The sequence below is a fragment of the Acomys minous genome, assembly GCF_964271855.1.
Source record: "Acomys minous genome assembly, chromosome: 3".
In the NCBI taxonomy this organism is placed as follows: Eukaryota; Metazoa; Chordata; class Mammalia; order Rodentia; family Muridae; genus Acomys; species Acomys minous.
The window spans coordinates 76,867,623-77,011,801 of NC_140485.1; the positions used below are offsets into that span (position 1 = coordinate 76,867,623).

At 45.4% G+C, this 144,179-nt stretch overlaps 2 protein-coding genes across 5 annotated transcripts; one reads left to right on the forward strand and one right to left on the reverse strand.

Moving 5' to 3' along the window:
• Window positions 1–11,250: 11,250 nt before the first annotated feature.
• RPRD1B (regulation of nuclear pre-mRNA domain containing 1B) lies at window positions 11,251–56,843 on the reverse strand. The gene is made up of 7 exons (XM_084776778.1): window positions 56,314–56,843; window positions 48,970–49,099; window positions 40,688–40,821; window positions 35,852–35,964; window positions 34,159–34,285; window positions 29,855–30,030; window positions 11,251–13,695 (listed from the first exon to the last, which is right to left on the reverse strand). Exons 1-7 carry the CDS (start codon window positions 56,462–56,464, stop codon window positions 13,546–13,548), a joined length of 981 nt encoding a protein of 326 aa, XP_084632904.1. The 5' UTR covers window positions 56,465–56,843; the 3' UTR covers window positions 11,251–13,545.
• A 26-nt stretch (window positions 56,844–56,869) lies between these two features.
• TTI1 (TELO2 interacting protein 1) lies at window positions 56,870–115,803 on the forward strand. 4 transcript variants are annotated; one of them, XM_084776775.1, is made up of 9 exons: window positions 56,954–56,995; window positions 80,221–80,311; window positions 84,773–87,112; window positions 93,731–93,922; window positions 97,930–98,078; window positions 101,424–101,564; window positions 103,742–103,946; window positions 104,234–104,321; window positions 115,092–115,803. In XM_084776775.1, the coding sequence occupies exons 3-9, from the start codon at window positions 84,814–84,816 to the stop codon at window positions 115,276–115,278; spliced, it is 3,261 nt and encodes a 1,086-aa protein (XP_084632901.1). In that variant the 5' UTR covers window positions 56,954–56,995; window positions 80,221–80,311; window positions 84,773–84,813; the 3' UTR covers window positions 115,279–115,803. The 4 variants fall into 4 exon arrangements, with proteins under 4 accessions (XP_084632900.1, XP_084632901.1, XP_084632902.1 ...); XM_084776776.1 differs by lacking the exon at window positions 80,221–80,311 and adding an exon at window positions 77,240–77,311 and having other exon boundaries at window positions 56,955–56,995; XM_084776777.1 differs by having other exon boundaries at window positions 56,964–56,995; window positions 80,225–80,311.
• Window positions 115,804–144,179: the final 28,376 nt, after the last annotated feature.

The following is a 144,179-nucleotide window of genomic DNA, read 5'->3' on the forward strand; positions in this document are numbered from 1 at the left end:
AAAGCAGAACAGCATAAAACAACTTTAATATTATCCACAAGATCTGAGGATGCACATCCTCAAAAGAATCCCCCGCTAAACAGGATCCAGTGACCAGGAAGCTCAGAGATAAAGGCTGAGCGCTGGCCGTCAGGGCAGCCATAGCAAGTGGGCCTAAGGGGTTGGCTAAAGGGTGATCTGAGCCTGATGTCCCACATTATGAGGGACATGGGGGCAGTCAGCAGGACGCCACCTCAGACAGAGTAGAAGTGGTTTATGTGGGCTCAGGCAGGCCCAGGCCCAGTGACACCTCCTCCCACCACATCTGAAGCAGGGACCTGAGGCGCTCAGGCTTTCGGAGGCAAGGGGGCCTGGGCAGTTGCTATGGTCGGCTCAAAGGCCTTAGCCAACATCAGGTATTTTTGTTTTGGAGCTTTTTCATTTCTCCCATGGTACACCTCGAAGGCCTATGCCAAGCCTCCCGCCTGTGGAGTCTGGAGTCAGGGGTCCCCCTCTAGGTATTTAAGTTTGGCTCTGATGTCAGGGGAACTCTGGGAGAAGTAGGTCATAAGGAGTTGTTCCCCATCTGAGGGTCTTAGGATCCAGATTGGTACATTGTAGGAAGGTCTTTGTAAAGCAGTCCAGGAATCTAGTGTGTTTTTGTTGTTGTTTGTTTGTTTTTGGTTTCTTTTAACTTGTCCTAGATGACCACTTAGATTTTTTTTTTCATAATTTACTACTTTTAGGATAGCCTTACAGAGACTGGCCAGGAAACAGGTTATGACTTGGTGTCTAGCTAAAATGCACCCCCCCACACACATTGTAGTTCATTCAGGATCCCAGTCCAGGGCTGCCTCAGCCTTGATTGAGTTGGGGCTTTAATTTGGTGGACTTTGCATGTGTCCTAGCCTATTCCCAGACTCACCGGCACTCCTCAGGAAGAAGGTTGTTGGTGAGACCCATATAATTGTCACGGAAGGTGAGGTTGTAAGGTTGCGCATATAATGGAATCCTCTAATAAAGCTAGAGGAATTAGTGATACAGGACCCCAATCTTTTTTCTATCTGAGAGTTGGCTTAGCAAGAAGGGGACATATGCCCTTACTGAGCTATCCAGCCAGGTGACTTCTTGCAAGGGGAGACCCATAGCCAGGTTAAAGGGTGGGTAGGGGGAGACAGAAGAACTCCCATGATGCAGTGGGAACCAGCTTCAGGAGGACTAAGAGCTGACGGTGGCCTGAAAATGAGTGCCAGGGAGAACTGATTAGGGTAGCCTGTTGCTGAAGAGTGAGAAGGGGAGATAGGAGGGGTCGGAGGAGAAGGAGCTGTGGGTTGAGGCCAATAGGAAGGAGGCTTGTTAGCTGGATCAAACGTGGTGAAGGGATCATGTGGTTCCGGCTTCATGGCTAGGAAGAGCTGCGTCGGGAACAGGAAGAACAGAGAGAGGGCTGGAGAAAAGAGGCAGCATGGACATTGGGGCTCTCTTCCAATTCCTCTGATTGCTCACAGTCATTGTAAAGGTCCCGAGTACTACTGGGAGTTAGGGTGCCCTTAGGCAGCCATGGGATTGGTTATCCAAGGGATATTGAGGCCAAATTTGATTGCAAAAGCAAGTAAGTTTAGGGTTCTTCAGATCAGGTACCAGGGGGAGAGGTAGGAGGTTTTCTAGGAGGCACCCCAAGGGGAAACAAGAGGGTATGATGTCACTATCCCTGTGAAATGGGGGCAGGTAGGAAAAAAGGTTGTAGCAGCCTCTAGTTGTGGGTGTCCCCCAGGGACTGGGAGCGGGTTCCAGTAGTATCACAAAAGCCACGAGAGCACAGAGAAGCTGCGGATTCTAGGCAGTTTTGAAGGGGAGGTGAAAACAGAAAGGGGGCAGGAAAGGGTCGCAATAGCCCCGCCAGGCCTAAGGAAGCTGCAGGATTGCAGCTATGTCAGTGAAGAGGATCAGCCCCACGGCCAGGGGGTGCCTCCACTTCCAATAGGAGTACCAGAGGGGTGCCAGATGTTCAACAGGCACCTCCTTGGTCTCACTTACACCTACCAGTGGGGAACCTTACCGAATTACTACTGGTGGATGGGATGCTGAGTGGAGTGGTAGGTGAGCTCATTGCTGTGGACTGGAGATGAGGGATAGGGTCCCCGTGTGGCTCAGACCCCGAGAGAGAGAGAGAGAGAGAGAGAGAGAGAGAGAGAGAGAGAGACAGAGAGAGAGAGAGAGAGAGAGAGAGACAGAGAGAGAGAGAGAGAGAGAGAGACAGAGAGAGAGAGAGAGAGAGAGAGAGAGACAGAGAGAGAGAGAGAGAGAGAGAGAGACAGAGAGAGAGAGAGAGAGAGAGACAGAGAGAGAGAGAGAGAGAGAGAGAGAGACAGAGAGAGAGAGAGAGAGAGAGAGAGAGAGAGACAGAGAGAGAGAGAGAGAGAGAGAGAGAGAGAGAGAGAGAGAGAGAGAGAAGACATCAGGAGACACCAGGAGAGCCTAGCAGAGTCATGACACCAAATTAGTGTTTTTCCGGGGCAAGCGTATCTTGGCAATTGGGAGCCAAGGAATAGCACAAAGTCACACCAGGCAACAAACGTCACACAAGAGATTTACTGGGGAAAATACAGAATGGTTGTGACTGGGAAGAGAGACAGCAAAGGGCTGAGCAGAGGGGCAGGCTTTTATGGGGTCTTTGGAACATGCACAGTGAGAGTTGTTGGAAAAGTATTGCTTGACCATTAACTCTTGAAACACTGTTTGCTCACTGAGTCCCTGGCTCACTGGCAGGGATTGCTAAGTCTCTGAGCTGGGTCAAGCCAGGGCCAGAGTGTTTTTCCTTAACAGCGCTCGCTCCCTCCCTCCCTCCCTCCCTCTCCCTCCCTCCCCCCCCCCCCCTCTCTCTCTCTCTCTCTCTCTCTCTCTCTCTCTCTCTTTCCCCCCTCCCCTCCCTCTTTTCAAGACAGGGTTTCTCTATGTAGCCCTAGCTGTCCTAGACTCACTTTGTACATCAGGCTGGCCTCCAACTCACAGAGATCCCCCTGCCTCTGCTTCCACAAGTGCTGGAATTACAGGTGTGTGCCACCCCTCCACTCCTTGGCTTTTCATTAAGGTCTTTTACCCTACACTGTTGCCAGCTTAAAGAAAGCTATGAGTGAGTAAAGATCTGAGTAAATGTATATTGTTGGTATGGGCGTGCCCATGCCCAGGGCCTCTGCCCATGGGTTCCCCATATGCCCAGGCTCAAGAGGCATGGCAAAGCTCTCCTTGTGGGAGGGGTCTGAGTCTGAGTGTTTATGAACAATTGATTAATGTGTACAAAGCCTGGCAACTGCATTTCCTCCTGGCGTGTTTATAGCCTGACCTTGCTCCCTACAGTGACCTCCCACCAAGACTAGCTACCCCGTGGTTTCCCCTCCCTGTCCCTTGTCCCCCATCTTACCCGCCCCCGTGCTGTACCCAATAAACACGCTAAGCTTCCACACTGTGACACTTGATCCCAGCTTCGCTGTAAGCGTGTCTGTGTGTCTGTCCATTCTTTACTCTCTAGCTGATCCTGGTCAGAGTTCCAGGACCCAAGTTGCTTGGTTGCAGCAACCTTCAAACTTTATTTTCAGACATCACACTGGGGACCAGGGTTTTACCAAAAGAGATGGATGAGTACACACAGATGGATTCCGTACTCCTCATCCCATCAATCATCGAGAACAGGTATTGACATCTCTGTTACAATCGTCTATCTGTCTCCTTTCTTTTCAATTTCATCAGCTTCTGCATTATGCATTTTCAAGCTGCTATTAAATGCATAAGTGTTCAGGATTACATCCTTTTATTACCTTAGCTTTTTACCACTACAAAATGAACTGTTCTAGCAATAGTAATATTCTTTTCTTTGATGCCATTTCCCCAATATTATTACCCAGATTTGTTTAGTATAAGCATCATATATATTTACCATCTGTACTCCTTTAAAACAAAAACAAAAAGGGGTAGGGGCTGGAGAGGTGGCTCAGAGGTTAAGAGCACTGGCTGCTCTTCCAAAGGTCCTGAGTTCAATTCCCAGCAACCACGTGGTGGCTCACAACCATCGATAATGAGATCTGGGGCCCTCTTCTGGTGTACAGGCGTTACATGTAGGCAGAACTCTGTATACATAATAAATAAATACACCTTAAAAACTAACCAAACAAACAAAAGACAGTCTCCTGTGTCTCAGGCTGCCCATGAACTCAGTAAAAAAAAAAAAAAAAACACAAATGTCTCAGTTGAGAATGACGTTGACCCTCTGGTTCTCCTGCCTCTGTCTTCCCAGTACTAACACTATAAACACGGGGATTGAACTCACGGCTTCATGCAAGCCAGCTAAGCATTCTACCAAGTGATCTGTATTCCCAGCCCCCATTCTTTACTTTTAAACTACTTGTGTCTTTATAGTTAAAGTTTGTTTCTTCCAGGCAGCATATAGCTGGGTCTTGCTTTTGTCCTCTGAGATGTTTGAACTACTTGCGTTTTCTGTAATTACTGGCATGGTTGAGTTTAGGGTATCCCATAGCAGTTAATTCTTCATAGATTAGTTACTTTTCATCATTAATTTTTATCCAAAATGCCATTTAGCTAGCAGACGGCACCCTTACTGAAGATTGTAGAGATTTTGCTTTTTAACTGTGTCTGGGGTTGGCATGAACACCCTTGAGTTTTACAATTATACCAGGAAGCTAAGTACTACCAACATTTTCACTAAGTGTTGAGCCAGGGGAAGAAGATCCTTAAGGTTAATCTGCGCTGATTAAGTCATCACATGACCAAATGAACTTTTAAATTCCCACTTTAAAGTATCCAAGACTTTATCACCAGATGTGGTGGCGCACATCTATAACCGTGAAACTCAGAAGGCAAAAACTAAGGAATTAGGGGCCAGCCTGGGCTACGTAGTAAGACCTTGCCTCTAGAGTCGAATAATGGGGGTGAAGCTCTAAGAAAGACAAGTTTTGAGAAGAAAGCCAAACCATTCAAGGGGAAAGAATAGTTTCTTCCACAAATACATCTAGGACCAGGAAACAAACACAAAAATTCATCTGTGAGAGTATATCAAACTTGAAAATAATCAGCAAAAGACAGCTCAGAGAATGGGGAAAATATATGCAAACTATTTACCAAGCAAGAGATTAGTGTCCAGAACAAACAGAAGTTCAACAGCAAAACAGAAATAATCCAATTAAAAATTGACAAGTGCTCTGCACAGACCTTTCTCAAGGGAAAAAAAAAAAGACACCAAAGTAGTTAGCAAGTATATGAAAAAATATTCAACACCTGTGTCATGAGGGTAATGAATATCAAACCCATGAGATGCCACTGTACACAGTTAAAATGGCTCTTACTGAAGAGGAAAAAAGATGCTGACAAGGATGTGGGGAAAGGAGAGTGCTCATACACTGTTGTTGGGAACACAAAAATCAGTACATTCATAATGGCAAACAGCATGGAGGGTTCTCAGGGCCAGCAAGACAGCTGAGCAGGTAAGGGTGCTTACTACACAGGCCTGGAGACCCAAGTTCAAGTCCCAGAACCCACAGAGAATCAACTCCACAGAATTGTCTTCTGACCTCCACAAGCAATCCATGGCACATGCCCCTGCCCCTCATAACACACATACATACACATGCTAATAAGCACAATTACTTAAAGGAAACCTGTGGAGGACCTGCAGAGATGTCCTAGTGGTTAAGAACACTGGCTACTCTTCCAATTGGTCCTTCTAAACTGGATCCAATTTCCAGCATCCACATGGTGGCTCATAACTATCACAAATGTCACACACACACACACACACACACACACACACACACACACACACACACGATGTGTCCACGTGAAAAAGCAACAACAAGCTGGGCATGGTGGCGCATGCCTGTAATCCCAGCACTCGGGAAGCAGAGGCAGGTGGATCGCTGTGAGTTCGAGGCCAGCCTGGTCTACAAAGTGAGTCCAGGACAGCCAAGGCTAACACAGAGAGACCTTGTCTCAAAAAACCAAAAAAAGAAAAAAAGAAAAAAAAAGAAAAAGCAACAACGAGAACACTGCATGCCCTCATTCATATATGGAAGGCAAAGGCCTGATCTCATAGATGCAGAGAACAGTGGCAGGAGGGCTGGAGGACAGATGGCGGGTGGGGCTGGGAGGTTCTGTCAGAACAGAGAATGACAGCTTATGGTTCCTGAAACAGTAGACAACATTGGTGTATGGCATTTAGTTGTATGCCTCAAATTAGCTAGGAGAGGATTTTTAACGTTTCTAACACACACACACACACACACACACCATATTTAAGGTCATGGGTATACTCACGTTGCTGGGAGCACTCAGGAGACAGTGGAACCTACATGGTGGCCACAACCACCTGTAACTCCAGTTCCAGGAGGTGTGATAGCCTTTCCTGACCTCAGAGGGCACCAGGCACACATGTTCTGCACAGACACACAAACAGGCAAAACGTCCATGAACATAAAATACATACATGCATAAATACATAAAATGTTTAAAAACTTTTTAAAAAATTGTATCGTTGTCAAGCCACAGTGCTCTGACACTTAGACATTGGTCCTGACAGTTCTGTGAAGGTATCTTTTAGTCAACATTAAGACTTGAAATCAGTTTGAGCAAGTAGAGTGGGCTGCCTTCCATAATAGGTGTGGGCCTCATGTAGCCCACAGTGGCCTTAGCCGAAGACTGACAGCCTCCATGTACAAGAAGGAACCATCCATCAAACAGACAAAAGCCACCACCTCTCTCCTCTAGCTCACATTTATAATGGCTATCCACTCTTTATAAAGGTGACATTACATCTTAGAAGAACACAGAAGCAAGTCTTCAGGCTCCCAGATTGGCTATTACATATAACAGGGAGTATATGGAGAAACAGGAACGCTGCCAAACGCCAGCACAGATGGAAATGCGCAGGTGCCATGGAAAGCTACCTTGACTGGCTTGAAAGCAGCCTGCCTTTTAGATTCTGGGTGAGAGCCTTTCAGGAGACTGATGGCTTGTGAAGGATGAACACCCAGCTAGATACCACCCAAGAGAGCCAAAAGGGACCAAGAGGAAAGGCGGGGAAGGAAGCAAGGCATGCGCACACCACTCCTGAGTGAGGGCGTCTACTCTTGCTACCATCACCCATAGATGGCGGACTCCTTTCTTCGGCTTTTGATGTGATTCCAACTGGTGGCTCTGGGGAGCCTCCAGGTCATCAGCCTCCAACTGGGACTGTATCAACTAGGTCCCTTTTTTCTGAGGCTTCCAGCTTTATTGGGGTGAGCAGATCGTGGATCTTTTGCTTTCTAGCATCCATCTTGCCAGCCAGCCTCCAACTGGATAAGCCAACCTTACAACTCCGTCTATTCCTACAGATTGTAATCCCCACAGTACTCAACTCACGCATTCCACAATTGTCCTGTGACCTGGCATTGTTACTCAGAGGCACATACCTACATACCTTAAAGAATTGAGAACAGGTGTGCAAACCAAAACTTGAGTTCACAGCAGCTCAATCAACAAAGACAAGAGAGGAAAAAAAAAAAAGAAAGCCAACAACCCAAAGGTCTTCAAATTAGCCAATAAACACAATGAGGCATGTGCATACAACAGAACATCATTTCAGTCTAGAAGGGAATGAAATCTATGAAATCTGATACCTGCTACAAATGCGGGTAAAACAACCAGGAAGTACTGTACCAAGTGAAAAGGGCTAGACACAAAAGGTCACATTTATATAATTCTATTTATTTTAAATATCTAGATTAAGAGATTGATAGAAACAGAGAGCAGGATGTTTGCCAGGGGCTGGGAGTGAGGGATAGTGGGAGTGACTGCTTCATGGATATCTGGTTTCCTAAAGGGGGTTGAGAATGTTCTAGAACTGGAGGGTGGTACTGGCTGCACAACATCACAAACACAGCAAACAGCATTGAAAATGGGCCAGGTGATCAATCATGTTTTGTTTATCTTAGCACGATTAAAAGGAAGTATTCACATAGACACAGAGAAGGGTAGTTCATGAGCTTACAGCTTAATGCTGGGGAAATCAACTTGGGTAACAGAAATAGAATAGTGAACAGAGAATTGAAGGCCCTAAAATAAACCACCAACATGATAAACAGAAGGTAGGTGGGACTCCAGTAACAGCAGCACTGTAATCCAGTGAGTGGGCAAGTGCCTCCAACCACAGGAAAACTGAGGTGTCCGCACTTGGCTGGGGAGCAAGCTATTCCAATGGCTATTTACAACCACAGAGCTGAGCTGCAGGGCCAAGCGGCAAGGCGGTTCCAGGTCGGCTGCAGGTAAGGGCAGGGAGACCTCATTAAGGTTCTAACCCCTCCAGGGACTGAGGTGCCAGGGAAGGGAGAAGAGACAACCCTTTCTGAGGGGTCGTGACATGGCCTGGCTTGGCCAAGGTTCCACTACCTCCTCTGGGGTGTCCTCACCCTCTCTTCCTAGTCTCCCAAGCTCACCTCATCCCAGGGTCTCCCAGAGTGAGGTCCTCTCCCTGGCTCTTGGCTCACACATGCTCCTTTCCCAGCATGTCTTTGATTGTTTTTTGTTTGTTTGTTTGTTTCAAGATAGGGTTTCTCTGTGTAGCCATGGCTGTCCTAGAATCCCTTTGTAGACCAGGCTGTCCTCAAACTCACAGGGATCCGCCTGCCTCTGCCTCCGAGTGCTGGGATTAAAGGCATGTGCTACCACGCCTGGCTCCCAGCACGTCTTGACAGAACATTCAGGAATGTGACCACTGTTCTCACCCACTTTGCCTAAGGAGTGGGAGGCCTCACCAGGCTGGGACACACCTTTTATTGATCCCCCATCTGTGCACCTAGCCAGCTCCGGGCACCACACCATTTAGCTTCTGACAGGCAGGGGTCCTCATAGTCCACTGGACAGCCACCCTACAGTGCCCCCTCTGAGCTCATGCAGGCCTCATATCTCAGTCCTGGGGGAAGAGGCTGCCGACATCCACTGCTTCCTGCAGGGAGACTCCTCACGCTGGCCAGTGGTGCTCTTGGAAAGAATTCTCACCCCAAATATCTTCCTTTGGTTCTAATGCCTCACTCCTAGGTGAGGGGGTTAGGATATGGGGGCTTGCCTCGCTTAACTATAAATACCACCTATGGTGTACAGCCTTCCAACACATCTCACTCTTAACCTCTCTCATCACACACGCATGTAAATACCGGCATATATTACTTAACACAGTCACAGGCAGCACTGAGCCCCTAATTTGTCTGACTTGGCACTAGTCCCATTTGACAGACATGTTGAAAGTTATCAATAGGTAGGGTTGTGACGGCCTTATCTGTTTCATAACTAAGAACTCACACAGCTAGCCAGCACTTCAAAACTATGGAAAACATTATGCAGGCACCAAGTGCATGAGGAAGATTCTCAATAGGCAGAAATGTTCTAGAATCCCAGGAGTTGAACTTCAGACCTTGGAAGGACCTTAGCAGTTACTGGTCAACCTACTTGTTCCCTGGGAAAAGCAGCCAAGTCCCTAAAGTGACTGACTGGAAGACCTGCCCAAGGTCATCACAAGAGAGACAAAATGGTTTGCAATTTCCAAAACCACTTTTTTTTTTAGATGAACTGATTCATAATGCTAATTTTAATATTTATCAAACCAATGGTAGAAATGAATTTTTAATGTAAAACAACTATTTTGGCCTTAAAAACATTGAACAAACTGAGCTTTCAACACTATATAAAGCTGTTATGAATCCCAACCTACTGCGCAGGACAATGATGGATTCTTAATTGAATCTGTGCCTGAAAGTGAAAGAATGAGTCTTAAATGGAAAACCTCACAGAGGTGGTGAGAAACACGCCTGGTCAGATAAATTATTCCAGGACAAAGAGCAAAACCAGGCCCAAAAATGGCTTTTCCTGAAAGACCCCAAATAAACCCAGTACAGCTGCCAGCTGCCACGTCATGGCTCTCATCCGCCTTCCTGGCCTCAGCAATGTTGCCTGGCCCTTGTCCCTGCAGGCTCAAGTCTCTAAGGGGCCACTGAAGGCCATCTAGCAAGTCCAGGACCCTACTCCCAGGACGTGCTACCCAGAGTTCTCAAAGGCTGTGCAGGCACCGCGCAGCTCAAAGATAAGAACGCTGAGGCCCAGAGAGGGAGTCGCCTGGGCCAGAAAGGTCCCACGGAGTTAACGGCTCTAATCACACAAGGTACATGTTTTGGCAGATTCGCCAGCTCACACTCCATCTCCAGCTGTGAGGACCTCAGGCCCATGTCCGAGTCTCAAGTGCTAGTTAAAGTCAAAAGAGAACTATGGACATACTATTTACAGGCAGGACTGAAGGAATTAGCCAGGTCCTGACAGCTGGGACAAGGGAGATCTAGTTACCGAGATTCACATTCTAAACTCAACCTTTATTAAAACAGAGCACGAGTAGAGGTTGAGGGAAGAGCTGGAGAGACCGTGCAGCGGTAGAGTATGTGGGGCTCTTGCAGAGGACCCAGGCTTGATTCCTAGCACACAGCCATGTGTAACTCCTGTTCCAAAGGACTCAGTGCTGCCTTCTGGTCTCTACAGGCACCAGGCATGCACACGGTGCACATAAATACATGCAGGCAAAACTCACACATTAAAAAAAAAAATCTAAAGAGAATAAAAGGACACAGGTAATATGCATCTCAACTTCCCTGACAGTGAACTTGGACTACCATGACTGAAAAGGAAGTCCCTTGCGTCAGAGAAGACAGGCAACCCCCACCCGGAGGCAGCACAACCGTGGAAGAGCCCAACCATTTCCAAACACGTCAGTTGCTGCAGAGGATCCCACCACCAAGGCCTTCTTTGTTACTCTGAGTCTTAAACAATAATATTAACTCAGTCACAGGATGTCTACCACTGGATGTCAACACCAGAACAGAAATCCATCAAAGGATTTTTAAAAGATGGTGTTTGGATCATTTTGTATTTTTCCAAGAGCAACATCAGGACACTGCAAATCAAACAATTCCAATGAGGCCTGGCAGTGTGAGTGAAAACACTGCAGCCAAAGACTTCCCAAGATGTCACCTGTGTGTTTGGGGGTAGTCACTAGCTGCTCCCTGCCAGTCCTCAGTCCTGCACAAGGAGGAAGTGCAGCAGCAGTGTGGACGGCTTACTGGGCAATCAAGCTCCAAGAAAGAACCAGAGATAACTTCATCCTAACAGTCCCAAGGGGAGAAAACAGAGTGTTCTCCATAGGTGCTCACCACACAAGGCAGGGAGAAGAAACATCACATAATGTTGTTCAACAACACCATCTTTATTCAAAAATATATATCTATGAGACATTTCAGAATATACTGCTGCCACCAATGGCAGCCTATACTTCTAAATAAAGTCCTAAATTAATATACAAATTTAAGCTTTAAAAATATCCTTTAAGAAAAACAAAACAAAAAACAAAGAGGGACTTTCTGAGGAATATGACCCAAGGAAAGATCCTTGAGGCCTATGGATTTCCTACATAAACACAAAACCAGAAGTCACCCACCCACCTGCCAGGTCAACTCTCAGGGACAAGAAGTTTCATTTAAATTAAACAACAAAAGCAAGCACACAGCTGGGAGACCGGGGCGTGGGGCACACCACAATGAAGATTAAAAAACAGAAGCATTTCATTAAAACGAACTCACTCCTTCACAGGAAGTCTGCTAGTAATCGGTGTTAAGAGGCCAACACACCCATTGACATACATAATCGCTACAGGTTCATTTCTTGATCTTGCTGTAAGAATTATGCACTGACTGCTGGTCAGACTCCAAGGGATAAAACATAGCAGCGGGCTAAATCCATTATGTTGTCATCTTTCCTCCTAGTGATCCGCACAGAGCTGCTACAGTCTTTCGGTCTGTGGCTGGCAAACAGCTGCTTCTGTGGGAAAGCAGTGCGTGCAGGAGGTGTTTAGAAACCGTGTGCCCATGCATGTGACATTACAGTGGCACGCTGTGTGGGGAAGTGTTCCACAGCAGAGACTGGGGTTTCCCTCAAGTCAGTGCTGCCCTGTAGTCTCTGGAGAAAACAATGCGGACAGAACAGGCAGAATGAACAAACAAACAGTAGCCTGCACTCTACGTGAAAAAAGGCTTCCACAAGACCAGGCTCTGCACAGTGGAACTGAGTACCACCATTCTCCCCTCACAGCAGGTGGGGCAGCTTCTCAAAAGGAGGCCTGCCTACACAGTGACACACAGGTTTGCTTTAACATGTAAAACAGTGTGTGCTTTTCTGGTGACCCTGAAAACAGCAACTCAAAGTACTGAAACTTCTCAAATGCTGTCACTGAATTCCTACTTCAGGCTTCTGGACTCCGTCTCTGGGCTACAATTCCTATTACACTTGCAGGGCAAACTGGTTTCTGCCCTTTCCAATGTCAGAACTGAGCCTGCCAGATCAGAATGAGTTTCAGGTCCAGGCCCAATCTTCACTAGACGTCAGCTAAAATCTTACCCACATCATTCAGTCATAATGTCAGCTGGCATGATAATGGCATACAAACCCAGTTAGCCTCCCTTGTTCCCTTCCTCTGCCGGAGACGGGAATACTTCTCCTTGCCTGGGAGCATGGGTGCACATAGTGGCCTGACCTGCTGGCATGCTCAGTGTCCTATCTGCAGAGATGTTCAAGTCTAGTCACTATGCTGTGGATGTATGTCCACATGGCAGCGTTAGTGTATGCTCCAGTCCCCAAAGGAAGGGTAAGAGCAACGTGCACAAGAGCCCAGACTCCACCTGTGCAGCGTACACCAGCCTGGGGCACACCATCCAAACAGCTGCCTTCACAGCACCGGGGCGGGAGGGCAAGGGACAGACACGATGGGAGACAGGGTCCTGCTTTAGGAAGGCGCTCTGATACTGGGGACCCTTGAGAAGTGTGGCATGGGCTGCGGGGGAGAAACCAGGCTGTCACTCTGTACCTGCACTGTGACTATGTCCCAGATCAGCTCTGAATGTTATTACTAGATTATCTAAAATCTCATAAAACAAACACACCTAACCTTGACAACACTTCTCTAGTAGAAATGACGGTTGGGAAGGGTCAGAAATTTGGCAAACTTTTTGTGGCAAAGCTGTGCTGCTGACCTTGTGGGCAGATGGTGTCCAGGTGCGCCAACGCCTGCAGCCTGAGTCCCTCACTGGGAGCCTGTTCTGAACCTGGCGAAGGCCAGCTCAGACTTCCATAGTATATGCTGCCACTTGAAGCAAGATTCTCTCAAAAGCTTCCACAGCACACATGGTTTTCATGGCTGTGGGTGTAGGAGACCGCTAAGAATGGAAAAGCAACAGGAGGATGAGCAAGTGAGCGGGAGGGAGAGTCTGTATTCTTAGCAAAGACAACTGAAACTGAGTCAGTCCATTTGCACGCTTCTGAACTGTGCTCAGGAGGGGCCCGGAGGAGAACGAGAAGTCAGAGCTCCCCCACTTCATTACTGAGGCAGATGCTGGCTGAAGAAATGGAGCCGGGGCCAGGAGGCTGTCTCCAATAGTGACTTGCTTCTTTTCTCTGGCACACATGGGAACCTGGGGTATGATACCTGTCCTAGTCGGTTGAGAAGAGGTCACCAGCAGAGGGCAGAGGTGCCAGGCCCCCTGTGACGTTAGGCAGCAGTGAGAGGTCTGGCAAGCTCTGAATGTGGGACTTGAGTTCCTTGCGGACCTGGGTTACTCGAGCAAGCTTCTGTTTATACTCCTAGAAAGACAAAAGGAGACACTGGTTACACTGCTGGGCTGGCCCGTGGGCCAGTCAGCTAGTCCCAGCCACTTGCAGACTGAGGCTGCTCCTCAGGTCTGTCACCACACTACAGCTGTCAAGCCTCCAAGGGTCCAGCTTCATCAGAGACCATCAGCTTCCATAATGCTGAGATTCCGTGAAAGGACATGAAGTCAGAAAGTAAAAAGCAGTGACATATTTGTTTTAACATGTAAAACAGTGCATAATTGCATCCTTCTAATTGGTCTTCAACAGTTGTATAAAAATACAGGTGCTCACATGCTCCTGAGCTTTTTCAGAGCTTCATCTAGACCAGCAGTTCTTAACCTGTGAGCTGCGATCCCTTTGGCAAACCTCTATCTCTAAAAATATTTACATTACAATTCATAACAGTACCAAAATTAGTTATGAAGTAGCAATGAAAATAATTTTATGGTTGAGGGGGTCACCATAAATAAGAAACCATTACGCAGTGTTAGAAAGGCTGAGAACCACTGCTCTAGAGAAAGCTGGACAACTCATTGTAAAAGCACATGTTTTGTGTTAAAAGCTTACAGACCACCCTATATATCAATCACTCACAAACAAACTCTCCATATCTCAAAATACCCAACTGCCACCACCTGGGTCTAAGACCCCTTCACTGCCACAGTCCCTGAAGAGGTCTCCTAGGAGTCTCTGTGTTAGTTTCTCTAGGAATGCTGCCAACCTTTCCCCCAGATCTCCCCATACCCTTCCACTGAGAAGGCACCACACACCCCACTATCACCATGAGTCAGAGCCCACTGCATTGGAAGGGTCCCCTGCTTCTCCTGGTCCTAGCAAAGCCTGCTTCTGCCCCTGTACTACTGGCTGAGCTCCACCTGCCTCAGCAAATCCACTTAGTGCCCAGAGAGCAGGTGTCTCACCCACACCTTTGCTTGACAGCTCCCCCTTGCTAGGTGAGCAACAGGGTTCCCAGTTCTACGTTCTACGTTCCCCTCAGACACGCTGAACTTCCATATTCCTCTAGCGTATGACTCCCGATGATAGAAATGGGGCAGTGTTTTCTGTCCTTAGTTCACAAATACTTCTAATAAAACTGTATGAGAAAATACTGGGCCACATGAGCTCTGAGTCTTAGAGATTCCTAGAGGCTTATTTCCTCCCTACAAGGCATTCTGTAGGGATAAGGAGGTTCCTGAGGCTGGGCCCATACTGTGCAGACTTTCTTACAGGAGGGCATGCAAAGCACTGGGAAGAATCAGAGGCCCACGGTTAGCGATGCTTCTCCTCCTTCCCTGCCTGAAGTACAGGAACAGCCTTTTCCATGAAGACTGACCTTTCCTTCCTTCCTCTTCTGTAGACCAGGCTAGCCTTGAATTCATAGAGATCCACCTGCCTCTGTCTCCCACGTGCTAGGATTAAAGGTGAACACCACTACACCCAGCAGTAAGTCCCAGTTCTTCAATGCCAAATACTATGGCACACTAGGGAGATGAGTTTGACAATGCATGTAAACTGTTAATGAGGGCTCTTCCATCAAACCAGAAAGCTCTGGTTACATATGCCTCACTCTGCATCTGCCTCACCTAGCAGTGTCCAGCACAGTAGCTGGATAAATTAGCAACAAAGAGAAATCTTCCTCAAACTTGGACTTCAGGAAGTGGAAACCACCTTCAAGCCTGGGCTTGACAAGGCCAAGGCCCCCAGTGTCTGCTCGCACCAATACTTAATTGACACTGGCCTCAGGCATCAGGCCAATGGTCTCTTTCTGGACATAATGTATCACTACTCACAGCATTGCAGGAGGATCACAAAGTCAACCTGGACTACACAGAGATCCTGTCTCAAAAGCAGAACAAATGAAAGACCAAGAGGTTTAAATGATCAACAGGATGAGCAGGCATAGCTTCTGAGTTCCTAAAGGCAAGTAAAGGCTGCCGTAGAAGGGCCTCGCAGGGCAGCTGAATGGCACAGCTTAGTGACACACAGGCAAGTAGGTCAAGCAGACTCTCTTATGGGTCACTGAGCAGAGTCCATCACTTCTCTTTTTGAAGAATCAGGCTTTCCAAATAAAATCAGCTTTAAATGCTGTCACAGACTAACAAAACATTCGAGAAGAAGCCCAAGCAAAACTACCCCAAGTGCAACTTCAGTTCACACTTCTGATTGTCCCTGTTTTGGTGTTCCCCAAGGCAGGGCAGCATAGCCCCCACGAGCTGCCTTCCCAGTTTCCTCTGGTTCTGAGCAGGAGCAAGAAGAGCTCAGGAAAATCTAGGAGTCTCCCGCCTTTTGTCTTGGCAGGCAGGTGTGTTCTCAAGCTGTTGCTCAAAGGCTCCCTTGGAAAACAGCACCCTTGACAACTCCTGCCCCTTCCACAATGCCACCTATGGCATTCATCTGAATAAAAATGGCCCCACAGGCTCATCTATTTGAATCCATGGCTACCAGGGAGTGTCACTACTAGAGAAGGATTAGGAGGTGTGGCTTTTGGGGGTGAAAGGTGTCACTGGGGGCAGACTGGGGGTTTCAAAAGCCCATGCTAGGTCTAGTTCTCTCTCTACCTACAGATTAGGCTATAGCTCTTAGCTACTGCTCCAGTGTCATGTGTGCCACCATGTTCCCTGACATGATAACTGTAAGCAAACCTCCAAACCCTCCTATGAGGAGGCCCACTGGGAGCATTCTGCCTCCCAAAGGGTGCCGCTTTCCTGTCTCTTTAGCACACCAGGAGCAACTCAAACAGGGCAAGGACAGAATCCATAGGCTGTTTGTTTATAGAATCTCCTGCACTTGTGTGTGATTCTAAACCAAGTGCAGAATCTACCACTCATGCCTCACTGGTTGGCCGATGCATTTAAGAGATTAGGGGCCACATCATGGTCACCCCAAGATGCTGCTGTTGCAGCACTTTGCTGGCTGTGGTCTCTCCTCCCAGCCACAACTCACAAGGCCTTTGTTGCTCTCTTCCTTCACAAATGCCTCCCCGGAGAAGCCAAGGCAAACCCAACAGCCCCACCTCTTTGCTTCCTACTTGGGCATACTTCAGCCCCTGGCTACTGCAGCCAGCCCGCACACTGAACATGAGTGCAGAGACCTACAACAGGTCAAGTCATTCCTGACCTGCTGCCACCACTGGAGTCAAGATCCAGTGGACTGTGATGAGCTTTCAGAGTTTCTGGGGCTGCCGAGGAATGTTTCAAATGAAGATAGCCTCAGGTGTGTTGAGATAATGCCTAGGATTTATGCTCCTGACAAAGCTTTGGAGTCTTGCCTCACAGCCACAAACAATAGGAAAAAGTGCTGGCTAACACTGTGAACCCAGGCACCATGTACAAGGAACTAAGTGAGGAGGGAGCAGGCAGGGCCTGCCACATTCTTTGCCTTTTATGGCCAGGGCAGTAAGCCAGACCTGACATGCTGCAGATGAGCTCTGGGATAAGCGGGTTAAAAGTGACAGGGGCTGACAGCACAGTGACCTTTCTACAGGAATTTCATTTCGAAATAAACAAAATTATAAGCGTTTCCTCTAGCAACTTACATAAGAAATGCTGACCAGAATATAAGTATTCTTAAACCCATTCTCTCCCTGGCTAGAGTATTTACATAAGTACTGACCTTGGGGCGGGCCTGAACTGCTTAAAAGCAGCTATGGGGCAGCAGAGCGGTTTCTTTGATCACATTCTGCCCTGCTATGGGACATAGGGCATGGCTCCTCCCAGGTGAGAATCATGAAGGACTTTGCTGTAAGTAATGGTGGCACCACACTGCCTTAACCCCAAAAGCCACTTTGTTACGTGGAGAAAATGGCCTTTGTTGCTCTGTAGGAGAGCACTTGCCTAGCATGCACAAGGCCTTAGTTCCAATGCAAGCACCAGTTAGTGAGAAAAAAACAAAGTAAACGTTTATCTGGATATGATTTAACCTAACCCAAGCCCTGCTATGGCACCAGGTTTATCCTCCAGTATGGCTCACAGGACCTGCACTTACAATCACAGCCTCGGTAAGCACCTCTATCCAACCATCCATCTGGCTGAAAGAACAGCACTTATGTCTTCATATTGGAAATAAGAATGCTGCCTTAAGTTTTCTGTCAAAGATCCATGTGGAACAAAAATCCTCACTAAGCTGTACCTCTCTCCCAGTCAGCTCCAGGGCAGCTACCACATTTCAAAAACAATGCACTCTGGGTGCCAGAGTGGGGCTGGAGCTGCTTAGGAAGATGCTGGAGAAGATACAAGGAAAAGAAGAATCTGTGGCTGCATCCCCCAAACTTGGGTCTGGTCAGCTTCATTATTAAAGCCACTGATAAAAGTGCATCCAGATCCTTCCAAAAGGACAAAAGGCAAAATTCCCCAGAGGAATGTCTATCCACCAGGGCACCATCCGTCACATGGCAGTAGGCTTCTTTAACATTGAAACATAGTTTTTCTGGGTGCTTCTTTTTCCTCTGGGGACCCCAAATGTTTCTATTGCTACAACAAAAACCCAAGTCTCAGGGATGGAGAGATGGCTTAGAGGTTAAGAGCACTGGCTGCTCTTCCAGAGGATCTGGGTTCAATTCCTAGCCAATAAAGTGGCTCACAACCATCTGTGTCTCCAATTCCAGAAAATCTTACACATTCTTCTGGCCACTGTGGGCACCAGGCACGCAAAAGATGCACAGACATACATGCAGACACAGCACACATACCCATGAAATTATATAAGGGAAACAAATCTGATAGGGATTTGCACAAACACGGGAAAAATACAAAGCTATGTGCCTGTACATACACTAAGAACATTGTAAAGGATAAAGACAAAACTAATTTTAGGATGAGGCAATTCTTGATAACTTTAATGTGGTTTTAAAAAAAGAGACATTTACAATTTAAAGTCATACTTAGTGGTGGCAGGCCCGTAATCCCAACTAGTTGGAAGGCTAAAACAAGTGGATTACAAGCTCAAGGCCAGTTTGAAGTACAGAGTGAGTTTAAAGCTAGCTCAACTGCAGAGGGAATTCAAGGCCAGCAATGGTAACTTACTAAAACCCTTTCTCAAAATGAAAGAATAAATAAAAAGAGGGCTGGAGACACAGCTCAGTGGCAGAGCGCCTCATATTCATTTAACCTCTAGTTCTCAGAAGTAAACAAACAAGCAACAAAACACATACATTAACAATGTAATAGAAATCCATAAAATACATTGAAAAGACTCCTGGGTCTTTCAAAATGCAGGCATTTGTGCAATGGGACCCCTCATAATATATAATACCAGTATAATGAAAATACTAAAACTCTTTTTTAAGACAAGATTTTATGTAACTCTGACTAGCCCTTGCTGTGCACCTAAGGATGACCTTGAACTCCTGATGCTGCTGCCTCCATCTTTCAACTGCAGAGATGATAGGCCTATAACAGGAATGGAAACCAGGCCTGCACTGCAGGTGGCTAGGGGCCTTGGAAAAAACTAGAATTAATTAATGGGGTCTGAGGTGAAAAGAGCATCCAGTCCCCCTAGTCTCCATTATTTTACAAGCAATATTTAATCTTTCTGACTTACATGTTAAGAGAGATGTTGAAGAAAAAGAATTGTTAGTGAAATACAAAATCCTCTTCTCACAAGCCGACTGTCCTTAACGTCAAGCAAATTTATCAGATGCAGCCTTAAACGTCTGGAAGGCCCTTTGACCAGGTCCTTTCTTCACTAAAGGCCTACCTCCAAAACTAAAGAAAAACAAAAAAACAGATTTTTCAACTAAGTGGCGCCACATTCCAAACCATCCATCTATAGGCCTGGAGAGAGGAAGAAATTGGTCTAGACTTCACGGGCATACCCTCAGGGAAAGAAAGTTCCCTGCCAAGATAAACTCTTACCCATGTTTAGACATTCATCCAGCCCTGACCATCCCTGAGCTGAGCTGAAGAGGGTTAGCGGTATGGGAATGGTGCTGCAAACAGGACTTAGACATATGAATCCACAAAAGACACGGAGCTCTGAAGGATAAAGTGGGGTCTGAGGCAACATGTACAGGAAGGGCACTTGGCTCTCCGGGGTGGAATCTGAAGGTGCATTGCCCAAAGAGGCAGTGAGGTACAGACAGATGATGAACAAGGTCTAACAGATGAGGGCAAATTGTGGAAAGTAAAGGAGAAACAGGCAGAGGCAATAATCCACATAAATCCAGAGATGAGGGCCAACATGGGCAAATACCAGAGTACAGGCTGGTAGCAAAGACTGGGGGATGGGAGGTGGGGCAGGGGGGCGGAGCCATGGCTGATGAGGAAGAGGGAGAGTCAAACCATAAGTGACAAGGGAGAAGGTAGGAGAAAAACAAGCCATGGCAGGAATGAGAGGAAATATGATTTGGACCATTTTAGGGCAATGAGAAGCCACCTAAACGTTTAGGCAGGGCAATGGTATGCTCAGAATTTCGTTTTGAAAACATGAAGGGCTTGCTGGACAAAGGCAAGTAATCAGCAAGTAAGGCTAGAGCCGGGAGGTGATGGCAGAGGTGGAGACAGGCAACAAAGTGGGGCAGACCCAAGAAAAACAGACACTCAACAGGGCAGGGAGGTCGTCAGCCCGAGAAACCAAGAGGTACAACTAGGAGGCAGGGACATAAGGAGGCTACGTGCCGCATCTGAGATGTAGGAATCCTGGGGGAAGTGCTGGGTGAGTAGGAGCATGCTGGAGAGGGGAAGGGGCTCTCTGCAGCCTAGCACGGCTTCACACTCACACTCCAGCGTGCTAAGATTACAGGTGCTCGGTTCTGCTGAGTGTGACTCAGTGAGAAGGAAGAGCTGTCTAAGCTGGTTAAGGCAAGGCTATACAGGTGGGAACTAAAGCAAACGAAGTGGAAGTCACTTGGGGGAAGATCTAGAATGAGAGAAAGGCTAAAGGTATGCAAACCTCACAGGATGGAGATGGAGAAAAGGATCCTAGAGAACGGGAAAGACTAGAGCCAGCAGTGGGTGATTCAAAACCAGGGAAAGAGAATCCAGGTACTAAGAAGACACAGTATTAAATGCTACAGAGAGGGTCAGAATGCGGAGTCATGAGACAGACTGACAACTACCTCAGAAGTAAAGGTTACCTTACAAATGAGAAAAATCACATCAAGAGGTGGCTCAACAGTTGGGAGCAATTGCTGCTCTTCCAGAACATGGATTTGGTCCCCAGCACCCATATTAGGTGGCTCAGAACCAACTAGGACTCCAGCTCCTGAGATCTGATGCTCTCTTTTGGCTTCCAAGGGCTCCTGTATACACGCGGTGCAAATAAACATACATAGACACACACACACACACACACACACACACACACACACACACACATGAAAATAAATAAATCTTAACAAAAAACCAAATCACATCAAAGCTAAAAGGCTGCAGTAGCCACAATGGTAAAAGCCAGGGAAGGCATGGAAGAGGCCTTTCAGCTCCCTACCAAGGGATCACACTGGGGCAAGTCCACCTGTATGGAAACAACTCCCAGCCAGGCTATGTCCTGTAGAAGTGAACACTGTGAACAAAGCAACCACCAGGGACAGTGTGAGAATTGGACCTGCCCACTCATAACTACTAAGCTGGTCTTAAGGTACTCAGAGACATTCCCTGCTGGGTAACTTTGCTGTGTTGAAATTTACAGTTACAATCCTCCTGCCTCAGCTTTCTGAATGTGAGGATTGCAGCCATGTATGCCTGGCATTACAGAAAAAACAAAACAAAACAAAACAAAGCCAGAGATGTAACTTCTAAGACTACAAAGCATACAACTGTCCTCCAATTTCCCTTTTTCCAAAGCACCACTTGAAGTGAAAGTAGAAGCCCAGCTCAACAGTGGGACACTAATACAGACTGAAATAGCACACACTTATGGGCCAAGCAGAATTAGCAACCATAGCTCAAATGTCTGTCATCTGAATCCTGCTCTTAAAATTATGCTCACTCAAGTCAGTGTTGTAACTAGCTGTCATTTTCCCACAGCTGTCACAAATGTAAACAAGACCATTTGAAAGCCAGAAGGCAGCCCACTGTCTAATAACTCTTCAGTATTTGCTCCTTCACAAAACAAAGATGCTCCTTAACTGGGGACAAGGAAGCTGTATCTGTAAGTTTCAGAAGAAAACGAGAGCTCCTACGACAGGAATGCAGAGTAGGGGGAAGACCCTGAAACAAACACCCTTCAGTGTGCAGAAAGACACGCAGATACCTGCATGTCTGCGCAGAGACTCCTCTAGAAATCTAGAAGAAAGTTGTCTAAACACCAAGAGTTGGCAGAGAAGGTATAGAGTAAAATGGAAAGACAAAATGAGGAGAGAACTGCTCACAAGGGACTACAATATCCAAACTACTCACACGTGTGTTAGCAAGGGGGAGTAATTATGCAAAGTAAACAACAACAAGATTAGAAAACTCTACACATCACCCCTTACCTCACAAGTTTCTCTTAGGGAGAAAAGGGCCTCCTCACATACAGCCCAGGCTGGCACTGGCTTGCAACTTACGATCCTCCTGCCTCAACTTTCTCACTGATGGAACTATAGGTACATTGCACCATGTTTGGCTCTCCATTTTAACTTTAACAGAAAAAATAAAAAATAAAGGAAATAGATAAAAATTAAAACCTCTTTGTAGATTATAAACTAATGAGGTTATTTTTTCCTATATGTATTGCCAGAGTTTCTTGCGTTATTACTTTTACAATCAGGACAAAAGAAAGAACAGAGTGTTCGGAGAGTAAGAATGGCTGAGCGGCAGGCAGGAATGTGGGGAGAGGCAGAGCTAGCTTGTGCCTACACACACTCCAAGTGCCACCCCCACCAGGACAATCTCAGGAGGGCTCCTCAGAAGGTGTTCAACACTGCCAACAATGGGTTCAGGTGCAGCTCAATGGCACAGCACTTGCCTAGCATGGGTGAGGCCCTGGGTTCCAACCACATGCACCTGCACTCACACACACACTACTCACATCCCGCTAGACAGCTGCTCCAGATGTAACTCTGGTATGGAAAGGATCCAGGTACCAGACCCCATGATCACCTGGCAGGCGTAAGCAGAATGCCCTGCTTCAGTAACTGTTCTAACTGCCCTTAGAGCTGATAATGCTGGTCTAGTGAGGACAGAGCTGTGCACTGTAAGGGCAATATGTGGGGCCAGCCTGAGCCTATCTCAGGCACCACTTGGCTATTGTGACAAGCTCTATGTGAGCCAGCTCTAGTCATGTTCACTAGGGTCAGAAGATCCCACACTGACACCGTGACTTTGAGCTCCTCATAAAACACAGAGATTCATTCTTTTGTGAAAAACAAGGATTAGACTGCCTGCACATACGGTAAGGGACAGTGAGATAAGATATTGGGTTTAACATATGGGAAAGAGAAACAATGTCTTCCAAAGCTGACAAAGGGGAGCTCTCTATCTCCACCTACTGTCCCATTGTTGAGAGAAATGCTTCTAAACATCTGTACCCTGATGAAGGGATGCTGTCAAAACCAACAGGCCATCAGTGTGGCTGAGAAGCCCCTTTATTGGAGCCAAAGAATTTCACGAGTTGTTAAAACCTGCAGTGCACAAAAATACAAAGAGTCACATAGTAATGCTGGATTCTACATCATTCTGCCTTCCCAGCTGTGTTGTCTGAAGTCAAATTCTTAAGGACTCATTGCAGGCCAAGAAGAGGTGCCAAGTGTAGAGAAACGGCAACAGCCCCAATTTACTGAATCATTTCTCCCTTGCCACCAGAGCATGTGCATAGGCACACAGAGAGCAGCGAGGAGCAGAGTAGATTCTCTCTCACTCACAGGGCATTCTGGAATGCTTGCCTGCAATCACTGCTACCTCCCTGCATAAGATATCACTGCTCCATGACAAGATGCTTTGGGGACTGTCTAAATGGCTCAACTCTGCCTACTCAAAGTATATGACTACTAAAATTTCTTTAGCTTAAGGACATCCAGGCATCTATCTCACTCTGCTTTGTAATGTGGGGACCCTGGTAACTTCGCTGAGGGTGCGTATACATGCCTTCTAGAGATGAGGAGTACTACTGGCTACTGAAAAGTGTCGTTTCTACCCTCAATCTCTGGTCAAGGAGACTTATGGTGCCCAGACAGGGCTTTCACAATGCCAAACATATCAGTGACGCTCTGCTATGCTTATTAAAATCCTGCTGCAGAGATTACAGCAGGCTTAGCTCAGGGTCATCTAGCTCTTACTCACAGACTGAGAGACAAGACCCCACCACCAGTAAGGATTGAATAAGAAACAAGACCCCACCACCAGTAAGGATTAAATAAGAGACAAGACCCCACCACCAGTAAGGATTGAATAAGAAACAAGACCCCACCACCAGTAAGGATTAAATAAGAAACAAGACCCCACCACCAGTAAGGATTAAATAAGAGACAAGACCCCACCACCAGTAAGGATTAAATAAGAAACAAGACCCCACCACCAGTAAGGATTAAATAAGAAACAAGACCCCACCACCAGTAAGGACTAAATAAGAAACAAGACCCCACCACCAGTAAGGATTGAATAAGAAACAAGACCCCACCACCAGTAAGGATTAAATAAGAAACAAGACCCCACCACCAGTAAGGATTGAATAAGAAACAAGACCCCACCACCAGTAAGGATTGAATGAGAGACAAGACCCCACCACCAGTAAGGATTAAATGAGAGACAAGACCCCACCACTAGTAAGGATTAAATGCAACTGCTGGTAAAATTCAAATGGCCTTTTTTTTCCTTGTGCAGAAATCGAAAAGGCGATGGCAAATTTTTTAATTCATATGGTATTTTAGGAGGTCTTACACAAAACAACAAGGAAAAAAGAAAACAGAGTGAAGACTTGTGAGGCACCACCATAGGGCACACAGCAATCAGTGGTATGCAACTGAAAATGCATACATTCAATGATTTTTGACAAGGGTATCACACATTCAGTTGGAGGAACAAACGCCACCAGGCAAATGGACATCTACACACCACAGGGGGCGGTTCCCTTCCTCACAACACATACAAAACTAACTCAGAATTGATGGAAGTTAAAACTAAGAGCTCCGACGCTAAAGCTCCAAAAAAATGCAGTGGGAAATCTTCATGTCTTGGAATTGGCCAACGGTTTCTTAGATGCAACACCCAAAACAAGAGCAACAAAAGGAAAAATTGGAGTAAAGTTGTAACTCATTAAAATAAAAAAAAGTGCTAAAGACTCAAACTGCAAATAACCTAACTTGAAAGTGGACAAAGGGGCTTGAACTGACATGCTTCCAACAAGGACAACAAAAATCATGGAATAGGCATGCTCATCACCACTACTACTCTGAGAAACAAAAATCAACTAGCACAGGAACAAGTCCAAAGTTTTAGGCTGGTTAGAAAAAAAGAAGTGGTAAGCACTGGCAAGGATGTGACCAAGCTGAAGCCTGTACATTGGTGGTGGCAGCAGAAAACAGGGCAGCTGTCATGGGAAACAGTGGGTGTCAAAAGGTTAAATACAGAACCTCTTTGACATAGCAACCACAACCCTAGCGTAACACAAGCCCAGGAGAAATGGAAACATGTCTACAACAACGTGTACATGACTAGCTACAGCAGCACTAGTCATTACTCACAGTAACTAAATGCAGATGCAATTCCAACGCCCATCAATAATAATGGACAGACAAATTCTGGCAGATCCATCTAGTAGATATTAGCTATTACTATTGCAATAATTATAAATATTTGCACTAACATTCATCCTAAAGAGGAAAAAAGTACTGATACATGGTGCTTTGTGAATAAATCTCAAATTATTACCTAATTGAAAGAAGAGACACAAGTATGTAGAATCCCCAGGAGAAGCACCGTTCAGACAGAAAGCATGTCAGTGGTCCCCAGGAGCCGAAGGTGAAGGCCCAGGGTTAGGATGACTGCCTGACAGGGATGGGGTTCCCTCTGCAGTGATGAAATATTTGAGCCTTTACAGAAGATAGCTGCTCTATACTATGAAGTACTAAATGTCACTGAAATGTACGCCCTTTCAAATAGTCAACTTTATGTTATATAATTTGTGTTAGACAATTTCCCCTCAATCTACAAACAAAGTTGTAGCTAGGAAATCATCTAGCACTCTTTCCTATTTGGCAGTCTTTGTACACCACAATCTAGATCATGGACACACACCATGGTTTAATGCCGGAAGCTGCTGTGCTAGGAGGTGAGGCTGCAGGCACCTGACCCTGGGTTCTGTAAGCCTGCACAAGTAGCTTCTCTCCTCCACATGCCCACAGCCCAATCCTATGGCTCTGATGAACACATGCATACCATCTTTCACTCAAAATGACAAGACAGAAACTCTGATCAACCTGCTCACACTAAGGCTTGGGATTTTTTTATTTTTAAATTTTATTTTTTTAGTTTTTTGAGGCAGGGTTTCCCTATGTTATCTTGGCTGTTCTGGACTTGTACACCAGGCTGTCCTCACTGACAGCGATCCGCCTGCCTCTGCCTCCCAAGTGCTGGGAGTAAAGGCGTGCACCACCAACACCCAACCGGGATTTTTTAAAAAAAGATTTATTTATTTTTATTTATACTGTATTCTGCCTGCATGTATGCCTGCATACCAGAAGACTGCGCCAGATCTCATTATACATGGTTGTGAGGCACCATGTGGGTGATGGGAATTGAACTCAGGACCTTTGGAAGAACAGCCAGTGCTCTCAATCTCTGAACTATCTTTCTAGACCAGGTTTGTGAGCTTTAAGCAGCTGTTTGGCCTAAGAGTCACCGCTGTCAGCAAGGATCAAAGTCTCCTTGTCCTGAGAGCGACATCTGAAAGCTGTTCTGGCACCTTTGACTTTTACTTTTTTGAGACAACCTTGCTTTAGGCCCCACACTGCATAGCTTGACTTCTGAGCTGTTAGTAACACTGGTCCCTTCCACAGCCTTCTTTTCGATTTCTAGGTTTTCTCTGTTCATGACACAAAGTATTACAGATTTTCGTCAGCTTTCCCTTTAACCTTGCTTGGAGTTTAGGGGGAAAGTGGTACAGTAGTGCCAACCATGACACTCAGAAGTATAAAAATGGTTTTTAAAAAGGGTATCATTTCTAAATGAGCCCTAATTCTGCTAAAAGGAAAATGAAAGATACACAAATGGGAAACCATTGTGTTTTCTACCACAGTCATCTTTATTAATACTTTCTGCACTTAATGGAACCTAGAAGTAACTCTCTTCATAGGAAAAGGTGACTTCCCCTGAGGAATCTACATCATGGTGTCCAACAGACTTCAAGGGGCCACCAGCTGGAGGCATCTAGTGTTCAGAAAGAGTGTGTGCATTTGACACTTTACATACATCCTTAATAAACATCTGGTCAAATTAATGTTATGAATAATGAATTCTTTTTCTTGATTTATTTCAATGCAGATAGGATGAGCTAGAAGATTCTCCTTCCTCTAAGCTTTCTCACATCCCCATTAAGTCTTTGCTTGCTGCAGTTCTCTCCCCGGAGGGCAAGTCATTGAGGAAAGGAAACAGGCTTCTGTACACCCTTGGCCCTGAGCAGCTGAGGAGGCCCAGCTTACCCATCTTTGCACCTGTGTCCGCTGCTGAACAGGTACAGACTGGTGGCTGAAGATAAAACCCCAGTTCCCCACAGGGTCTCCAGTGCCAAAATCCACACACTTTCTTATTTTTCTTCACTCACATGTTACTGCTGGCTGCTCAACACACACACACACACGCACGCACGCACGCACGCACGCACGCACGCACGCACGCCTTTTTTTTTTTTAATTTTTTTGTCTTTGTTTTTGTTTATGAGTGCTTTACTGCAGAAGAGGGGCAACAGATCACATCATAGGTAGTTGTGAGCCACCATGTGGTTGCTGGGAATTGAACTCATGATCTCTGGAAGAGCAGGTGGCGCTCTTAACCACTGAGCCACCTCTCCAACCCTGTCAATTGTCTTAACTCCCTTAGTCCCTTGGTTGTATGCTTCCTATACTGTTGACACAGACAATGACTTCCTTGGACCACAGTTTCCTTCTGTGAGCCAGAATGGGTCCTCCTCCCCACTAGACTCTAACCTAGCACCTCCACTTCAAGGTTCAGAAACTACTAGAAACCCAATGTAAGTTCTCAATAAAAAAGAGATGCTTGCTATCTAAAGGAAAATAAACGGTTAAAAAGAAAGAAAGAAAGAAGGAAAGAAAGAAAGAAAGAAAGAAAGAAAAAGAAAAATTTAACTGTTAACAAATTAGAACTGTGGAGAAAGACAGCCAAGAAAACATCTGTATGTTCATGAGTCCATCAGCTGTGGCATTTACACACTGACGGCAACAAAAGGTTTCCAGATTTAACCGGCCTTCTGATTTGGCAGCATTAAGGACTGACTGCTATGGAAGGAAGGTGGAGGGATATGCAGCACTGGGGCTTCGCTCAAGCTGCACACTGGGTGTTACTGCCACCGTCAGGACAGAATGGAAGAAGATCTGTCTATATAAGGGGTGAGAGGAAATCTTAGGTTCAGAGGAGAAGACTGTTAAAGAGCTAATGTTATCTCTCAGCCTCTTACATTTTATCCAGTCATTTCCTTTCTAAATGCAGCAAACTTCATTTTATTTCACAATGAACAGTCCCACCTAGCTGATATGGTTTGGAACAGGAACCCTGAGCTCTGAGTCCTTGAAGTACCAGGATCTTCCTACTCCATCCTCAAGTGCTAGGTTCCAATGCCATGCCATTCGGTGAATTAGTAACAATGGGAACTACAAAGCTACAGAATGACTGACCTTTGACATTCTGTGCCCTGTAACTTCTCAGGATGCCCAGGAAGCTACCTACTCTGCAGGAGGCCCCTATGAAACAGACAGCTGACTGCAGCTAGGGAAGGGGCAGAAGAGAGTTAACTGGCTCTACCAACAGTCTCCTTCTCGAAGACTGTCCTCTATGGTGGCTTGCCATGTTCCACCCAACAACAGCTGCTCATGATAATCAATGTCTGACAGATCAGAGAAAGCCCTTAATGTGTCGCCAAGGGGCAGTTCAACAGATGGCACGATGACTTACAACCAGAATCATTAATTACAATCTCTTATTAGTCCCCGGGTACAGTGCTGAAATGCTTCCTCAGTGAAAGACGAGCGCTGCAGATACGTGGCCGTCTGTGCTGAATCTACGTGAAAGCCACACGGCGGGCAGCCCAGCTGACCTTGCACACTCAAGCTGGCTAAGCATCTCAAGTCCCCAGCACCTCTAGCCATTACAGCTCCATAATCACTGTAGGTAAGGATATGGTAGTGCCTCTCCAGGCAGCTGACCAGAGTGACAGCTGCAACAACCACTGGAGCTAGCTCAGTGTTCCCTCCCTCTGGGCCACTGACTTTCCCCACTGGAAGAAGGGTGGTCTTCCACTCCCTTATCTACTGAGGGGCCTTTTCGAGGTGTTTCTTATGATCATTATGACTTATTCTCCAACTCCTCTCCCCTCTTCTTCTCCTACTCTTTTCCATGTCCCTTTTAAACAGACAGAACTAAGAAGAAGCTAAGAAACAAGTCTAACAAGTGGGCAGGCAAGCCCCACACATCCACACTGCGGGCTCTGCTCCCCAGAGACAAGGAGCTAAGAAGCCCCACAGTGAGGGGTGGCCCCAAGCCCCTCCTTGCTGCAGACACCAAGTAACACACTCTAAACTCAGAAAAAATGGGGTCCGCCCACAGCTGGAGTCAGGCTACATAAGCACAACTGAACTTTTAGAATATGTACAGGTAGCGCTTGCAGGCAGGTGAATTACTGGTCTTAGCATGTGTATATGTCAGAATAAACTTCAGAACAATTCAGATTCCCAAATACAACCAATTAGGTGCCTTTGATTTTGCTGATCTTTCTGTACCTCAATTTCACTTTCTTAACTGTAACACTAAACTGAAACAACCTTAAGATCCTAAATGCAGTGACTAAGAGGCCCCTGTTTTCACAATATGAGTTTTTCTTTCCTGGACATGTGAAAACATGACTTCAACTTCTAACTAGGTGCCAGTAATTGCAGTTATCAGATAGATGGTCCTATTTCATTTGTTTTCAAAAGATTAAAAAAAAAAAAAGGTTAATCTAGGAATAATATGGGTTGTAGGAATGGTGATTCAGGCAGTCTGGGTCTGCCCTGCGATGTACTCACTTCTAGCTTTTTCTCTTTTTCTGACAAAACCTCTTTCTGGTTCTGGGTGTACTCCACCAGCATCCGTGCCAGCTGGCGCCGGTCTTCCAATTCTGCTGCCAGGCGCCCGTTATACTCTGCTAGTAACAGACATGCTTCATCTACTGTTTTTGAGAGACGTTCAGCTGCCTCTTTGTCTGAGTACAAATAAGAGCAGAAAACAGAGACAATATATAAATCATATAGGTACGATTGCAAACATTCCTGAGAGAAGGTTCACAGAGTCCCAGAATAAACCAGAACCTGTGAACCAACAATGCTGGCTAGCCAAGAATCCAAAGGCACCAACTCTGTCAACAAGATACATTTCAGAATTGCCTGAAGTGAGGCAGGAAAGCTGGCAGGCTGAAAAGTGCTTCAAGCAAAAGCTCTCCAAACAAAGCTGCAGAAAAGTACTTAGGGTGGACTCCCCTTGCCTCTGAGAGGATGAAGTGGTTTGCTTATATTACCACATTAAGAATACTTTCCCCACTGCTCTGAAGAAACAGAGCAAGCACTCACATCCTAAGCATGCAGAGATGAGGGAAAACCAAAGTTGTGTGAGAGGCTCAGAATGTGGTCCAGCTGGTCTGCAGGACCCTGTTCACCAGAGAAAGAGCCTAGCACCTGGGTGACAATTTGTCTCCCACACTTGTGAAACATTGGGGGGGGGGGCAGAAGGGGCTTTCAAATGTATCTAAACATGATCCTCAGAGGAAACAGTTTATGAAAACACAAATAAACAGTGCCACTATGGTGGCTCACACTCATAGAAGGCTGCCACCAATTACAATCAGTCTAAGGAAGAAAGGCAGGAAGGAAGAAAGCAAAGAAGGAAGGAAGGGGTAAATATCTTTTTCTTAGTATATGTATGTATTTCTAAAGTGTTGGTAATCATAGACCAGACTGCTTTGTGTCCAAACAATGGCTCATCACCATGCTTTTGGGGTGGGGGTGGGGAAGAGAACAAACCTTGCAGTATAAGAAAAGGTATTCTTGGAAAGAAGTGGCAAAGGCTGGTTGTACCAAATGCTCAAAGACAAAAGAATTCAGACCCAGAATAAACTGCTGCAATTGTGTGGTAGGGGCAGTTTAAACATGTGCATCTTGCTTTAAAGTCTTTTGCGGGCTAGAGAGATGGCTCAGTGGTTAAGAGTGCTTATTGCTGTTGTAGAGAACAGGGGTTCGGTTCCCAGCACCCACATCAGGTAGCAACTCCAGAGGGTCCAACGCAGGTACACCCATACACATAAATAAAAATTTATTTATTTATTTATTAAAAATAAATAAAACAAGGCCTTTTGGATGAAAATAGCAGGTGATGCTTTGAAACAAAGAATACCAGAGCTCCCAGCAGTTACACAGACAATTCAGTAACACAAATCTGAGAGCCCAGGGACTTTTCAAGGCCCTGGGATTTAGGAATTTCTAGCATAGAACAGCCATCTGGTCCTCACTTGCCTCTATGAACACCAGGAAATCAGCTGCTGAGGGCTCCCCAACTGGGACTCAGGCCAAAGAGCAGGCTTTCGCAGCAGGGCTAGAGAAGAACACATACTTGGGAAGGAGTACGGATGGGGCCTGTGACAGAGGGCAGGGGACCAGTGCAGCCCTCTAGACTGCAGGTGCTGCCTGTGGGTAAGCTTGAGTGTGGCTGCTTTCAGTTTGCTCAGCCCTTGACTATTCATCTCTTTATAATAGTAATTAAGATGCCAGTGTATCTGTGGCAAAATGATGGCAAGGAAACAGTAATTTTTAAGGTAAGATTTTTTAAAAAGTCAATTCTCACCCTCAAGAACCTGCATAAGGAAACCAGATCAATTTATATACTAATTGCAACCCAGAAACATAGCTTTGTATCACTCAAGAATTACACAAAACCACACTGGGCTCGGAATCAGATCAGTGTCTTGCTCAGCCATCATCAGCAAAGCTTCCTCCTATAGAAGAACTTACAGAGATCCACAATTGGACAACGAGCTGAGAGCGAGAGACTTTAGAACACCAGGTCTAAATGGGATGTCTTCGTCAAATCCCTCCCCTCAGGGCTCAGGGAACTCTGAGATTATAAGAGCCAGTGAGGATGGAAGACACCAAGGAAACAGTGTCTTCTAAACACAACAGGACTGATGCACATACAAACTAACAGAGACTATGGCATCATGCACGGGATCTGTACAGGTCTAATCCAGATGAGGTCCCGGTGCTAAGAGGGGAAGTGAACAAGAGCCCCATGCCTGACTACCTCCAAGTGTCAAATGCTTGCAAAGAAAAAACTAGTTTCTCCAATGGACATACAAACACAAAAAACAAAAAGCCCCCTGCAGTCCAAGGCAGAAGCAGATCTCACCTGGGGTCAACAGTGGCTGTGCTCTGACCTGCCCTACCATGCTTTGGTGAGCTTCCTCAGGCCAGTCTTCCACCTGGGCTCAAGAACTCTGCATTCCTGGCTGACTCACTCAAACATACAGTTTCTGACAGTCCCTCCAAAGCTTTCCTTGTCTCTCTCATTGTTCTTTTTAAAGAACCACCAGCACAGGAGGGATCCAAAGCTACTAACTTGCTTCCCTGCTCCCCTTAACAGCAAATTCAAGAGGCATGTACACTCCCTATATCCAGCTCCTCTCTCCTATGTCAAGAAGTTGGTGAACTTTTGGCCCCAATGAGTCTTCCAAATACTCAGTGCACAATCTTCCAATCACCTAAAAATACCTGAGCTCTTCCCATGGTTCTCAGACAGCAGGGGACAAAAGACAAGAGAGACCCTCTGCCTTCAAGCCTGTATTCTCAGTAGGAAGGAAGTCATACATAGCACTGGGTTAGTCACCAGCTGAAGATCAGAGCTACACAGCAGACAGTGGGGCTTTGGGAGTGAGGGGTCAGCATTTTCAATAAGGGGTGAGACAGGCTTCACAGAGGTGGTAGAATACAGATCCAACTGAAGGGAGGTTCAGAGTTTCCCACATCAGAAAGCTTTCCCTGATCACCTGTATCTCCTTCCGTGATTCACTGCCAACCAACTCTGCCTCCTCCTTAACATCTAACCCCTGAAAGGCTATGGGCATGGCACCAGGAACACCTGTTATACACTGAGCCTCAAATATGCCAACTGAAGGAAGTTATTGCCTCAGTAACTTTGACTTCCTCCAGGTGAACATGGAAGCCAGAGAAGCAGCTAGCTCATGGGGGTGGAGGGGAAATGACCTGTGGAGAAAATGGGATGAAAGGACTGGGCTTTTGCAATGAGAACACCGTATGATTTTAGCCAAGATAGCTAACTCTTCCTACACACTAGAATACAATTCTTCAAAAACCCATGAGGCACAAGTGCAGGCACAGAACATGCTGTTTAATAGGTGAGTTTACACCTCACTCCCTTCATCAATTCCTCTGTTTAATGGGGAGTGACTGGAATGAGCTACACAACACACCTAAAACTCTTGGCACTGACTCACCTTCAGGCCTGTCAGTGTGCAGTGCACTAAACAACACAGACATATACCATACCTTTTGCTTTTCTCTTAGCAAAGGGCCCTGAGGTCATAGCCTATCCCTTCCTGCCCTCAGCTGCTCCCCACATACAAAATGTGCACTGTGTTGCCAAATGATCTTATTCGGAGCACAGCAGGCTATGGCACCCTACCACTTCTGCTGTAACTATTCAAATCATTACTCAAATTCTGTTCCAAAAAGCCTCTTTTCGTTGTGGTTTATTTTTTATCTATTTATTTAAAGTTTTTGCTCGTTTTTATTCGTATGAGTGTTTGCCTGCATGTACGTAATACACCAGCTATGTGTCTGGTGCCAAAAGAGGTCAGAAGACAGTATGAGATCCCTGGAACTGATGTTCAGACAGTTGAGCCACCATGTGGGTGCTGGGAACTAAACCCAGGTCCTATGAGAAGACAGTAAGAGCTCTTACCCACTGAGTCATCTCTCTGGCCCCAAAATTTATTTATGTTATTTTTACTTACATGTATGATTGTATGTAAGTATGCCATATGAGTGAGTGTACATGGAAGCCAAAAGTACATCAGATGCCCTGAACTGTAGTTAAAGGTATTGCTAGCTGCCAGATGTAGGTGTGTGAAATGGAGCCAGGTCCCCTGCAGGAGCAGGAACCACTATTAGTAGGAACTACCTGGCCAGCAAGAACTTTTTGTTTAGCATGAGAATGGTTTCACAGGCGAATACCCAACATGGCACAGAAAGTCTGTACCCACAGGTATCAGCATGACTCCAGATAATCCCTTCTTTCCTACTGGTCAGCTAAACCGCCCTCTCACCTGTAATTTTTTCCAGCAGTGACACATCTTGCACTTCCTGGGGCAGGGAAGCAATCTTCTGTCGAACAGTAGCATCCCCTGATGCCGCATTCTCCAAATCCTGCAAAGCTTTGATTAGCTCCTCAGTCTATAAAAGACAAAGACAAATAGTATTATCCATTAAGACATAAAGGGGCTAGAGAAAATTAGCCAGAGGCAAATTATAAAAACCGTCATTCTTAGCATTAAAAACAAGCCAAAGGTCATACAAACAACTTTTGTTAGCAAGGGGACTTTGTGGATGGAAATTATATGAATTCCAAATGACAAAAAATTAATTGTTCTAAGTCCATGAACACATAAATAAATCTATACAGAACTCTACTTTAAAAAAATTAAAGAGCACATTTTTTGGCAACTTAAGAATATGTATTCTAGTTCAAGCTGCTTAATTTCAAATGAAGCATTATTTACAGTATAAAAAGTCTATAATACAGAAATACCAGATGTTGAACAGCTGTGTGTTGGCTGATTAAATTCTTTCTGGAGTTTGCTTTACAAAGTAAAGATTACTGACAATATTAAAATGTCAAAATGAATTAGCTCATTGAGAGTTAAAAACAAGAAAAGCATCTTCTGCATCTACCATAGGGGTTTTGCCAAACCACAGGAAAGCTCCCAATGCTGATGGTGACAGAGTATAGTAACCTAAGGACAGCGTCTCTGAAGGCAATAATCTGACTAGATTGCCCTGGAAGTTGATCGCCCCAACTCTTCCCTTTTAAAGGTTTTAGATGTAAAGATATGAGCTAACTAACATTGCTATAATTTAATCCTAACACATGCTTACCCTATTTACCTTTGTCCTGACCACATGTCCATGTAGAATACAGTTAAGATTACCACGAAACAGTCTCACCCAGCAAACAGGGCAGGACAGCCAAGTGTGATAGCAAGACTTGCCATCTAGTAATGGGGAAGCTGAGGCAGGAATACTGTTTGTTTTGAAATAGGGACTCACTATATAGCCAAGCTGATCTTGAACTTATAATCCTCCTGCCTCAGACTCCCTAGTGCTAATATTACAGGTGTGATCTGGCAATAGAAGGAAGATCTCAAATTTAAAGTCAGCTGGCATTACACAGTGAGACTCATCTCAAAACATTAAAAATGAAACAAACAGCAACAACAAAAGACACGGATTCTGAAATGACAGATCTTAATTCAAATTAAGCAACTTGGCAAGTTACTTAAATGTTGCTTAATCTGTTGTGGTGTGTGTATGTCTCATTTTCTTTGACAATGAACAGATGAACCAAACCAAACTTGTTTCATAAGACTCGTGTAAGGCAAACGCGTCCTTAAAGACTTAACTCCCTGCTAAAGTGCTTAGAACAGAGGCTAGAGTGCAAGCAGAGTGCAGCAGCACAGCCAAGTGCTGCAGAACATCCGTATTAGGTCACATAAGGCTTCTTTAGAGATATTTTTAACTTTTAGGGGACAAAAAACAAGTCCAAATACTTTATAAAAGATAAACTCATTGTAAAGTTGGGGTGTGAAAGGCAGGGTGAAGTCAGATGTCTAGAAAGCTCTGGGCCTGCTACTCCATCTGCTGCCCTTTGACAGGCCACACTACTGGCAACAAGCGCCATCTTGTGGCCATGATCTTCAGTTAGAGGTCACCTGGAGTCACTCTGAGCCCAGGGTCACGTACCAAGAGGGGGCCTGCGGAAGGGTCTTGGGGAGAGTAGCTTCCAGGGTAGTCATCATCTTCCTCCTCTTGTATCTGCTGAAAAGTTCGTTTTAGAGACTTCTTCTCTTCTGTTGCTATGGGGAAAAGTGACAAATGTGAGCTGCACGTCCTACATAAACATCCAGTGCTAAGAATGATGTGGGGGGGGGACACACAACACGTTCACTTTCAGAGATGGCTTCATGCTAACTCTGTTGACAATTATTTTAAACTGCTGCTGCTCCTTATGTTACTGAAGAGACAAAGACGTCCCCGGTCTATCATCTCAGATCGACTCTTTGAGTCCAAGAGAATGAATGCTACTGGAAGTGGTATGTTCCATGTTATCACAGTTAGAACCTTCTGTCCTTCAAAAGAAGTAAACAGTAAAAAGGCAAGAAGCCTGAGGCAATGCAATGAAGTAAACCAACATGCATGGGGGCGACAGAACACACCGCATATGAAGGAGGCAGCTTTATGCTTTCCAAAGATCACTTTAGAAAATAAATAACAAGGACAATTCATCAACAAAACTGTCAAAGGTTTCACGTACCCTTTAAACTCTTTCTTTAAAATTAGAATAAACCTAATTTTATTACAAAATAAGATTTTAAAAAAACTATTACTGAGAAGTGTGATTGATGCTACTGGAAGAAATTATTTAAGTTTCCATTCTAGAATTAACTACTTTTGAGGCTGGCAAGTTGCATTCTTTATTATTGTCCCCTGTGCTTTTACATAATTATGATAGATGTGTTAATTCTAAAATCATTTCTATTACATCACATTGGGCAACACAAAACAAACACAACAACTGGGGGAAATAAATCTAAATGACAAATCTGCATTTAACAGAAATATTGGACATCGAGTATGTGCAGGGCATTATGATGGTTTCTTTACCTTCATCTTTCCAACAGCTCTCACACAGAGAGCATTCCAGTGCAAGTGGAAAAGGCGCAGGGAGGTTAAACAATTCCTTGGCACAACACCCAAGCCTGTACTCTTTCCACTACATGAAAGCAACTAAGCACAAGTACCCTTATCTGTTAAAAAACTGGGCATCAGGCACTGCCTTGGAACTTGGTGCACGTACAGAGTAACTCTCCACGAAGGTATGCACACATTCACTTAAGTCTCTTCTGGAACCAAGCATGTAGCTCCTATTTTCTATCTTATAAACTAACAAGGTAAGTTTAGAGAGGAAGGCCAGTCAATAGCATGGATTGTATTTTTTTTCTTATGGTTTTATTTGTTGGATGGAAAGAAGAAAACAGCCACATTTATGGCAGAAGCTGTCCTTGTTTTGCACATTGCTACTATAGAACACAGCTCTCACAGTTTAGGGAAATGACCTCAGTTTCCAGCAGCACACTTCAAAGTCTCACTGCCAGGCGTATTAACTCTGAGTCCAGGATGAAGTGATTTCTGTAATATTTCAGTCCCCAAATCAAAAATCAATATCCAATCACTTCCTTTCTTCAGTGTCTGTCAATGACGGTCACTGTATTGGCTCTCAGCCCACGGGGACATGAGGGTGTTGAGCTGTGCCATCCCATTTCTCAGTGATAGATGTCTATGACATTCCATAAAGATAAGTAGTAGAGAACTGGCCACAAGGATGAAAGCACAACAAAGAAGCTGTTACTTTGGTGGAACTGATCTGAATGGCGCTGAGAGGAGCTAAGAAGCAAGTACTCAGAAACTCAGAAAGGCTGATGCTGCGCAGGAGCCTGGTGATGCCAATTTAGTAGCAAAAGTGAAGAAAGAGGATGATGGTGGAAGAAGTGGCCCCACAAAAACACTTCACTACAGAAACTTCAGAGTGTATCTAGTGACAAATACTTACAATCTCAGCTGGATAGAAGTTTGAGACAGGAACTGAGAGTTCAAGGCTAGCCAGGGCTACACAGCAAGACCCCTGTCTCAAAATAAATAAATAAATAAATAAATAAATAAATAAATAAATAAGAGTAAAAAGAGGATATTAGATTCCTAACAGAGCACTTGGCTGACACACACAAAGCCCTTTGGGTAATCCCCAGAAAAAGAAACTCTCCCAGTGTTTTAAAACACAGAAGGCAGTTGGGCATGGTGGTGGCACACGCCTGTAATCCCAGCACTCAGGAGGCAGAGGCAGGTGGATCACTGTGAGTTCCAGGCCAGCCTGGTCTACAAAGGGAGTACAGGATAGCCAAGGCAACAGAGAGACCCTGTCTCCAAAAAACAAAAAACAAAGGGAAAACACACACACACACACACACTCACACACACACACACACACACACACACACACACACACAAAAACCACAGAAAGCAAGACAGCTCAAACTACTCTGAAACATTTTGTTACAATGAAAGTTACTTTAGTTCAATGTTTCCATTTTCTGTTTTTCTCTAGTGCTAAGAATGGGATTTAGGATCTTGCCCTCCTAGGAAGACCCTTCCTTGTTTGGTTTCATCCAAGGAAATAGTTTGCTACACAGCTCAAGTTTGCCTTGCAATCCCAATCTAGACCAGGATGGTCTCAAACTAACAATCTTCCTGCAGGAATGTGCCACTGAGCTTAGCAAAAGCAACTGCTAGTTTTACTCTTTTTCTTTTCACTATATGTTTATAGTCAGTGTTTTAACTGACAAAAAAGGGCACAGAATTATGATTTTCTACATGGATTATTAAATTCTTTTTGCATAGTTTCAATTTACATGGTCATTTTTACAGTCTTGAAAAGCAAAAATTGATGTATTGTTAAGTGGAAAACCCACTAACATATGGTTTACATATGAAATACTCTGTGCAAAGTAGCTGCTTAACGTGTGGCATGAGGCATGACTCACACACACTTAGCCACTACAGCATAAAAGTACTATGCAAAAGCAGTGGCCACCAGAATACGAGCATAAAATCAAAATAAAATTTACACTGCTGTGGGACTGAAGAGGTGGCTGGGTGGCTAAGAGCACTGGCTGTTCTTGCAGAGGACCCAGATTCTGTTCCCATCACCCACGTGCCAGCTCACAACTGTCTGTAACTCCAGTTCATATATACATAATTTTTAAAATTAATAAATAACATAAACAAATAAAAATCTTTTTAAAAGTTAAAAAAAACAACCTTATATAAAAGTTGCCTGAAGATAGTGAATTACCCATAAATCAATACAACAATATGAAAGAACTATTCAAGTTTGGAAATGAACCTCTTGGGAACTCATAGGTTATTTGAAAGAACTGTAGTAAATGACTGGTCATCTAGGTCCTAAGAAGACAAGAATGAGCTGTGAAGACCAACACACCCAGGGAGCCTGTTGAGTGTCTGTCTTTAAAGGATGAAAGGGAAGGAAAACAATCTTTAGACAAATGGCACCAACACATGTCACTACTAGCCCGCAACCAAAAGTCAGACCCCAAAGGAGCCATTCCCAACACTGCTACATCTGTGACTGCTCCCTGGGGTGCACAATTGTCTCTCACTCCTCTGTGCTCTTTTTCAAAGCACCTAGTATAGCCTAACAAGACTGTAGCAATGCCTGAACAGACATTCAAGCTCTTCAAGGCAAGAGCTCTCCTGCTTGCCCCAGGCACTATCTACTGAATGAACTGTAAGGCGAAGCATAGGCAAAAAATGCAGGATATTTTCCCAAAACTGTAGGGTGAAACTTCCCAAGGCCACAATGTGGTGGCAACAGAGCCCAAAGCAGGAAACAGCTTGCTTCTCAGAAGCATTTTTTAATAGCTTTAAGTAAATCAACAATGGCCTGAAGCCTCAAAACACTTTCTTAGAAAGCCTCTTTCAGTTTACTATAAAGTCTATGTAATTTTAGACCTAAAGAGACTGAAGAGTAAAAATGAAGGGTTGAAGGCACATTACTGCCATCCATGCTAGTCCAATGGCAGAGGTGTGTGCACAGTGCCAGAGAACAAGAAGAGGATTCCCACAGAACGGAAGACCTGGGGGCCAGAGTGTCTTTATTGGAGAAGTGAAGGGGGTGAAGGACATGCTGTGGAGAAGTGCTGCAGGCACAGAGAAAAGGGGCTAGCAAAGCATCCAGAAGGGGCACGCAGAAACTCAGCCTGGCCAAAGAAGCAGGTGCATCGTGAGAGGAAGATGAATCTTCAAGTGGGCTAGTTCAAATCAGATGGCTGGATGCCGGACTTGCTTCTTAGCAGTAAGTATAAATGGAGTCAGAACAGGCTGATAGCTTGGAAGCATGTCATGCCCGCCAGGAGTAACCCACAGCTAACCAGGGACTGAACAACCAACCACACATTTGAACTTATACTTTAGAGAAAGAATAACATGAGCTCTTAAGAAGAACTTTAAAATTCACATACATATTTCCCAAGGATACCCTGAGCTCATGAAAGATCAAAATTAATATAGATAATAATCTGACTATCGTAAAAGTATACAAAACCAGCTTTATTAGCAATAAAGCCAAGTTCTAAAAGGGCAGAGGACTTATCCAAGGTCCTGCCATGGTCAGTGTCAGGGCCAGGATGAGGTACTCTTTAATCCACCACAATTCTAAAGGACTTGGTTGTTCCTTTCCCTGCCCAAGGACAGTTCCTGAAGGAGCAAGGACCATGAAGAACACACGGAAAGTGAGGGAGTGAGAGCATGGCAGCACAAGCACAAGAACCAGGCCCGGCTGCTTCGAGCACTGCAGAAATCTCACCATCGCTCGGGAGCATCTCCCTCTGGAGTCCTAACGTGGCTGGTGGATCACAGCAGCCACAGCAGCCCCCACTGCAGCTGTTCTTGTGGGACTGGGAGGAGCAAAGACCAAGAGCTGTAAACATGTGGTGATGTTTCTACCTTTGGGGGGAGGGCTCTTGGAGTCCTCCATAGACAGCTTCAGCTGCTGTATGAACTCGCCGCCATACACACTTCGTTCTTGCCAGATGTTCAGCAATCTCTCTAAAGGCTTTTTACAGCCTTCATCTGCCTCTCTGCCCAGAAAAGATGAAAAGATATATATATATAAGCTTAAGGTTTTTGTTTTTAATTAGGACAGACCCACTTTTAAAAAAATACAACTGTCAAAATAGTTTACACGCTTAAACCCAGAGTGCGGTACACCCTGCACTACTTGGTTGCTCAGCCTTGACATGGTGAGCAGGGAGGAGGCATCCCATCACCCAAGCAATCATTTTCCTCTTTGAAAGGTGGAATGGGGAAAGCCTAATGACGTGTTGTAACAGACAGAAAATAAAACAAAACAAACAAAATCAACAGTCTCGATTGTGACAGCTTGTCTTTTCAGAAGTCATCAATTTATAAAAGAGAGTCCTAGACATATATTGGAAATTAAAATGAGTCAAACCTTTAAGATTTTAAAAGCACAAATGTTTAAATTCACTACATGAACACACCGACACCTCTACATGTATAAATATAAGTATGTACATATATGTGCCATAACAACTTCATATTGACTTTTAACACTGGGCTTAGTCTGAGTTCTGTGTTCACAATCAGGTATCTGATGGATAATCTTGGAATGCACTGGGAATAACGCACTCTTTTGTAATTTTTATCTGAAAGAAAAGTTAGGTACTTTTTTCCTGGTATGTTGCTCTTGAACTAGGAGATAGCTAATCCAGTGTGAACCTTTTCCCTACTGTAACATATGAGATGGCAGCAGACACCCAGGACAAGACACGCCACCTGTGTGCTCCCATGCACTGTCTGTTTAATGAGACTGCATAAAAGCCAACATCTTAACACTGAACATCTTAACAAGTGACACCTTGACGCTCACAAGATGGCTCAGCAAGTAAATAGGCTTGCCTCCAATCTTGACAACCTGATTTCCATACCTAGTAAAAGAAGAAAACCAATTCCTGCAAGTTTTCCTCTGACCCTGTAAGCAGGCACTGCCTCTCCCCAAATAAATAAGTCAAGTAAAATGCATTTGTTTAAAAAAGGGCACTCTTGAGTTGAGCTGTAGTGCAGTTGGTGAAGTGCCTGCCTGGCTCTGGGATCAACCCCCAACACTGCATAAGCACTGGGAGGTGACAGCAAGAGGATCAGTTCGAAGTCAGCCCTCCTCAGCGACAGTAAGTTTGAGGCCAGACTCAGACAAATGAGACTATGCCAAAAAGGGGAGGGAAAAGACCCCCACATCCCAGGGTTGAAGTGAAATTTCTTTACTAAGACCATCAAGAATACCAAGTTCAAGCAGGAAGGGAACCCTGTCCCCCCTCAGCGCTGGCAGCACTGCTGTGAGCTTACACTAAGCTCAGCCTGGCCCAGCCACGTGTCCTACATATACATTACTAGCAGCAAGCCCACTAACCCGAGATCAAAGGACCAAGTCAGGAAATTTATGTTGATTTTTTAATATTTTTTTTTCAACTCAGGGATAAGCACTATGAAAACAGGGAAACACTTGTGCTAAGTCTTACAGAGCTCAGCGATAAGCAAGCACTCTGGTGTTTACGCTAAGACACTCTTACTCTACTTTCAAAACACATGCAGAAATGAGTTACTCTCCCATCTTCCTCAGCCAACAACCTGTCCAGAGCAGCAGCCAGTTCTGCCCAGGTTCCTCTGACAGCCTCGTTTCTTACTCTCTCCCAGCCTCCAGCCCTGGCCTCCTCCAGCCTACTCTCCACTTTGAGTAAGGTAACTCTAGCTGTTGTTGAAAGGCACCTTGTTTCTTTCCATTCTTCTCAGATCAGATGAAGTCTTACAAAGCCCTCCAGCCTTTTCTGACCTCAGCTGCCCACCCTGGTCATCAGGCCTCCACCCTGAAGTCAGCTTTGCCTCAGGTAGGCCTCTCCCCCCAGTCCCCACAGTGACTTACACTTCTTGCTCCACCTTCTCTTTGTCCTACAGAACCTCTCTCTCATTTGCTGCACAGAATGCTTATGTACTCTTTCCATCTAAGGGGCTCGTTTCTCCCCTCCCCCCAAAACCATACTGGCTAAATCAATCTGTTTTTTAATTTATTTTTTAAAATGTTATGTAAATATACTTGACTTCCAAGTTTTCTGCATCAAAGTCATTCAAGTCACAAATTAACTAAACTAACTGGTTTTCAAATAAGGCACTCCAGTGAAGTAGAAGCCACTTTAGCACCTAGAATCAGATGTGGGTAGAGCAAGAAAGCAGTTTGACAAAAGAAGGGGCACTATCTTCTCAGGTTACACAGATTTCATTCTACACTGAGAATGCTTGAGGCTGGGAATATAGATCACCTGGCAGTTGCTTGCCTAGACAAAGCCCTGAGTTCAATCCTCAGCACTACACAAACTAGGCATGGTGGTGCATTCCTATAAGCCCAGAACTCAAGGATTGAAGGCAGGAGGATAAGTTCAAAGTCATCCCTGGCCACACAAAATCTGAGGCTAGCCTGGGCTACATGAAAACTTACTCCGCACCAAATGTATGTATGAGAAACAGCTAATAAAAAAAGTATTTTAAAAATATTTGCTATCAGGCTGGAAATGGTGGTGATACAGGCCTTTAATCCCAGCACCTGGAAGGCAGAGGCAGGCAGATCTCTGCGAGTTCAATGCCAGCCTGGTCTACAAAGAGTCCAGGACAGCCAGGGCTGTAACAGAGAAACCCTGTCTCAAGGGGAAAAAAAATAAAAGCAAAAAAAAAATGTGTTATCGAGGTATGGAAAATAAAATCACCCACACAATAAGTATATATATTGAATGTTGAATTTAAAAATTTATATATATACATATATATATTCTAATTATAAATTCAACCACACTTTACATCTCTAATACAGATGTTCAAAACTGACCAAGTCACAGTGAGTAAAACACATACACAGCATTGCTTCTTCAAGTGTCAGCTGGACACCTAAGCCTTTGCTTTGAGTGTGTATGTTATATTTGTTTTTAATTTGTGCATTACTCTTATCCTATACATAACAAAACTATGACAGACCCAGTAGAAGTTGAATCCTTTCTTCTATGATGTCCAGCTCTTCCTACAGTACCTCATGCAAAGCTGGAACAGAAAATCCCTTCATAATTGCTCAGAGAATTGATGGGGCTGGAGAGGTGGATCAGCAGGAAGTGCACTTAGTCATAATGAACTGTAACTCTAGCTCCAGGAAGAATCAGGTGCTGCTGCCTTCCATAAGCACCTGAATTCATGCGCACATATGCCCTCCACACACAAACACACAAACACAAACTAAAAATAAACCTTAAGAAAAAATATATAAATGCTATGTCCTAGAAAAATCTTCTGTCAACTAATCATTTGTGTATAAAGTGGCCTCACAAAAAGTATCCCAACTGAAGACTCTGTCCCTAGCCGTGGGGGTGCTGCAGATAAAGGAGGCCCTGGAAGGTGCTACCATCATCTATGGGCTCACAGCTGAATGGGCCATTAGGAGATGTGCTTCAGAGAGGCCACTTCTAGGCTCCTCTCCTTTCTTGTCCACCAACCCTCCTGTGCTGTGATGCTCTACCTCCCTACAGTCCAAAAGAAATGGAGCTGGCAGCATGAACTGACGCTTTTGGAACCATGAGCCCAGATAGACCTTAATGCCTGTGTGTATCTCCAGCAATCTTCCACAGCGACAGACAGCTAAGACAACTTTCCAGGAGCAATGGCTGAAGTGCCTTCCAAAAACCTCAGAGAACACTCTGGGTGCTGAGTCTCTCCCCATTAGAATGAACTCCACACCTGCTGGCATGACCGCCCAGCGCCTTTCCCCTTTGCTGATCCTCTGCATCCCTGGGGTAATAAATCACAGCAGCCATGAGTCCTCCGAGGAAGTTACCCACCTGGGAGAAGTAAGGAGACCCACAAGCAACAAGGAATTATCATGTATTTGGCAGTAACTGCTGATTTACTTCTCAAGAAATTAAATCTAGGATCAGAGAAGATGGCTCGGTAGGTAAAGGTGCATGCCACCAAGCCTGAAAACCTGAGTTTAATCCCTGGGACCCACATGGTGAAAGGAATGAACTGACTTCTGAAAATTGTCCTCTGACTTCTATGTGTTTGCTGTAGCACATGTACAAATATATGAGTATATATACACACAAATGTAATTTTTAATTTTTTAAAAAATTGAGGGCTGGAGAAATGGCTCAGCAGTTAACAGCACTTGCTGTTCTTTCAGAGGACCCAGATTCAACTCCCAGCATTTACATGGCAGCTCACAACAGCTTGTGACTCCAGTTCCAAGAGATATGGAGCCTGGCATGGTCTCTGTGAGCACTACGCACACATGTGGTACATGCAGATATAATGTCCATATACATAAAATAATTTCAAAAACTGTAATAAAAATGAAAGCATGTCTGTGAACTTTAAACTAGTTTACCCAAGTGTCTATCCTTAATTACCCCTTGGAACATCTAACCAACCATTTCAAACTTAACATGGTTGAAACAAAACAGAAATCATTGCTCCATCAAATCTCTCCATCTTCAGGTCAGTAAACAGTGCCATCAGCCATCCACTTACACCAACATTCTCTCTTCCCTCACTACCAGCTCCCACTTAAGTTCAGCACATCATGTAAATTTTACAGGGGAGAAGACTCCATCTACAGAATTCAATAAATGGAGACTGCCTTCTCACTGCAAATGTCCTGACTGATCTCACTTTAGCCAACACCATAGCAACCTTCCAAACTCAGGCTTCCTTGTCCTTCGCAACCCACTCTCCACACTAAGACAGGGTCTCTCAATTGTACCCAGAGCTTGCTGATTTACCTAGTCTGGCTTTTACCCACTCAGTCATCTCTTCAACCTTATAACAGCCTTTTTAAAAAAATAGAAACTTGCTGGGTGGTGGTGGCATACACCTATAATCCCAGCACTCAGAAGGCAGAGGCAGGTGGATCTCTGAGTTCAAGGCCAGCCTGGTTTCAGGACAGCCAGTGCTACAAAGAGAAACCCTGTCTTGAAAAAATAAAAACAAACAAAATAAACAAAGCTTTTCATCATATGTTAAATAGTTGTATAAAATGGGATAATCTGTTAATACAGTGAACTTTTTTTTTTTAAGTACAATTTTTGCCAAAAGTTCTTATTCATTATTTCACAAATGGTTAAACTTTTCATGAGCTGGTCAATGGTAGCACAATTAACAAATGGACTGAAAGGAGAAAAAACAAATCCTAGTTATAGGGTTAGGTTCTTTTGTTTTCTTGCCCCAATTTTACCTGTGCTTTGCAAATTTCCCCTTTCAAATTCATGGCCTCTTTTAAGTGTTGTTATACACATGTATGTATCAACACAAGCCTTTTAAAAGAAGGCTATTTTACAATGTCTGTGGGAATTTTTCCATTCCTGGCTTATAACTCTTGGCTGACATCCTATCAGAATAGACAATGTATATGGAAACTGGTCCCTTTCTACTTCCCTCTGACCCATCTGGAGCCATGTCTCACTTTGCTCACCATATCCAGCCACATTGGCTTTCATCTTGTTCCTTTTAAAATACCACGGTTATTTCTACCTTAGATTCTCCAATATCACCTCCTTACCCACAATGCCTAGGGAAGATCCCACCCTAAAACACTATTTTACTTAATTGTGTCAATATAATTTCAAAGCGTCTTGCTCACATCATCATCCTTGTCTGCCTTCTTCCTTGCTGTTCCCCAAGCTCTAAATCAGTTGTGGCATAGGAAAAAAAAAAACAACAAAAAAACATACATGTTGAATGATAAAATGCAACTACCTCCAAACTTTAAAGAAAACAAGGACTGGTGAGCATAGCATGATAACATGTTCATAGTCTGGTCAATTAAACTGCTATTCAAATCAAATCTACTCTACGAACATTGTGCTTTCTCTGACTTTAAAGATATATTTATTTATTTATTTATTTATTTATTTAGCTTGGGGACGGAAGTGGAGAAGCATCATAAAAATGCTCATCAATTTGAGGCTCACTGGGTCAGCTACCTTTTTGTTCACTATCTGCCAGCATTAAAGTAGCTACTGTACTTTCTGGTCTGATGAGAGGGTGAAGGAGAGAAGCCTAGAAACATGGTCTAAACTGGACTTTAAACAGACTGAACTATAGACAGGAGCTGGGAAAAGCCAGGTAGAACGTGCGCAGACATTTTCCCAATGCTTCCTGTTTATATTTCTTCGTTTTCTTTGTGACAAGGTCTCACTACATAGCCTTGATTGGCCCAAGTGCTGGAATTACAGGAGTGTGTTTCCATGCCTGGCTTCTGTATAGTTTTAAGATGTGGCCATATGCTAAGCAAGCCCTCTGAATCTTGGGTAACCACCTTTTAATCCTTTCTAGTTATTCTTTTCTAATTTAGAACAGTGAAGATTATTATCATTTTAAAATAAAAGTGTTAGTTTACTTTCCCTATAGGGGAGGGATAGTACCCATAAACCAGATCTTTTCCCCAATTAGGACTATTATCCTAACTGAATCAATAAATAGTTACTAAATCCCTGCTTAGCACCAGGACAGACTCCAGTGCTGCTATGTCGTAGAACACCCTGTGAAAAACTATGTGAAGCCATTCGCTGAACTAGAGGCTGGGCACTAGGCACTACAAGGCACACAGCCTGGGCACTAGGCACTACAAGGTACACAGCCTGGGTGCTAGGCACTACAAGGTACACAGCCTGGGCGCTAGGCACTACAAGGTACACAGCCTGGGTGCTAGGCACTACAGGGTACACAGCCTGGGCACTAGGCACTACAAGGCACACAGCCTGGGCGCTAGGCACTACAGGGTACACAGCCTGGGCACTAGGCACTACAAGGCACACAGCCTGGGCGCTAGGCACTACAAGGCACACAGCCTGGGCGCTAGGCACTACAAGGTACACAGCCTGGGCACTAGGCACTACAGGGTACACAGCCTGGGCGCTAAGCACTACAAGGCACACAGCCTGGGCGCTAGGCACTACAGGGTACACAGCCTGGGTGCTAGGAACAGAAAGAGTCCTTCCCCACCTGCATGCAGTGTAGTACATGAAAATGAGTGAGTGAAACAGAGACCAGGTCTCACAAAGCTTCTCACCCTGCTGGCATTCACGATAACAAAGTGAGAAGAGGTTTTCCTGCCTTTTAACTAGGTAGGAAACTTGGGCTCAAAACTTAACTTACACATCCAAGGCCACTCACATGGTGTTTAAAACAGAGCAGTATCTGAGGCATCAAAACAACAAATCCCTGTCTCCAGTTTCAGACTGCAACTTTCTTCAAGTTATCAACACATTCTGCTACTTCAGTGCCTGAGTCCATCAGAAGCCAGCACCACAGACCCAAGCAAAAATCTCCAGCTTTACAAAGCTTCGTGTGGTTTTTAACATTTTGAACTCCTAACTTTATTCTTTTAAACATTTCAAATTCTTCAAGAAATACTGACTTCAAATCCCATTTAAGACCTTTCACTCACACCTTAGACCCAAGACCATTTTTTAACTGACTAGTCTCATTTTCACTCTTCCTGGTTTCTTTTGCAAAGGTCTGTGTATTTTTGTGCATACTTACAAACATAACAGTCTAAACAAACAACACCAAAATTCTCCTGGTAACCTAACTCACACCTACACCAAGACATGAAAACAGCACGAGTGACATGAGGATTGTAACCACTGTGAGCTTTCTACCCAGCTGCTTGTGTGCTCCACAGTGCAACACTCTCTGGAATTCGAGTAGCGATTTACTACAATTCGGCTCAAGCATCTATTTTTCCACACTTATGACTATTTTAGCAGCGACAATAATGGCTACTATTTTTAGCAAACTAGAAATCAAGAAGGAAATAAAGAAGTCTCCGTAACCAAGGTCTGCTATTGAGGAGACATTATTAAAAGGCTTCCTCATATTACTAACTCTGGTTTTTGATCATAAGCTAATGAGACACCTCAGCCATGGAAAACATACTCAAGAAAGAAATCCAGTAGGTGAACTCATGGGAGAAAGATGTGTTTCTGCTACCAGAATGAATCTCTTTAGTGTTTCAAAATGTTTACATGTCTGAGATGATAGTTAAGTGCCCAGAAAAACCATAATTTGGCCTTCAGAACACTCTATAAAGTACAAAGTTGTCAGTATACAAAGGCTGTCACAAAATCAACAGAACAAAAAAGTGGAAAATGTATAAACCCCACACACAGAAAACATACCTGGCAACATGAGAAAAAGCATCCACAAGGACAGATTCAAATTCTCTCGTGAACTCAGGTCCTTTCCTTTTACTGTTTTGGATGACATCATTTGCTAAGTACAGAAAAGTAAGCTTTCTATTTGATTTGGCTGGAAAAAAAAAGAAAGGACAATTTAATTTACAGCAAAGACATTCTAATTAATGATTTTGAGACTATTCCTAAAGAACATTACAGATGAGCAGGTAAGGCATTTGTCACACAAACATGAGGTCAGGAATTTAGATGCCCAGAACCCAAGTAAAACTCAAGGTGGAGGTGGGTTCTCTGGGGTAAGCTGGCAGCTAACCCACCTAATTGGTGAACTCTGGATTTAAGTGAGAGATTGTACCCTGTTGTAGGATATTGGCAACCTAGAGACTGTGTACTGGAAAAACTTGTTTCTAGTTGTTATGTGGCTCACCCTAGCACATACTTTTCCCCCCTTGGTTTTTCAAGACAAGGTTTCTCTGTGTAGCCTTGGCTGTCCTGGACTCACTTTGTAAACCAGGCTGGCCTCAAACTTACAGCTATCCACCTGTCTCTGCCTCCCAAGTGTTGGGATTAAATGTGTGCACCATCATGCCCAGCATCCTAGCACATACTTTTAATGCAAGAACTTTCTGTGTATTTTAAACAGGTAGTTGTGGTGTGGCTCAGCCCTAGCACACATCTTTAATCCAAGAGCTTTCTGTAAACACGAATAAATAAAGTCAATCATAGGTCAAGAGGCAGAGCAAGCAACCAGTTGACAGGCAGGGAACATAGGAAAAGGCATAGAGAGTGACAGGAAGTCCAGAGGAAAGATAGAGACACACAGGAAGTAGGAAAGAGGGACTTTCAGTTGGACATTAGCTGAGTAGGCAGGGCTTTTTCCTTCTGGGACATTGGTGGAGCAGGAAGGTCAGCTGGGTGTTTTCTCTGCCTTTCTGAGCTAGTAAGTTTTCATACCAGCATCTAGCTCCTGAGTCTTCACTGGCAAAACCCAACGATTGGGATTTTTCCTTCATTATAACACTACCCCACTATATAAGGTGGATAGTGTCTAAACATTAACCTCTTACCTGCACACAGCAAGCAAGTGTGAGAACATACACACTGCCTACACACAAAAAGAATACTAAGGTGAGTTGTTTCCTCGCAGAGTCAAGTGAGTGTCTGAATAAAACAATAGAATAGCACAAACCCCTTGAAGTCTTTAACTCGCACATCTGGGAATACAATTTCCGGGGGGGGGGGGGTGGCTGGAGGGAATGAAAAACATCAGCTTCATTTCATTTTATCCAGGGTAATTAATTAATTAATTAGCAACAAAAATGAAGATAGTTCAATGAAAATTTATAAAGATAAGCTGTTGATGCTAAGCCAAGGTGTTTATTCACTGCACTGTGAGGATGTCTCCTTCTAATACAATCTTGGTGACCAAATGTTCTAGAGTGAACACTGAGTTTAGCTTCAACTTTGAAGGATAATCTTGCAACAGACTTTCTGAGATGTGACTAACCATGGTCAGCCAATGACACTGTCTCTACAGTCCAGATGATTCTCTAGATACACTAAGGAATGCTTATCTCAAACACAAACATGCAGAAGAGCTGCATTATTGCTGAAAATTTATACACATCTCAAATCTGAATATGCAAAATTATAACTCCCACAAAACCTATAATTCGTCTTTGTTACATATACAAAATGTACTATTTTCTATTACTCTGTATGGTCTCATATATTAAACCATAAAAGTTTCATGAAATACACCTGAGTTACAGTTGCCTGGGGGGATATTACTGAATTTTCTGGCTTCTATGCACATAAGTTCTCAATCCTAAAGTTATATCACTAGCACTTTGGGTCCTAGTTTTCTTTTAAAAGAAATAAGTATAAATATAACAAGATGTTTCAAAACACTAAGTTCTCTTCAATGCTGAATAGAAAATTCTAGCAGCATTTATGTCAATTTTTAAACAACTATGTACCTAGTCTTTGCTCCACTGCTCTCAAAAAAATAAAAAAGGCAACAACAATAACAACAGCAAAAACAAAAAAACTTTCTTAAAAAGCACAGCAGGCCAAAGATCTGACATTTTAAAACTCAGCTACTCAGAATAAGCCAAATTGAAAACAGGGTTTTAAAAGCATGTTGTAGTTTTTGTTTTGTTTTGAGACAGGTCTCAATATGCCTACCTGTACATTATAATTTAAACTATATCCTGGAATGCTCACAGAATTAGACAAGGAGATATTGAATGCCTTTAATCCCAACAATGGAAAGGCAGAGGCTGGTAGATCTCTGAGTTTGAGGTCATCCTGGTCTTCTTAGAGCTAGCAAGTTCTTAAGCAGTCAGAGCTACATACTGAGACTGTCTCAAATAAATATAGTTGATACAGTGTCTTGCTGTTGTTACAAATGTGGCATTATAGCAAAAGACTAGAGAGATAGCTCAGCAATTAAGAACACTTGTAGAAAGCTGGGCGTGGTGGTACATGCCTTTAATCCCAGCTCTTGGAAGGCAGAGGCAGGGAGCTTTCTGAATTCAAGGCCAGCCTGGGCTGTTACACAGAGAAAATCCTGTCTCGAAAACAAAATAAAACAAAACAAAAAACAAAAAAGACTTGTAGAGCTGTACATCCTTCCCCAGTGCCTGATAAGTGTATTCCTCACCCCCATTAAAAAACAACTTTTGTTGTTGTTGTTTTTCCAGACTGGGTTTCTCTGTGTAGCCTTGGCTGTCCTGGACTCGATTTGTGAACCAGGCTAGCCTCGAACTCACAGAGATCCATCTGTCACTGCCTCCCCAAGTGCTGGCTGGGATTATGGGTGTGCACCACTGTATCCAGCTAAAGAAACTTTTCTTTGCAATAGATGGAGACCGGTACAGAAAACCACAACCAATCAAAATGCAGTTGTGAAGCCCAGTCCCAATGAATACATGTACAAAACAACCCTTGCACCTGAGGCTCAGGGATCCAGAGAGGGGGTGGAAAGCTTTTAAGAAAAAGTATCACCAAAATGACTGCCTAACCATATGAGCTAACATGGACAGAGCAAAGACTATGATTCCTTGACCCTACACAAAGAACTACAGGCAACTAAGAAATCCTGAGAGTAGAAGAAACGGTCTTCCCCACTGAAGAACATACCAATTGTTTATCCAATACCAAATGGTCAGTCCTGAAAGCATGCATATAAGTGACAGTGTAAAGACTTAGCACAGCAGGTTATATTCAGAAATATATATGCATATACATATAGGTATGTAACAATTAATTTAAAAAAGAGGCTATATATTTGAAAGAGAGCAAGAAGGGGTATATGAGGTTTGAAGGGAGGAAAAAGAAGGGGAAATGATATATTTAAAAAAAGAACTAATTTTTAAAATGATGCAATTAAAATGTCATATAAATTAAAAGAAAATCAATGAGTAAAAATATACAAGAGGAATTGAACACTCTACTTAAACATATTAAAAGTTTTTAGTTCTTACTTCTAATTATGTAACCCAAACTCAACATATATGCTGTGGTCACTCAGATCAGGGTTAGTACAGCTTTTCTTTTTATAATTTTTAAAGAAATAATAACAAACTATTATTTTGATTAAAAAAAAATCACTCCTAGAGCCTTTGATCATAGCACTTAGGAGGCAGAGGAAGGCAGATCTCTGCCAGTTCCCAGCTAGGGCTACAGAGTGAGACCTTGTCTCAAAAAAAGGGCAGACTCCATGCTCTTCTAAAGGCCCAAAGTTTGGTTGCCAGCACCCACATGGCAGCTCACAACCATCTATTAACTACAGTTCCAGGGGATTCAGTGCTTTCTTCTGGCCTACAGCACACTAGGCATCCTAAAAGAGCAATATAAGTACCCTGTGTGTAGAGGCACTGTGACATAGCCAAACATAAAGTACACACATCCCGCTACTTCAACTCTGGGTAACAATATGACAAAATGTATTTTTCCACCTCCTACCAAAGCCCATTCCAAACCAGTAGAACACGTTGCTGAGTAAAATTTAAAAGACTGGCTAATTTTCTGATGTGTAGAGAAAGGCTACAAAGTACTCTGGAAAAAAGAACTATTTACCTACATTGTGGCCAACAGTAAGAAGCAAATAAACAAACAAAAACATTAAAAAATAATTCATCTTAGCCAGGTGTGGGCTAACAGTTGGGAGGTAAAGACAAGCAGGCCTCTGGGAGTTTGAAGATAGCCTGGTCAACATAGCAAGTTCCAGGACAGCCAGGGCTACATAGTGAGACCCTGCCTCAAATGTAACAAATAAACAAATAAATAATAAATAAAGCAAACATCTAATAACCCTGCAATACCAAACTACTCTATAAAGGAGAGAAGTTCTACTTATAGTCTAAAAGGACCGATTAATAATTGCTAGAAGCCGGGCGTGGTGGTGCACGCCTTTAATCCCAGTACTCGGGAGGCAAAGGCGGGCGGATCGCTGTGAATTCGAGGCCAGCCTGGTCTACAAAGTGAGTCCAGGACAGCCAAGGCTACAGAGAGACCCTGCCTCGAAAAACCAAAAAAAAAAAAAAAAAATTGCTTCTGTTTTACAATTTTCTTGCTCTTTTCTAGCAATTTTTTTTTTTGGTTTTTCGAGACAGGGTCTCTCTCTGTGTAGCATTGCCTGTCCTAGAGTTGCTTTGTAGACCAGGCCTTGAACTCAGATCGATCCACCTGTCTGCCTCCCGAGTGCTGGGATTATAGGTGTGTACCACTATGCCCAGCTAACAGAAACAATTCTTAAATGAGAGGAAATAATCTTTATAAATCCTGTAAGTACCTTGAGGACAACTCAAACACAGTGGTAATGCCTTCGACAGGGAAACAACTTCTTCATAGATACAAATGGCCACTTTCAAAAACAGGGTGGACTAGATCACAAGGGCTAGTCAGTTTCAATGTCAGCGCACAAAATCTTTTCTACTTTAGTATAGGGACATTTTTAGTTCACAAGGGAGCCGGATAGGAGATGAACACGTATCTCGAGGCTTGGGGAGGAACTCTAGTTCTGCAAGGTGCAACCTGATAGCCATCAGCCATGGTGGCCAGCCAACACTTGACTGAGCTAAGAAAACCAAGGAACTGAACCTTCGATTCTATATCAAAAGTGTAGTTCCTTTGCCGCCATTGTAAATGCCTATAAGCCACATGTAATAAGTGGCTAGCTTGTGAAAACCACAGTCTACAATACTGAGACTGCCACAGATACTAGGACCAATGCTGTTTAGATCCTTTATTCAAATATGAAGCATCAGAGGCACAACTAAACTACTAACTAATTTTTAACTGCATAATAGACACAATTCTAAGTGCATTTGAGGGCCCTGATCAAAACAAAACTAGTGAAAAAGACATACCTAAAAATGAAGTAAAGGTAAATGGCATGATGGGATGGAAGAGAGTACTCGCAGGGGACAGCACCACACATTAAGATCACTGAGGCACTAGGTACTTGAAAAAGTCTAAGTCTGAGTATCAGTCCTCCCTGGGCCCATGTCTTAGATGCACCCTGAACAAGTCCTTGGCCTTGCTGCATCTCTATCCTCTATAAAATGGCGGTAAGAATGCCACACTACCTACTACATGAGGCCATACCAGATAAAGCTAGAGACAGAAGAGCTTCAGCGATGAAAATATTCTCTAAATTGCTATTTTTCAGGAACTCAAATAGGGTAAGGTGAGGAACTGAGAAGGAAGGCTTCACAAAAGAAGTCTGAGACGGGCTGGCAATTTCAAGATGATGGAGAGATTCTGCCAAAGGGAATTCAGCAGAGGACGCCGACAGTTTTCTCCTGTCTCCAGAGATGCTGTAGATACCTGGTTGGCCCAGCAGACTGGTAGCCCCAGAGGGCTGAAGGGATTCCTGTCTCAGTATAGCAAATCACACTGGGAGGCTCTGCCAGAGGTCTAGCATGCAGTCTCCTGAAACAATGCTAGATTTGGTGCCCGCCGGGCAGCCGCCCCAGTTCAAATGCTCTGTCTACCATTCTCCACCTCAGCTTCCTCATGACCACAAAGGGTGACGCTCAGAGAGTAGAGGCACGCAGCAAGTTACTTCCCACTAAACTTCAATTCTTCAGCCTTCTGCGAAGGAGCCCAGCACAGATGAGTGAGCACCGTCGCGGCCAGCTGCTTCACAGCAAGGCGTAGACCAGGCCGCACGCTGGGCAGCCAACAGTCCTACCCACCACTTCTACTGAGCGCCTGCACTGTGCCCACAGAACGCTTACGTGTTCACTGGATTATTCCCGCTTCTTACCACCAGCTGCTTTGCTGAACCCTGGGTTTTCCCCATCTGTAAAATTCCTACTTCAAAGGCCCCAGGAATTAAAAAAAACAAACAAACAAAAAACCACAAAACAATGAAAAGAACCACTCAGTATAGTGGCACACCCTCTTAATCCCAGCATTTGGGAGGCAGAAGCAGGTGGATCTCTGAGGCCAGCCTGGTTTACATAGGGAGTTCCAGGCCAGTGAAGGCTAAATGGCGAGGCCCTACCTTAAAACAAAAACAAAAGCAGCCTACATAAAGATAGTGGCTGGCACATGATAGAGCCATAGTAACATAAACTACGGCCATCTCCACTTTCTATAGAAGGAAACATGAAAGGACACAGAGGTTAAGCTGTTGGGGTAAGTGACAAAGACAGGCTTAGCTTCCAGATAACTGCCAGAAACATCCTGCTATTAAGTATCCAACACAGGGCCTGGTAAGTAACAGGCAGAGCTGAGTGAATGGCAGATCCCGAGTCTGAATTTGGGGGCAGGTGCAGAAGGCTACCCGATTTACAGGGCTGTTCTCAAGTCTATGGCTAGTAACTAACATGGAGTAAAGTTACCTCAAAGTACAGGTCACTTTGTGTCTGTTTTACATATAACGCACAGACGCGGGAACATGGAAGAAACGTGCCCTGTAGTGCTTGCACCAGGTCTGTCAGTGTAGGCAGTCTGACCAGAGACTACTGGTCAGGTGCATAATGTCTTCCAGCGTCAAGAACAGTCAAGATTTAAACCAAACCCAACCAAACAACTGTCGCCAAGTGTGTCAGGGAGCCCGAGGAAGAAAGCAGCTTACTGACTTCAAGTCTGGGGATCTGGGTGGTTGGAACCTCAGCTGAGTAGTAGTAGCTCATACCTTACTGGGCCTCAGTTTCCCTCTCCAAGAAAAGGGATTAACACCGTCTCCAATCTCAGAAGTTCAATCAGAGACCCAGGTCTGCAAAGCAACGCTTAATTAAGAAGCTTGAGGGGTATGGGAAAGTGGACGAGGACAAGCATGGGCGAGCACAGGGGTGGGTTGGGGGTGCTCACCTTTGCGGAGCTCACGGTGCCACACGGAGACGATGGGTCCTGCGTGCTTGCGGTGGTGGATGAGCCACAGGGACAGGGTCTGCACGCTCTGCTGAGAGTTGCTCAGCTCTGAGAGCTTCTTTTCCAGCGCCGACTCTGAGAAGGAGGACATGGTGGCGGTGGTGAGGGGCGGCCTGGGCCGCCCGATGAGACGGGGAGAGCGACCGCACTCGGCCCAGGCCTCTCCTGACAGGTTGCAGGACTCTCCGCTGACTGACAGACAGCTAAGGGGTACCAGGCGGAGGGGGAGGGGATAGGTCGCCGCAGTAACAGCCGCCCGCGCCGCCGCCACAAGATGGCCACCCGACCTCTCACCCCGCCGCCACGGGGTCAGAGGGCAAGGGCCACAACAGGGTGCCGAGAGGCTTCGGAGCCGGAGGAAAACTATCCTTAGGAAGCCGCAGTCTCTTTTGGCCTCGCTGAGAGGACTTCGAACGGGGCAGGAGGAGGGAACAAATCCAGGTCTTCAGGCACCGAAAGGCGCTTTGGACGCTCGCGCCCGCGCGCCGGCGCAGTGAGGCTTGCCGGAACCTTTTTCCCACTCCGGCAGAACCTTTCTGGCACGGCGCGGCGCTCTTCTTATTCGTCATTTCCGTCTAGAGGTGCAGAAGGCGGGAGAGTGAGGGAAAGACTGGAAGACGAGGTAAGAGTGGCGCGAGCGAGAGGGAGCTCAGCGGCTTAGGAGCGTCCTGAAGCTGATCTTGGACACTGAGGCAGAAAGCTAGGGACCTGGGTGTGGGAAAGGCCGCGTCGCTCAAGTGGCTGGCCCAGGCCACACTGTCCCTCCATGCCTAGTGCCCGCCACCCCTCCCCCGCGCTCCTTCAAGACACTTACCCTTTGCAGACCTCCTTGGCCCCTGTTCTGGCTTCAGAAGTGATGTCCCTTTTCTCACCTGGTGAAACCGCGCAGCCTCCAGGACCACCCTTATCACGTCCAGTTCTGTGGTTTAGTCTTTGTCACAAAACACATCTTTGTGTACTGGACTCTCCTTAAATCGTGGAGTTACGTCCTGTTTCCCTCCCAGTGCGTCTGCTGACCTCGATTGAAAAACACTTTTTTGAGGGACGTGGAGAAATGGCTCCAAGAGTTAAGAGTGCTTACTGTGTAAGAATGAGGACTTGAGTTCCCATCGCATCATTAAAAAGCCCAAGTTGGCGAGCCAGGTCTGTTAACTCCAGTGCTTTGGCGCTGAGACAGGATCGCTGGAGCTTGCTGGTTGCCAGCTTAACTCCAGGTTCAGTGAAAGACTCAGTCGCAGAGGAGTAAGATCGATAGTGATGATTGAGCGGACACCTGACATCCTCCCCTGGCCTCAATGCTTGTACCTCCAACGTGCGCACGACACACACTCACAGCTTTTCTGGCCGTTGTTAAACTTCTTAGTTGTGGGCCCAGCCCAGCCCAGGAGACATTCCTGTAAAGCCTGGTTTTCTTAACTGCTCTGTTCTTTAGTATACACGCTTTGACTTTTCACCTGAACTACATCATGATCGTAGCGCGATGAGAACTTGCTGTGTGCTCGACACTTTTCAAAGCTATGAGGTATATTCACGCGGTTTAACAAATGAGGATCACACAAGTTCCAAGATCACATGGCTAAGGGCTGAGTGAAGAGAGTGTATCTTAATGTGCCCCAGCATCTGGGATCAAAGCCGAGTTCATTAACATAAAAGTCAGCACCTACTCCTGATTATGAGCTGCAGCTTTTAAGCTAGTGTGGCTTTCCAGAGCTCCTCTAAACAATTGCTGAGTACTGAGTAACTGTCACATACCAAGTCTGCGTATCAGCACATTACTACTTCTAAATTTCAGTCCTTGCCAACAGTACTCTGGAGTGGGATTGCCATCACTGATAGTAAGAACACGTAAAATGTGGATGAGTAGCCTTTCCAGACTTGCTCGGGCATAGCCAGGAAATAGCAAAGCTATTTCATGGTTGCCTGATCCTAAGTTCTTCATATGTTAACCAAAGGTTCCTTCATTTAGTAAATAATTTTTAAAAGATTTATTTATTTATTATTATGTATACAATGCTCTGCCCGCATGTACACCTGCATGCCAGAAGAGGGCACCAGATCTCATTATAGATGGCCGTGAGCCACCATGCGGTTGCTGGCATTTGAACTCAGGATCTCTGGAGGAGCAGTCAGTGCTCCCAACCTCCGAGCCATCTCTCCAGCCCATAGTAAATAATTTTTGAGCCCCTGTGTCTGAAGCACTGTTCTGGTCAAACAGACAAACTGCCTATGTCCTTGGGAGTTTGCCTTCTGCTAGATAGATAGAGAAACAGGCATGCAAAGTATAAAAAATGAGTCAAAAATGATGACAGCTTTGCATGAAAATCCAGGAAATCAGGGAGGTGGAGAATGGGTGGGGTTGAGATATATGTACGTTGGTCACATAGGAGTGTGTTATGTATGCCTTCAGAGAGGGTAAAGTAACATTAGGTCGCTTGCAGAGACTTAGAAAACAAGACGTAAGCTGTCTTTCCAGGTAGTGAGAAAACCAGCTGCGAGCCCTGGTTTGCAGTGTTGTGGAATAGAAAAGATAGTATGCCAGAGTGGTAGAAACCAGAAGGGTAGCTAGGGATGAAGCCAGGGGAGTGCAGAGGGACCATGTCACCTGGGCACATGGAGGCATAAGTAAGGTCTGGTGTTTCTCAGAGCGCACAGTAGCAAGTGAAGGCAGAGCGTTTAATTCTTACTGCACTGTACAGTCGCTACATTTGCTTACATAAGGAAGGCTGTGGTGAAGGAGACAGTCAGAGTACAAGGAAGACCGGTTTGTCAGCTGTTGTAGTAATCCAAGTAAAAGGATGACTCAGCCCGGGATTGTACCCGTGGAGAAAAGGGACAGAATATGGAGATATTTTAAAGAAAGAGAATACAGGATTTGCTGAAAGACTGGGTTTGGATTTGAAAGAAGACAAAGGTGGAAGTGGCCCCAGGAATACTTATCTAAGGGACTGGGAGAATGGAGTGTCTGTTTTAAAGAGAGGTGGGGGTGGGGAGGGAGAAAGAAGAGCAGGTTTGGGCATGAAACAGTAGAGTGTTTGATTGAAAATGCTTATGTAGGAACAGCCACCAATCACCGCTCAGAGTCTGGGGGATTGGCTCTAGGGCATATGCACCCCAGCACACACACAGGTGCCACATCATCTTTAGGTTATATGCAGTACACTGTAAAGGATGTGTAAACATTGCTGCACAGCTTTTTTTTTTTTAAAGATTCATGTTTATGTATGCAGTGCTCTGCCTGCGTGTACATCTTTAGGCCAGAAGAGACCGTCAGATCACATTATAGATGGTTGTGAGCCACTGTGTGCTTGCTGGGGATTGAACTCAGGACCTCTGGAAGAGCAAATCAGTGCTCTTAACCTCTGAGCCAGCTCTCCAGCCCTGTTGCACAGCTTTTAAGGAACAGATGGCACTAAGGAGCAGAGTAGAGTACATATTCAGTACAATCACAGGGTTTTTGTGTTTTGGGTTGTTGGGTTTTGTTGTTGTTGTTGTTTTGTTTTGTTTTTACCAAGCATTTTTGGTCTGTGCTTGGTTGAATTGGTGCTTTGGGGCTCCCAGGTACAGAGGACTATTTATACAGACACATAGGCAATTGGATTTAACCGTCTTAAGCTCAAGGGCAAGTTCTGGGTTACAGATAAAAATGTAGGAGTCCTAAGGGAGAAAGTACACAAAGAGGCTGACGCCTAGGACGTGTCATCATTAAGAGGTCTGGAAGAGGGAGGTAACATTATTATGCAGTTTAACCTCTTCACCCTTGTAACATTAATTCTAGTGGTTGGTTTTCAAATATCGAGCCAGCCTTGTATCTCTGAAATCAATTCCCTTTGATGTGTACTGCCAAGTTTAGAACTTGGGTGTGTGTAGACATAAAGGAAATTATCTTTAGGGTTTTGTTGTTGCCGGTTACATTAATTAATTTTGTGTGTATGGTTTACCTAGCACACCTGTGGGTGTCAGAGGACAACCTGCAGGAGCTGGTTCTCCATTCCACTATGGGGATCCTGGGGGTGGAATTCAGGTTGTCAGGCTTGGTGGCAAGCACCTCTACTCACTGAGCCATTTCTTCAGCAACTCTCCTGCCTTAAACACCTTTACATGTTTTAATGCTTGCTTATTTTGTGTGTACCTGAGTATATATGTGCACATGTTTGTGTGCACATACACATTTTGAGGTCATAATACCTCTTTTCAGAGTTAGGTCTCCCCTTCTGCCATGTAGGACCCAGGGGTTGAACCTGTGGTAGACCAGGCTGGCCTCAAACTCAGAGATCCGCCTGCCTCTGCCTCCCAAGTGCTGGGATTAACAGTGAGCACCACCGAAGCCTAACCCTGACCTTAGTGTTTAGTTTTATTACTGTTTCGTGTTGTCTTTGGTTTTGGTAGTATTGTCCTACTGACTTCAGAAGATGGAAAGGAATTCCTCTTCTTCTCTTTCTACATTGTACAGAATTAGTGTCATTTGTCTCTATTGCTGGTTAGAATTTGCCAGTAGATTCTTTCTTTCTTTTTTGATGAAGTTTTAAATGGCAAACTTGTTTTCCACAAAAGTTGCAAGGTATCTCCAGTAATCTTTCCTAATATGTCATTTTAATGATTTGATTTAAGCCATTTTGTCTTTGCTGTGATTTGGCTATGGTTTGGGGGTCCTCTAGTGCTTCGTGCATTGAAACTTTGTCTCCATTGTGGGGCATTGAGAGAGTGGACACTGGCATTTAGAGAGATGGCTTTTGGAAGCAACTGGAATTATTAACAATTAAGGAGCTCCCCTGATTAAAGTAGCTTTATATAATAAGGAGAATATCAGACAAGTACACACATGCATTCCCTGTCTCCTGTTGTATGATGCCTGTACCACTTCAGGGACACTGCTAGCCAGAAGACTTCACCTAGCACAGATCCTAGATTTTGTACCTCCAGAAGTATGAGCCAGAACAAGCTAGTTGGCCTCTCAAGGTGTGTATTTTAGTTGTATAGCCTTTTATTAGCAACTGAAGTGGGACTCTGTTGAACAACATGAATGGTGAGTCTGTAACTGCAGATTTGCTGTATTCTAATTCATTTATAAATGCAATTTTTAAATTTTATTTTGTAATTTATGTATATGAGTGCCCTATTTACATGTACACCTGAATGCCAGAAGAGGGCATTAGAGGACATAGATGGTTGTGAGCCACCATGTGGTTGCTGGGAATTGAACTCATGACCTCTGGAAGAGCAGACAATGCTCTTAGCCTCTGAGCCATCTTTCCAGCCCCTATAAATTGTAGATTTTTAATCTTTGTGTATGGTGTATGTGTGCATATTCATGTGTGTGAATTTGTATGTTGATGCCAAGCATACATGTGGAGGTCAGAGGACACTCTCAGGTGACAGTCTTTGTCTTCCACCTTGACTGAGATAGGAGTCTTTGTGGTTTGCATCAGGGCCTTTTCGTTGTTTACCACCATGTATGGGCTGGGCTAGCTGGGCTTCTCTCTCTACCTCCCAGCTCACTGTAGGATCACTAAGAGTCCGTTCAGGCAGCTTTGTGTGGTGTTGGAGATTCACACTCGGGGTCTCTTGCTTGCACAGTAAATGCTTTATCCACTGAGCCACCTCTCCAGTGCTTAATGCAGTTTCTTTGTTTAAAAGTTTCTGCAGGGGGCTGGAGAGATGGCTCAGCAGTTAAGAGCACTGTCTGCTCTTCCAGAGGTCCTGAGTTCAATTCCCCACAACCACGTGTTGGCTCACAACCATCTAGGATCTGAGGCCCCCTTCTGGCATGCAGGTGTACATACAGATAGAGCACTCATACATAAAAGAAAGAAATCTTATTTTAAAAGTTTCTCCAGGGGCTAGAGAGATGGCTCAGCAGTTAAGAACACCGGTTGTTCTTCCAGAGAACACTGAGTTTAATTCCCAGCACCCACATGGCAGCTCACAACTCTAGGTAATTTCAGTTCCAGCGGATCCAACCCTCTCACAAATGCAGACAAAATAACAATGTACATTATTTTAAAGGAAAAAAAGCTTCTGCAGGGCAGTGGTGGCATACACCTTTAGCCCTAGCACTCCGGAGGCAGAGACAGGCGTCAGATCTTTGTGAGTTCGAAGCCAGCCTGGTTAACAGAGTAAGTCAAAGACAGCCAGGGCTACACAGTGAAACCCTGTCTTGAAACACACACACACACACACACACACACACACACACACACACACACACACACAGAGCTTCTGTCCATTTTTTGTCTGTGTACAATTGACAATTTGAAAATGGAATTTAAAGTCCGAAAAGAGTACCAATTGAGGGTGTAGTAAATGCATTTGAATTACTATTAAAAATCTGCCTGCTGTGAATCTTTCTATTGTTAACCCCTCCCCCTTTTTTACAGATTTATTTTTTATTTCTGTGTTTTGGGGGAGGGAAGAATATACACACATGAATGCAGGTGTCTGCAGAAGCCAAGAGAAAGTGTTAAGATGCCCTGGACCTGGAGTTAGAGGTGTTTGTGAGCTTTCTGATGTAGGTGCTGGGAACCGGACTCCGGTCCTCTGCAAGAACTGCAAGTACTCTTAACTACTGAACCATCTCTCCATCCCTATTGTCAGCTTTTTTAATTAAAATGTTTTTATGCAAGCTCTCCTTCTACTGGCTCAACGGATTTATACTCATGTATGTGAAAGCACTTAATAATAATGCCCCATTGGAATGTCTTCCTCCTATAGTGTTATGGTAATTCTTCAAACAATTACTAAAAGATAAAGAATCTAATTGTTTATAATGCTCCCATTTTACTTTTGTAAATTCAGGAGATCTGTAAATCTCCTCCCAGGGATTCTTCATAGTAACTTTAATAAAATCTTGGACCCCACAGGCAGAAACCAGAAAGAAAAAAAAAATGGAGAGATTACTGAAATCCGCTAGATATTGGATAAGAGTTTTCCAAATCCGTGTTCAGAGCTCTGCTGGCACAGAAATAATGGTGGATATGTCCTATGGGTACCCATGGATACGGTAAATGCATTCCTGTGCTGTGCTCATCTTCATCTGTCTTCAGGGACATGCCAGGCCTCCCATCTCATCTCTCTGCAAAGACCTTTGTCAATATGAAGGCCATACAGAGGTGCCCTGTATCTGCCCACACTGGAAAGCGCACAATGAGACAGAGCACAGGATATGGAGAGCCAAGGATAGAAACATCCCCAGTGATGGCTGGACTCATTTGTTCCTAAGCATAGGCAGCACAGGACCCATAGTGTGCAAACCTGTGTGGGCTGCAGTGATGGCTCCAGCCCTTTTTGTAGACAGTACTGGTGAAGGCCGACCTTCAGGCTGTGGTAAGGGCGTGGGTGATCTCGAAACTGCAGAATCCCTGCAAAGTCACACCCCATCATGGAGGACAGCCTCACTGGAGTGGCAGAGGAGCATTCTCTGCCTTCTGAGATTTTGTTGTAGTAATAAAAGTCAGACAACTACTACCTGAGTTTTCAGAGTAATTTGAAAAGTTATTTGTGGTATTCTTGTGTTATCCTTGTGATGTCTGCAAAACCTGCCCTACTCTTCGATTTTATCGTTATTGTTAATGTGTGATATTGCTCTCTCCTTTTCTCACTCTCTTCCCTTTTGGACTTGCTAGAAGTTTGTTTTGTTGATTTTATTTTTCAAATAACCAGTGTTTGTTTGTTGATTTTTTTTTTCTCACTAATCTTTGCTTTGGATCTTTATGATTTTCCTCCCCCTGCTTGTCTTAGGGTTAGTTTACCTTTTTCCCCAAAGAGTCTTGGGAAATGAGTTTTGGTTTGATGTTATTTGAAGCCTTTTCCTTTTTCTAATAGATAACAGTATTATAAATTTGCCTCTGCAGTAGGAATACATACAACAAAAACCTCGGTGGCTATGGGTATTATTTTCTTTTCATTTTTATTAACTGTCTCTGTGTGTCTCTGTCTCTCTGTATCTCTCCCCCCCTCTCTGTGGTTTGGATACACACACACACACACACACACACACACACACACACACACCACAGTACTGGAAATTGAACCCTTTGTGCATAGCCTGGCTAGTCTGGAACTCACAGAGACCTCCCTCATCACTGCTTTGATTAAAAGGGTGCACCACCACTCCCCAGTTTCTTCTGCCTTTTGAATGCTGAGTTACAAGCATAAATCACCACCCAGGGTATGGGTGTGTGTATGTGTATTCATATTCTATATTTGTGTTTCATTTATTTCTTTGGTTTTATTTGTTTAAATAAAGTCAACCATAGGTCAAGAGGCAGAGCAAGCAACCAGTTGACAGGGAGTGAACATAGGAAAAAGCCCTAGAGAGTGAGAGGAAGTCTAGACGATGGATGGAGAGACACACAGGGAGTAGAAAGAAGGGACATTCAGTTTGAGGGGCTTTAAGACAGTACAGAGAAGGAGAAGGGGCCTTTTCCTTTTGGCATATCTGTAGTGCTACTTTTTGTACTCTAGTAGTGCTACTTTTGTACTCTTTTATTTTTATTTAACTCTAAAACATTGTCTTAGTTTCTAAACAACTAAGCTTAATTGTAGTAAGACTATGACTATCTAGTCTTCAACCCATCAAAGACTTTAGAAAGAAATAATATTACCTAAGTATGTAGAAAGTGTAGAGGAAGCAGCTTCCAGAACTATAGAAATGACAGACAGCTGACTGCCTGGACTGTCACCAGAGGTTTCTCTGTGTCGTTGGGGCATCTAACCTTCAACCTAGGAGCCCAGAATATCTGACAGACTTTTGTGAAGCAGGAGCTTTGAAAGACTGGCCTACTTAGTCTCTGCAAAATTGGATAGTCAATTTCCTCGTGTCCTGCTTGTCAACAGTTTGGACAGCCTGCTGTTACAAGCTGAAGTGAGGACAGTTTTTTGTCCAGTGGCTATCTTGCCACATTCGTTTCTTTGATGCCCATCATCTTCTTTGAAGTAGATTAGAGGTGCTGCCAGGAGCAGATGTGCCTTTCTGTCAGAAAAGCCTTTTATTATTAAAACATCTCTAAATGCCATATTCTGTAGCTCTCTGAGGTGTTTGAAGATCACCTATATCCATAGCTCACTGTATCTAAATAGACAAACATTATTTGTTTCCAGCTATGTTCTGTCTACTTAACCTTGAAAACATATACAAGAGACTAAATAAAGCTTATTTCTATAAGTGACTAACATACGTTTCTTAATTATCCTAAACAGCTTGCAATAGTAGCTTTCATAAGACTAGACCTTTACATCACATTTTCAAGTGAGTTGCATATGTACAATACATTAAGCAAAAGTTAAACAAAATGGCCTTAGATTCCTATCAATATACAATAAATGAGTTGCATAAGCAAGAGTTGAACACAATAATCTTAAATTTCTATCAATATACAATAACCTATACCAATGTAAAATATTGGGGAATAGTAGATTCAATAATCTACTTTTCATCCTATCGCCTTATATTCTACTCCCCCCCCCTTTTTTTTTCTTTTATCATCCTCTTTTTCCCTCCTTTCCCCTAACACTAGATATGAGAGAAAAATGAGAGGAAAAAAAAGATAGAGGGTTAAAAGGAAGCAATCCCTGATTTTAACATTTGCTTTGCTTCCTCCCTGACCATGACCAATAACGACTTACAACTAAGCCTCCTGTACGACAACAAACATCCATAACCTAACAAACTACCAAAAGTACCCACCACACCTCTTGGCAATTGGGGTGTCATGTTCTTAAAATTGCTTCTTGCTGCCTGGAGGCAAAGACATCTTTTGGGTACCCTAAGAAAATTTGGTGTGTTGGCCAACTCCTGGGAAAGCTAACTCTATCTTTTTCTGTCCAGTCTCTGTGGAATCATCTGGGCTAGCCCTTTTGAAATTGACCTGGATTCAAATTCTTCATTTTTGTTTCATTGTTGTCTGGTCTTTTGTTCTGAAAATAAACAAACTTTTAAAGGAAATATTATGCATACATTTCTGCATTAACATATATATGGAATATGCAGGGTACACAAATCTGCTAAAGATAATTTTCTGCTCTATGTTTGAGCAGGTGAAAGGCATCAACTTAATTGTGGTTTCCCTGCGTGCTCATTGCCTCCTGGCTGGATAAAGGAAAACTGCTGATAGTTTTTGCTGCGGGGCCTCAAGATGACAGGCCCCTCAGTTCGTTTCCTGATGACGAGAGGTTATCTTGTATGTTCCTCCTGGATCTGTCCTCATTAATCCAGTGCTTTTTTTTTTTTTTTTTTTTTTTTACCACAGCATTTGTAGAAATGCTGGAAAACCTGGGCATTCCATTGCTGCCAGAAACTGCTTGTTCATGTCTACAAGTAAAAGTACTATTTTCCTGAGAGTTAATGTACCTTCCATTTTGAGCTCTGAAGCTTTTAGCCTTACAGTTTCTTTGTAAATGGCCAAATTCACCGCAGTTAAAGCAGTGAGTATTTTGAGATCTGAGACCTTTAGTTATGGCTTATCCTATGATACTCATGAGAGCCAATATCAGTGATGTCTCTTGTCCATTCATCTATTGGTTCTGCTCCTGCCTTTAATGGCCTAATCACTCTCTTAAATTCAGTGTTTGCATTCTCAAATGCCAAGGTCTCTATCCACACCTGCTGGCATCAGGGTTTGATCCAGCTTTGTTTACAGCTTAAGCCATCTCTGTAAGAAGTCTGTGAAGGCTTCTCCAGAGCCTTGTAGTATTTTAGTAAATGAGGTGGATTTTTCCCTGGCTCCTCAACCATACCCCAAGCTCTTAAAGCTGCCAAGTGACATTGTTCTGTCACAGCATCATTGGATTGAATTTGTTCTTGTAGGTCAGCATAACGTCCTTCACCAAGCAGTTATCTTTAACAACACTTATTTCCCTCGCTATATTTTATTGTTCTGTTTTCATGGCTTTGTTCCTCCATCACAATAACCATTGTACTTGCTGGCCAGCTTCTAGCACAACTGACACCAGTACCTTCCAATCTTGGTGAATAATTCTTTTTTTTTTAATTAATTTATTTATTTATTGGTTTTTCAAGACAGGGTTTCCCTGTGTAGCCTTGGCTGTCCTAGACTTGCTTATGTAGACCAGGTTGGCTCAAACTCACAGCGATCCACCTGCCTCTGCCTCCCAAGTGTTGAGATTAAAGGCATGCACCACCACTGCCCAGTGAATAATTCTATTTTGGATAGCCCAGTTACTTAATATTTGTTTAATGAATGGGGAATGCATTCTTTAAAAAAAAACAAAAAACAATGGACTCTTTAAAACACTTTAAATCCAACATTTCTATTAAATGCTATGTTATCATTCATGACCAACATCATTAGCAGGAATGTACTGCACAATTACTGGGAAAGCTGCTGGTAACCTTGTAATCCCAGGCAACTCCTAGGGAGGTGCCCTTGACTCAGGATTAACCCTTTTGCCCTGTGCAGCCTCCTGCTCTACCCGGCCCCTTGCCTCCTGCAGGGGCTCTGCACACCTGGCAGTGAAAGTTCATGGAGCAGGGAGGCAAGAGTGGGAAACTCAGTTACCAGGTGTGAACCCTTTTGTTTTCCTTTATCAGTGGCTCTATTTGCTTCCCAAATGCTTCCATCTTGACCAGAAAACTCTCTTGTTGCACAACCAACTCTGCAATCCTTTCCAAAACAAGAGAATTGAATGACACTTTGAGTTTTCAGCAATTCTCCCAACCTTTAAAAAAAAACTGAATACAAGACAAAGACAAAATAAAAGCAGAAAATCTTTTCTGGGAGCAAAGTGGGAGAGAACCTAGCAAGAGAAGCCACCATAAATGTTTTGCTGACATCGTGAAACAGTATTTTCATTCCTTCATAACCTGCTGTCTCTCTATGACATTAGAAACCAAGTTTCCCATTATGCCTGGCCAGGTCTGGGTGCCGCTTGCTGTACCCTTTTAAACTCTATTTTAGTATAGATTCTTGTGCCTCTACCTCCTTTCTAACCTTCTAACCCTAGGTAGGAGAGGACGAAGGTTAGTGAGGAGAGGGAGCGGAGTTTTCTTTAGCTACTTCTGGCTTGTTAGGGTTGTCGGGTTCTTTGGGGCAATACCAATCTCAGTCATCAGGATATCTAGTGGTCCAGCAACAGCAGACACAGTGGATGCAACAGCAGGACAAACAAGCTACCTTCTTCCTTCCCTGACCATCTCCTTGGCGTGTTCTCTCTTGGAGCTTTTTCTCTGTCTCTGAGCTCTGGTATTTATACCCTCTCAGTACTCAACTGTCTGCAGCTGGCAAGGACCACGCTCCCCTTAGAGCCACACAAGGATGTTATCAGCTGTGAACAAACTAAAAGCAGCCCTATATCCCACACTTGGGATTAAGACACAAATATATTATAACTGGGTTTTTTAAGAAACCAAAACTTCCACTACAGATGTTGGTGGAGTAGGAAGGTCAGCTGTGTGCTCTCTCTGCCCCTCTGAGCTAGTAGGTTTTTACCCCAGCTTTTGGCTCCTGAGTCTTTATTTGAAAAAAACCAAGCACATGGGATTCTGTTTAAAAATAACAGAGAGATGGCTCTGTGGCTAAGAGAATGCATTGCTCTTGCAGAGGACCTGAGCTCATTTCTCAGCCTCATCCACAAAATGAGCCCAAGCCTCAGGAAGGAGAAGTGATGCCCACAGAGAACAGATATTAGACAAAGGATTTGTCTCAAGCACCTATTCCACTTTTATGCATCTGAGTGTTTTGCCTGTCACATGTACGCCTGTGCCCACAGAGGTTAGAACAGGATTCCGAATGCCCTGAAACTAGAGTTGCAGTCACCCTATGGGCGCTGGCAACTGAACGTAGGTCCTCTGCAAGAGTAGCAAGTGCTTTTAACTGCTAAACCATCACTCTAGGCCTGTGACCTATCTTAGCTCTGTGGGCTCTTGAAAAGAATATACATTCTGTTCTTGTGGAGTGGAGTATATATAGCCTAGATCTTGTGAGTGGTGGTGGTGTAACTTCTTCAGTTTCCTTATTGACTTTCTGCCTGGTTATTTATTAGTTTTTGACTAAGGAGTGATGATCCCTCCACCTATGCTTATGGATCTGCCTGCCTTGTAACTTTTTTTATTTTTATTTTTCACACATTTATCAGCCTTTGTTTTGTGCATGTAATTTAGAAGTGCTATTTTTTAGTAGACTTACTCCTTACTATTATATAATGTTCCTCTCTGTCTGTGGTAACCTTGATCTGAAGTCTGTACATAACACCTCCTGTTGCTTTAATTAACATTTGCATGGTAATGTCTTCTCTGTCCTTTGGCGTTCTTCCTACCTTATTGTTATTTGAAGTAAATTTCTTATAAATGGTCTTATAATTAGATCACAATTTTAAATCCACTCTAGCGGTCTCTACCTTTTAATTAGTATATTTAGGCCCTTTACATGTAACATAATTATCAATATGATAGAACTCAAGTCTGCTTCTTTGTTCTGCTTTTACTTCTGTTATCTTTTTTTCAGCCTTCCCACAAGTTGTTTGAACAACTCTTAGAATTTCATATGATTTACTTACGATACTTTTATATCAGAGCGTGTAACTTTTTCAATGGTGGTTATGCTTTATTGGTTTGTAGCTTTCTGGTTCTAGCTAGGAGGAAGGCCAATCAGGATGCAACAGAGCGTCAGTGTGCTGAGAGTTTGATATCTAGCTTCTTTTGCCCATTTTTTGAGTGAGGGGACCACAAGCAAAGCTGCAGTTATAAATGAATATGGCTTTAGTGGGGAGACAGACAAATACGCTGTCATTTGAACTGAAGACAGCATTCCTCCAGACACCTGAACCTGATTGTCAATGGAAAAACTCCTGTTTTTTTAGCAGAGCCTGTATAGACTACATGTTACAGGGTTCCTATTCCTGGCTGACCTTGTGAACTTTTAAACCCGTGGATTCCTAAGCATTCTGGCCCCCTCAGAATAGATGACATTTCAGTAGATCTAGAATGGAGCCCAGGAAGCTGCACTTAAACTGTAGCCCCTTATTTCTGATGAGCAGCCAGACTGGAAAAGCCCTACTATATTACAAGGGCATACCTGCTTGTGGAGTCAAGCTTGAGGCAAATCCTTTCTTTGTCTGATACATGTTCCCTATGTGGGCCTCATTTCATCTTTCTGAGACTTAGGCTCCTTAGTTTGTGGATGAGGAATTTATGGGCATAAAATATCTATCATGGCCAGCTACAATGATGCATGCCTTTTATCCCAGCACTTAGGAGGCAGAGAAAGGTGGATTTCTGTGAGTTTGAAGCCAGCCTGGTCTACATAGTGAGTTCTATCTAGGCCAGCCATGACTACATAGTGAGACCCTGTCTCAAACAAACAAACCTAGTGTGGGGGCTGGGGAAATTGCTAAGTAGGTAAGGTACCTGCGACAAAAGCATAAAGACTGGAGTTCCAATCCCTGTCACTGACATGGAAATCCAGGAACAGTGGTGTGACCTGTGACCCTAGCACTAGGGTATTTTATTTTTCCTCATAGCACTGTCACCACCTGTCAAACCAGATTACCACCTGCCTTGGATTATGACCACTAGCAGCGTAAAATAGCCACTTGGTGCCAGGAGTAAGACACAATCTAGCCAGAAAACCACACTTTCACAAGCCTATATTAGAATTGGGGGAGGCGATTAAGGGTTAGAGAGAGGTGATCCCTTGAACTCATTGGCCAGCCAGTCTAGCTGAGCTGATGCTACAGATACAGTGAGAGGCCCTACTTCAAAAAATCCAAGAGTCTTAATATTCCCAGTAATTTCATAATCCATTGACTGTAATTGTGGAGTATTAGAGGAGAAAACAATAAAGACTCTACTGCCAAATAAATTTTTTTTAAAAAAGTGGAACAACCTCAGGCCTTAGTTCTTGCACACAAATGTACACATCCACACTAACAAGTCCAACACGTAAGTGCCTAGTGTGGTGCCTCGCATAGGGTGATTTTTTTTTAAGATTGTTTTTGTTTGTTTTTATTTTATTCAGATGAGTGCTTGACTCTGTGTATGTCTCTGTATCATATGCATGCCTGGTGCCAGTGGAAATCAGAAGAGGTCATTAGGTCCCCTGGAACTGGAATCCCAGAGGTTGTGAGCCACTATGAAAGTGCTGAGAATTGTACCCAGATGCTCTGCAAGAGCAAGTGCCCCAGGACTGTGGTGACCTTTAAAAACAAAACAAAACAGTACTAATTTGTGGGGCTTGTGGACTGTGCCTCCAGGGAAATTGGCATGGGACTAGTGAGATGGGAACATGTTCAAACCCCGGAAATCTCAAACTTGAGATTTAAGTCTCATCCTGAGAATAGAAGGCGTGGAAGAGCTCGCTCCTTGTTTTCTGTGCCTGCCTCAGGAGCACGTGACACAACCCCCAAGGTTATACCCCACAGCCAAGGTTTGTAAGTCCCTGTTTCAAATGAAGTAAGCGGGAGAGCACTATCTGTTTCATCAAAGATCATCTGAGACTTGACGTTGTTTCTGGAGAAAAGACTCCCCTTTTCCCTGAAGGATTCACTGCTGGACCTCTGGGCTTGACTGCCAGCCAGGTAGCTGTAGTAGAACCCCTTGGTCACTGGTGGAGCTCCTCTGGTTGCCACCAGGCAGCTACCCAGTTCATCCAAGTCAACTCAGACCTCTCGATTGGATCAGCCTCAGAACCCACGTTTGCTTATCAGTCACTGGATCCGGCACAGTCTTTCACCTGCATCCTCTGCTGTAATACAGCAATTTAACCGAAGAACTTTAATGCTGCAGTATTGCAGCCAGCTTTGGAGCTCCTAGTTTCTACTGCCGTCTAGTTCTGGCAATCTCATTAAAAAGAGGGCTGGAGAGAGGGCTCAGAGGTTAAGAGCACCGGCTCTTCTTCCAAAGGTCCTGAGTTCAATTCCGAATAACCACATGGTGGTTTATATACATCTATAATGAGATCTAGTGCTCTCTTCTGGCCTTCTGGCTCACATGTAGGCAGAATACTGTATAAATAATAAATAAGTAAATATATAAATCTTAAAAAAAATAAAATAAAAGAGCTAACTGTAACACTGTGGAAAAACTCTTTTCCACATCCCCGGTGAGATTGGGAGCCTTGGCGCATCGACTTCACTCGCCAATCAAACCAATCCTGAGGGAAGTAGAACCCGGGACTCTGACCTTCATCCTTTCTACCTAGAAGTCGGGGTAGCTTGGACCCTCCTGCGAGAGAAGCATGTACTTCCGGTGTGGCACTCAGTGGCAGCCTGGTGGGGGGTGGGCTCTTGGTGGCGTCCTGGCTGGAGGAGAAATAGAACCACAATATTTTTTTTTCCTCTTCAGGAATTTACATTGAAACTTCTTACATGTAAGTTCCAGTCTCTATTGTCCAAACCTGGTCTTTCTTTCCAATAGCAATTATTAGAGGTTAGAAGTTTTGCAGACTGACTTTTACATCAAACAATTCTTTTGAAGGAGGGTAAAAGTTATGGCAACCACATAGCCACGTACTGGGACAGTTAGGACTGAAACCCCCATCAGAGAAGCCCCCTTTTTGGGCTTAGAGTCTAAAAGTAGCCTAAGGGACAGCCACAATCTAAAACTGGTGGCTTCAAAAACTGGTACAAGGTTATCCATGGTGTGTCAGATCAACTGCCTGGAGGGAAAACTCCTCCCAAGAGAAGGATGTGATGGTTTTCATCCAGAATCGAGTTCACACATAGCTTCATCAGAGTTCTGTCAGTGAGAGAACCAGATCGTGGGTCACAGCCATTAGCAACATACAATACTCAGTGCCAGAAGCAAGAAACTAGGCAAGATGACACCTTTTTTCCCCAAGACAGGGTTTCTCTGTAGCCTTGGCTATCCTTTGTACACCAGGCTGGCCTCAAACTCACAAAGATCCACCTGCCTCTGCCTCATGCGTGCTGGGATTAAAGGCGTGCGCCACTATGCCCAGCAAGATCACACATTTTAGAACTGCATTTGAGTAAAGGGAGGCAAGCCTGCCTTCAATCCAAAAGCATAATAAACAGGTAGGTAGTCTGGTTTGACAGCGTACTGAGTGCTGTGATGAAGGAAAATAAAAGGCAGAGAAAGGAGATTGGTAGGACCAAGGTGAGGAGGAATAAGGATGAGTTGCAGTTTCAGAGAGAGGTGATAAAAAGACCTTACTCCAAGTCACATCTGGAAGAGACCAGGAGGGAGCAAGCTGTGAATATATTCAGGAACAGCAAGTGAAAACCTGAACATGTGATCTCATCAGTGTCACCACAGTGTGAAGCCTGGCACACACACCACTCCTACTAGGTGTTATGTCCATCTGGATTGGGGTTTTTTTGGGGGGTGGGGGTGGGGGCGAGGGGTTTCAGGACAGGGTTCCTCTTGTAGCCCTGGCTGTCCTGGATTCACTTTGTAGACCAGGCTGGCCTCAGGCTCACAGAGATCCACCTGCCTCTGCTACCCAGAGTGCTAGGCTCACAGGCATGCACCACTACACCTGTCTTCATCTGGCCTGTTGTTGTGACAGGATTTTAGGTATGCTTGTCCTTCCTCAACATAAGTCCTGTCCCGTTTTGAGCACTTTTCTGTTAGCATCCAGTTTCCAAGCTCCTTTTGCTTCGTTCTTCTCTCTCTTTTATTGTCTGCTTGTATAATATGGTAAGTGCCTTGTGATCTGCTCTCTTATCCTTCGGTTGTCGGTAAAGGAGCACACACCACGTGGCGGCACACACCTTTAATCCTAGCACTTGGAGGCAGAGGCAGGTGGATCTCTGAGTTCAAGGACAGCCAGGGCAATGTTGAAAGACCCTGTCTCAAAACAAATAAAAATGTCTGTGAAAGGTAACAGTGCATCCTGTACAGAGTGCTCCTTGGATTCACCCACTGTTGGTATGGTGCATCTCTGACATGAGGCAGAAAAGCTTGCAGAAGGAGGGCATGCAAGTCTCTTCTGGCCCCTCTGCAGTGGCGCTTCTAAACCCATGGCATGCACACTAAACTAGGAAGGCTGTAGATGGCCACCAGCAGACATGGCCGTCCATCCTGCTTGTGCTTACTCAGCTGCTCTCCCAACTCCTAACTGTTTACTTGTTCTGCTTGCCTGTCCATCCCAGTGCCATGTTTGGGCCAGATGCCCCTGTTCTGTTATTTAAACTGCAAATCTCAGCAACAGCCTCATGTTAAATAATCAGGGCTGCAGTTTAAAGGAGTAGAGTCAAGGACTCTGAGGCTCTAAATCTCTAAACAATTCCTTCTGTAATTGACATACTGTCACACAAGCACAATTTCATGGCCACCCCATAAAGCTCTATGATTGCCTTTTATAGTCATATCAAAGTAGCAGTGTGTTATACTATCTTCCTTACAAAGATCTGCTTTACGTTTCTGATCCTTAGCCCGTTCCTCAGGATGTCTTTTGGGGACTTACATAGGTGTTTCTGCTGGGTGTTACTGGTGTAGAATGGCTAAATCTTGGAGTACACCTGCTCTTCTGCACAATTAGCTACTGCCGAAGAGTTTTCCAGATAATTGTGTTGCTTCATATCCTTGCCAGCATCTAGTATTTTCCGTTTCCTTTTTTTTCCCCCTCCCTCCTAATGGATATGCAGGGATAGTGGTGATTGTGGTTATTTAAGACAGGGTCTCACTATGTAGCTCTGACTGGCCTGGAACTTGCTTTGTAGACCAGGTTGGCCTCAAACTCACAACAGATTCTCCTTTCTCTGTCTCCTGAGTATTGGGATTAAAGGTGCGCACTACCCCACCCAGCTTTTATTATTATTTATTTTATGTGTATGTTTCGACTGCATGTGTGCGCAACCACATACATGCCCGGTGCCCACAAAGGCCAGAAGAAGGAATGCAGTTCCCTGGAACTGGAGTTAGAGTTGATGACCTTTTTACTTGTAATGGTCAACACATCAGGGTATTTTGTCTTATTTGTCTTTTATGCATCCTGTTTTATATGACAGTCTTAACTCCATAGCCCAGGCTAGCTTTAAACGCATGCTGGCATTGAGCTTGGGGCAGTCCTCCTCCTGCCTCCGCCTCCCAAGAACTGGGATTATAAATGTGAGCCACCATGCTAGGCTTTTAAGAAGTTTTGTTAGTTGAGTATGTGGTGTGTATAATTCCAGCTCTCTGGTTGCTGAGGCAGGAAGGCTAAGGCCTGTTCAGGCTATATAGTAAAACCCTGGGAGAAAGAGCTTGGGTCAGGTGTTGTTTACCCACTTAAAAGTCCTTGTTTTCTTTGAGAATTTTTCTTTATTTTACACTCAACATTTAAATATAGTATGAGAGAAAGAAATCCCACCCTCAATCTACAGTTCTGACTTTCGTGGTTCAAAAATACTGTCTTAGTTTCATTTCTGTTGTTGTCATAAGATATCCTGACCAAAAAAGGCAACTTAGGGACGAAATAGTATATTTTAGCTCACAGTTCTAGGTTACAATCCATCAACAGAGAAGTCACAGTGGCAGAAACGTGAAGCAGCTGTCACATCACGTCCACAGTCCAGAGCAAGTAGGAATGAGTGCCCACATGTGGCGCGCTCAGCCAGATCTCCCTACTCTTTTTTGTTTGTTTGCTTTCTTTCTTGGATTTGGGGGGGGGTGCTTTGTTTTGTTTTTTGTTTTGTTTTCTTCTGTTTGTTTGCTTTTTCTGATTTTTTGAGACAAGGTTTCTCTGTGTACCCCTGGCTTTCCTGGCTTTCCTGGACTCATTCAAACTCACAAAGATACATCTGCCCTGCCTCCTGAGTGCTAGGATTAAAGGCGTGCCCACCACCACCCAGTTTAGCTCTCTCTAATCTTAAAAAAAAAAGTCCAGGCCCCAAACCAGGGAATGATGGTACCCACCTGTAGGTTGGGTCTTCCCGGATCTCTTAAGACAATCCCCACAGACATTACTACAGGCTACCTTGATGATCTGAACATCCCTCACCGAGACTTCCAGATGATGCTAGGTGGTATCAAGTTGGTGATCACAAGTGTCCTTACAAGAGAGCACATTCACAGACTTACTCTATTATAGGTTATATTCTCTGTTTTTGTTGTTTTGTTTTGTTTTTGTTTTTTGTTTGTTTCTGTTTTTCGAGACAGGGTTTCTCTGTGTAGCCTTGGCTGTCCTGAACTCACTTTGTAGACCAGGCTGGCCTCGAACTCACAGCAATCCACCTGCCTCTGCCTCCCGAGTGCTGGGATTAAAGATGTGCACCACCACGCCCAACTACATCCTCATATTCTTATTATTGCTGTTAATCTGTTTTTACCTACCTTGTTTTTTGTTTTCACCTTTATTTTATATGCACTGGAATTTTGCCTGCATGTATATCTATGTGGGAGTGTCAGATCTTGTAGATACAGACAGTTGTGAGCTGCCATGTGGATGCTGAGATTTGAATCAGGTCCTCTGGAGGAACAGTAGGTGCTCTTAACCACTGAGCCATCTCTGCAGCTCCCTTGCCTACTTTAATTAAACCTCAGAGTAAATATTTGTAGGAAAAAGAGGGTTATGTATAGAGTTTGGTATAATCTTGGTCTTAGGAACCTATTGGGGTCTTGCTGCACATTCCCCATAAATAAGTAGAAATGACTACACTTGTTTTCACATGGAAAGCTAAGTGATGAGACATCTTTAGTTGAAAACATCATTCTTGAGCCAGGCATGATGGGACCTCAGCACTTTTAGGGAGGCAGAAGCAGGTGGATATCTGAGTTTGAAGCCAGCCTGGGCTACAAAGCAAGTTCCAGGACAGCCAAAGCTACACAGAGAAACCCTGTCTCAAAAGAAAAGGAAAGAAAGAAAAGATTACTCCTCCACTGCATTTCACTGTCACCTTTGCCAAGCATGTACAGCTAAATTTGGGCAGTGTTCTACATAAGATACTAATTCTGGACTTTATTTGTTTTCAGAAATATGTCTTTATTTATGTCGTTATGCAATGATTGTACCATTCCAGATACATTTATCTTAAAATCAATCAGGTAAGATGAGTTCTCCAGTTTCATCCCCAGGGTTGTCTTTGAAAGTCTGTCTTTTACATCCCCTATAACCATTTAGAAGCTCGTCCTTTCTTGTTTGTTGGTGTGTTTGTTTACTTGATTTGAAGCAAAGTCTCACAGTGTAATCCAAGCCAGTCTCAAACTCAAATTCTGTCTCCTCAGCCTCTCTAGCACTTAGGGTAAGCCAGGCACCACCATGACTGATATCACTTTCTAGAAAAGTCCTGCTGGGGTTTTGATTGGGATCATGTGGGCTTTCCCAGTGGTTCTCATCCAAGAATGACTTTTGGACTCCACAAGACAGTTGGCAATAGCTGGAGACATTTTTGGTTGTCATAGAAGTGAGAATGCTAATAGCATCTAAAATCCAAAGGCCAGGAAAGCTGCTAAGTACCTACCAATGCCCAGGGCAGCCCTCCATCAGCAAGTTATCACTCAGCTAAAATGCTGGTAGCACTGCTGTAAGAAGCTCTGAATTAATGTGCTCTAGTTGGGCCCTGCCTGCTGTCTTACTATTTGTTTTCAAAGTGCTTCATTGGTTGGTTTTATTTTTATCATTTTCACCTTTTTTTTCCTCTCCATTTTTGTTTTGTTTTTTCCCCTTAGACCAGGTTTTACTGTGTAGCCATGGCTGCCTTGAATTTTAATCTGTAGACCAGGCTGGCCTGGAACTCAAAAAATCCTGCCTCTGCTTCCTAAGTGCTGAGATTAAAGGCATGCACTACCTCCTCCTGGCCATTTTCACCTTCTTTTAGGTTAATCATAAATATGTATTATCCCATTTGTACTGCCCCTGTAACGAGGATAATTGTTTACAATTCTTTTAAGAGCACATCCTCCAGATTTAGACATGTGTTTGACATCTTGATACAGTATACCTGGTACAAGTTATCTACCATTTCCTGGCACTTATAGGCCCTCAACAGTTAGCTCCTCCCCTGTTTTAGTTTCATATTCACATAAACCACAAGGCTTGATGATGAGTGATATGCACATTTTAACATTGTTTATGCTGGCCAGCTCCATTTCTTTATTTTACCTACTTTCCATGCCTACTATCTAGGTTAACTTTCCCACTCTATTTTTTCCTTAGTGTATCCTGACGACAATGGATTCCCTCCGTTTTTGGTCTAAAATTCAGGGCCATGAGACTGCTAGGTAGACACTCTGCCACTGAGCAATATCCCAAGCCGTACCTTCATTTTTTTTAAAAGTATTTTTGTATGGCATAAAATTCAAGGTTGGTAGTTGTCTTCTGGCCCATTAAAGAGATTACCCTAGTCACTTCTAGTTTTTGTCATGCTATTGAGAAGCCATATGTCAGTCTTCCGCTGCTTTTAGGATTTTCCTTGTTGGCTAGGCATGGTGACACACAGCTGGGACCCCAGCACTAGGAGGCAGAAGGATCACAAGAGGTCAGACTAAGCTACACAGGGAGACTGTCCTTTACTCCCACCCTACTACAAGAAACGGTTGTTTCTTTCCCTTTGGTTTTCAGTAGAACAACTGTGACAGGCTGGTAAATGCTTCTCTCATCCAGTCACCTGAGGTTTACTGAGTTTCTCCAGTCTGGGTTTTGATTCTTTGTTCTGGGCATTTCAGTCATATTTTCTTTTATGTTCGTCCTTCTGGGACCCATGAGAACTTTCAGTATATCCCAGGTGCTTTATCATCTTGTTTACCGTTCTTTTTTCTCTCTTGGCTTGAGTTTAGGCAGTTTTTATTGATTTGTCTTCCACATCATTAATCTTGTCTTCTGCTGAATTCATTTGTTGCTAAACCTTACAGGGTATTCTTAATTATAAGTACTGTATTTCATAGCTGTATGTGTCCAGTTGATGGGGGAGGGGGACATATACTCAAAAAAGAAAGATTTAAGTTAAAGTTTTGGTTATGTTTGTGGGGTCTCACTGTGTGCCCCAGGATAGACTTGAACTTATATATTTTTTTCTACTTTATTATCCCAAGTACTAGGATTACAGTCCTATAAGGATATGTCAGGAAAAAAATCATTTTTTAAGTAAAAGCAATAATAATTTAGCTAGACATAGTGGTGCACACCTTTAACCCCAGCACTCGGGAGCCAGAGGCCAGTGGATTTTTTTTTAGTTCAAGGGCAGCCTCATCTACAAAGTGAAGTTCCAGGACAGCCAGAGCTACATATGAAACATTTTCTCAAAACAAACAAACAAAGAATAATATTTGTATTTAGAGAACATTTTATATGAAGTAAAATAGATTTAAGATGTGTGAGTCAAAAACCAAAAAGCTGCCGGGCGTAGTGGTGCTTGCCTTTAATCCCAACACTCTGGAGGCAGAGGCAGGCGGATCGCTATCAGTTCAAAGCCATCCTGGTCTACAAAGTGAGTCCAGGACAGCCAAGGCTACACAGAGAAACCCTGTCTCAAAAAAAAAAAAAAAAAAGAACCAAAAAGCTATTATTAATTATGTTGAAAAATCTACCTAAAATAAAAGTATAAGCCTGGAATTCAGTAACTGTGCAGTCAACTTTTAAGTATAATTAATTGAGTTCAGTTTAGCTTCTATTAAACAAAATGGCCCTCCCCTCTCCCCCGCCCCATCTGCCTATCTTTTTTAATTAAAAAAATAGAGAAAAAAAGAGTTCACCGGGCAGTGGTGGTACACACCTGTAATCCCAGCACTCAGGGAGGCAGAGGCAGGTGGATCTCTGTGAGTTCAAGGCCAGCCTGGTCTGTAGAGTGAGTCCAGAACAGCCAAGGCAACACAGAGAAACTCAGTCTTGAAAAAACAAAACAAAATAAAACAACAACAACAAAAAAAAAAGATAAAGAGAGAGAATATTCTTTTGTTTCTTAACTGTTTTAATCCCTATTAATTTTTATTTTATTTTTTGCTTTGGTTTTTCCAAGACAGGCTTTTCCCAAGTAGCCCTGGTTGTCCTGGAACTCACAGTGTAGACAAGACTAATCTGCTTCTGCCTCCCAAATGCTGGGACTAAAGGTGTGTGCCACTACGCCTGGCTAATCTTGTTTTTTAAAGACCTGGACTGGTTAGATTGTCTGAGGGTGTGCTTTTGCTGTCTCTCCTGTTACCTTGTCTTGTTCCTTCACGTGTTCAGAAGCGTCGTCTTGTATGTTAGAGAGTACATAAAAAGACCGCTAGTGCTTCCTGTATTATCATTGCAGAGGTCTCTGCCTTCTGCTCTTACGTTCATCATAAACAGGAGCCATCCTGAGTTTAAAGAGGGCCGAGCAAGTCACCAACCAGGTGTTTAAGTTTGAGGGCAAACCTCCAGTTTTGTTACTCTACCTTTAAAGAGCACCAAAATATCTCTTGGTTTTGGCTCAGCAGCAGCAGCCTTCTTTCCAAAATCTTGTATTTTGAAGTTTCTCCAGATTAGGCTTGTCTCTCTAGCCTCAGGAGGCCATTGTGTTGTCTCTTTCTCCAATGACAGCTCTACTCTGTGCAGGACCTCCCAAGGTGTACCTAGTCGGGATACACGTGTGTGTGTGTGTGTGTGTGTGTGAGAGAGAGAGAGAGAGAGAGAGAGAGAGAGAGAGAGAGAGAGAGAGACACACACACACACACACACACACACACACACACACACACACACACACACACACACACACACTGGCTTTTCAGGTATCCGCAAGAGTATCAGTCTGCCATACCTCTACCTACTTGAGAGCAGGATTTGTAAGGATCTGTAGCAATGTTGAATATCTGCCAGGGATGTAAGGGGTGGTTTGCTACTTTGTAGGTTCTTGTTTCTCCACCTATTTTCTTCTACCCTTTCAAAGTAGATAGGAGAGAGAAAAGGATAGAGGGGAAAGAGGTGCCGCATTTGACTACTTCCTGCTGGTTAGGGGTGTCAAGCTCCTTGGGGCAAGTTTGATCTTTGCCATCAGGATATCTAATTTCTTCTTGTTGTTTCTTCTTTGCACAAGATTACTTAACATACCTCAAACAACAACCCAACAATAACCCTGCCTCTTGGAGCCCTAGCATTTTTATATCCTCTAAAAAGTCCCCAGAATGCCAAATATCACACAGTCACAGAAACTATCTGTAGCTGGCAAAATTGTGTCCCTTCCAGTGCATGAAGCAAATAATAGTCAGCTGCTGTGAAGTAACCCCATATCCTACACCTGAGACTAAAACAAAAACATGTTCTTATAATGCTTCTGTGTATGTTTTTGTTTTTGTTTGGTTTGTTTGGTTTTTTGTTTTGTTTTGGGGTTGGTTTTTTGTTGTTGTTGTTGTTTTGGTTTTTTGTTTTGTTTTGTTTTGTTTTTTGAGAGAGGATTTCTCTGTGTAGCCTTAACTGTCCTGGACCAGGCTGGCCTCAAACTCACAGCAGTCCACCTGCCTCTACCTCCCGAGTGCTGGGATTAAAGGTGTGCACCAACACCACCTGGCTGGTTTTGGTTTTTTGAGACAGGTTTCTCTGTGTATCCTTGGGTCCTGGACTCACTTTGTAGACCAGGCTGGCTTCAAACTCAGAGATTTGCCTGCCTTTGCCTCCCCAAGTGCTGGGGTTATAGGCATGCGCCACCATACCTGGCTTTGTTTCTGTGTTTTTTAAAGAAATCAAAATTTCACTACAAGGGGCTTTTCTTACTTCCAGGTATAGGATTGCTCTTGCTTCCCAGAGCCCTGATCTAAACTAGAAAGATGCACATGCTCAAATATAGCCTCTTGGTACTGTAGTAGAGGTATGTGCTAGACATGGTAGGAAAGAGGGAGAAATACAGAGTAGTACATCTGTTTGAAAGTGGCAAGTTTTATAATTGTGTGTGGTGGCAGCATTGAGCAGTGAGGTTCATACAGTGAACAGAAGCCTGGCAAACTGCAGGGCTTGGTAGAAGCTCGTGGCTGTGGCGGGCACTGAGAGGAAGTCAAGCCTGGAGAAGAGGGGCGAGATTTTGGTCTTGAAAGATTACTCTAGTATCAGTTTGAAGTATGGATTCAAGAAGGGCCAGCACACAGGACAAGTGTGCAGGGATGAGGTGGGGCTGTTACAGTTGATCCAAGATGAAGTTTGTGAGCATCTTCTTTGGTTTAAGGAGGCATTGATAGAGTGAAGTGGTGAAATCGGAGGAATGGTAGGACTAAGAGGAAAATGAAGAAACCAGAAATCCCAAGGTTTATAGCTTGAGCAAGGGTCATAAATGACAAAGGAAAGCCTTTCTGAACATGCCATGTCATTCTGTTTCATTGAGCCTGTGTCTGTATACAGTCTGAGCCTGGGATCTGCTACCCTAAGGGACCCTCAGCCCCCTAGTTATTTTCCTGAAACTGCCAAAGTGAATTTAAAAAGATGCTATATACTTGAAGAAAAGTTTCCACACTAAAAGAAAAAAAAAATTCCATTGTTTTCTTTTTTCATTCCTCTTCCTGCCTTAGCTCTCTATTATGTTTTTGTTTGGTTTTATATATGTTTATGGTTATGTGTACGTGGGAGAGATGCTCATGCATGTGGGTTCACAAGTGCATGGAGGCAGAGGTAGTAGCCTTGTGTTTCATTCTTCAGGGCCCATCCGCCTTGTTTTGTTTGGTTTAGACAGAAGCTTTCATTAGGGCCTACAGCTCACTAAGTAGGCTAGACAGCCTGGTCAGCCTGTCCCAGGAATCCTGTCTCTACCGCCCCAAATACATGCCACCACACCTGGCTTTTTTCATGTAGATTCTCAGAGGATTGAACTGAGGTTGTTCTAACTGCACAGCAAGCACCTTATCCCCAGAGCCCCATGCTCAGGTTTAGCTAGCTCTGCTTGACCTTCGAGGCCTCTCACTGGGTCTCAGCAGGTAGCCATCATGCATTCATTATTATTTTATCAAGTGGACTTTTGGGGCATGGGAAATAATATTTTTAATGCTAAGAAATATCTTTTGTATTTGAACTTCTTGAAGTGTTCTTTTTTTTTAATGTCTCCTCTTCCTCTAGTGGTGGTCTACTACAGGTAAGATTCACCACCTCCAGGAGTGTGGAATGGATCTCCTGTCTCTGACTGCAGGGCCCCATTAAACAGTAGGCTTCCTTTCCTACTCATTAATCCAGTGACCAGATAGTCTGTATACGCCAGCACTCAGGCAGGTGTCGCTGGTCTTCAGCCAAGCTTGTGGCATCCACACTTGGCATTTCTCTGATCTAGATGAAGAAGCTTAGAATCCTGTCCTTGGCTTCATAGGGGCCACAGATGCTCAAAATGCCCTTCTTCACAGTCTATGGAACTCCAGAGGTCTGAGTCTCCTGGGTATCTGATCGTGCACTGGAGCCCTCTCTTGGTTGGAAGGCACAATCCAACACAGCTCTCTGGAATGGCCAGTCTTGGCCCATACACACACCATGCTCCTCTGGCCTGCCAGCCTGTGTGGCCACTGGACTTAGGAGTACTCACTCATGCCAACGAGAGAAGAACAAGCGCACCACACCGGATGATCACTAATTCAGCAAAGGGTGATCACTCCACCCAATGCCAGCATTTTACATTGTTACACATTTATAGTCTCCAGCTTCAGCTCAGTCCTTAGACCCTTGCATCATAGTTTTCTGTCTTCCCAACATGCTCTGTTTTCCCAAAGGGAATGTTTGAGACCTTTATTTCTCTCTTCAAGCTCTATGTTATCCTCTTTTTTGTTCAATGTCATTCTCTGAATTTGAATTTCTCCTTACAGAAAAGAAAAGCTTTCAGGCATTAAGCTGCTCAGCCTTTTCATTGCCTCTAAACCTGTCTCCTTTGCTTTCCTGCGGGCCATCCAACTTTCTGTGTTGCTGAAATCTCTTCCCCCATGATGTCTGTGTTCCTCGTTTTCTTTCTCACTGGGCATACCCTTCTTCCCAGCTCTGATCCTTCCTCCAGATTACCATCCACATAATGTTGATCATAGCCTCCCAACCCCCAATACACACACACACACACACACACACACACACATACACTTATAACCTCTCAGTGACAAGAACAGGCAAGAGAGAAGTCAGAGTGGCAGAGGAAAGAGGAATCAGTTGTAAAGGCTATGAGAAAGCCTTCTCAGGTGCTAGAAACATTCTCTGCTTGCTCTGGGTAGGTCTGTACATACATGAAAATTCACCAACCTGTACACCAAGACTATTTTACAGCAGCCCAGAACTTTATGCATTGGCCCCCAGGTCATGGTTCAGGCATGCTATTGTGAAACTCTGGCTTTCCCTGGGATGTGCCTCCTCCCTGCTCACTTAATACCTAAATTTAAGTCTATCCTAATCCCTAGAGACTGTAGTGTATGTTTACATCCCCCACTAAACTAGAAAGACTCCAAGAGTAGGAACCAGTTCTTTACGGTTCCCTTGCTCCCCTTTGCAGTGGCTGGCACTCAGAGCCCCATAAATGGTGGGTGGATGGGTGGGTGAGTGGACCTTTATTTTATATTTGCTTTGAGCTTGACCCTTTTTACTGAGAAGCTTCCCTCCTCTAGCCTGCAGGATGTTTCCTTCATGAGGGGAAGGTGGCCGTGTAATGGCGGTGTTTGACACTCCTGAGGAGGCCTTTGGCGTCCTGCGTCCAGTCTGTGTTCAGCTCACAAAGACCCAGACAGTGGAGAATGTGGAACATCTGCAGACACAGTTACAAGCTGTAAGTGATGCTGCCCTTCAGGAACTACAGCAGTACGTCCTCTTCCCCTTGCGATTTGCCCTGAAGACCCCAGGGCCCAAAAGAGAGCGCCTGATCCAGAGCGTGGTAGAGTGCCTCACCTTCATTCTCTCTTCAACATGTGTGAGAGAGCAAGAGCTTCTCCAGGAACTCTTCTCAGAACTTTCAGCCTGTCTGTACTCTCCCAACTCCCAGAAACCTGCAGCGGTGTCAGAGGAGTTGAAATTGGCTGTGATCCAGGGACTTAGCACCTTAATGCACTCGGCTTACAGGGACATCATTCTGACTTTTTATGAGCCCTCCATTCTGCCTCGTTTAGGATTTGCCGTGTCTTTACTATTGGGTTTGGCAGAGCAGGAGAAGTCAAAACAGATTAAAACCGCTGCCTTACAGTGTCTGCAGGTTCTCCTCCTTCAGTGCGAATGTCAGGACCATGCACGGCCCCTGGACGAACTGGAGCAGCAGCAGCTAGGGGACTTGTTGGCATCTTTCTTACCTGGAATTTCAACTGCACTGACCAGAGTCATCACAGGAGACTTTAAACAAGGCCACAGCATTGTCGTGTCTTCCCTGAAGGTCTTTTACAAGACAGTGGGCTTTATCATGGCTGATGAACAGCTCTCAAGGATCCCAAAGGCCCAAGCGAAGCCGGCGGTTGAGCACAGAGTGGCAGCCTTGATGATTCACAGGGAAGCAGACTGGGTAAAAAGTACTGGCGACAAGTTAGCGATCCTTATTAGAAAGATAATTGACTGTGTGTCTGTTCACCCGCACTGGAAGGCGAGGCTGGAGCTGGTACAGTTTGTGGAGGTCCTGCTTTTGAAATGCAGTCAGTCCCTGCTTGAATCCACGGGTCCCCTCTTAAAGGTGTTAGTTGGCCTGGTGAATGATGAAAGTCCTGAAGTCCAGGCCCAGTGCAGTGCAGTGCTAAAGCGTCTTGCAGAGCAGAAAGTAGTGGTGGGCAGCCGAGCCCTGGCTGACATCTTGTCAGAAAGCCTGCATTCTCTGGCCACATCTCTTCCCCGCCTGATGAACACACAAGATGATCAGGGCAAGTTCTCTACCCTTTCCTTGTTACTCGGGTATCTAAAACTGCTGGGCCCCAAAGTACATGTGATTCTCAACTCTGTGGCCCATGTGCAGCGCCTTTCCAGAGCACTTGTCCAAGTACTAGAGCTAGAGGCCGCTGACGTCAAGATGGTGGAAGAGCGGCGCTGGAACTCTGACAACTTGAGTGCTTCTGCAGAGGCCTCAGCTGGCAAGCCATGGAGCCGAGTCCAGAGGAGACACTTCCGCTGCTTCACCGACGAGAGGGTCTTCCTGCTCCTGCGGCAGATCTGTCAGCTCCTTGGCTACTATGGGGACCTGTATTTGCTTGTGGACCACTTTATGGAACTGTACCACACATCTGTAGTTTACCGGAAGCAAGCTGCCATGATCCTCAATGAACTGGTTGTAGGGGCTGCTGGGCTGGATGTAGAAGATATCCATAACAAGAGTACAAGCACGGGCCCAGAGGAATTGAGAGAGATTGTGAAGTCGATATTGGAGGAATACACAAGCCAAGAAAACTGGTACTTGGTTACCTGTGTTGAAACTGAGGAGGGGGAGGAGGTGATGATGAAGCAGCAGGGCCTCCCGGCCATCACATCTGGTGCCCACACCTGCCAAGTTGTATCTTTTCCAGCCTTGTCAAAGCCAAGTCCCACTATCTGCTCCATGAACAGTAACATCTGGCAAATATGCATTCAGTTGGAAGGGATTGGCCAGTTTGCTTATGCATTAGGAAAAGATTTTCGCTTGCTTTTGATGTCAGCTCTCTATCCAGTACTGGAGAAGGCTGGAGACCGGACCTTGCTCATTAGTCAAGTGGCTACTAGCACCATGGTAGACATTTGCCAAGCTTGTGGCTATAACTCCGTACAGCACCTGATCAATCAAAATTCAGACTATTTGGTGAATGGTATCTCTTTAAATCTGCGTCACCTCGCTCTGCACCCTCATACCCCAAAAGTCTTGGAAGTCATGCTTCAGAACTCAGATGCTAGCCTACTTCCTTTGGTAGCAGATGTGGTTCAAGATGTCTTGGTCACCCTGGACCAATTTTATGATAAGAGAGCTGCTTCCTTTGTCAGCGTTCTGCATGCTCTGCTGGCAGCATTAGGTACATTGAAAGCCCTTTTGTGTTTGTTTGTTTGTTTTTTGCCAGTCGAGATAGGAGCCAGGATCCTGGTTTTCCTGTTCTTATTATATTCCGTGTTCGTAAATGTGCTATGGGGGACATTGGAAAGGTTGTCCCTTCAACCCCACGGGGGATTGTCGGGCTCCATTGTTTACTTTTTATACTTTGAATATCTCTGCCATCTATCGAGCCCTGCTCTATGTAAAGGGATATAAACCATACAGACGAGGCAGAAACAGCATTTTTTATTTTACAAATAAGAAAAACCAAGGCTCAATGAGATCCTGCTCAGCCAGGGTCACAGTATTAATAAGGGATAAAGTTGGATTTGTGGCACGTTTATTCTTCCCAATATACCACGTCACTACTGGTGCTTCTTAGAGCTGCCAGCGTCTGTGCTGGTGGAGAACAGGAGCAGCAGAAAGTGCTCAGCCACGTAGAGCTAGAGTGGCAGATAGGACCTTTCCTTTAGGTCGGGGTTGGCTCTGGGAGTTGAACTTAAGGCCTACATATGCTAAGCAGGTATTCTGCCACCAAGCTCCATCCTCAACCCTCTAATAGAATTTTCTGATGATGGTGATACTCTATGTCTCTTTGCAAAGTGCAATAGCCAATAGCCATGTGTAGCTAAAACTACTGGGGATTTGAATATTTTGGTTTGGAGATCTTTATTTGTTTGTTTGTTTGTTTGTTTTAAAGACAGGGTCTCACTCATACCCACGCTATCCTAGAACTCAGTATATAGTCTGAACTTGGAATTTGCAGCATTCTCCCTGCCTCAGCTTCCCAAGTGCTGAAATTATAGATGTGAACCATTATGTCCAGCAGGGAATTGAAATTTTAATTGTTTCGTTTCTATAGCCACATGGACCATAGTGGACAGCAGTAATCCAGAAGCTTAAAACATTTGTTTTTATTTGATATGTGTGAGTGTTCTGCCTCCATGTGTTTATAAGCCTACTTATGTGTGCTTGGTGCCTGCAAAGGCCAGAGAGGGCACTATGTCTCCCAGCACTGGAGTTAGTTACATTGTATGGGTGCTGGGAATTGGACCTGGGCCTCCTGGAAGAACAGCCAGGGCTCTTAACTGCTGTGCCATCTCTCCAGCCTTTGCCTTTTTGCCCTTCCTTTTATTTTGTTTTATTTTACTTACTTTTTGAAGCAGGGTTTCTCTGTGTGGCCCTGGTTGACATGGAACTCTATCTGTAGACCAGGCTGGCCTAGGAAGTCTGCCTCCTGAGTGCTGGGATTAAAAGTGTGCACCATTATGCCCAACTTAACCTCTTTTTTTTTTTTTTATTTTAAGATTTGTTTGTTTAGTGGGTGTGGGTACCCACATGCATGCAGTGCCCTGAAAGAGCAAAAGAGGGCATCAGATCCCCTGGAACTGGAGTTACAGGTATCTGTGAACCTCCATGTTGGTGCTAGGACAGGTCTTTTGGAAAAGCAGCCAGTGTTCTTAACTGCTGAGCCACCTCACCGCACTTACTTTTAACCATTTAATTTTATAAGTTGACTTACTTGTCTCATCTCTGTTTTGAGCCTGTTGGGTGCCTGCTAGGGATATTAGCACAGCACAATTTTGTACCATGAAAAAAAAAGCCAGTCTTGGTAAAATTATACCTGTTAATCCTAGCTGCCAGGAAACTCAAGCAGGAGGATCATAAGTTCAAGGCCAGCCTGAGGTACATAACAAGACCAATAAATAAATCCCTCAACTGAACAGTTAATCATTAAATGAAAAACAAGTCACTATACCGTGGTGCCTTTATCCAAAGAACATATCTCCAGTGCTAATAGCCTCAGGCAAAGAGAAGGTCCTTGACCTCATTCTGTCAGGTTAAAAGGACAAGATCATATGAGAAACTTTCTCAAGAGAGGTGGCTGCGGCAAGGACTGTGCTCTGCTCTGAGGTGACATTTCCAGTGTCCGCTCATTCATTCATGAACATTCGCAAGCAGCGTGATTGCCTTCTTCACTCATAAAGAATGCCTGCTACATGTCAGGTGCTACACTAAGTAGTGAGGATGCAACAGTGAACAAGATAAACAGACTCAGGGAGCTTTCCTGCCACTGAGAGAGAAATGATAAACAAGTAATGAAAGCGTTAAGCAAGCTCAGCGAGCCGCTGATAAGCACGTTGAAGGAAATGAAAACTTCATGCAAGGGAGACACAGGGACGGGCTACTCAGGTTGCTCGGTCAGGGAGGGCCTCTCTGGGAAGTCCGACTAAGGCTGAGCCTGAAGGTGGAGGAGGCTGCCGGGCTGCTCATGGCTGTGGCACTTTCTCTATGAGTCTAGGAACACATCGGCAGAGGGGAAGTGGGGTGAGTGCCCCAAGGGCACGTAGAGATGAAGCGTTTGGAGAAAATAGTGTAGAGAGAGCAATACAGGGTAAAATGGGAATTGGAGTGATCCTATGGGGCAAATGGGCCAAGAGAGAGTTTAGTCTTGACTGCAGTCACGCAAAAATCATGACAAAGTCCCTGAAGCTAAAACATTCTAAAGAAGGAAGGTTTATTCAGAAGTTTCAGTCCTGGGTTGTTTTTTTTAACATACTTACTGATATGGTAGAATTCGTCTGCCTTTGGTTTTGTTTTTATTTCTGTTATCTTTTTTCAGCCTTCCCACAGGTTGTGTGAACAACCCTTAGAATTTCATTTGATTTACTTATGATGTGTTTATATCTGTGTGTGGTCTGAAACTTAACGTCAGCTTGTTCTGTGCTTTCTTGGGGATGTTGGCCAAGGGCCATGGTGGAAAAAAGCTGTTTGTAAATCATGGCAATCAGGACACAGCGGCAGAGAGAAGAGCGGGGCTGGTAACCAGACAGCTTTCCTGGGGTATTATACCTGCAGTGATTACTTATCCCACCCTGTCCAAGCTCTTAGAGTTGCCACCAGCTAAGGGGTGTGGCCTTTGGGCGGCATTTCAGGTCCCAACCATAACACCTGTCTGTAGCTAATAGCTACTGGCAGAGCAGCTGTGAGCAAGACTCGCCTAGTCTAGACTGGCTTGGGCTTCCTATTAAGACAGCTAACTACTTAGACATCGCAGATGGGGACCAGCGTCTGTGGCCAGCTATCCCATCCCTGCTACACTGGAGCTTGAAATGTAAACATTTTATAAAAAGGCTTAGGAAACTGGAGAGATGTCTCAGTATCTAAGAGCACTTGTCGCTCTTGCAAATAACCCAAGTTCAACTCCCAGCACCCACCTGGGGGGTCACAAGAATCTGTAATTCCAGTCCCTGGGTATCTGATGTCCTCCTCTGACTAATGCAGGCCCAGGCACACACTTGGTGCACAGACACATACATGCAAGCAACACTTGTACACATTAAATAATAAATTTAAAACCATAGGAAATGTGTCTTTTCAGATAGATCATTTGGATTTGGTTGTTTTTTTTTTTCTTCAAGGCAGGGTTTCTCTGTGTAGCCTTGGCTATCCTGGACTCACTTTGTAGACCAGGCTGGCCTCAAACTCAACCATCTGCCTGCCTCCGCCTCCCAAGTGCTGGGATTACTTACACCCAGCCACCACTCCTGGCTGCTCATTTGGATTTTGAAATTTGAATTTTCTTAGTTTATTGATGCCTTTGGTCATCTGAAGGAGGGAAGTCAAAATATCCTATGTAGCACTTTGTAAAATTGAAGTACAGGGCTGGAGAGATGGCTCAGAGTTTAAGAGCACTGTCACTGTCTGTTCTTCCAAAGGTCCTGAGTTCAGTTCCCAGCAACCACATGGCAGCTCACACCCATCTATAGTGAGATCTAGTGCCTTCTAGCTTGCAGTGAAGCACAATTGGAGACAGATTTTCCACAAGTTTTGAAACAACCCATTAGATAACTTTTGAATATATATATTAGTAAGTAATGAAGTGACCACGCACTCTCATATCAGAGCAGCATTTGATGCCAGATTTCTGTTTGCTGTCGTCATCATACTGTCTAACAGATCGCTTTCTTTAAAGATGAGAATGGAAGTTTGCTTTCAAAGAACTTCTGAAAAGTCATGAAAGAGCCAGGTACATGCACACTTTGTATGCATTGACTAAAAAGCAACAAGTGGAACGTGCCTGTAATCCCAGCACTCCAGGAAGCAGAGGCAAGCAGATCTCTGTGAGTTCAAGGCCAGACTGGTCTACAGTGTGCATCCAGGACAGCCAGGACTACACAGAGAAACCCTGTCTTGGAGAAAAAAAAAAAAAAGTAGCAGGTACCCCAGTGAGGACAGAACCATTCATAACAAAGACAAATCAGGACGTTTTCCTCTTGCACTGTACCCTGGGGCAGTGTGCCCCATGCACACAGGGCTGTGGTGGTCTTACAGCTGCATCGCACCCCACTGTGTCATAGCACTGATCTTAACCTGATCTTTCTTCATTGGCATTTTGGTCTTTTCTCATCCTTTGCCACCACTACAGAAAAAATTAAAAATTGCTGCACTATCTTTTGCCTTCAGTATATCAGTAGCATAAATTCCTAAAAGCAACACGTGTTCAAAGAGCTTTACATTTAAATTTTTGATTGAGAGTATCAAATTGCTCTCCTAAGAGGTTGTTCCAATTTAAGCTTCAGCAGCAATGTAAAAGTGCCAATTTTGCCACGCCCTCACCCATACTTTATTACTGAGCTTTTGATCTTTGCTAATCCAATAGAAAAATAGCACCTTATTATAGTTGTAATTTGCATTAAGAGTGAAGCTGAGCTTTTTTTCATACGTTTAAAACCCATTTGTGAGCAAAGGCATTTTCCATTCTGACACCAGCTTTGAAAGTAGAGGTAATCTGGAGTGTGTGGGCCCAGCAGTGAAAATGCTGGGGCTGGACGTTAACCACTTGGGCACCAGGACCTTCGAAAGAACCCAGAGCCTAACTTATACCTGGGAACGGGGCCCTGAAGCAATGGCATGCTTAGCACACCCTTATTCCCAGCACTCAGGAGGCAGAAGCCAATAGGACTCAGCCTTGTCTCAAAAATTAATTTTAAAAAGGTACTTAACTCCACGTGTAAGAACCTCCAGATGGTGGCCAGGAAACTGTCATTGCAAGCATTTGTTCTGTGATAGTCACAGTTGCCCTAACCTGTCACCTCCCTCTGCCATTCTTCTGGCTCTGGACAGTTGCTCCTTAATGAAAAGGAGATTAGCAGATGCTCAGAGTGACAGCTTTGTCTTGCTGTCTGCAAAAGGGTTTATGGTTTTTTTGTTTTGTTTTATTTTTCAAGACAGTGTTTCTCTGTGTAACTTGGCTTTCCTGGGCTTGCTTTGTAGACCAGCATGGACTTGTTTATGGTTTTTTGAGGCAGGGTTTCTCTGTGTAGCTTTGGCTTTCCTGGAGCTCGTTCTGTAGACCAGACTGGCCTTGAACTCACACAGATCCACCTGCCTCTGCTTCCTAAATGCTGAGATTAAAGGTATGCACCACCATACCCAGCTTGATTTTGTTTGTTTTGCCAGAATTTTTAATTAAAGATTTTGAAGGGCTTCAATATCCAAGAATGGTTGAAATTAGAACTTCAGTAGTTGAATAAAGAATTTGGACCCTGGTGGACACTCCACATTCACCCTGACTGGTTTCCTCACAGGGATCCTCAGGGCACAGTTGAAAACCACTGGAGTGGTTAAGATTTATTCTGTGGTGCATGTTAGAAGTATGTTCTGTTAGAGTCCCGTGTGAGAGTGCTCATTCTCATAGTTCTGCAAAGCCTTTTTTTTTTTTTTCAGATTTATTTATTATTCAGGGCTGGAGAGACAGCTCAAAGGTTAAGGGCACTGACTGCTCCTCCAGAAATCCTGAGTTCAATTCCCAGCAACTACATGGTGGCTCACAACCATCTATAATATGAGCTGATGCCCTCTTCTGACCTGCAAGTGTACATGCAGACAGAACACTGTATATATAATAAAGATTTATTTATTATTTTATACAGTGTTCTGCCTGCACACCAGAAGAGGGCACAAGATCTCACTATAGATGGTTATAAGCCACCATGTGGTTGCTGGGAATTGAACTCAAGACTTTTGGAAGAATAGCCAGTGCTCTTAACCTCTGAGCCCCATGCCTGTCTTCTAATAAGGGGCATATCTTATCCTCAGAGTTACATCATTTGTATTCGTTCTCCAGTCTTGTTGTGGACGCTGCATGTTTCAAGTCCCCACTCTTTGCTGTGGCCATTTTAGAGTCAAGAGTTCCATGGTGAAGATTCCCATACCAAACAGTACACACAAATACAGTACAAAATGCAAAGGGAAAGCATTGTGCTGTATAAGGGACAGCCTTACTGGGAAAGTTCTGATTGTTCTAAAGTGTGAAGTGGTTTGGAATTAGCCAGATGTAAAGTAGGTGGGGGGGAAGTATTCTGAACATTTGAGAGCAGCATATATGGCTCTAAGGCAGGAAAATGCCTTGCATAGTGGAGCCACTAGAAGGCAAGTTATCAGGCGGCTGACTGGAGTGGTAAATGGTAGGGTTCCAGAAAGTAGTGTCTTGGTAATTCAGAGAGCTGTGCAGTCCTTGCCAAAGAGTTTGTTGTTCCTATAAAGTGCTCGTGCCCGTCACTGTAACCAGGGTCATCATGATAACATTTTCTTTCAGCCCAGTGGTTCCCAGACTCAGGCTCTACTGGGCAGCTCCCACAGCTCTGTGTGGAAGAGGAAGGAAGGCAAGCACCAGCAGCAGCTCCCGAGGCTAGCACCACAGCTGAGGACATCGAGCACTTTGTGCTGCGCTACCTCAAAGAGAAGGATGTGGCAGAGGGAAATGTTTCCGACCTTGTAACAGAAGAAGGTAATTGCTATTTATTTTGGTTTCACTGGTTCCTCCTTGAAACAGGTCATTGTGAAAACAACAAAATATCATTCCAGAAAGTGGAAGAAAAACTGTCTCAAACCTCATACTGTGCTATGCGTACAGGTGTGTGTGTGTGTGTGCGCGCGCGCGCATGTGTTCTCATTCCTTTTTAATACAAAAATGTTTACATGATTGCAGCCACAGTCTATGTTTTGTGCTGATGAGGACTGAGCCTAGGACTCAGTGCCATTGAGCTATACCCTGTATCCTCTGCACCAGAGTCTAAATGTACCAACCACATCCATTCGGTGTTGGGAAGGCAGCTACAGACTGCATTCCCCATCTGAAGTTGAAGTTGCCTCCAGCCTTATCGTGATAAACAGTGTGGCAAGGGATGATTCTGTGTGGGTGATCTTTTCCTACTACATGCATATCTCTATAAATTCCTAAAAGTGGGATTTCTCAGTCCAAGGTATGAGCATCATTTGATGCTGACCAGCGTGCCTTCCAGACAGTTCTGTCAATCTACATCTTCCCAACAATGGCAAGGGTGCAAAAAATACCTGTTTCACTTTTTTCTATGTTAACAACTTTAAAATGGCTTATTATTTCACTTTTTATATATTTGATTAATACAAATTGGACATACTTCTTTATGCTTCTTCCAGCTTTCCCCCCCCCCCTTCCTTAGGTCCATTGTCTATTCATGGGTTTCATCTTTCTTTATTGGTAGAGAAGGATTGCAGTGGTTTGGGTTTTTTTTTTTTTTTTAACCCATTTATATGAGAGAGGGGAAAAAGAGAGTTCAAGCCAGTAGCAGCTCTGGCCTCTTGTTTTATTCACAAACTCAATCTGGAGCTTCAGGTCACAGAAGGATTAATAAATTATTAGAATCGCCTCTGCAAATATAAAATGCCAAGTCATAATGAGCTTGGTGGTCCCAGGACTATCCTAAATCGAACTGAGTCCCAAATTAGTTTGTTAGGTTGGAAGTGAGCAGATTTCTTTTTTCTTTTTCATTTTTCCCATCTGTGCTCTGGTTCTAGTGCGCTAGAGCCAACAGGACCAGTATAACAGGAAAGTGAATGAACAGATTTCCTCCTGAGCAGTGGGAAGCAGCACAGGTCCAAACAAGGCTCTCAGCTGGCCTGGTTCTCACGGACAGAGTGCTCTGGTTGTAACCTGCCTGGCTTTGTTCTCTATTTCTTTGCCGAGCCAACCCAAACCTTTCTATGACCCACACTCCAACCTCACTCAAGCCTGCAGCTCTGAAGGAGCAGGGAGTCGGGGTGGTGACTGGGCAGCTTTCATGACCAAAGTTGCCATTCCGGTCCAAAATTCAAGCCCCATCAATAAACCTTCTCTTCTGTGATTAAGCTATCTGGTTCTAGAGCTGGTGACATAATTCAGTCAATAAAGTGTTTGCTCTGCAAGCATGAGGACCTGGGTTTGATCCTCAGAATTCACATAAAAAGCCTGGCTTGATGGGCTGGAGAGATGGCTCAGCGGTTAAAAGCACCGACTGCTCTTCCAGAGGTCTTGAGTTCAATTCCCAGTAACCACCTGGTGGCTCACAACCATCTATAGTATGATCTGATGTGCACTGTATACATAATAAATAAACAACAAAACAAATAACCTTAAAAAAATTTTAAAAGCCTGGCTTGGTGGCATAGGCCTATAATCCCAATATTTAGGATGTGAAGACAGGCAGGTCCCTGAGCTCTCTGGCCAGCTAGCCTAGCCTATTCAGTGAGCTTCAGACCAGATGAGAAATCCTATTTCAAAAAATAAGGTAGAAGCCGGGCGGTGGCACACACCTTTAATCCCAGCACTTGGGAGGCAGGGGCAGGTGGCGAACACTGAGTTCGAGGCCAGCCTGGTCTACAGAGTGAGTCCAGAACAGTCAAAAGGCTACACAGAGAAACCCTGTCTCAAAACAGAAAAAAAGAATCTCATTGTGTAAATTGTAGTGTGTCCCACAGGAAACCCTTCTGTCCACACTTCTTTGCTTGTAAATGTTCGTTGCGATGACTCATTGGTCTGGTATGGGGCCTCTGGCTTCTGCTACTCTATCAGTACTGGAACCTCACTGAGGAGTGATCTCTCCCCTCCCTCTTGCCTTGCCACCAGCAGTGGGTAGGAGAGATGGCCTGATGGGGTCATGAGAGCAGCAGAGCTGACCTTGATGGCCCGGCCCTGGGTGAGCCAGTCTCAAGGGTGTGAACATCGGAGAGCTGGCCCCATAACTTGGCAGCTTGTCTACTGTGTAGCAGCATAGGCAAGAAAGCTGGTCCTGAGGAGCAGGAGAGCTGTTCCTGCCTCTTGCCTGGGCAGCACAATAGAGCCGGCCCTGAGTGGTTCAGGTGAGCCAGTCCCAAGGGCATAAAGATAGGAGAAACATCTCTACCTCTTGTCTACTGAAGGGTGGCACAGACAAGAGAGAGATGCTCTCCTCCCCTTCCTCATCCCTCACCATCTATGGCAGGTGGGAGAGCTGGCCCCAGGGTCATGAGAGTGGAAAACTGAACATGTTCATCACCTGCTGCAATTCTTGGGAGAGTGGACCCTGTGCCTCAGTGGTCAGTGGGCTGACCAACTCAGACACCTCTCAGGGCCGGATCCAGGATTTTTAATTGGTCTGCTCCAACATCTAGCCCATTGATGAACTGCTGGAATGCGTGGCTTTCTATGACACAGGGCAACAACTGGACAGCTTTTGAAGAGTAAAACCCAAGTTTGACTTCTAGCCTTTACATGCACGAACTACACATACACACAAGCACACAGAGATCTGGCTCTAGTGGATAGCTGCTAGGATCAGATGGAATGAATCAAACGTTCCTCCAAAACCAGAGGCTCCCATTCCTGAAACAGCACTCAACAACAGGCAGATTTCAAACAGGAGAACTTCTTCTGAGGAAAAGCAGTCTAACCCTATCACTCTTGAAATTATCATTTTTCCTGGGCATTTGATTTCCTTGACTTTATAAGATTGTTTGTCTTGATAACAGGTTTGGCAAGAACATTCTGCTTAACCACATAAAGGCACTTTATACATCTAAGGTCCCTTTCTCTAAGAAAGCCAGTCTGCAGATGCATTTCTGTGTATCTTCTCAGCTTCTAGTGGAGACTAGTACAGCGTCTGTTAGAAGGTTCAGGTTTTCCAGCAGAGGAATCTGAACCCAGAAAAGTTACCAAAGCAGTGCCCAGCTCAGTGGGAAGCTTACTCACAGCTTGGCACAGCAGGTCAGAGTGGGGCCACTGTGGAGATAGGAAAGCCCTAGAGGATGGGATTGGGCCTGGGTCTCAGGCAGGGAGAGATGATAAGAACTGTGACGTCCTCTTCACCCACTCTGTAAGCAGCAAATGCCTTAGCCCTTTGCTGCAGGTGAGGTGATGCACAGTGGGAGGAGGTATTAACAGGTTCTAGGGCTCCCTGGTCCAAGCCTCATGTCTGTGTATTGCACCAGGCTGCCATATAATGTCAGCTCTCAAGTTTTTGGTGCTGGTCATCCACAGATCTTACAAGCTAGCAGAGATGATGAGCTTTGGCCATCGGTGGTCAAGGGATGAATCAGAAAGAAAGGAAAGAACAGAGGAAAGGCCACCCAGGACACGGCCCATGTTAGGACTCCAAGTTAGAGCTGTGACCTAAAATTTCAAATCGTCTGTTATCTCATTACCTATCCCTCCCAATGCACTGTTACTCTTCCTCCCCTGCAGAAATGCATATCATAGAGTCTGTGCTGTATCTCAAAGGTGAGGTTATGGGGCAAGGAGGGAGATGGGGTCTCACTGTGTAACCGTGCCTGACCTCAGAGCCTGATATCCACCTGCCTCTGCCTCCCAGGCACTTGAGATTGTAGGCGTGCACCACCACACCTGGCAAACTTTTTGATTTGTGCAGCTTAGCTTTTAAGTCCTATTCTGGAGTCTGAAGCTGGCAGTCAAGCTAGGTGGGACACCTCTCTAAAACATTGTCACCATTTCCATTATTTCAGAGGAGCAGTCAGCCCCTCCCAAGGTGGATGAGAATGACACCCTTCCAGATGTGGAGCCACCACTGCCAATGCACATCCAGATAGCCAAGGACGTGATGGAGCGCTGCATCCACTTGTCATCAGATAAAAATCTAAAAATCCGACTGAAGGTCAGTGTGTGGCCCATCATGCATAGAGTAGCAGGTCTGAGATGTGTTATAGTCAGTGATGACAAGATAAGCAAGCAAATTCCCTCATCTCCTTGTCCATGTTTGATGTCCGTGAGGAGCATCAAGAGGAGTTTCCCTGTGGGACAACAGTTTTAACATCTTTCTGTGTCAGCTCAGGTGACAAGAGGAACTGCGTCCCCTTCCTTGGAAAGCATGGCGCTTGGCAGCTCTCCAAGGCAAGGAATACCATGTGCTTCGAAGGCTATCATTTCTGTGTTGCCCTAATGAAGGGTGCAATTTAGTAACTTAAGGTGGTTCTTCTGAGCCTTATCCTTATTTCTATTTCTGTTTCTTTCCTTCTTTTTTGTTTGTTTTTTGGTTTTTCGATACAGGGTTTCTCTATGTAGCCTTGAATTTCCTAGACCAGGCTGGCCTCAAACTCACAGTGATGCGCCTGCCTCTGCCTCCCAAGTGCTAGAATCAAAGGCGTGCACCACCACACCTGGTGTTTGTTTGTTTTTCAAGACAGTTTCTCTGTGTAGCCCTGGCAGTGCTGGACTCACTTTGTAGACCAGGCTGGCCTCAAGCTCAGAGATCCACCTACCTCTGCCTCCCAGAGTGCTGGGATTACAGGCGTGCACCACCACACCTGGCTCTAGTACTTCCTGTAATTTGACTTTCTCATATGTCAGCAGTTCCCAGGCAAAGCCCCCATCACAAGGACTGAGCTACACAAGTGACTCAGTGAAAGGACATTGGGGACAGGGACTTCTCCCCACCCCGAGCAGGAGGGAGAACAACTGCCTTAGCCACGTTAGTGGCCGTGTTAACTGATGTGGGTGAAGGCACCATGTTACCACCAGTGTCAGGATTTGTGTGACGAACCTTTTTCAGACTCCCTAAGACATCTTCCCATTCCACATTCCACGGGCGTCCGGAGCGGGGTACGTGTGATGTGCAAGATTTCAGTTTTAGTACCTAGTTACTGTTTAGCAGCCTTCTGAACACTCTTTGTGGCCACTACATACATATTGCAGTTATTAACAGTGTCAGTTGGTGACAGGCATGGTGGCACACTCCTTTAGTTCCCGCACTTGGGAGGCAGAGACTGACAGATCTACATGAGTTCGAGGCCAACCTGGCCTGTGAAGCAAGTTCCAGAACAGCCTGGACTACACAGAGAAACTGTTTCAAATAAGAAAAAAAGTATCAGTTGGGCTAACAAGATGGCTCAGCAAATAAAACTGCTTGCCACACTCCCAAGACCTCTCTATTAATGCTGTGGCACATATACTCTGGTACACAGGTACACACACAGAGACATATACAATAATGATAAATAAATCTTTTAGAAGCCTGTCAGTATAGGAGTTAAACCCATGAAGCCTCTGCCCTTTACTAGCCTGCAACCTTGAGTGAGCCTTTACATCAGTGTGAGGAAAATGAGGGCAAGGCTATCACCCTCACAAGATTGTTCATACAAGATACAAGAGCCTGGTGTATGACATGCACACTCATTCATTCCCTTCCTCTATTGAGCCCTTGTGCAGGGCATGCAGAAGACAGGTACAGATGTGAGCCCTGACTTTGTGGAGCTTCCTATCTCTTTTGGAGTGAGGACAGTACACGCACATATCCAAGCTTACGAGGCCTAGTGAGGGGCTGGAGAGATGGCTCAGAGGTTCAGAGCACTGCCTGCTCTTCCAAAGGTCTTGAGTTCCATTCCCAGCAACCACATGGTGGCTCAGAACCATCTACAATGAGATCTGGTGCCCCCTTTTGGTGTGTAGGTGTACATGCAGACAGAACCCTGTATACTTAATAAATAAATCTTTTTTTAAAAAACGGTTTAGCAAGGTGATGAGTAGGCACTGTGATAGAGAAGGGTAATCTATCCATAAGGCAGCAACATTTCTAAAGGTTGAAGAGCTCTATGCAAAGAACAAAGGCAAGAGGGGGGAAATGGACATTTTTTAATCCACAAAATAAGATGTAGCTTGTCTAGACAGTGACAAAGGCAGCCAGTCACACTAAAGCCATTGGTGCTGCACTCTTGCCCTCTTCTGGCCTGCTAAACTTTCTCTTTTATCTGCCAACTCTGTCTCCTCCAGGGGCATGGCTTCTCCTAGTCTGTGCCTTAGCTGTGGGGTCAGCTGGTTGTAGGTGATGCCTGTATGTAAGACTCCATTGGCCAGCTTCTTTCACTCTGCCTTTCTGACTTATGGACACATACCCTGTGTGCTCTCCCAGGGCTCCCATCCTTGCAAAGCCTGTGTAGGCTGCTGTGCTGACCACTACCTACAGTCATTGCTGCCTGTCGGTGCTCAGCAATAGACTAAAGGTCAGTGTGCATCTAGGCTAGGCCAAACCTGTCTGATAAGATTGGCTTACCCTCAGTCTCCTGCCAGCTTCTCAGCCTGCTCCTCCTCCCTGCTTCCTGTCTCCTTCCGTGCCACTGCTGCTCATTTCCTACACCCGACTCTGAGAAGCTCCGTTGATGTCAGACAGGGTCCAAATCCTTTCCATTTATGGTTGTTCTGACATCGTGTGACCACACGTCTTTGCTGTGGTCTAAGGGCCTCTTCTTCTCATGTGGCTGCTCTCATTTCTTTTTTCTTTCTTTTTTAAATATTTATTTATTATTTATACAGTATTCTGCCTGCATGTGAGCCTGCATGCCAGAAGAGGGCACCAGATCTCAATTTAGATGCTTGTGAGCCACCATGTGGTTGCTGGGACTTGAACTCAGGACCTTTGGAAGAACAACCAGTGCTCTTAACCTCTGAGCCATCTCTCCGGTCCCTGTCTCATTTCTTAAGCAGGACAAGCTCTGGGTCATTTTTGGTTTGGTTTGGGGAGTGTTGATGCTAGGGATGGAACTCAAGGCACTGCACATGCTCTGTAAGCACTCTGCCACTAAGGTGTAGCCCAGCTTCAGGATCGTCTCTGTTGTGGTCCAGCTATAGGAACTCTCACTGTGTGCTGAACTAGTGCCTGCTCACCATTGGTGTCTTTTAGAAGCTGTTCCTCAGAGACACTTTCCAAGGTCTGTGCTTTAGAGGTTTCTCTTCATTTCTTTGCACTGTACCCTTCATACATGGTACAGTAGCTCTATATATTTTGCCCTTTTACACGATTGTTCCCTAATACATGGCCTGGACTGAGCTCAACAGGAGTGGCCAAAGGTGTGGAAAATTAGGAGCATGTGATTTTGGAACCAAAAGATCTATCCAGTTTCTATTACTATCTTAATGTATTTCTCAGGCTCACTGTTGAACTGTGACTCGGTCCTAGGCATATGGTTTCAAGCTCGGCTGCCTGATGAAATCCTGACTTTTCTTTCAGGTCTTGGATGTGCTAGGTTTGTGTGTGGTGGTTCTACAGACCCACAAGAACCAGCTCCTTCCCCTGGCTCATCGGGCCTGGCCTTCACTCGTGTGCCGACTCACAAGCGATGACCCCCTGGCAGTACTCAGAGCCTTCAAGGTACTGATACCCATCTGTCATGGGATGCAGGTCCCAAGCACAAAACTCACCCCATCTTCTGCTCCATTTTTCCTTCTCTGACCTCTGGACACAGACCTTGAAGAAAGTACAGAAAAATAAGAAAAGCACAGAAGAGACCAAATGATACTGTCTTTAGAATTTAAAGCTGAGTGACTTCGTAAAGCGAAAGCCACCAGTATTTACTGATCATCTCTTGTGTGCCAGGCAGTAATCTTGGCATTGCCCACATGGAAACATGTCATAGTCACCTGTAAGGTGCCTAGTACCTCCATTTTTGGCCAAGAAGGAAACAAGTTCAAAGACAATAACATGCCCCAGGATTGTACAGCTAGTAAGGGATAGAACCCAGGTCAGGTTTGTGCTTAGTAAACTGTATGAGAGTCAAGGTGATGGGCCCACTTCTGCCTAGCCCAAGCCCACAGTCATCCATTTTCTGGAGAGACTTAGGTGCAATTTTGTCAAGGATGAAATAAAACTCTGGTGAAGGCCTTTGAAACACTACAGCCCTGAAGAGATGTCACTCGCCTTCGTTAGGTTTGGCTTATATTAGCACATGAATTTTCACTTCTTTATATCCTTCCTTGTTCTAAAAAGCACTTAACAGCATCCTACAGAAATACGTTTACCATGCAAGACAGCATAAATTAGAAGTGGATGAGCAAGGTGAGGCAGAGGGAAGAGGTGGAGGGGTGGCAGATGGGAGCTGGGAATGTCGTCAGTGTGCCCAGCAGAAGCAGTGTGTCTCCTCTAAGGCCCTCCTGCAGATACTAAGACTACCAGCTTATATTCATGACATAACTGTTAACATTAATACCAAAGAAATGATGTGTGTGTGTATATGTAAAGAGGGAAGGAGGAGCTAGAGAAGGCTTGTGTGCGGTGTGGAAAGAGTAAGGAGAGAGCCTGAGGGAGGCTGAGAGGGAAGGAGGTATTACTAAATCTTATTCACATGTACTGTTCCCCTTTATGAAAATTAATAGGTGAGTTGAAATGACAGCCAGTGTAGGAAAATGAAAACATACAAAGATATGTGCACTGCAAGTAGGGCTGCTTTTTCCACATGCAGATACATTAATAGTGCTTTACCTGAGATCATATGATGCAGCTAAGAGAGCCCCTTACTCCACAGACTGGACAGACGCTGGGTGCCCATTAAGCCTTGCTTACTGATTCTTAAAAGAAATTCCTATCCTCCTGTTCACTCAGTCTTGTGCAGCAGGGCAAAACATTTCAATATGTTCTGCTACAGAAAGTTTAAACGAAACATGCAAAAAGACTGCCTGTTGTGAAAGATAGAAAAGGGGTGATGTACATGAGAGATTGTGCAGTGGAACACAGCGCACACTGGCGGCTCCAGCCACAGGGACCAGCCTTGGCTTAGGCAGAGACCGCAGTCTGGTCACCTCCTGATGCCTGCACATGGCAGCTGCTGAACCTTGAGTGTGTGTTTGCTCAGCTAGGGGGAGTTGAAAGCCCCAGCCTTCTCAAGGGATGTGAAGAAAATTCCAGAGATGATCCACATGAACCACTTTCTCTCTCTCTCTCTCTCTCTCTCTCTCTCTCTCTCTCTCTCTCTCTCTCTCTCTATCCTCTTCCCTCTCTCTCCCTCCCTCCCTCCATTCTTCCCTCCCTCTCTCTTCCTCTCTCTCCCTCCCTCCCTCTCTGTCCCTCTCTCTCCTTCTCTGTCTCTCTCTTTCTCTCTCTCTCTCTCTCTCTCCCCCTCCCTCTCCTTTGTCTCTCTTCCTTCCTCTCTCTCCCTCTCTGTCCCTCTCTCTCCCTCTCTCTCCCTCTCTGTCCCTCTCTCTCTCTCTCTCCTTCTCTCTCCCTCTCATTCTCATTCTCATTCTCATTCTCGCTCTCTTATTCAAAAAAGGAAAGGAAATCAAGGTATTAATCATATTATTCATCCAACCCACGCACCCTCTGAATTACTCTCCATGTAATCTGTATTTATGGGTAGAAGCATCCATGCCTTGGAAGCAGAGACCTCCAAATTCATAACTGTCAGAATCACAAACCATGGGCAAGGAATTAACAGCAGTAATTCTATTTTTTCCCTAAGTAGAGACCTAGATAGAATTGAATTACCAAGCATGTTTCAGCCCTCTTGCTGCTTTAGCAATGTGCAGTCACCAGGCTGGGGACTGTTTCTGCAGGTTTTACAGACGCTGGGAAGCAGATGTGGTGATTTTCTACGGAGCCGGTTCTGCAAAGACGTCCTGCCAAAATTGGCCAGCTCCTTAATCACCCAGGCCCCCATCAGTGCCAGGGCTGGACCAATTTATTCTCACACACTGGCCTTCAAGCTGCAACTGGCTGTCTTGCAGGGCCTGGGTCCTCTCTGTGAAAGTCTGGAATTAGGTAGGTACCACATGGGTCTCCTGGTCACAGAGCCTGCACATGACTTGATGTCCCTGCTTTGCATCCTGTGCATAGTGGCCCTTGTGTCCCTTACTTCCCGTCTTGTACACTTCCTTTGGTCCGCCCTGCCCCTCCCCCCCATCTGTTCTTTTACTTTAGGATATTCCTGGTTGCTGGACAGAGTAACCTTGCATGGCTAATCCTGGGTCCCTAGACAACGATTGGTTATCACTTGTCCCAAATGCAGTGTGAAGGCCTCAGGCTTGTTTTGTTTTTCCACCCTGCAGGTGAGGGTGACCTGAATAAAGTGGCTGATGCCTGCTTGATTTACCTCAGCACCAAACAGCCCGTGAAATTACAAGAGGCTGCCAGGAGGTACGTCTGCTTCATCACCCGCATCTCTTTACGTTTGTTCTAAATTATAGATGATTTGCTAATGGCGGGCAGAGTTGAGGGAATCTCTGCTCTCTTTTCTCTCTCCTTGCCAGGTTGATTTCTTTAGCTGTGCCAACTCCAAAGATGGTATTTTGACTAGATGCGTTCTCTCTGCACGAGACCTTTTCTGTGCTGCAATGTCAGCAACAATTCCTGCAGGGCACAAAGCAGAAATGCTGGGTGCTGGAGGAGACCCAAACCCTCCTCACTGGAGTTTCCACCTTTCTACTCTGTTCCTTGTGATCAGTGATGCAGCATCTTTCTATGTCTCTGCTCTCTCCATAGCAAGGCCAAAGGGAAGCACTAGTGTGACTAACGCCACAAAGTTTTATATGGTAGAAGATCGTGTGCAAAACTGTGCAGTGCAGGCAGATGTGTGCCCATTTCTAGAGCCCATACTTCTGGCAGTAAGCTGACCCAAAGAACAACTTTTGATTCCAAAATTACATGAACCTAATTTCCCAGAGTTTTTGCTAAGCCTGTTAGAGAGTAGCTGTGTCTCTAGCACAAGCCATTTCAGTTCTTCAAGGATTTTACTCCTAAGCCGAAACTGAGCACAGCAACACTCTTAGCTTGCGACCCCAAGTACACCCTGGCCGCCTTTGCCCAGCACTCTTGCCCGCTGGGAACAGCTGTGCATTGCAGCTGCCTGCCCCTGGACACCTGCTGCTCATGCTGCCTGACCTGCTAACTTCACGTGGGCAGAGTTAGCCGTGATCATTGCACTGGGGTGGGAGTCAGGCAACTCCTCAGTCCACCCAGGGAGCTGGGAACGCTGTTCCGACTGTGGAATGAGGAGAGCAGCATGCTCCCTTATAACCCTGCACTCCCTGCAAGGAAAGGGAGCACCTTCTGGAATTGATTTATTGTCTTTGCAATTCTTTGCTCTTGATTTGCTTGGTAGCTTTGCTTCCTTCTGTCCCGTTCCCGTCAAATCTCTGAGACCCAGAATCAGGCATGGTTTCTGGAGCATAGAGGTGCGTCCCAAGGAGCTGCATCTCCAGGGAGGGTGAAAGTGACCCTCCCTGGGCTGTTGCGCTGTGACTTAAGGTGCAACCCAAGTAGAAGATGGCTTTATCTTAGAATACGTTCTTTTGAGTTATGAAAATCTGATCTTCACACTTCCTATCCCAGTCTGCTTTTCCTGCATTCACTGCATCCCATCCTTCAAGTTGAGAGCCATAAATAAGCTAATACATTTATCTTTTCATTTCTAATTCCTTTTTGCCCCTAAAACTGACCTTACTGGACCTTACTGAACTGGACCTTACTGAACTGGACCTTACTGAATCTTAAGTTGGTGTTAAGGTGGCTAGAGGAGGAGACTGCAGCCTGACCATTTGGCTGCTGTTCCCTTTGTTCCAGCACCTTCTCTTCCACCAGAGGTTGAGTCAGATGGCCTGTCTCTTTCTTGTGCAAAGGAGAAGAAGTACAAAACTGATTGCTTCACCCACACCTCATCTGTAAACTTACTTTTAAGAGAGGGCTGGGAGGTGGGAATCAGTGTTGTCCTTGATCAGGAACTGATTTGGCACCTTAATTCAGAAATCAAATCAATTTAGCTCTCAGAATGGGAAGAGTCACCCAAGGCCTGGTGCCCTGAGCCACCTACCTCGTGGAGTGAGTGCCCCGGTGGGACTGAGCCTACTGAAGCAGTCATGGTGGTCCTGAGGGAGAGTGAGAGGAGGCCTCACCAGTGTGTCCTTAATTCTCTTTCCTTAACCTCTGTGCCCCTTACTAAGAGAATGCCTATCTGCCCATTTGGAAAACTTGCTGATCCTCTTGCACTCCAAATACAATATAATCAGGGCACCGTATCCCATGACATGAGCCACCGCAGAAGCCTCCGTTTCAGCTACTGCCTCCACCTCTTCCCCTCACTATTCACCACATAACTGTCAGAGAGACACAACATACCCTCTCCTGGGAGAAGGGTTAGCTGTTGTGTTTAGGGAGCTTGTAGCAAGTTGTTTTTTTTTTTTAAGATGTATTTATTTATTATGTATACAGTGTTTTGTAACAGAAGAAGACACCAGATCTCATTATAGATGGTTGTGAGCTACCATGTGGTTGCTGGGAATTGAACTCAGGACCTTTGCAGCAAGTTTTTTAAAGAGACAAACCTCAGTGTACTCTCCAGAAGTAACAGGGAAACTCAGAAGGGTCCACAGATGGCCCACCTCCCTTCAGAACAGGTGAGCTCCCCTCTGTTCCACTGTCTGCCAGAGAGCTAGTGAGGGAAGCTTGGAGGGCCAGGGACTGCTCAAGCCCCTGCCTTTACCAGATGGAAAGCACCTGGGAGGAGGTGCTTCTGTGGGCCTCAGAGCCACAGTGATGTGGAGCACAGACAAAGGTGGCAACTGGTGAACATCCTTTTCATCCGCATCACGGCTGGCTTTTCCTTCCTTCTATTTGCTTTCCTGGCTCCAAAGAATGACCAAGCCTCTGTTTGCTTTTTTAATTTGTTATATTAAATATAGCCTTCGTGGCAGGCTTTTACATCTAGGTTGTAAACTCTGGAAATGGAAATTGATCAGGGGATGGTTGATATAACCAAGGCTGTAAATGCTAAGAGTGGAGATGCCATTCCAGTTTAATGCTTTTATCTGGCAAATGTGCCTCGTAAGGAGGGGCATAAATCTTACAACTTGGGGGAGGGGCGGGGGCAGGAGAGAACCTTGCTGCTTATTACCACCAGGTGTCACTGTTAACTGGTGATGGCCTTGGGGGAAGCTTCTGATCCCATTTAAGTCACTTCAATGAATGACAAACAAGTAAATCATATTGAGGGTGTAGAAAGAGTGGCCAGTGAACCAATAGCTGCAATGAAGGCAGTGTCAGTGAGAGTAAGCCCTAGGTCAGCCTGGCCCCACCTAAACCTGAGGCAGAGACAAACTAAACTGATTTAAATTCCCAGGTGGGCCTGAGGCCCAGAATATCTCCCAGCATGCACTTCTGTGCCCCTCTCACCACTGGGGCTTTTACAGTTTCATACTGAAAAGAATTCTAGAGGAGAGCAACCACCCTTATCCCCATCCCAATTTCAGTTTTCTCTTGCGTATGTGCACTCAGTGGGCCAATCTCCTGCTAGCTCTCTGTCCCACAGTGAGGTCTTATGTGTCATATGTACCTTCACTCTGGGCTAAAAGCAAATAAAACTAGGCAGTATCTACTAGTGAAGCCATGAGGCCCGTGCCAAGTAGGTTTCACGATAGAACAAAGCTCCCAGTCTGCTTGGTCCCCTGCCCTCATCTGCCAACCCAGGCCCTAGCTAGGGATGCAGGTAGCCACCAGCTGGTGTACCAGCTTCTGACCATGCAAGTGCTGATGCTGTTTGTGGGGGAGGGGGAGCAGGCAGCACAGTACTCACTCTCCTTCCTTCACCTGGCCGTTCTGTGAGAGCAAGAAGAACCAGGTGGGCAAAACCAGCTTTAGACTCTACGCCCTACACTACGCGGCCACATAAGGTCTGTTGCTTTTCAGTTCCTCCCTCTATGAGGGGATGGTGGTACTGCCCTCCTCACAGGGTCTTTGTACAGATGAGTTGTTTTCATGTGGTCAGAAAGTCAACTCTGACAACTGTGTGGTGAACCCCTTTGTGCCAAGCACTGTTCTGGCTGCTAAAAACAGAGAGAAGACAGGAGGCCTTGCCCTCACAAAGCGTGTGTTTCAAAGTATGTTTCTATATGTATGCACACATGTAAGAAATGCATGTGTATAGACATTAACCAAATATATGATGTGTTGTGCATGTGTTACTCCTGTATACATATGGATGTATCCTTCCTTCTAAATGTACTACTCACTGAAATCTGAACTAGGCTTTCTTCTCAAGAGGGTCTTTTTAATGTTAATTGGGGTACTCCTCCCCACCTCCATTTGTGGGGGAAGTCAGGAGCAGGTTTGAAGGTTCGTTTATCAACTGACTTCCCTGCTCTCTTCCTAGCAGTAGGATCCCAGCCCATCAAAGAACCAGCCGGTGCCTTCAAACCCTGGGCAACACAGACTAGCACAGGCCCCTTCATTTCAACCCTGCCAGAGCCCGACTCCTCTCCCCACCACACACAGGCCTGTCTGTGTGAACCAATCAGGAGCCACAGAGGTGATCCTCTAGTTCGGCTAGCTCAAAATGAGTAGCTGGTCCCCTGAATGGGGTGGGCAGCGCATTTGAGGCCTGGCTACAAAGCTGTTTCCCCCAGACTGCACCCGGCATGGAAATGAGGACACTCTTCATGGTTTTCCTTTTGACATTTGATTAATAGTTGACAAATTCAGACCCCAGTAGTTAGCTTTCCTATTATCCATCTTTTGACAGGCACTGCTGCTTTTCTTCTCAAGGCCCATTGTTCTAAAAATACACTCAGATCTGAAGCTGTTCGCTGTGCACATAGAGGCATGGTATCATGGTGTCAGATAAGAGACATCTGCCATGCAGATTACAAACCAAGCGGGTTACTGGGTTTCTGGTATGAAAGCAGGGATATCTGCGCTACTGAAACCGTGTATTGCCGGTACTTTCCCAATGCTGTAATGTGTCCTGGTTTGCCTTGTGTGTGTCTGTGTGTCTGTGTGTGTGATGCTTGTTCTTGCTGTACAGGCCAAGTGCTAAGATCATAGGCATGTGCCATCATACCCCACCAAAAATACATTTCTAGGAGCCATTTCTTATGGTGCCCATCAGTAGGAGCTGTTGGCCTAGTGCCAAAGCATTGGTCACAGAAAAATAATTTGAGTAGGAGAGGGCAAGATATGTAGATTGTCACAAAAGAACCATCTTTCTCACAGAAGCAGGAAACATTGCATATGGCCTGAGTATGTCAGCCAGTGCTAAGACCAGCTTTGAAGCCAGTGGCCTGCAGCACTGTCATGGGACCTTAGCCTGGGTGCCTGGAGGTGGAAGAGCCAGCCAAATGGAAGAGGCTGCATTTAAAACCCACTTAGTCAGACTTAAACCATTCTAGGTCCTGGCTTCCTTTGGAATTGTCTCTAACAGATTGGGCCTCTCCGTGTCATGTCCTTTTAACTGTGCACAAAGCAATGGAAGCATTCTACTGCATTTATGATACTCTGTCTTGTGATTCTTTAGAGGCATGATTAGCATTATGTACTGCTGCTGGTGTTTGTGGTTTTAAATCCTGTCCTCGCTGCATTTAAATATTTTTAATAGGAGTCTCTGAGTATGCTTGTTGGAGGTCGATCGATGGATGAATGGTTTTGAACAGGTAAATATAGTTAGGTCTAACAAGTAAGTATAGCTGCAAAGGTAATTGGTAGCATGTATTTGGAGAGTAAATTGTTGCTTCCAGTCATAATCCTCCATTCCCAACATTTAGAAACAAAAAACAGCCTCAGAGCAAAGGAAGATAGCTAAATTGAATAGCAGGAAAGGACAGGCTTGAAATACTGGTTAACCAATGAACCGAGACCCATTAGAGTAAATTACCGTGTATGGGAACACAGCCCCACTGCTTGCTGGCTGGGACAAGTCGACACCCTGGCATCCATTTGTTTAAAAGGAAGCACACAGCCTCATTTGCAATATTGGCATGCTTGGAGTAATGGAGAAGGAGATGGCCAGAGAAAGAGGGGTATAGAAGCAGTTCTGCCTGAAAGGGAACAACAGGCCTGCTTCCCAGTAAGTGGGTTTGCTCAGGCCCATGTGGAAAGAGTATGTACCATGCTTCTAAAGAGATACCCAGAACACTTCCCTAGATAACCCCCAAATAAACAAACAGATCACAGCACCACAAGTCCTTTCCCTCTGGCATTTGCCCTGACAACTCCTGAGAGCATTTTATAGATCCAGAAAGACACAGAGAGATTCAGATCCCTCAGGCAAGTAATTGACAGAAAGAGAATCGCCTGTCACCAGAGCTGGGAGCCCTGGGCTTCAGTTACAGTTTATTTAGCTATGCGGGACCCTGATTGGCTGACGGTTTTCTAGAGTCTCCTTTGGGCAGATGCTGTCTAGACAGAGATGGTGAAGACATACTCTGTTGCTGTGACACGGGGCTTTCTTTTTGGTTTTGCCACTGGGCGGGGGTGGGGGTAACCCAGCGCTGGTGCTGCAGAGCTGTGGAACTCTCTATCTGCCCCTGCATGTGCCTTAGGAATGCTCCCTGGCTGGCTGCGTCCACATCAGGCCTCCCATGGTCTAGCCAAACTACACTATGACATGTCTGTCTTTCCCAGCAGATGGTCCCTGAAACCACAGCCTTCCTCTACCACCTCTGTAGCATCCCAGAGACCTAGCAGTGTTTAGACTGACTGGGTGCTTGTACATGACTGAACCATGAAAATAAGGCCCTGGATCAGCCAGCTAGGTTCTATTGGCATACTTCCTGCCTCCCCAGGCCACCACACCCCAGGTGGCTCCCTGCAGCACCCTAGTGCTGATCCTGAAGGAGTGCTTTTCTTCTGTTGGTTTGGCCTCTAGAATTTATTACATACTTACTGATACCGTCAACTATAGATAGGGCTGAAGTGCAGGGAAATGGCTGCCTGCACGAAGTGAAATTCAATAAAACCGCATTTTAAGTGAAAAATCAGTATAAACACCAGGCTTCTTTGCCATGGAAACAGAGGTTGCTTAGAAACTGCCTAACGGCAAGTTCTAAATTTTTTAAAGTCAAGTTATCATTTAAGCTACACGGCCCTACAGGTTATTGAGAGATAATCACCTGCCTGGGGACATGTGGAGGCACGAGGCACAGCTGAGAGCCTCCCGTGCTCTGGGAACCAGGTAATCTCTTGATAGCTGTGCTCCCTGTAGCCGCCAATCTGGGCCTAGGGGAAGGCGAAAGGAGTTTTTGTTCAGGAGTTAAATAGTGTACGAGTGTTCTTTAGACAGTGTTTCTCTTTGGATTTGAAAAAAGATGAAACTGGCCATTTGGCGTGTCCAACAACCGTCCCTGCCTGTCTGGAGATGTTCCAGTCAGTTACCCTGGTCACTCAAAGCAGAGGGCTTGCCTTTGTGTTCTGGCTTGATTATGCAGGAAGGCTGGGTGGGAAGTGGCCCCAAGCAAGGTGCTCCAGAATCAAAGCCAGACCTCTGGAGGCCTCAGGCTCAGCTCCCAGTGGCAGGGCCAACAGGGCTCAAGTTAAGAATTTGTCAGTGTTTAGGGTTCAGCAGACCGCATGCCTCCTACCCAGCAAGAGTGCAGCTGAGCCTGCCAGCCATCTGCTTACATGGCACAGGGTTCACTCCCCACCTCAGGCATGCAGAATGTAAAATACACTGCATTTTGCTGTCTCTGAAATAATAAGCAAAATTAGAACCCTGTGGCAGAGAATTGGGCTCCACTAGGGGACTGTGAGATGAGTGAGACAAAAGACAAATGTCTTGCCCTTTTCAGACTGCACATTATCCATAGCGGGTGATGCTGCTAGCGTTGGTAGTGGAGATTGTCCCTCAGGCATGTCTCTCTCTCTCTCCCTCCCCCCCCCTTTCTTTCTCTCCCCCCCCTTCCTCCCCCTCCCTCTATGTCTCTCCTTCTCTCCCTCTCCCTCCCTTCTCTCTCCCCCCCCATGTTTGTGTATATCGCTGTCTCTGTTGCTCAACACTCCCATCTCTCTCTTCTCCCCCTTCTTCTCCATCCATCTCTGTATCTCTTCCTCGCTCTGTCTCTGGAACAGTGCTTTTATTACACACTCAGGGTGTTTCCCTCCCCTCTCCTCCCCTCAGAACAATCCCGTGGGGAGGCTGGGCTGCCTGTAATCATCTTTGGGAGAAAGTGGGAACAAGTTCTGGAAGCAGGATGATTTGCTTCCCGCAGCTGAGGCTGGAGGAGGAACTTGCTTGTCTTTGCCGAGTTGGGCCATCCACCTTCTTTTTGTTTTTTCGAGACAGAGTTTCTCTCTGTTAGCCTTAGAGCAAAACGTTGACATCCAAAGTGATTCCTAGGAACTGTACTCTGCTTAATAAAGGCAGGTGAACTCTGCACATCTCTCTTTGCCTTTCTGTCGGCGGTTTATTCGGAGCTCTCTGAGGTGAATACAGCATCCCATCCAGCTTGGAGCCTGTAGGCAGAGCAGAGCTTTGGCTGAGCTGGGCCATGGCACCTTCTGCTGACTGCTGCCCAGATAAAAGTATTCCTTAAAGGAAGAGCAGCTGCAGCTTGAGAAATTGTTCCAGTTCTTGAAGTAGAGGGAAAAAAATCAAATGAAATCATTTGCATTCTAACAGTCTTTGGCACCAAGGGAAAACTGTCAACGGTGTCACGTGTAAACAGAAATGTGCTTCCCAGTTTTTAGTGGGTTTTTTATCATTTCCTTCACCACTCTAATTATCAGAGATATTTTTGTTTTTAAACAAAAATTGTCTCCCACGCAGGCCCCATCTCTCTTCTGCAGTGAAGTGGAAACGATGAATTAGAATATTATAATCACTTCTTCAGCAAGCACTGTGTAGGTTATAAACACAAGATTATCCTAAGCTAAGAAACTTAAAATTGTTTAGGCACAGCACAGGCCCAGTTCATTTTTTAAAGCCTCCCTACACAGACACACACACATGCACATACACACACACACACACACACACACACACACACACACACACACACACACACACACCTACACCTGCCACCTACCTGTCTCCCTCCCCCCACATACAAGGAAAAAAGCAAAACTGGCTTCATTGGGCAAGGCTCAGCTCCTTCGAGGACACTGGTTTTTCAGAATAATGAAATTAAAAACCAAACTAAAAGCTGGGCGTAGTGGCGCACACCTTTAATCCCAGCACTCAGGAGGCAGAGGCAGGCGGATCGCTGTGAGTTTCAGGCCAGCCTGGTCTACAAAGTGAGTCTAGGACAGCCAAGGCTACACAGAGAAACCCTGTCTCCAAAAACCAAACAAACAAACATAAAAAAAAAACCCTAAACTAAAGTTTTCTTTAGCAGTAATTTTATTCCCATTTGACACTCAAAAGTATGCTAGAGGTCACTAGAAATAGCTGGCAAGAATGAGATTTGGTTCCTCAGATACATACTGTATGGTTATTCTTGGTAGGAAGGAGGAAGCAACTCCAGGGGCACACAGTGACCACCTGACAGGTGTAAACATTGAATGCCTGTTTCATTGTGTTTAGGGAGTGGAGACAAGGAAAGAGCTTGTATGTGTTCAGTACACATGGAATTTGTTTTAATTTATCACTGGTTAAATCTGTGGTAGAATCCGCTAATACAGGGGCTGGTGGTATTTTTAGCTGGTAAAGATGCATCACATGGAGATGGGCAAGAAAACATACAATGACATGTGTGTGAAAACTCTGTAACAAAATCCATTACTGTCTATGCTAACTTCAAAAATAAATTTAAAATATACCTGGGGGCTGCAGAGAGATTGTAAGGCCTTGCCAAGGAGTCTGATGTCCTGAGTTTGGTCCCAGGACCTCCATGGTGGAAAGAGAACTCTCCTGCAAGTTGTCCCCTGATCTCTGCACACATGCCATAGCATACACATAGCTAAACACACACAATAAATAATAAATGTTTTAAAAATTGCTTAAATGGAGTCAGTAGGGACTGATCTGTATTTTAAACCTTAGCAAAACCCTCAAAAATGAGAAAACTGAAGACAGGTGTGGTTGGTTGTACTAAAGGAACTCACCAGCACTTGGTAAATGGAGGCAGGAAGATTAGGAGTTCAAGGTCAACCTTGGCTACATAGCAAGCTTGAAGTCAGCCTGGGCTACATGAGACCCTGTCTCAAAGGAGGGGGGGAAAGAAGAAGAAGGAAAGCAATGGGGAAACTGAGGCAAGACCAAGTGTATAGTTTCCAAGGTTACATAGCTATGACTCATGATAGCAAAGTCAGTTCCTGAACTTCCTTGGTCGGACTTCAGGACCTTCCTCAGATCCTTTCAGAGACTGTGAAGATTCCAGGAAGGGGCATCCTTCAAGTCACCCGGTCCTCAGGCTCGTGAGAACCTGTTAATCAACAGGCACTCACTGCAGTGTGCTAAAGCAGCAGCCATGCTCGTGCTGCCGAGACAGGGAAAGGTGGGGACCACCTGGACACTGGGAGAAAACAGCCGTGTGTGTGTGTGTGTGTGTGTGTGTGTGTGTGTGTGTGTGTGTGTTTTACAGGGGACTGTCCACTATGGTGGCCCTAGATCAGAAACAGGAGTTGAGTGGATAATAGCTAAAAGTTCAGGTCAAGATAAAGGATTTCATTCCTGGCAGCATACCGTGACCCTGGCCCTTGAGCTCCAGGTTGTGTTTGTACAGGACATCAGTACTGTTTGCCTCAAGAACCTTGCCCAGCCTCCGGTGAGCACAGAGTCTATTGGCCCCTGTACCCAGCCCTTTAAGAAGCCATGGCTGAATGACCAGAATGGGTGTATCCAGGGCACATGAGGACCGTGAGGAAAGAAGTTAAGGCTTGCCCAGGTTCCCAGGCACAGCTGTGGTGCAGGGCTTCAGACTCTAGCTTTACCCTGAAGAGCTTTTTGTGTTGTCAATACTTCTCTCCTTGACTAATTACTGTTTACTCCATGTCAATGGATCAGAAGCTGTTCACCTGTTTCTGTAAGGCTTTGGAACCATCCTAATGGCCCTGTCTTAGGATCTAAAGTGGGTTCCGTCTGCTGTTTGAAGTGACTTGATATCGGGATCAATTCCTTCTCAGAGTGTCCAGTAACCAGCTCCTGGGACGAGCAGTAGCCTCCTCCCTCCTGCCTCTCTTACTCATGAACCCCTCTCTCCACAGCGTCTTCCTCCACCTGATGAAAGTGGACCCCGACGCCACCTGGCTCCTCCTGCATATGCTCTGCTGCCCTGTGCAGCGGTTCACAGCCCCGCACCCCAGCCTCCACCCAGTGCAGCTGCAGGGGGCCGCTGAGCAGCACAACCCCTACGCCACCAATGTGCGCCTCCTGCTTCTTCAGCTACAGTGACCCCGCCAGCCTGAAGTGAAGCTCAGCCACCCCTGCTAGAGGCGGCTGCAGCAGCACAGAGAAGTGCTGAAGGTGGATTAGACAGCCAATCGATGTATAAATTGATCGATCACACAACTGCTTAGAAATTGGATTGAAGGAAAGAAGCTGACTGTTACTTATATTTCACTCTGTGTTTTCAGATGACATCGCTGGCAGCTCTAAGAGTTTAACTCTTTTGCCTACTATCCGCACAGCCCCTCTGTCTCACAGGTCGGTCTCTCTCTCTCTCTCTCTCTCTCTGTCTCTCTCTCTCTCTCTCTCTCTCTCTCTCTCTCTCTCTCTCTCTCTCACACACACCCTTGTGCTCCAAGCTCCAAGTTCGATTCTCAGCACCCTCCGGTAGCTCACAACCATCCCTATTCCAGTTCCAAGGGATCCAGCACTCTCTTCTGACATCCTCAAGCACCAGACTTACACACGGTGCACAGACACACTGATGAGCAAAACACTCATGAGATAAATAAATCTTTTTAAATGTTCTTATTTTGGGGGGATAGACCTTTTTTTTCTTACATTTCTTTACTTCAGGGTGTGGGACGTGCTATGTCACACATCAGAGAACAGCTGTCCGGAATCACTTCTCTCCCTTCCACTGTGTGGTTCCCAGGGATTGAACTCAGGTCAGCAGGCTTGGCGGAAGCACCTTTACTTGTTGAGCTATCTTCCTAGCTTCCCCACACCCTACTTTTTTTTAAGGCACAATGTTACTCTGTAGCCTTGGCTATTCTGGAACTCACTACATAGTTCAGGCTGGCCTTGAACTCATGACAATTTGTAGAAGAATTTTAATTCAGAACATGGCTACTCTGGCAAGAGATCACATCCAAAGACCTTCTTTGGCTTAGGTCCAGGCATGGTGGTCTAGGCCTTTAATCCGAAATAATAACGGTAAAGTTAGTTTGTAGAAGGAAGCACCCATGTTTGAAAGTGATGTCTAATTGAGTGGCAGAAAATGTGACAAATCAGAGAAAGATTTGACAGAATAGCGTACAGCCAGCTTGCCATGAGGACAGAGAGGAGAGGGAAGCTACTTAAGGGGCAGTGCAGAGAGAGGGGAGGCAGTTTTACAGAGAGAACAAGCTAGACGTGGGTGAAGACAGAAGGAGCCAGAGAATGAGAAGGAGCCAGGAGATTAGAACAGATTCCTGGGGTTAGTTTGAGGCCAAGCAGCGCAATTCAGAGGCCAAGAGAAAAGCTAGATTGAATTAAGTCAGCTGAGAAAGGAGTTTGGGCCAGAACAGCTGAAGTGAACCAACCAGCCCAGTGCTCAGTTAGAACAAGAAAGGGTGAGCTGATTAAGCAGTAAGTCTCAGAGGCTGAAAATGTTCTCTAGGCCTAGGTTAGATTGAATGGAAGCTAGAAGCTTCCAGGACTAGGCCTTGGTTAGCAGCAGATGGAAGCAGTAATCCTCCGAGACAATAATTGAAACAGGCAAATAAAAGTTCCTGTTACAACAATTCTCCTTCCTCAGTTTTCTGAGGATTACAGTCAGGAACCATCACATCTAACAGAGAAGGAGTTTTTAAATTTTATTTGATGTGTATGAGTGTTTTGCCTACATGTATGTATGAAAGTAAGGGGTGTGTGTGTGTGTGTGTGTGTGTGTGTGTGTGTTGAGTACTAAAAGAGATCAGAAAAATGTGTCAGATCCCCCGGAACTAGAGAACTAGAGTTTTGTTGGTTGTGAGTCACCATGCAGGTACTAAGAGCCAAACTTGGCTCTTCTGGAATAACAGCCAAGTGCTCTTAAGTGCTGAGCCGTCTCTCCAGTCCTGTCAGCTTGAATTTTGTTTTTTTGTTTTTTAATTTTTTTACTGTTGGTACTACCATACTAGCCTTTGTAAGGGCTGAGATGGGTGTGGCTAAGCAGTGAAAGTGCCGAAGGCTTGGGTTGATTCTAGCACCACAAACAAAATGTACACACTTGTGTGAGCCAGCGTCCCTGGGTTCTCTGGCCAGTCTTGCTTCACACACAGCCGTACCCATGTGCCTAGCTCGCTGCCCCAGGGTTAGTCCTAGATGTCTTACACAAGCTTTCAAATGCCTACCGTGGCTGCAGCTAAAAGCCCCGAGGGATCCATGAACGGTATCAAATGCTCAGTGTCTTCATTCTGCCATCATGTTTGGGTCAGAATTAAACTAAGCTCTATACAGTGGGGTACTGTTGTGTCCCCTAATACTACTTTACAGCTCCCCCCTGCACCTCCCTTTCCTTGGAGGGTTTGCTGTGAGGACACAGGCTGTCTATTTGTGGCCTCTTTCTAGTCTCGGCATGGATTTACTAATTGCATCACCAGGGTCAGCGCAGGCTCTTCTAGAATTTCTATAAAGCAGAAAATAGCAAGAGTCCTGGCTCAGGCATGGCTTTTTTCTCCCCCAATTTCCTGGCTTCACCCCATCCTCTGTAGGTGCTGTTATTTGCCTCCATCAGGAGCTATGACTTCCCTTGCATTGGTAGCCATTAGTGTGCCCAGCTGTCACCACTCACTGGGTTGCCAAGTACTGCTCTGCCAAGTCCCTCGTGTAGGCTTGCCTTTGCCCGGGGTACCTGTGCACTGGGAGTCTTCCTTCTCCAGCATGCATAGCCCACAACTACCATTTATGTAGAAAAGGCAGAAAAAAAATGTATTCCCTAGCTGAAGAATTTAGCACAGTGCACATTTGAGTATGCAGCTCTGCCTGCACAGAGGCTGGTAACAAATGCCCTTCTGGGCACCAGCCAGGTCACTCCCGAGTGATGTGATGATCCACAGCTCCAGCACATCATTGGCATGAGGGGACACTGGACTAGCTCCACTGATCACTGTCTGCCCTGATGGAGCAATGCAATGTCTAGCCCCCTCACGACTTGGTGGCTACTGCTCTGCAGGTAAGTCCTCAGGGGCTTCCTGTCTGGCCTCAATGGTCCAGCACAAGGCTGCAGGGATCAGGAGACAGGGAAGGCTCTGAGCCTTCTGGATAGGGCCTCTCCAGGCATCTGATGAAATGAAGACAAGCTCCCCAGAGATATGCCCCTGCCCCTCCTCTGCCACCCTGGAGGGCACTGCTCCCAGGCTGAGGGCCCATGGCAGTGCATGACATCATTGGCTCTCTGCTCCCAACTGCCAGGACAAAGTAACAGGTAATTCACTCCCTAGCCTCTGACAAATGAGGGAACAGGTCAGCAAGGTGGAGCATTACATAGCTGGTTAGTGTGTGCCTTGTGTTCCCTGGGTGACCTGGTGTGGAGGGAAGTGACAGGGAGCACAGAAGGAACTGACACTGTGCTCCAAACTCGCTTCTGCTCCACAAATAGTTAAAATAGACGAAGCTGCTTTCTGATTCCAGCAGGCAGATTGTTACACTTGATTTAAGAAACAAAAAACTAATTAGTGTGCCTCCTATGATACTGAAGCAACTTTAGTTTTGAGCCCACCCAGATGACTCAGGTAGCCCTTGTTAGCACAGTGTCACATCATGGGCCTTCCCCTCTTCCAGCTCAGGAGGTGGGGAGAGCTGCTCCTTCCCTTCAGCGTGCAATAGCATCAGTACACAGGGCAGAGTGAGGCCAGGCCTGGAGAGAGCGGGGTCAGGACTGCGAGGTCAGCCTTGGCTACACTGAGTGTTGAGGCCAGCCTGAGGTGCAAAGGACCCTGTGTCAAACAGGGAAGGGACTGGTCAGGTGGCCCAGCTGTTAAAGGCTCTTGCCACACAAGCCTGGCAACTTAAATTCAATCCCAGATCCCATGTAAAGGTAGAACAGGACACATGCACACATATGCACACACTCATATACCCACGCAGTAAACTGAAGAACAAGAATGAGGGATTGGGCTGGAGAGATGGCTCAGTGGTTAAGAGCGCCACCTGCTCTTCCAGAGGCCATGAGTTCAATTCCCAGCAAGCACATGGTGGTTCACAGCCATCTATAATGTGATCTGATGCCCTCTTCTGCAGATAAAACACCCATATACAATAAATAAATAAATCCTTTTAAAAAAGGAATGAGGGATTGATGCTGGGGGAGGGGTGGTAGGACACACCTTTAATCCCAACACTGAGGGAGACAGGAGGATCTCTTGAGTTTGAGGCCAGCCTGGTCTGCAGAGTTCTGGGATAGCCAGGCTGCACAGAGAAACCCTGTCTAAAAAAAAAAGAAAAAAGAATCGGGTAGACAGTTGAGTCCCTGGTTAGCCCTCAGCATGACCCACCTTTGAACTGACAGGACCTGTGGGTTGGGGCTCACAATGAGAGTGCAAATGCCAGGGCTTTCGCTGGATCTTCAAGAAGGAGAGTGCCACACGCTGGGTGCAGTAAGCTGGGAAAGTGCTGGCCTGGAAAGGCTGCTGGTGGCTGTTTTCAGTTCTGAGAGAAAAGCTCCAGGAAGATGAAGAGTTGTCTCAGCCAGGGCCTAGGAATGCGGGGACTTGTCAGAAAGTGGAAGAGTTCTATGCTTGGAGACACAAACATCATGCTGGTATCTGCACCCGTGCTATCTGCTCTGGGAGTGATAAGAGACTCAGGAGAGCAGGAGCTCCAAGAGGCCAGAATACCCCACAGACCTTCCCAGCCTTTGATTCTGGTCTCCCTGGTGTGACCTTTGTTCTCCTGCAGCCTCTTGCCAGTTAGAAACGGCTGGCCATTCCTTCTCCTTCACACACTCTGCTCCAGACAGTGCTGGATGCAGTCCAGGGTTCCTGCTGTTGAGTTTAGCGCACGGTCCCACTCCAAAGTAGCCATCAGCCCTTCCAAGTGTGTGCACCACCATCGCCCAACCTGGTTTTTTTTTTTTTTTTCAGGGTTTCTCTGTAGACCAGGCTGGCCTGAAACTTACAGAGATCCACCTACCTCTGCCACCCATGGTTTTTGGTTTTTTGAGACAGAGTTTCGCTATGTAGCCTTAACTATCCTGGACTCTTTGTAGACCTGTCTGGCCTCAAATTCACATCGATCTGCCTGCCTCAGCCTCCCTGAGTGCTAGGATTACAGGTGTGTGCCACCGTGCCTACCTGCTTTTTTAAAAATTACCCCCTTTAAAATGTTCGTTTATGCTGGGCCGTAGAAGAGGCAGAGACTGGTAGATCTCTGCCCGCTCTACAGAGTGAGTTCTAAGACAGCCAGAGCTACACAGAGAAGCCCTGTTTCCAACCCCACCCCCCGAGTTAATTTATTTGTGTGTGCCTGTGTGGGTTAATGTATGCATGAGAGAAAGATATGTGTTCATAGGTGTACATGCACATGTGTGTAGGTGTATGTAGAGGTCAGAGGTCAACCATGGATGTCCTTCCTTAGGATCCACTCATCTTATTTTTACACTTGGCCTGGAACTCACCTAGTAGTAAGCACAGTGGACAGTGAGCCCCAAGCATCTAGCCGTCCTCACCCCACAGCTGTGGTAGACGAAGCTTGTGCCAGCACACCTGGCTTTTCTGTCAGTGTTGAGTATTAAACTCAGGTCCTCATGCCTATAACGCAACTTTACTAACTGGCCTGTTGTTCCAGTCCCTTTATATTCTTTTAGAAAATATGAAAGTCATTTTAGCTCAAAGGTCTTAAAAAAAAAAAAAAGCAGATGGAACAGGGTGTGGTGGCGCACGCCTTTAATCCCAGCACTCGGGAGGCAGAGGCAGGTGAATGACTGTGAGTTCAAGGCCAGCCTCGTCTACAAAGCAAGTCCAGGACAGCCAAGGCTACACAGAGAAGCCTATCTTGAAAAACAAAACAAACAAAATAAGCAGACTGTGTGTGTGTGTTTCTCTCAACCATAATTCGACAACCCCTGATCTACATCTTCACAGGCAGCCGCCACCAGTTCAGGTCAGTTCACCTTACCAAAGGGAGAAGAACTTGGGATGATGTCATTGCCCTTAAAGCAAGAGCTGTGTTTAGTTGCCTGCAGATGCTGAGATAGGGAGGAGGAAAATGACAGCCATTTATCACCTTGCATTTGCAGCCTGCCACAGTGACAACCAGCTGGAAAGGGGGTGGGAAGGAGTTTGGGGTAAAGCTTCAGCCACACCCACAGAAAGCTTTGGATGCCGAGCCTAGGGTCCAGCCTTGAGGGACCATCTGAGAAGGTTCTCCAACAGGGTGTGTCCAGAGCATTTTAGGAATATTCATCCCCTGGCAGCCGAGTGAAGACCAGGGAAGCGGGAGAGGCCGGCAGTGAAACTGTGTTCCTGAAAGTCCCAGGACGAGAGCATGTACCTCTTCCATCAGCCCGAGCTGTTTGACACGCGGTGGTTCACGAGCGACTTGAGGCACATAAATATGTGCTTTAAAGTTTAAAAGTACGAAGTGAGATGAATGGGGGCCTCTGATGAGGCCTCCTTGGGCTCCGTCCAGAGCAGCATGGAGGAGCCCAGGAAATGATTTTCCCGAGCTCCAGCTGTGCGGAACAATGCAGGGGCCCCTCTCCCTTTGTGTAGCTCGCCCCGGTCCTCCTCGGCTGCTTGATTGGAAGCAGGAGTGCCCGGATTGCCTTTCCTCCAGAGTGAGGAACAGAGGCCAAATTTCAGAAAATAATTCTGAGTGATGGGGGACTCTGGCGAAGCACTGATTGCTTTATAAATGGCACTCTCCCCACACCCGCACCCCCTCCACCCCACCACCGCTGACTTTGGGAGGCAGCAGCTTCTCAAATCATGCCTGAAAAGCAGCCTGATTTCCCACAGGAATCATCTCCGACATTAGGAGCTCGGCTACCTTTTTCCTACAGTTTTACCCAGAGCCAAAGTCTGTCTGCAAAGCCCGAAGAGGGAGTGGGCCCTCCTCACTTGAAAGCCTTCAGCACCTACCATCTGTGGGAATGTCCTGGCAGCAGCCATGTCCAGGCACCCAGGGCTACCTGCTCTTGCTGCAGGAAAGGGTTAAAAGACACTGGTGACTGGCTGCCTCCACCACCCACTTCTGCTTCCAGCCCTTGGGTAATTTGCCATTCTTCCTGCACAACAGAGCTGGGTCTCAACCTCCTCTCTCAGTCAGTACCCTCACGTCTCAGCTTCCTCCCACACAGGCTTCAGAAGTAAGGAAAGCACCTTTCAGAATCTAAGGCCGTTTCCAAGGGAAAGGATGAGGGGTGGGGGGCATGAGGAGGGAACGGAATGGAGAGAGGAGCCTGAAGTGTCTGCTGGAAACCTAGAATCTGTCACGTACCCCGCTGTGCAGGTGTGCAGCAGAGACACCTCGGAGCACCCCACCTCCCACAGGTCCATCTCACAAGGGGGCTCCCACCCAGTGTTCTCACTCTGCCCCAGATGTGGTCCTAGTTCTCTGGAGAGCCCCAGAGATAATAGCCAAGCTATTCCCTACATCTTCAGCAACCTCCATCCCATCTGCTCCACAACAAGCGCTTGGATCAGGCTCCAAGCATCATCCCACCTCCTAAAACATCTGACTTGAGACAGTGTCGACAATATGAAAGATGGGTGTGTGACTGGTACAAGCTCCTTGAAAGTTGGCTGGACAGTATATGTGACACAGTATATGGGCAATGTGTGTGCCCAGGCAGTGTTTCTTTTAGAGATTCTACAAGACCCATTGGCTGACTAGAACCTACATGATTGTGGAGAGTTGGAATGTTGCTGATCTGGAACCAAGTTATCTTGGGCTACTTTTAGCTCCTTAAAAGTTATTCTTTTTTTTTTTTTTTTTTTTTTTTTGAGACAGGGTTTCTCTGTGTAGCCTTGGCTGTCCTGGACTCCCTTTGTAGTCCAGGCTGGCCTCGAACTCACAACGATCCGCTTGCCTCTGCCTCCCGAGTGCTGGGATTAAAGGCGAGCGCCACCACCGCCCGGCCAAGAGTCATTCTTTTTCTACTCTGTCTTGAGCTGGCTATCCTCATGGCTGTTAGATGAATCCTTTCAGGGCCTCAGCTTCCAGCAGCCCCCAAGTACTAAGCACATTGATCAGACTGAGGCCCGCAGCAAAGGTTCCTCACTTGGCATTGACGTATTCATGAAACTAACCACACTGGAACATAGTATTTGGGACAACGTAGTGTGCTCGCAGGCCATAGGCACTCATATTTGACTCCAGAATCAATTTTTTAAGTCCTTATGAACACTTGAGTTTGAGGCCAGCCTGGTCTACAAAATGAGTCCAGGACAGTCAAGGCTGCACAGAGAAACCCTGTCTTGGAAATAATAATAATAATAATAATAATAATAATAATAATAATAATAATAATAATAATAAATAAAATAAAATGATCTGGTGAAAGTCGTGTTTGTGTGTTGACTTCCCTTATTTACAAAAACTATGACATCTCAAATGCCCTGTGTGTTGCGGCAAAAAACAGAAAGCAATGCAATCATGGGATCGGACATCTGGAGCAGATGAGACACACCACACCCATGCCCAACACAGAAGTTCTACTGAGCAGTTCTGCCATTGCTGCTGTGGGTTATTTCCTAAAGCAAATAGAGGGGGAGAGGGCTGCAGTGAACACTTACTGCCCCTGTAGAGGACCCATACATAAGCTCACAACCCTAACTACACTTTCAAGGGATCCAGCACTCTCTGTTAGCATCTGTGGGCACTAGACACATGTGGTCCAAATACACACTGGACAGTGCACATCTTAGAACAGTGCTAGACTACATGTTTAAAAACAAAAACTGTAGAGGTGTGTTTAGATTTGTTTTCAAGTCTGTGTGTGTGTGTGTGTGTGTGTGTGTGTGTGCGCGCGCGCGCGCGTGCGTGCACGCACACATGAATACTGGTGCTCATACACATGTACACATATATATACACATCTGGAGTTAGAGGCAGTTGTGAGATACACAATGTGGTGGAAACTGGGAGTTGAGCCCTGATTTTCTGAAAGAGTCATATGTGCTTTTAGCTGCTGAGCCACCCTCCAGCCCTCTAAAAACTATGAAGGTGTAAACATATGTACCCTTTGATTTAGCAATCCTGCTATTCAGAATTTTCTTTTAGGGCTGGAGAAATGGCTAAGAGCACTGGCTGTTCTCCCAGAGGGTTCAAATCACAGCACCCACATGGCGGTTCACAACTGTCTGTAACTTTAAGATCTGACACCCTCTGCTGGGCACGCCTTTAATCCCAGCACTCGGAAGGCAGAGGCAGGAGGATCACTGTGAGTTCGAGGCCAGCCTGGTCTACAAAGTAAGTCCAGGATAGTCAAGGCTACACAGAGAAACCCTGTCTTGAAAAAAAAAAAATAATATCTGACAACCTCACATAAATATACATGCAGAGTGACTGCTCTTCCAAAATTTTCTTTTATAATTTTTTTATATTCATCTTATGTGTATGAGTGTTTTCCCTGCATATGCGTGTGTCGTGTGCATGCCTGGTGCTTACAGAGGTCAGAAGAACAAGGCTTTGGGTCCCCTGGAACTGTAGTTGCAGATGCCTGTGAGCTGCCATGTGGGTGCCGGGAACGAAGCCCAGGCCCTCTGCAAGAGCAATAACTGATCCTAACTGAGTCATCTCTGCAGCCCTCAGAATTTCCTACCACGTGTGCAGGTTTGCTGGTACATGTTTGCACTAATAAATGATTCACAGTAACCTAAGGGTCCAGCCAAAATGAGGCTAATGAGTCCCTGGTGAACATGTGTGGTGTGTCACACAGCCTTCCAGAACGAAACTGCTTATGTATAGCTCCAAGATGTGGTACTGAGGAGCAGGCCGCGTCTCACTGGAGGCATAGGGGAGATCCTGGTTTAATGCAGCTCTCTTAAAGGTTGCCCAAGTGCAGCCTCTTGGGAGGGGGACAGGGTGGCCGATAAAATGGCTTCCAAAAGTGCTCTTAGTTGGGGACGGTGGCACATGCCTTTAATGCCAGACAGAAGCAGATAAATAGATCTCCGTGAGTTCAAGGCCAACCTGGTCTACAAAGTGAGCTCCAAGACAACCAGGGCTCTTACACAGAGGAAACCTTGTATTGAAAAACCATAAATAAACAAATATGTAAGTAAATACTATTTTCAAAAATGAAAGTGCTCTTTCCACTATTGTGTTTGCTTTTTAAATGTGCATGTGTAACCTACAAAATGATTTATCATTAAAATAGAATGCTCCTGGGCTGGAGAGCTTGCTGTTCTTTCATTGGACCCGTGTTCAGCGCCCAGGCCCCGTTTTGGGTGGCTCATAGTCATCTGTAATCCACAGCCATGAGACCTAACATCCTCTTCTGGCCTCTCAGAGCAACCTCATACACATGGCCGGATCCGCGCACACATACACATACAAGAATTTTTATTTTATTTATTTATTTATTTATTTATTGGTTTTCCAAGACAGGGTTTCTCTGTGCGTAGCCTTGGCTGTCCTGGACTTTCTTTGTAGACCAGGCTGGCCTTGAACTCACAGAGATCTGCCTCCTGCCTCTGCCTCCCTGAGTGCTGAGATTACAGGCGTGTGCCACTGCACCCAGCTTAAAGTTTTGTGTTTTTTTTTTTAATGAAAGCCCTGTGAGTTTATAGTTCTGTAGTTAGTGCATGCTGATATGGGGGTGTGGTAGAGGCTTCCCATCATGTGGACCCCTCTCTGCAGGGAGGGAGTTATCTCAAAATGCCTAACTCCTCTGTGCACACAAGGCACAGACCAGGCCTGTTCGTATTTCCTCATTACCCAGGCTGAATTCAGGGCTTTTGGAGCATTGCCTGGTACCCTCTGCCCTGCGTTTCCTTATCTTTACCAGAAGCTCTCTGTCCATTTTCCCCCTTTTCCTCCCATTATAGTTGGGCCCTGCCTGTTACCGCCTTTTCTGCACCCTGAACAGAAACACATATAGCTTCATACTGTAGTTAATAACACACATAAATTGAACATCCATTAGCCCAAAGACACAGAGAGCTTCCACTGGCTTTGAACCCAAAGCCGCTAATGTCACATGATCAGCTACAACAGGGCTCATATGATAAGACCTAACCCTGTTGGTCGGAACATCCATAAGCATTGTTTGAGGCCCAGAGATGAAGATTTAAAATGCTGCCTCCCAGGGACTAGGCCCAGAGGAGAGCTAACCGGACAAGCTAGTGTGAGAAGATGATGTCTGGAGGTACCAGCATCCCCCAGGAGGGGATCTGGAGGCAGGATGCTGTGGCCAAGGCCACAGTACAGCCCACAGTTGCTGGGACGCCTTAGTGAAAGCAACAGCGAGCCTGAAGGGGATGGGAGGTCTGGAGGAACCATCCAGCTGGCAAGCAAGGAAGCCTCAGGCAGAGGGAGAGCCAAGCCCTTCGCCATTGTGAGTGAGATGGGCGTGAGAGCAGCAGGCAGTGAAAACAGCAGGACAGGGCAAGCAAGGCCTGAAGGAGGCTGGCAGCCACTCAGAGGCTCCCCGAGGAATGCTGGGTGGCACTGCCTCGGGGAAGTTGGTTTTGAAGCTTTTCTCCAGGCTGTGTTTGGCTCTGGCTTCTAGCCCTGGCTTTGTTATTTATCATACAGGCCAGCCATGCGCCCTTATAAACAATCTTTTATTTATTGTTTGATGGTTTCATCCACATAAACACTGTATCTTAATCGTACCCACCCCCAAAGATGCCCTCCCTACCACGCCCCCTTTCCATCTCCGTGCACACTGAGAGAGAGGTTACAGATGCCCCATTTAGGGCTGAGCTTTCCACCATCATTTGTTGTCTGCACCCTAGTCAGTTAGGAGTCTCTAGCAGTGCAACCTTGACAAATCACCTTTCTCCTCAGTACAATGATCAGTGGCTTCCTCCATCAGAATTCAATAACTTGATTTTTTTTTTTTAATGTTTTGAGACAGAGTCTCTCTATAGAGCCTGGAACTCGCAGTGTAGACCAGGCTGACCTTGAACTCACAAAGATCAGCCTGACTCAGCCTCCCAGTGTTGGAATTAAAGGTGTACAGCACAAGCTGGGCACAGTGACACACACCTGTAATCCTAGCACTCGGGAGGCAGAAGCAGGTGAATCTTTGTGAGTTCAAGGCCAGCCTGGTCTACAGAGCTAGTCCAGGACAGCCACACAGAGAATCCCTGTCTCAACAACAACAACAACAACAACAACAAAAAAAAAAAAAAAAAAAAAAAAAAAGCACAGCACCACACCGGGCCTCAATAACATGATACAAAGCATACAAAATCTAAGGGGTGTGTGTGTTAGAACTCGGGAGAACTCAGGGATGGCAGGGATCAGGCGAGGTGTTTCCTGCCTGTGGCACCTGCTTTACGGAATCCTGCAAAGTCTTTTGAAGAGGGGACACAGCCTTGAGATTACACTCCAGTGTGGGAGGCCAGGCTTCCCCAGAAACATTTTCACTTACTAATGGGTTTAATGAGTGCAGAACTTCCTGTTTTAAACAAACAAGTCATTAGCATTGACTATAGACTTGGAAATGGATCCTAATGAATTGCTAATTAGCCTCCTCCTCTTCCCGGGCTCTTCAGCTGGTAGAGTCTCTGGGCCTCGGAGCTTTCACACCTCTAGACCCGGGTTTGTTCCTGCACACATTCTTAAACACCTACTATGTTTCTGACCACGACAACCCAGATCTCTTCCTTACAGCATAACGGAGAAGACAGCACTTATCTGCTAGCCTCAGAGGCGACAGACACACTGTGCGACAGGGCTGGGGCGGTATGCGTTGGGAAGATTTGATTCTGTCCTGGGCTGGGCTGGGGGCGTCCCTCACAGGAGCCTAGGAAGGGAAAGGCACAAGGAATAATTGAGCCGTTATCTAAAGAATGTGTGGATGACAAGGTACAGGGAGCCAGGAAGAGTGTCCCAGACTTCCAGAATTGTCTAAGGCCTTGCAGTAGAGGGAACGGGAGTGTGGGTGGGGAGGGAGTCTGAAGACGTGTGTGTGTGTGTGTGTGTGTGTGTGTGTGTGTGTGTGTGTGTGTGTGTGTTGCTTTTCATCCTTTGGAACACACAGCATAAGGTGCCCGCTCACAGCCCTCAGGCCTCACCACTTTCGGTGGATCTGGCACTTTCCAACCTCTTCCAGTTTGGTTTCTTTGCCGGAGGACATCCTGCCGTGGGGGAGGCCGGTCCATCTACACCCCTACACCAGAATGGTTGGTGAGTTATGCAGGAATTGGAAAGGGATCAACAAAGGTTCATCCTCCTCCAAAGCTCCATCTTCCTCCTCCTTGGGCGGAATGGCTTTGAGTTTCAAGTTTTGTTCAACATACCAGGGTTACTGTGTAAGGGTCCGAAAATCGCCGAAGGAAGACCCCAGACTCAAATATCGCTTATTCTGCAGAAACAGCCTGCGTGCAGGGGTCGGCCATCCCTACAAAATGGCAGCGACCCGCTAACCCCCACCCTATGAGGTGGTTCTTTTAAAGGCTTATAAGAGAATCTTATTTGTGGCTTTGTGACTCTACCTAGGATTGGCCAGAGCCCGGGGAAGCTATGTGACTCCAGCTGTGATTGGACAGAGCCTGTGGAGATGGGCTGGTCCTCATGTACGTGATGGGCCTTTTAGCAAGGTCCGGTCCTCTCACCCGGAAGGACTGAAACTCATTTGTGCACTGTTTGAGCTATCTGCCTACTGCCCCTTTTCAGGGTTACTCCCTGTTAGGGAAGCTGGCTGCTCCCTACCTTATTCCCAGTAAGGTGCTCCCCTCCAGTCTTTTGTCCCAGTTCGGCTTCTGGAGGAAGCCAGAATGAGACTCCTTTGAAACAAGACACAAATGTGCCTCTGGCCTCCTGTTCTCATCATCCTTGCCTGACACCTTCAGCTGTCCCTAGCTCTCTCACATGTAGTGTGGGCACTGAGTGTTTTACTTTACTGATTTGAACTTAAATTGACAGACATGGAGCTGGGCTCGCTGGCGCATGCCTATAATCCAGCCCTGGGGAAGCAGCAGCTGGCAGATATCTGTGAGTTCGAGGTCTACAAAGCGAGTCTAGGACAGCCAAGGCTATGCAAAGATACCCTGTCTCAAAAAAATAAAATAAGCCGGGCGGGATGGCGCATGCCTTTAATCCCAGCACTGGGGAGGCAGAGGCAGGCAGATCACTGAGAGTTTGAGGCCAGCCTTGTCTACAAAGCAAGTCTAGGACTGCCAAGGCTACACGAGAAACCTTGTCTCAAAAAAACAAAACCAAAAAACCAAAAACAAGAAAAAAACCCCAATAATAATAATAATAATAATAATAATAATAATAATAATAATAATAATAATATGGGTTGTAGCGACATTTTGGACACAAAGTTTTGGGACACATCCTATCCCTCAAGGCTGCAAGGTTTCACAGACAGCAAGCCTGGTGATCTATGGGAAAGGCGGTGAACCCAGATCTCTGCTACCCCCGCCCCCACCCCCAGCCCCCCACTAGCAAGCTGACTCAGTCACCAATCCCCTTCTTTGAATTCAGTCCTTAAATTGATGTGCCCTCTGTAGCAGACAACCTTCAAGAAAGAGTCACCTAAAAGGGCCCAAGTGGTCAAGCCAGGAGGTACTAGCAGTGGCTTTGTCAGTATGCACAGCTGTGTTCACATCAGAATCAGGCTTGAGGTGAACTGTGAGGAATCTATTCCTAACTTCATCTAAACAGGAGACCTGGTATCCGTCCGGGTGCTCACCGGGTCAGAATGAAGGCCTCATCACTCAGCTTCCCTGCTTCCCTTGCAGCTAGGTGTGTGGCTATGGGAGTAAGTTCTAGATCGCGATTAGTAAGTGGAAACGGCCGGTAGCTTCAGGCAGGTATACTTTGCTTTGGGGGTTTTCTTTTGTTTTGTTTTGGGCTTTGTTTTATTGTTGGTGATGGGTTTTTGTTTGTTTGTTTGTTTGTCTGTTTTGGTGTTTTGTTTTTTTTTTTGAACAGGGTTTCTCTGCATAGCCGCATAGCCATGGCTGTCCTGGATACGCTTTGTAGACCAGGCTGGCCACGAACTCCCAGTGATCCACCTGCCTCTGCCTCCTAAGTGCTGGGATTAAAGGTGTGCATCACCACTGCCCAGCACCAGGCAGGTATACTTAAAGGGAGACTGTGTGGTTCTCTCTCCCCCTCTTCCTCCCTCCTGCTGGCTAAAACAGGCCCCATTAGAAAGCAAAGCATCCATCCCGGACAAGTATCCCCGGACAAGAATCCCCAGACAAGGGGTGTTATTGTAGTAACAGGATGGAAATGCCAACTATCTCCTAACACAGCATCTTGTGTGACATTTGGGAAGGAGCAAACTGGACCCCTGAACTTCCTTCGACTGGATGAAATGCGGGAAATCCAAAGCATAAGCCAGCTCTCGCAGTTCATGTCTGAGTGGCACATCTTTTATTCACGGGCTTCACAGAGTGGGCGCCAGAAGCTGAGCACTGAGGGGTCAGAGGTGGGATGGGGGTGGGGTGGGGGAGACACTGGGGATGCAGCAGGAAGTGGATGCTTCGAGATTGTCCTCAACGCCTTCATTGCCATTCCTGACATTTCATTCTAAAGTGTTTCTAAAGTCCCCTGCAGTGATGATGGCACTGAGTTCATGCCTTAAAAGACGCCCTCTGTCCTCACCCAGAATGCCAAGGTGCAAAGGCAGCGGCTGCCTCGGGAGGAAGCAACATGGGGACATGTTGGCGTGTTTCCTGTTTCTTTTCTTTTTTTCTTCCCTTTTGTTGTTGCTGTTTATTTTTATTTTTTATTATTTTTTTTCTTTTTTCATTTCTTGAGACAGAGTTTGTCCCGAACTCACTTTTTCTACCAGGCTGGCCTCGAAACTCACAGAGATTTGCCTGCCTCTGCCTCCCGAGTGCTGGAATTACAGGCCATGCGCCACCACACCCAGCTTTGTTGTTGTTCCTGGTTTGTTTCTACAGAGTCTCATGTAGTAGACCAGGCTAGCCTCAAACTCCTGCACAGTCAAAGCTGGCCTTGAACTCCTGATCCTCCTGCTCTCACCTCCCAAATGCTAGGATTACAGGTGAGTTCTACCACACCAAAGCAACCTCGATGTTTCTGTGAAGTTAAGCGTATACTTACCTCACTCTGCAGGAAACACTCTTCGGTATTTCCCCAAGGGAAATGAAAACGTGTCCATGCAAGGACTTCCATGTGGATGCCCAGAATAGACATGTGTCACCCAGCCCCAAACCAGACACAATTCAAGTAGATAACCATATCCTCATGTGACAGAGTGTCATTCCAAAAGCCATCAAGTGTGGGAGTCCTCCCGGGGCTCAGTGAAAGATGTCCCACGGAGCCCACCCTGCCTGATTCCATTGGCAGGGAACTCTGGCAAATGCAAAGTGATCTTGAGGGGACACCAGTGCTGTCCAGCCAGGGTTGGAGAAGGGGTTGGGAGAGTGCAGAGGACCAAGCAAAGGTTCAAGGGGTAAAGAAAAGACTTTTCTCTGTAGGTTCATCAAAAGCCACTGGGTTATACACTCTAGGTGGTTTTATTGAATGTAAATTATGACTCAGTCATTATGACCTCTGACCTCTGTATGTGCTGCAGCAAGCATACACACATAAGGAAGTAAGTAACCTTAAAAAATGGGGAGTGCCAACAAATTCAACACAACAGATAAATCTGCTTGTGGTTAATGTACATAATAAGCATTCTGGAAGCCGCCTTAGAACAGATTTAAAATCCTAACAAGGGCAAAAGAAGTGTCCCAGAAAAAGAAAAGTTATTAAACAAAACCAATTGTAATTACGTGCTGATGTGAAAAAAGAATGAAAAACTAAAAAAAACATAGGATTGTTGAAGTGAATTCAGATGTGCAAACTCAGAAAAAGAAAAAAAAAAGAGAGAGAGAGAGACACAGTGGAAGGAGCAATTAGTGAGCTGAAAATCCTGACGAATTCACTCAGAACATGTCACAGACTGGGCGCTCTTTGGTCCCAGCACTCTGGGAGGCAGAGACAGGCAGATCTCTGTGAGTTCCAGGCCAGCCTAGTCTATAGAGTGAGTCCGAGACAGCCAAGGCTATCACAGAGAAACCCTGTCTCGAAAAGCAGAAAATAAATAAATAAGTAAAAATTAAAAACTGTCACAGAGAGATAGAAATAAGGGACAGATGGACAGACAGACACAAAAACACACAAATAAATATTCAAAGATAAGACTCAAAGACTAGAATAGACATATTGTCTGTAAGGCAGCACCGAGCGAGATGACAGGGTTTCTGTTGTTTTGTTTTCTGAGACGGGGTCTCACCACATAGCCCGGACAGACTTTGAAGTCACAAAATTCCTTCTGCTTCTGTTTCCCACGTGCAGAAGCTGAGCTGACCACCACTCCTGGCTCAGGAAGTGCTTCCTTAGCAGCACTGGATGACCTACAGGAAAGTAATATTCTGAGCATGCTCAGTGGGGGAGAGTCATCAGTCTCCTCAGTGTATACTAATGAGCTTTCAAAGGAGAACTTTTTTTTGTTTTTTGTTTTTTTGTTTTTTTTGAGACTGGGTTTCTCTGTGTAGTCTTTGCTGTCCTGGACTCCCTTTGTAGACCAGGCTGGCCTCAAACTCACAGCGATCCACCTGCCTCTGCCTCCCGAGTGCTGGGATTAAAGGCGTGGACCACCACGCCCGGCTGAAGGAGAACTTTTTTGTGGCAGCTTTACTGAAAACTCACAGCCAAATACACTGGTAAATCTAACCTCTGATCATGGATTCACTTACTTGTTTTTTATTTATTTGTGTAAGGCTGGGGATTAGACCTAGGCTCTTGTGTATCGTAGATAGGCACTCCCCACAGACCCACGCTCCTGACTGGTGTATATTCTAGGCGTGTGGACGTAGCTCAGTTGGCAGAGTGCTTGCCTAGCACACACAAAGCCCTGCCTGGGCTTCGCCTCTAGTTAAGTGTAATCAGGGTGTGCTGGCTCACACTTGGGCTGGAGGCGAGAGGATCAAGAGTTCAAAGTTGCCGGGTGTGGTAGCACACGCCTTTATTCCAGTACTCCAGAGACAGATGAAGGGGGATCTCTGAGTTCGAGGTCAGCCTGGTCTACACAGAGTGTCCAGGACAGGCAAGGCTATACAGAGAGAGCCTGTCTCAAAAATCTCAAAGAAACAAAAAACAAAAAGAAGAAAGAGCTCAAAGTCATCCCCAGCTATACAGCAAGATCAGTCTGGGCTGCATGAGACCCAGGACTATTACACAGAAAAATCCTGTCTCAAAAAGCAGAAAAGAAAAAATAAATAAATAAATAAATAAATAAATGAACAAACTGTCACAGAGAGACAGAAATAAGGAACAGATGGACAGACAGACACATACACATACAAATAAATATTTTTCACACACATAAATGAAAAAAAGTTTTTTTTTTCAACACAGGGTTTCTCTAGCCTTGGATATCCTGAAACTCACTCTATAGACCAGGCTAGCTTTGAACCCAGAGATCTACCTGCGTCTGCCTCCCAAATACTGGGATTAAAGATGTGTGCCACTATGTCTGACAACAAATTAATTTGGGGAGAGGGTGTTGAAACAGGGTTTCTCTGTGTAACCTTGGCTATTCTGGACTCTGTAGACCAAGCTGGCCTCGAACTCACAGTGATCCACCTGCCTCTGCCTCCCAAGTGCTGGGATTAAAGGCATGTGTCACCACACCTGGCTTTAAAATATTATTTTTAATATTTTTTAAAGATGCATTTATTTTTAGGTGCATTGGTGTTTTGCCTGCATATGTGTCTGTATGAGGGTGCTGATCCCCTGGAACTGGAGTTACAGACAGTAACCTGGGTCTCCTGAAAGAGCAGTCAGTGCTCTTAACCACTGAGCCATCTCTCCAGCCCCTAGATTCTGAGTTCTTAAGAAAACTTTCTCTGGGTAGTAGTGATGCACGTCTTTAATCCCAGTGTTCCGGAGGCAGTGGCAAGTGAATCTCTGAGTTTGAGGCCAGCATGGTCTACAAAGCAAGTTCCAGGATGGCCAGGGCTGCACAGAGAAACCCTGTCTCAAACAAGCCCCTAAAGGAAGGAAATACTGCTGAATGTGGTGGCACACACCTCCCGTGTTCAGGAATTACAGGAGGCAGAGGCAAGCCAGTCTCTATATAGTGAGTCCAGGACGGCCAGAGCTATAGAGTGAGACCTTGTTTTGAAAAATCAAAACAGGTACGAGTCATGGGTCTGGTTTGAGGCCTACACTATCGTTACCGGACCCTCACTGGGACTGCTGTCGGATATCCCGTTGTTGTCGTGTGTCAAGGAGATTCTTAATCTTTGAATCTGCAGATCTGGCCCCTTCAGATGTCCCAGCAGGTCATACATGGGGTAGATGTTGGGGTGAGGTCCACTCAGAGCCCTGGATCAGGGCCCGCTCCCTTGGCCTCAGGGCAGGGCCCGCTCGCTCCCTCCCATGTCATCGAGCCATTGTGGCAGGGCCAGCTCTCCCACTCTCGTGTGTCGTCAGGGCAGGACCCACTCTCCTGCTCCCTGTCCTCAAGGTAGGGCCAGCTCACCTGCTCCGGTGTCATCATGGCAGGAATGAACATTTGAAAGTAAACGTATGTGAGCCGGGTGGTGGTGGCGCACACCTTTAGTCCCAGCACTCGGGATGCAGAGGCAGGCGGATTGCTGTGAGTTCGAGGCCAGCCTGGTCTACAGAGTGAGTCCAGGACAGCCAAGGCTACACAGAGAGACCCTGTCTGGAAAAAACAAAAGAAAAACAAAACAAAACAAAAAAAGAAAGCAAACATATGTGGACAAAAAGCTATATTGTGTGAAACACTACAGCTTCTGTGACAAGATGTTTTGTTTGTTTGTTTTATTTTACTAGGGGGAGGAGAGGGATTTTGGTGCATGATGTGTAAATCATAGACAGTCAATAAAAGTAAAATAAAAGAAAAAAGAAAAAAAAAAGAAAAGAAAAATCAAAACAGGGCCAGGTGTGGTGGAGCACGCCTTTAATCCCAGCACTCAGGAGGCAGAGGTAGGCAGATTGCTGTGAGTTTGAGGCCAGCCTGGTCTACAAAGTGAGTCCAGGACAGCCAGGGCTACACAGAGAAACCCTGTCTCAAGAAAGAGAGAGAGAGAGAGAGAGAGAGAGAGAGAGAGAGAGAGAGAGAGAGAGAGAGAGAAAAGAAAAATCAAAACAAGCCAGGCCATGTGCTGAACGCCTTTAATCCCAGCACTTGGGAGGCAGAGGCAGGTAGATCTCTGAGTTTGAGACCAGCCTGGTCTACAAAGTAAGTCCAGGACAGCCAAGGCACCTCCACACATGCATACATGCAGGGAAAACATCAATGCATATAAAAAGTAATAAATATTTTTTTAAAACCTCAGAATGTAGCTGAAAATCGCATACAAGGTATACCCAACATACTGACGGAGCCAAACATGAAAACAGGCATAAACAGTACCCTGGGCAATGGTCTGCAGGGAGAATTACAAGCATCCAGGGCTACTACAGACACAACACTAACGTTAAAAACCAATCTGAAGGGGGCTGGAGAGATGGCTCAGAGGGTAAGAGCACTGGCTGCTCTTCCAGAGTCCTGAGTTCAACTTCCAGCAACCACATGGTGGCTCACAACCATCTATAATGAGATCTGATGCCCTCTTCTGGCCTGCAGGTGTACATGCAGATAGGGCACTCATACACTTAATAAATAAATAAATCTTTAAAAAAAACAAAAAACAAAACAAAACAAAAACAAAAAGCAACCAACCAAACAAAAAGCAATCTAAAAGCACTCTAAGAGCTGGGAGTGGTGTCACATGCCTTTAGTTCGAGCACCTGAGAGACAAAGGCAGGTAGATCTCTGTGAGTTCAAGGCTAGCCTGGTCTACAGAGCCCATTCCAGGACAGCCAGGCCTCTGTTACACAAAGAAACTCTGTCTCAAAAAACAAAGAAAATTGGGGCTGGAGAGATGGCTCAGTGGTTGAGATGAGCACCGCCCGCTCTTCCAAAGGTCCTGAGTTCAATTCCCAGCAACCACATGGTGGTTCACAACCATCTATAATGTGATCTGGCACCCTCTTCTGGCCTACAGATGTATGTGCAGGCAGAATGCTGAATACCTAATAATAAATAAATCTGGAAAAAAAAAAAAAACAATTGAACAAACAAAAAACAATCTGGTCTGCTGATGATAATATCCGGCAAAGTAGATTATATAACAGAAAGTAGGAATTGGGTTAAAGTAAGTCATTATATTTACAATGAGAGCAGCAATCCCACAATGATGGCGGCCGACCCGGACCTGAACGGCTCCCCAGCATTTAGATGGAGTTCTTCTCCAAGAACTGTTTGTTCATAAAACAAAACTTCATGCAGGCCCGAGTCCCTTAACGTGGAGAAGGATGAGGTGTGAGGACCAAGGAGATTAGAAAATAAGGTTGCTTACTAAATTATTAACCATCAAGCCCTGGGCTAAATCAACATAACTGCAACTCGAAGAGTACAGGCCCAGTGCACCCGGAATCACCAGCAGCGCATTTGCATATTAAATTGGAACATTTATATAGACATAGCCTAGAAAAAGGCCTTTATTAAAACCTGCCCACAGTTAACGCTTTCAGATACCAACTGCCGCTGAGCAAGCAAAGCCTCCTGCAGGCAGAGTGAAGGACAGAAGCAAAGTGGGCTCAGAAACCCAGGGTGTGGGGCAAAAACCATAGGCAATGACCTTGCTGCCAAGAGAGAGAAAAGAGCTGGGGGGGGGGAGGGGGGAGGAGCAGGGCTGTCCTGAGCCTTGAAGGCAGTTTAGCAAGAGTGCTGTGAGCCACACCCCAATCCTAGCTCTGTAATTATTTTCTCACTGGATGACCTTGATAAGGCCTTGCCTATCTACCTTAAAAACAAAAACCTTTATGCTAATCTATTTATTGTCTGTATGTGTGTGTGTGGACACACAAGCTACAATGCGCATGTGGGAGTCAGAAGACAACTTGCAACTGTGTGGATTTCGGGGCTCAAGCTCAGATCACCGAGCTTGACAGCAAGCTTCAGCCATAGCGATGGCCTTATCTTTATATCTTATATGGGTGGGTGGGTGGGCGGGTGCACACAAGCATGTGTGTGCACATGTGTGTGTAATACATGGATGCACGTGTGAATCGTGAATGTATGTGCGATTTATGGATGTAGGCATGTGTGTGCGTGCCCATGTAGGCAAGTGTGAGCATGCATGTGCCAGGGCACACATGTGGAAATCGGAGGACAACCTTGGGTGTGAGTCTTTACCTTCCTTCCTCCCTCTTTGTTGCTCGCCACTGTGACCACGCTGGCTGGATGCCAAGCTTCCTGTCCCTGCCTGCCGTCCCGCCACATAAGCTCTGAGGCTACACACACAGCTTTCTGTAGGTGCTGGGACCCAAATTCAGGAGTCCTGCTCACATGGCAGGCACCTTACCCACTGAACCATCCACCCCAGCCCTTTTCCGTTTTACTACTTTTTTTTTTTTGAGACAAGGTTTCTCTGTGTAGCCCTGGCTGTCCTGGACGTGCTTTGTAGTTCACAGCGATCCATTTGCCTCTGCCTCCCGAGTGCTGGGATTAAAGACGTGCACCACCACTCCTGCCCTGCCTGTTTTACTATTCCTTATCCGTCTGGCCATCCATCAGTCTCTCTAGAAAGAGGCGGTTGCCTAATTCAAGGCAGTGTGTGGATTAAGTGGCATCCATCATCCAGGCACTCTGCAAGCTGTGAGCACCAAGGGCGGCATCTGCTTCCCACTTCCTACTTAGAAAACAGGAAGAGTGCTCAGGAGCCACAGGGTGGAAACGGAATTTAGAGTTCTGGTTGAGACACAGTGCAACAGTATAAGAGCTGTCTGCGCTTTGGAGCCGTGGTAATAGGTGCATGCTGTCGAAGTCGAGAGAGACTAGATAGTTCAGCTTACCTGAGTTGTGATTGCAGTTTTAGAAGCTGTGAATGTACATGCATTTGTGACCATCTTAGACCCAAGATCACTGATTCGGGAATCACAGTGGCCACAGGCAGCACCAGGACCAGCAGCAACAATGGGGAATTTTAAAAGAAATGCAAATTTTTATGACCTGCTCCAATCCTGCTGGATAGGGCCCAGTAATTTGCATTTTAACAAGCTACTGTTCACCAGTGTTCCAATGATTCTGACACATGCTGTAATTTGAGAACCAGTGACCTAGCGTGACACACCACAGGGAGGGATCAAAGCGTCAAACCAGGTCTACTGAGTTCACTGCGGGCGAGATCAGACTAACCCAAACGACAGAAGGGCTGGCTTGTTTCTGTCCCCCACAGCGATAGTGAGGACCACACGTGGGAAAAGTATGGTGCATGCCTTAGAAACAGTGGAGTGACCAAGGCAGGAGGGAGGTGCTGAGAGACCAAGGACAGAGGGGAAACAATCCAGGATGGCAGTGAGATACTGCAGATGACATAACAAGATGACATAACAAGGAGGAAGGAGTTCGTATGCTCAAGCAGACAAAGGCAAGCCCTGGCCAATCAGAATGTTCCTGGGCTTCCTGTAAACCATAAATATGTCAAACGCCAGCTAGGAGTGGGTCTAGTTCTTGGCTAGGAATAGGAAGTTGAGACCCTCAGCTGATTTTCTTAACGATTTTGTTTGGCCTGTTGGCATGTGTGCCAGGGTCAACTCGGCAAAGAGGCTGTCACAATCAAGATGGTGGTCAGGACTGGAGAGATGGCTCAGGGATTAGATACTTGTCACTCTCACAGAAGATCCATGTGATAGCCGTTCTTGATTGTCAACTTGACTACATCTGGAGTTAACTAAACCCCAAGTGGCTGGGTACAACTCTGAGGGATGTTTTCTGAATTGAATCATTTGAAGTAAGAACACCCATTTTGTTTTGGTTTGCTTTGGTTTTGGTTTTTGGTTTTTTTTTTGGTTTTTTTTTTGTTTTTGTTTTTTGAGACAGGGTCTCTCTGTGTAGCCTTGGCTGTCCTGGACTCTCTTTGTAGACCAGGCTGGCCTCGAACTCACAGATCTGCCTGCCTCTGCCTCCTGAGTGCTGGGATTAAAGATATGCACCACCACCACCCAGTTTTAAGTTACATTAAAAAAAAGATTTATTTATTATCATGTATATATACAGTGCTCTGCCAGCATATACACCCACAGACCAGAAGAGGGCATCAGATCACATTATAGATGACTGAGTCACCATATGGTTGCTGGGAATTGAACTCAGGACCTCTAGAAGGGCAGTCACTGCTCTTAACCTGTGAGCCATCTCACCAGCCCCTTAAATTACATTTTTTTTAAATGGCAAAAGAAGGGCTGGGCATGGTGACACATGCTTTTAATCCCAGCACACGGGAGGCAGAGACAGGTGGATCGCTGTGAGTTCGAGGCCAGCCTGATCTACAGAGTGAGTCTAGGACAGCCAAGGTGACACAAAGAAATTCTGTCTCAGAAAAAAAAAACATGGCAAAAGAAAACCCATTTATACTGAAATGCAGTTCCTAAAAATATCTTTTTATAGCATGGTATAGGAATAAATATGCTTTGAGTTTTGTTTGTTTGTTTGTTTGGTGCTGAGGGATTGAGGGACGGAACCAGGCCTCATACATGGGGGCCCTGGTGTGTTCTATAGGTGTGTCTTAGTCACTTTCTTGTTATGGGACAAGACACCCTGAAAAGCAATTATCTTAGTTAGGGTTTCATTGCTGTGAAGAGACACCATGACCAAGGCAACACTTATAAAGGAAACATTTAATTGGGTCTGGCTCACAGTCCCGAGGTTTGGACCATCCTCATCATGGCGGGAAGCATGGCAGCATGCAGGCAGACATGGTGCTGGAGAAGGAGCTGAGAGTTCCACATCTTCATCCACAGGCACCAAGGAAGAGACCGTGTGCCACACTGAGTGTAGCATGGACATAGGAGACCCCAAAAGCCCACCCCTACGGTGACAGGATTCCTCCAACAAGACCACACCCACTCCAACAAGGCCACACCCACTCCAACAAGGCCACACCTCCTAATAGTGCCACTCCCATGGGCCAAGCATTCAAACACGTGAGTCTAGAGGACCCAGTCCTATTCAAACCACCACAGCAATCTAAAGGAGAAGAGGTTTATTTTGGCTTGCAGTTCTAAGGGACACAGCCCATCATGGCATAGAAGACATGGCAAGAGGCAGGAAAGCGTTGGGACAGGAGCAGAGACTGGCTGATCACATTGCACCCACATTCAGGAAGCAGAAAGATAGAACAGCCAGTGGGGTTGGTCTAGTAAAGCCTGAAACCCCACCCCCAGTAACCCACTTCCTCTGCATCTTAGTTTCTATTGCTACGATGAAGAAACCATGACCAAAGCAACTTGGGGAGGAAAGGGTTTATTTGGCTCACACTTTCACATTGTAGTCCACAATTGAAAGAAGTCAGGACAGGAACTCAACTTGGGCAGGAACTTGGAGCCAGGAGTTGATTCAAAAGCCATGGAGGGAGCCAGGTGGTGGTGGTGCACACCTTTAACCCCAGCACTTGGGAGGCGGAGACAGGTGGATCTCTGTGAGTTCGAGGCCAGCATGGTCTACAGAGTGAGTTCCAGGACAGCCAAGGCTTCACAGAGAAACTCTGACTCAAAAAACCAAAAACCAACACCACCAGCACCACCAACAAAACACAAAACCATGGAGGGATGCTGCTTATTGGCTTGCTCCTTGTGGCTTGCTCAACGACTTTCTTTCTTTCTTTCTTTCTTTCTTTCTTTCTTTCTTTCTCTCTCTCTCTCTCTTTCTTTCTTTCTTTTAATAATTTATTTAATTATATTTTATGTGCATTGGTGTAGGGTATCAGATCCCTTTGGACTGGAGTTACAGACAGTTGTGAGCTGCTATGTGGGTGCTGGAAATTGAACCCGGGTCCTTTGGAAGAGCAGACAGTGCTCCTAACCACTGAGCCATCTCTCTAGCCTCAACGACTTTCTTACAGAACCCAGGCCCACCAGGCCAGGGATGGCACCCCCCAAATGGTCTGGGCCCTCCCATGTCAATCACTAACTAATAAAATGCCCTACAGGTTTGCCTACAGCTTAATCTGATGATGACATTTTCTCAAGTGAAGCGCCCTCCCTTCCAGTAACTCTAGCTTGTGTCAAAGCTGTCATAAAACTGTCCAGCACATCCAGCAAGGCTCTACTTCCTAAAGGTTCACGCAACCTTCCCAAACAGTGCCACCCGCTAGGGGGACTGGCTGTCTAAATTCATAGGTCCATGGAAGACAGTTCCGATCCAAACCACAAGGCCCGCTTCTGTACTAGCACAATAAGTTAGGGAATACAGCATCGGGCTTGGTAACAACCAGTTTTAAAGTGGCAGTGCCAGCGCGTGTGCGAAGTGTTCTGGGCCACCTGCAGAAAGCACTTAAGGATGATAGGAAGTCTCTCTGTGGTTCCCATAGTGACAAAGTCACAAGCTGCTGATGGGACAGTGACAGCTAACACGCATTCCTTTTGTTCCGCGTAGAAGGAGACGCTGAGTTTTATACAAGGAGAATAAAGGTGCTAAGACTTTCCCACCTGATGTGGGGCTTTCCCACGCCCATGTGCGAACCTTGTGTTCTAGCCACAGAGCACTTGAATGTCCTAGTAAGAGCTCGCGACTGAGCCAGGTCTGGTGGCACAGGCTGAGTCAGAGCGCCCACAGGTTCAAGACCTGCCTGGTCTATAGAGTTGAAGTCCAGCTGGGCCAACTTAGTAAGACCGTGTCTCAAAGTGAAAAGGAAAGAAAGCTGGGAATGCTGCAGCTCATAAGAGGTTGAGCACTCGCTTGCTGTGTGCAAGGTTGTGAGGACAGTCTCTCCTGCTGGGGAGAACCGCCCCACCCCCCACCCCCCAGGTCTAATCAAGACCTACACGCAGAGCCTCCGCAAGTCTTTTTCTGAGACAAGTGATTTAAAAGGAGTGTAGAAAATGAAACCAAATCAGGACTAAATCAAGAAAAGAAAAGAAAAAAAAAACCATAGGATGAGGGAGAGGGTGGTAGCAGCTGGGGGAGGCGTGGGAGGACATGGCTCCAGGGGCTGCCTCAGTAGTGACAGCAAAGGCTTCTTTGGGAAGAGCACAGCTCAGCACGTGGGGAAAGGGATGTTGTCAAGGGGACTCAGACACCAGATGGTGCACAGCCTAGGATGCTTGCCAACCACGGCATTCCTTCACACCCCCCCACTTTATTTACTCCTGCGCCCTGATTGGTTTTCTTCAAATATTGATCTTTGTTTCAGGTGCAGATGTAATACAAGCGGCCAGCATCCGAGATCCATCTTTTCTCTCCCGCTTATTAGAAATGACGGAGGCTTTCACCTCATCTGTCTGCTCAAACACCTCACTCTGCACAAGGGATACCCCAGCAACTCACCAACCCAGTCAGGCAGAGAGGCAGGCTAGCAATGCAGAGTCCCAGGTCCCACCTTGTGAATGAGAGCAGTCTCACTGGACCAGATGACAACATCAGGGCCTGCATGAATTTTCTGAGAAAACTTGGAAGTTCAGGGAGAGGAGGCGGACTAAGCCTCTGAAGCTGTAATCCAGCCCCCAAGTAAATGCTTTATAAGAGTCGCCTTAGTCATAGTGTCTCTCTTTGCAACAATAGAACAGTGACTAAGACAGTTACAGACCCTGGACAGTTCTGGGGGGGGGGGGGGGAAGTAAGCATTCACAATAGTTAAAAGCACAAGCTGGGCGTGGAGGCACACACCTTTAATCCCAGCACTCGGGAGGCAGAGGCAGATGGAGCTCTGTGAGTTCAAGGCCATCCTGGTCTACAGAGTGAGTCCAGGACAGCCCAGACTACAAGAGAAACCCTGTCTCAAAAAAGAAAAGTAAAAATAAATAAATAATTAGCACAATAAAGCCAGGCACGGTGGTAGACACCTTAAATCCCAGGATAGCTCTAAAACAAAACAAAAACACAAAAACAAAAACAAAATTGACTAGCATTCTCATTTAGCAGAAGACACTGGGCCAATACTATTAGATAAGAGAAAAGAATAAGAAGTGTGTGTTTTCAGAAGAAATGCAGTTGTCATTTACATGGCTGGGAGATGGATGGGGCAACCAAAGGGGAAAACACTGCAAATATTAAAAATTCAATATAGGGACTGGGTACAAAAGGGAAAAATACAGAAGCCAGGCTGGAGGTGTAGTCAGTGGTGGAGAGTGTTTTGCAGGCACAAGACTTTGGTTTCAAGCCCCAGCATCAAAAATACAAAATATAGACGCTGGTAGCCTTCACATTTATACAAACACTGATACATTAGAAGATAGCAAAAGACTTTGTTGCAATGGTAACAGCAAAGAGGCAGGCATGGTGGTGCACCTCTTTAATCCCAGCACTCGGGAGGCGGAGGCAGGCAGATCAGGAGTTCGAGGCCAGCCTGGTCTATAAAGTGAGTCCAGGGCAACAAAGACTACACAGAGAAATCCTGTCTCGAAAAAAGCCAAAATCAAGCAAACAAAAAAGCAATGGTAACAGCAAGAAAAGTGGCAAGCAACCCATTAAAAACTGTGGAAACTTAGAAGACGACATCTTTACTGTGGGATGAGGTTGTTGCCCATGATGGTCTCAAACTCCTGGGCCTCAAGCAATCCTCCTGTGTCAGCCTTCCAAGTGGTCAAGGAGGACAGGCCTTTGCCACTGTGCCAGGCTCAAAAGAAGATCTAAATGTTCCCTCAGCCGTCAGCATCTCTTCTGAGAAGGATTTATTTTTAATTTTATTTTTGGTTTTTCAAGACAGGGGTTGTCTGTGTGTAGCCTTGGCTGTCCTAGACTCGATTTTGTAGACCAGGCTGGCCTCAAACTCACAGAGATCTGCCTCCCTCTGCCTCCCAAGTGCTGAGATTAAAGGCTAAAATATTTCAATATGTATAAAAGTTGTGCTAATAGTACAGAACACACCCACACACCTACCACCTCGATTCTCCAGTTAGTGTTTTTTATATTTCACAATGCTATTTATATCTATCTAAATAACTAGAACACATATTTATATTCCTCTGGTCATCATATTCTTTTTTTTTCTTTTAAGATT

Excerpts from the sequence above, each read along its gene's own strand:
- TTI1 (XM_084776774.1), top strand. The coding sequence starts at position 84,814 with ATGGCGGTGTTTGACACTCCTGAGGAGGCCTTTGGCGTCCTGCGTCCA. Across the intron at positions 87,113-93,730 it reads TGCTCTGCTGGCAGCATTAG|CCCAGTGGTTCCCAGACTCA; the intron begins GTACATTGAAAG and ends ATTTTCTTTCAG. Across the intron at positions 98,079-101,423 it reads ATCTAAAAATCCGACTGAAG|GTCTTGGATGTGCTAGGTTT; the intron begins GTCAGTGTGTGG and ends CTTTTCTTTCAG.
- RPRD1B (XM_084776778.1), bottom strand. The coding sequence starts at position 56,464 with ATGTCCTCCTTCTCAGAGTCGGCGCTGGAAAAGAAGCTCTCAGAGCTG. Across the intron at positions 49,100-56,313 it reads GCACCGTGAGCTCCGCAAAG|CCAAATCAAATAGAAAGCTT; the intron begins GTGAGCACCCCC and ends TTTTTTTTCCAG. Across the intron at positions 34,286-35,851 it reads CTTCCGCAGGCCCCCTCTTG|ACTGAGGAGCTAATCAAAGC; the intron begins GTACGTGACCCT and ends TGTCTTTTATAG.